The sequence below is a fragment of the Magnolia sinica genome, chromosome 1 (genome assembly GCF_029962835.1).
Source record: "Magnolia sinica isolate HGM2019 chromosome 1, MsV1, whole genome shotgun sequence".
In the NCBI taxonomy this organism is placed as follows: domain Eukaryota; kingdom Viridiplantae; phylum Streptophyta; class Magnoliopsida; order Magnoliales; family Magnoliaceae; genus Magnolia; species Magnolia sinica.
The window spans coordinates 50,597,795-50,741,973 of record NC_080573.1 but is presented as its reverse complement, the minus strand read 5'-3'; the positions used below and the strand labels follow the sequence as shown (position 1 = coordinate 50,741,973).

General features: G+C 39.7%; 1 protein-coding gene and 1 long non-coding RNA gene across 6 annotated transcripts; one reads left to right on the top strand and one right to left on the bottom strand.

Moving 5' to 3' along the window:
* Positions 1–24,755: 24,755 nt before the first annotated feature.
* LOC131248984 (twinkle homolog protein, chloroplastic/mitochondrial) lies at positions 24,756–128,711 on the bottom strand. Of its 5 annotated transcripts, XM_058249530.1 has the most exons (21): positions 128,377–128,709; positions 128,137–128,270; positions 120,541–120,596; positions 118,660–118,717; positions 118,455–118,562; positions 106,148–106,234; positions 105,995–106,075; positions 105,786–105,851; positions 105,564–105,680; positions 92,002–92,049; positions 91,797–91,882; positions 91,613–91,673; positions 89,442–89,624; positions 74,732–74,863; positions 74,594–74,655; positions 63,752–63,835; positions 61,266–61,397; positions 41,046–41,142; positions 40,823–40,957; positions 27,376–27,443; positions 24,756–25,338 (listed from the first exon to the last, which is right to left on the bottom strand). In XM_058249530.1, exons 1-21 carry the CDS (start codon positions 128,621–128,623, stop codon positions 25,266–25,268), a joined length of 2,115 nt encoding a protein of 704 aa, XP_058105513.1. In that variant the 5' UTR covers positions 128,624–128,709; the 3' UTR covers positions 24,756–25,265. The 5 variants fall into 5 exon arrangements, with proteins under 5 accessions (XP_058105513.1, XP_058105506.1, XP_058105522.1 ...); XM_058249523.1 differs by having other exon boundaries at positions 105,995–106,234; positions 128,377–128,711; XM_058249539.1 differs by lacking the exon at positions 27,376–27,443 and having other exon boundaries at positions 128,377–128,710.
* On the top strand, positions 80,814–81,693 carry LOC131249011 (uncharacterized). Its single transcript, XR_009172603.1, has 3 exons — positions 80,814–81,192; positions 81,333–81,463; positions 81,587–81,693. It is a non-coding gene; the product is annotated as an uncharacterized LOC131249011 (long non-coding RNA).
* Positions 128,712–144,179: the final 15,468 nt, after the last annotated feature.

Genomic DNA, 144,179 nt, shown 5'->3' with positions numbered 1-144,179 from the left:
ATCATAATACATGCCCATACGCATCATCTACATGTTTGTTATGAGATGTGGTTGACCATTGCATATGTCATTGGCTAAGTTGTTATGAGACTCCCTGATAGGTAGAGGTTATCTCACATGAGCGCAATGTGTGCACAGGATTGATACATGACTGGATTGTATGATTCATTCATCTTGCATTGTGTGTTGTGACTACTGTACGCCCTAACGATATCAGGGTCATAGCCTCCACAGGCATATCATGGATGGCCAGATAGGACACCAGAAATGTTTGGTTCTAGCATATAGGCGTCATAGATGTCCTTGGGTGAAAATCCCTAAACCTCTATGTCCAGGAGACGCCCCAACGTCGAGACCAAGTGGATATATTTGAGCGCATGAGGGCCGAATACTAGGAGACCGCATCTCCCACTGTATCGAGGTCGGTTGGGAGGGGGTGTGGCCTTACTTGCCCGAGAGTAAGGGGCATTGCTAGACTGAGTTTGACCAGCTCGTGAATGAGTCCACTATCGACGTGTCGGGTAGATATTGGCTGACTACTGGCCAGGTGGATGGTGAGGTCTCTTCCACTTGCATGGTCGCGCATCAGTGGGCAACGTTTACATGTAGAGTGTACTAGACCCTGGTGATGATCCCAGAGAGAAACCGTACTGATATGTGGACTTATCGAGTATGAGTTGCATATTCATTCATTCATTCATTCACTATCCACTTGGGTTAGTGGTGCACAACTAATTTTTATATACCTTCGTAATAGCAATGATTTCAGTTGGGCGCATGACTAACCTGAGATCAGGAGTCTACTACATTGAGTCTGGCTATCCAAATTTAGGTTTGGGACTAGTTTGGATAGAAGTCCTTTGTGATGGACCCTATAGCCTGCGATACTACGTACTATCATCCCGACTTCACTCCAACTTAGTCATTTCATTCACACCGCATATTGCATTGTATCATCAGCATCTGATATTTAGCTTACTATCCCCGTATTGCATAGCTGATCTACATTGCTTCACCAGTATATGATATTATTTTTATTATATTTTTGCATTGCATAGCCTGGATAAGGCTGATGGTATTTATGGGCTTATCAGCATGTTTTCGCATTACTCTGATATCGTATGATTTATGATCTTACTAATATTTCTGATATTGTATGATTACGGGCTTATCGGTATTTTTGCTTACTTTGATTACTCTAATATTGCTTACTTAACAGTTACCTTGTGCACACACTTTCACCACCCACTAAGCTTTCTATAAGCTTATGTACGATAGATGCATGCAGGTGGCATTAGGTTGCAGCAGCGTTGAGCTTGGAGCATGTAGCGGGCCTCTGGAGCTTTGATTTTGTTATATGTATTTCCCTTTCAGCAGTGTATTCAAATGTTTATATTAGTGGATATGTGATGATGATGTTGCCTTCGTGATTTGGGTAAACTTGTGGTTATGCTTATTACGAGTTAAATGTAAATTAAAAAATCCTCCTTGTAGGATCCCAGGATCGGAATTTGGTGTATGGACACTGGGAGCCAAGAATGGGGTACTACAAAGGCTGTCGGCACCGGATTCGGCGATCGAGAATTTTGTGAGCCCGTTTTTCGAGTTTAGGGCGTGACAGTCTGCATCTGACTACATAGAAGTAAGTGAAGACACTTGTAATGCTTCAACCATCGCTAACAGTCCGCTTATCAGTCAATCATCCCTTGAGAAGCATTCATTACTGAGATAATCAAACAAATTATCATAATCATCATTATCACCAGGTTCTTCTAACCCATCAGACTGGGTAACATCCTCCATGCCTTGATCGTACAACATGGGTTGTAAAGTTGCCTTGACTTTATTCATGATTAGTTGTTCCTCCGACTAAGGGCTTCTCCAGAATGGTCATGGATGCATGATTTTTTACCGAGATACATACTCAACCTCTTCCAATTCCTTCTTCATAGCCACTTTACGCCGTTGCGAGCAACATTTCTGAGTTCAGGTCATCACTTCAAGAATGGCTGAAATTTGGGATGCATGACCCGTTTCCAAACTCTCTTCTGACTTGACGGAGGTTTGACCATCCTTTGACTTAGTACTCTCTCCTAAGGGTGGTGATCAAATGATGAAACATTCCCTGCGGTCGATGGAGACCGCCTTTTTTAGTATCCTCAAAGTTACGTGTTGAACTTGCCTTACTAGTCAAGGTGGTCCTCCCCAACCCGGGATAGTCATTCTGGCACATCGGTCACATAATTGTGAACCTCGACTGTCTTATCGAGCCATGTTCAGCTGCCTGGCGGTCGAAGTGGTAGGTTAATAACGCCTTAGTCTTTGCTGTCACGATGCAAGGTTACTTGGACCGAGATCAACCCTCTATCGCGATTGATTGGCCTTCCGTAGGTTATTTGTATCCATCTTTATGCCAAGGTTAGGCGAAAATGGATTAGTATCAATCAACATTACTTCCTCACCCTTCTCAAGGAACTTCAATAACCCATTATCAATGTTATCCTAAATGACATTCTTAAACATAACACATTTGTTAGTTGAATGGGAACGAGTTCTGTACCATTTACAATATTTGATCTTTTTCAATTCATCAGCTGAGGGTATCTTGTGGTTGATAGGAACCTTGATAAACTTCCCGGCTAACAAAATTTTGAATATCTCATCAAACCGAGTAATGTGAAAAGTATACACTTTTTGGGCCTTTTGTGTAGCCAACGCGCATGCTTGTCTGACCTTAAGGTTGGATCATCGATACACTTCATCGTGGGTCCTAGAAAGTTTTCAGAGTTTTAACGATGGATGTCATTATCCACACTATTTCTTATGGTGTGGTCCATTGGAACTTATACTCTATCTCATTTTTAGGCTCATGCACTAGAATGAGCTAGTAAAATGGACGAATCATGTGGGTCAGACAGTGCATCACAGCAGGACCCACATATTCTACTCACGCAATCCAATTTGTTTCATAAAAAAGGTGAACTTGAAATTTGAGGCTCAATATACGATAATTACCAAGTTTTTCAAACAACACTCAAATGTTGTCATTATTCATTTACAACCATTCATGATGGTAAATGGAAAAATAAACACCCCCTAATCTTTGTCATGTCTCTCTTTCCAATTTACTAAGGATAATGATTTATTCTTTGAATTTCATCTTGCCTTTTTTGTTGTCAAGGGACACAAGTTGGGGATGGTAATGTTACATGGAACAAGTAAAGTTGCCCTCTACTGTCTGGACCAATCTCTTAGCCCAACCCTTACCACTTTTCTTAGTGTTTGAACCTCATTGGACAAATGGCATCATCGTCTTAACCATCCAATGGTGTGTCTAGTAAGTCAAGTTCTTTTAAAGAATTTCTTTCATATATCCACTGATAAGGTTGTTGGTGTCGAATTCAGTCACACGTGTTTTGTATATGTGTGTTCAGTCCAGTCACATGTGTTTTGTGTATGTGTGTCTCGAGCATGCCAAAGTCGATGGCAATTTAACTCGAACCAAACTCCCTGTGACACTAGGCATCAAAATAAATGGATTAAGACTGAATCTATGTAGATTAGCATGACTATTTGCCCACTAAGTATGCATAATCAAGCAATTTGCAAAGGGGACATTTCTTCCTTCTATTGAGTTCTTTTTGCCTTTATAGAAAGGACTTTCAATTAAGCGCATGATACCTTGAATTGTTCAATAATAAAAGAATATAATTAAAAAGATTAAAAATAAGACAAAGTTAATTAATTAAATAAACAAATTTTAATCATAGATGACTAAAAAAGAAAAAAATATATAACTAATGACAATCTACTCGTAGTGAGACGGTCGTCGGGACAATTGTTTGATCGTAATAAGAGGGTCATCGAGTACGAAAGTTGGATCGCGTGCTTAGTTAGCTTTGTGGCTTGACAGATGTCAGGGAGGAAAACTTATTTATCACGAGTTGGGCTTCGTTATGCAAGAAAGTCATGGTTCACGGGAGGGGAGGACATTTGTTCATCCCTCGGCTGGCTTCATGGCTAGACAATCATTGTAGCGAATGCATGTTCATCACGTATGTATGGGTTCCATGACAAGATGGTTTATGGTGGTTGGATCTTGGATAGTTTGTTTGCTGCATGGCTAGGGTTCATGGAAAGATGTTCATTTGGACAACAACATATGTTCGTTACCCTGCACAAATTAGACGATCAACTATTCGGCACTCAGCCTTGTTCTTCATGGTGGTAAGGTCGGTGGGGTAACAATTTGTCCATCACTTTGGGTCCTCACTTTGTGGGGAGATAGTTGTGGGAACAACTATTTATTCGTTGCCTGGAACCTAACTTTGTGACTGAGATTTTCATGGGATGACCACCTATTTGTGGGTCAACTAGGATTCATGGCAAGGCAGTCATAGTTAAACGATGACATGTCACTTTATTCAAACTCCATTGAGAAATGGTCAAGCACAACTTCTAGGCACGTAGTAAGATGGCCCCACTGGCCATCCGTTTAAGACTTAATGATCTTCTTAAGTCTGGTGACATAATCGTGGACATAGGGTGGCTAACTACCTCATTCTAATATACTCAATCAGGGTTGGTTTTGCAACATTATGTTGGCTTGGTAGTGAATGAGTTATATTTAATAATGAATAGATGATGATGATAAGTGTCCATGGTGAATGAAGGATATGCAATGTTGCGCTTAAAAGAGTAGTGTTATGTTGTATTAGAGTGGCATGGGACTGCGAGCTTTTCATTTTTCGTTGAATTTATAGATGTTTAAGATGGTTTACTAGAGACTCATATTGTAATCGCCTTCAAGATCTTCTTTTGATTGGTTGGCCAATTAGCAAATGTGGCCCATTACACTTTTAACTTAAGATAAGTTTGTAAGATCTTCATCTAATTGATCAATCATCTAGCAAAAATAGCTTATCATATTTCTATCTTAAGATACATTATCATGATCTTCACATATTCACTTCTGGATGCACGTGGCCAATTACGTTACGCTACATGTCATTTTTAGTCACTGCCTTAGCTGATCATGCATATAAGAAGTCTCTGCTTATAGCTTTATGTATATGTAGCCACTAGACTTTTGCCATGTGTTTGGAGTAGAATCATCATCGGCTAAAACAATTACTATGACATCTTTTCTAAGTTATTGTGGAGCCTATGGCCTCTCTTATATTGTTACACATCATGAAATTATTGGAAACCATGAAAGCACCCAAAGATGAATCAAGCAAAGTGCACAGAATTGCACAACCATGTCCAAACAAGAACAATCCGAATTTTATGTGGAAAAACCCTCTTGGGAAAAAACCACGGTACAAGTCGGCAAGTAATACACTACAAAAGAAGAAATTATAAGAGATGGAGTCTTACCAATTCGAACAAGCCTCAAATCTACTTCAAAAGCCCTAGCTATGCCCTTGAAACCTTTACAATGAATTAAAAAGCCCTAGAACACCTCTCTCTTTTCCAAATATCAATTACACCAAATATATAAAGTATCATAGCCGAAATAGGAAACAACTTACGTACTTGCACAATTATACACACATCCTCAATGGGACTTCAATGGCATCAACCACCCATCAAGGATCTATCAATGGATCAAACTTACTTCGATGACATTGAGTAACAACACTAAAATGTTCCAGCAACCAACATGGAATTTTTTAAATTTTCTCGATGAGATCGAGCACTTGTTGATGGCATAAGCCTTTATCTATGGCATGGGCAAACCCTGTTACTCACAAATTTAAGACATCAACAACAATCTCCACCATATCTTCAATCTTCATTCATCATAGCTCATTTTCAATCATCATCTCTAATTCTGCATTCCATCATAGCTCCACCATCACATCTCGTGCACACATCGTCTTCCATTTACACCTTCGCTAAGCCCAGAGAAGTTGCACATAACTTAAACTTCTCAATGGGAACTACCTTAATAAACATGTCAGCTAGATTCACTCTTGTGTGGATCTTTTCTAGAGACACCGCCTTCCTCAAGTAGTTGCCGGATAAAATAATGACACACATCAATATGTTTAGTACGTGAGTGATAAATAGAATTTTTACCTAAATTGATCACGCTTTCGATATCATAATTTACTGGCATGGCCTCCTGTTGAAGCCTCAACTGATTTATCATCCCTCTTAACCAAACGCCTTCCTTGAACGCTTCTGTCTCCGTCATATACTCAACTTCAATTGTGGAAAGAGTCACCACTGATTAAAGATTCGATATCTAACTAATCCCTCCACCCACTAGCACAAATGAGTAGCCTGAAGTTGACCTTTTATTGTCCACACTATCAACGTAATCGGAATTCACATAGCCTACTAACTTGTCACCTAATTTCTTAAATGATAAGACGTAGCCCTGCATGCCTCGAATATATCGAAGTACCATTTCATTATTTTTCAGTGTTGCTTGCTAGGGTTAGACATGTATCTGCTAACAACACCCACCACATGTGAAATATTTGGTCTTATACATACCATGGCATAAATCAAGTTATCAAGTGCACTTAAATTGTAAAGACCCCATCAATTCTGTACCATTTTCCATGCATATGTGCATGATGATCGATGCCCTTAGCTAGACCTGGGTTGGCCATTCATAGTATATACCCGACTGACCGGAACCCCAAGACCTCGAAACCTATCTCATATTGACCACCCCGTCACCGCGATCGTGAAGGTACCACCCGTGCGTCGGTATGATACTCCGTTAGTGAGATACGCCGTGAAGAATAATAAGTGTATCATGTGCGCATAGCACCATGTATTTCATTCCACACATGTGCACAACACATGTCATGCACACATGTACATGCCACACATGGGTGAGAGAATCTCTACCCATGTGTGTAATGTCACACACCCATACCTCTTCTCTCTCATGTGCATGAAAAGTCAACTTTCTTCCATGCCACACCTCATGTATGACATCATCACACCATGCCATCTCATGTCCCTTTAATCCACCATTAATTACAAAGCATATATTAATTACCATGATCCTAGCCTAAGCCAACTTAACCAAAAATTTATCCATTTCTTTATAAATACCCCTCTATCCCTTAGCATTTCACCATTTTCCATGGAGAGAGAGAGAGAGAGAGAGAGAGAGGAGTGATTTTGGTGGGCCATCAACACCATCAATTCCATCCCTTCCATCCATCTCAATAATCCATGTAATTCATCAAGGTGAGTACACCCCCTCCACTCTTATGGTTTGTTCTCTTTTCAATTTTTTTGATGATTAATAGTAGTTATGATTTGATGATAATGATGTGATCAACGGCGTGGATGTATAGGTGAATACATTAAAAAAGATGATTTAATAGTTGTGATGACATGATGATAATAATGTAATTAATGGTGTGGATGCATAAAAGAATATATATATATATATATATATATATATATATATATATATATATATATATATATATATATATATATATATCAAATAAAATTATTCTAGAATTCTTGTGGACCCATTGATAGTGGGCCTCACCAAAATATTTGTATGTCATCCAAACTATGCAAGAATAACCCTTTTGGGCTGGTTAAACTCTCACACACTCACACCTTGCACACGTGTGCACACCACACCATAAAAAAATAATAATAATAATATAAATAAATAAATAAAATGAAATGAAATGGGGAGTGGACGCTGCTGCCAGCGTCGAGAAGACGCTGCAGCAAGCAGCGTCATTCTGCTCAAGTGTAAAGGGGTTGGGAGTGTGGGCCCACAACAGGCCCCACCCATGATGTACATGTTTAATCCACGCCGTCCATTTAATTTTCAGATCATTTTAGGCGTTGAGCTGAAAAATCAGAGTAATCCAAATCTCTAGTAGGCCACACCATAAAAAGGATTATTTTTAATAATGACAGACTGTTAGGGCCCACTATGATATTTTTATGTGTCAAAACATATTGAATATAGGCTTATTCGACCCATCACGAGCCAGGGAACCCGGCAGACGGAATGGATCATCTTAATGTGGGCCCCACCTATAAAAAAAAACAACAAACAAACAAACAGCCCTGACGCTATTGTTGTCGGCGTCTGATGCTGCAGCAAGCAGCGTCTGCTGCTGACGCTGGAAGAAAGTGGGCCCCACCATAGGCCCCACCTTGATGTATGTCGAACATCAGCATCGTGCATTTGATAGGTCCCCTTTAAAAATGGGCCACCCCCAAATTTTAGCCATACAGGGAACTCAGGTGGCCCACACCATCAAAAATCATGTAAAGACATGCTAAGACATATAGAAGTACTCTCCGGGGCCCACCTGAAACTTTGATGCATCTGAAACTTGGACTAACCCCTCCACCAAGTGGGACACACATAATGGATGGACTGGATCTCTCAAGTGACCACCTTGATGAGAAAATATACAAATAATAATAATAATATATCAAAATAAAATAATGGTGTGAGGAAGTGACGTCCTCACTGGATGTCCACATTTGGGGTAAAATTTTATGGGCCGATCATGGCCACACCATGATGTATGTGCTAAATCCACACCATTCATCCATCTTACTATCACCATTTATTGTATGGTCCCAAAAATCAGGCCGATTAGAAGTTCATGTAGGTCATGCCACTTGGACAGTGGAAATTGTACACAAAATAATTAGATTTTTCTGGGGCCCACCTTGGTGATGAAAGGTATATTTGGGCCATTCATTCACTCCTTCAGACCATTTTAACTCATGAGTAAAGGAATGAGGCAGATCCACAACTTAGGTGGACCACACTATAAGAAACAGTGGGAATAAAATTCCCTACTGTTAAATCATTTGAGTTCTACTGTGATGTGTGACTGCCACCAAAGTTGGGTCAGCCATTAGATCGTGGAGGCAAGTCGTTACATGTATTTTTCATCCCAGTCGTCCATCATTTAGACCATCCATGTGTTATAAGTCCCACTCGACGTATGTACCTTATATCCATGTCATTCATCTAGTGGGTGATATCAACTATGATGTTGCTTGTTATATGAATTGTTCATGGGGTGAACCCCACCATGTCAATGGGACCCACAATTATACAAAATATAATAATAATAATAATAAGGAAAGGGAATTGCATGTGTACCAATGAAAGCTTCCCTGGATATAATGTGATGCAATTGAAGCCCACCTAGGTGCATGTGTTGTATACCCACACTACCTATATATTTTTCAGTCACTTGGGAAGTGAGCCCACCTCCTTCTCGTGGACACAAGATGAAGTAGAACTCAATCCATGCTACAAGTAGAAACAGTGTAATAACCATTGGAAATTCTTAGGCTCTAGTATGCCCTTATATGCTGCTATGCTTCCTTGACCATGGACTCCACTTGTAGTATGATGTAGATCTATGCCTTTCATCGGTTTATTCTCATCATTTTAGGGTATGGTTCAATAGACTAGTCAGATCCAAATCTCATGCCACGGGAGTAATATTGATCACTTGTCCACCATTAAATATTTCTTAGAGTTGCAGTAATGTTTGTGAGAAATCTATCCATCTATTCCTTTTAACCGATCATGGACCACCTAATATACATGTTTTACCAGCCATTCATCTATTTTGATTAGATTATTTTAGAGTATGGGGCTTCCTATATATTTACTGCATCTAAGTTGTTTTCATGGTGCCTATTGTAATAGTTATTCCTCATTTAGTCCACCAGTTGGTAGGAATCATGTGGATCACTACACTATAGGAATTTAGGATCTTGGGTGGCCCAACTAGTAATGTGGGTTGGTGGAAGTTGTGTGGACAACCACATGTGAGTGCTTGATTTTTATAGCCCACCTAACTGTATGAAAATTGGGGCAATCGTGTGACTACTTGTCTAAGTAGATTTATGATTGTTATGGCCATTAACCATATGATCACTGATGAGATGAATGATAACTAGATTTGACAAGATGGTGCTGAATATGTAGCTCATAAATCTTGTGATCATGCGTGACGTGGATAGCCATAAATCATGTGAGTATGTGGGGAAGGTGTAGCCCAACCATATGATCAAGTAGTGCTTTGGTGACTACTAAACTATGTGAAATTGTGGTACTGGCCGCCCGGCTTCGTGAAAATTTAGTAAAGAGGTTGCCCCATTATGCGAAATATGGTATAATAATAATAATAAGTAACCATCTCACCTTAAGTCCCTTATTATGACAAGTAGAGTGACATTTGTGTGGCCACTCAACCATACGGACTTCTGATAATGGAGTGGCCATAAGACCATGTGGGCATATGAGAAATTGTGTGATTACTCAGACTCATGGACTATGCCGATGGTGTAACTTCCTGGGTACATGAACTTAGGACTTATGACAGGTTGATCATAGGCCCATTGAGATATATTTCCGGCCCATATGATGAGGCTCATTGTGATGTATTTCCTACCCATGTGATGTAGCCCATAGCGATGTATATTAGGCCCAGGTATGTGGCCTACTTGTGAAATATATTTAAGACAACTTGCAATGTATTCGAGGCCCATGGGTGAGGCCCAATGTGATGTATTTGAGACCCATGGGCGTGGCTCATTGAGATGTATTTTAGGCCTATGGGTTGTGGCTCATCGTGATGTATTTGAGGCCCCTGTGTCCAGGCCCATAGCAATGTGTAAGGCCCATATGATACGGCCCAATGTGATGTATATGCGGCCCATGAGTGAGGCCCAATGCAATGAATGTGTGGCCCTTGTGAAATAGACAAAGTGATGTATATGAGGACCGATGTGATGTGTGATTTCACCATGATGTATGTATTGATGTTTATGTGGGTCACTCCTTGGGAGTAATGTTGGTTAAATGTCCACATCGACGGGCAATGATGGTTGAATGTCCATATTATGACCTTCCCTTAGGCCTTGTTAGGCCCATTCTCACTGATTCCGATTGACGATGCCGATTACGAGTACATGATAGCATAACATCATGATACATGCCCATACGCATCATCTGCATGTTTATTATGAGATGCGGTTGATCATTACATATGTCATTGAGCATGTTGCTATGAGACTCCCTGATAGGCGGAGATTATCTCACATAAGTGCATGATATGTGCAGGATTGATGCATGACTAGATTGTATGACTCATGCATCTTGCATTGTGTGCCCTAGCGACATCAGGGTCGTAGCCTCCACAGGCATATCGTGGATGGCCAGATGGGACACCGAAAATATTTAGTTCTAGCATACGGGCGCCATAAATGTCCCTGGGTGAAAATTTCTAAACCTCAGAGGCCAGGAGACGCCCCAACGTCGAGACCGAGTGGATACATGAGCGCCCGAGTGCCGAATTTCAGGAGGCCGCGTCTCCCACTGTGTCGTGGTCGGTTGGGAGGGGGTGTGGCCTTACCCGCCCGAGGGTAGGGGTCATTACTAGGCTGAGTTTGACCAGCTCGTGAATAGGTCTGCTATCGACGTTCCGGATAGGTATTGGCAGACTACTGGCTAGGCGGATAGTGAGGTTTCTTACGCTCACTTGGACTATGCTGCTAGGAAAGAGACAGTGCCATTTGGAGTGTACTAAACCCCGGTGATGATCCCAGAGATGAACTATACTGATATGTAGACTTATTGAGTAGGAATTGTATACTCATTCATTCATTCATTCATGATCCACTCGGGCTGGTGGTGCGCAACTATTTGTTATGTGTACCTTCGCAATGGCCAGGATTTCGGTTGGGGCGCACAACTAACCTGAAATCAAGAGTTTACCACATTGGGTCTGACTATCCAAATTAGGTATGGGACTAGTTTGGATAGAAGTCCTTTGTGATAGACCCCATAATCTGAGATACTACGTACTATCATCCCGACTTCACTCCAGCATAGTCATTTCATTCACACCACATATTGCATTGCATTAGTAACATTTAGCATTTCAAGTTACTATGTTTCAGTATTTAGATACGGCTGACGGTATTCGTGAACTCATCTAGAACTGTATATTGTATTGCATCCTCGACATCTGATATTTGGCTCTTTATAATTCTTCATTTGCATAGCTGATTTATATTGCGTACTCTGATATTGTATGACTCATGGACTTGTCAGTACTTCCGATATTGTATAATTATGGCATGACAATATGATGATGATGATGTGATTACAGATGCATGTAATATGGTTATGGTTGTGGTATGATTTCCTTGTAGCATATTTATCTTGCTTGCATGTAGGACACACTGCACACACATGTGTACTCACTAGGCTTTTTGCCTAAGCCTCCTATTTTCCATTTTTTCAGGGCTGGAGTAGCTTGAAAGACTTAGCTTTCTCGATGCATTGTATCTTCTTTTTTTTTTGGCAATGTTGACGTCGTGTACCCTTGGAAAGCATGGTACTTGTAACCATCAGGATTTATAATGGAGAGTGTTGCTTGGTATTTGATCATAGATCTTCATGCTTAGGTATTACTATGTATATAAAATATAAAAAATTAGTTAAAAAAAAAATCTTCCTTATGGTGCGCCGAACTCGGGACTTGGTGAATGGAAGTCGAGTGCCGGATTTGGGGCATCACGGAAGTTGTCCGTCCCTGGGTTTGGGGCGTGACATAAATAAGCCATACAAGACATATCTTACTTTTCTTCATCTATTTTAGGACACTATTTAGAAGAAAGCTTAAAATGAGTCGTGTGGGGAACGCTGACCGGCTTTGCCTTGTCCATCCCATACTTCATCAATACCTTATCAAGGTATTCTGCATGAGATAACCATAGCCTGCTCATTTTCATGTCTGTGTATGTCAATGTCAAGAACTCTCTTTACAGACCCCAGATTGTCATCTTGAATGTCCCTGATAATTAAGTCTTCAGTATATTGATCTTGGACATGTTATGACTAACGATAAGCATACCATCAACATACAATGCCAAGATAATGAACTTTCCATCACTCAATATCTTGCAATAGATACAATGATTATACCTACTCCTGGTAAACTTCTGACTCACTATGTAAGAATTAAATTTTCTGTACCACTGCCTAGGAGATGTTTCAAGCTGTACAACAACCTCTAACCTACAAACCTTGTTCTCTACCCCTTATATTTTAAAACCTTCTAGTTACTTCATGTTAATCTGCTCTTCCAATTCCCATGCATGAAAATAGTCTTTACATCCATTTGTTCCAGCTCAAGATATTATCGGGCAACCAACACCAACACGAATATAATAGATACTTGCTTCACTAGCGGTACGAATATCTCAATAAAGTCGATACATTCTCTCTAAGCATATCCCGTAGATACTAACCTTGCCTTGTACCTATCTTGTTTCTTCTTGAAGATCCACTTACACCCAATTACTTTATGGCTGACAAGAAGCTCCACCAGTTCCCACATCTTATTCTTGTACAAGGAGTCTATCTCATCATTCATCGTTATTTTTCACTTTTTGGCATTTGACTCATCAAGAGCCTCTTGAAAAGTAAATGAATCTCCCTTATCTGTAATGAGGAAAAATGCGACATTTGAGTCATCCATATATTTCACTGGTAACCTGCGATCTCGTGGTGGATTCCTTCTCACAAGTGGATGCTCCACATGCTCATGTACCTGTGTCTGCGTCAAAGTATCATCTTGTGTCTCATCTTTGTCAAACTAAACATTCACAACCAATTTTTCTGCTTCCTTGTGTTCATCCTTACAAAACAATAATCCCTCGTTAAATTTGATGTGATGACTAAGAATGATTTTCCGTGTGACTCAGTCATATAGCTTGTACCCCTTCACACCACCACCATAGCCAACAAAGACGTACTTTTTATCCCTTTGGTCCAGTTTATTTCTCTCAAGTGATGATACATGAGAGTAAGCATCACAACCAAATGCATGCAGTCCCAAGTAGTCTATCTACTGACCACCGCACACTTCCTCTGAAATTTTACATTCGATGGTCATACAAGGGGATTGATTCACTAAGTAACAAGCCATGTTAATGGCTTCAGTCTATAATTCATTTCCCCAACCCAGCATTGCTTATCATGCATCTACTTAGCCACATAATTCTGCTCTGGCATGTGGCACACCGTATTGTGTCTCACAATCCCTTCATCTTTACAATACCGATTAAATTCCCCATAAGTGAATTTCCTACCGTTATTTGTCCTTAACACTTTCACCTTTCTCCCTAACTATTTTTCCACAATTACTTTTTACTACTTGAAGTTGATAAAAACATCAGATTTATTTTTTATAAAATAAACCCACACTTTTCTAAAATAGTCATCAATGAACGTGACAAACCATGATGGCCCTCCACCAAAAACCATATGCATCGGCCCCCATACATCAAAATGCATATAATTAAAAACCCCTTTTACAAACATGTTTCCCAGACTTAAAAGACAACCTTGATTGTTTATCATATATACAATGCTTGCATATACTAAAATCAATACATTTAAAAACTAGAATCAAACAACAGTCAAAAAGTAGTTTCATACCCCACTCGCTCATGTGGCTCAAGCGTGCATGCCACATACGTGCAGACGTGGAATCCATTACAGATGTTATAGTTCCACTTGATGAAGTACTCCTAATCAACCTGTAAAGGTTTTCATTTATTTGTGTTTTTACGAATACGAGTTTCCCATTTGAAACTTTAAAGACACGATCAAACCTGGTGAATTTACACCCTGGTACCTTAAGTGCACCCAGATATATCAGACTCTTCCTCAAATCAGGAACGTGTATCACTTCGGTCAAGATACGCTCCATGCCATCAAATATCTTGATGCACACTGACCTACCACTTTACAAGCATTATCATTGCCCAACTGTAACTAGTGAACCAACTCCGATGAGGAGTCATGTGGTATGAAGCCTCTGTATCCAAAATCTATTCTTCGCTAAAGTACTCAGATTTTGATGTGGTCAGCACGTCACTACCGTTCGCTTCCTCACTGGATTCTGTAGTGTTGGCTTCTGTGGAAGAACTATCTGAATTCTCCTTTCTCAACTTAGGATTCTGACAATCCTTCTTCATGTGCCCTGGCATGCCATAATTCTATCACTTCAACTTGCCTTTACTCTTGCCCTTGGATTTGGACCTCGATTGTGAATATCAATTGTCCCACTTAGAATTTCTCCTCCTCGTAACCAGTACATCTGTAGAAGCACCCACATCACCGTTTCTCTTTCCTGTTTCCTTTGACTGAAGGGCTAAGATAACGGTCTTAACGCTAATGGTCATTCTACCGGTGTAAAAAAAGTCCTTGAATGACTCATACGAAGCTGGGAGAGAATTCAATAGAATGCATGCTTGATCCTCATCTTTCATCGTTTCTTCCACATCCAACAATTTGCAAATCAACCTGTTGAAGTTACTAATGTGAGCCTCAACGTTAGCCCCCTCCGTCATCTTCAGATTGAACAACTGTAGCTCCAAGTACAAATGATTTTCAAGAGATTTCTTCACATAGATATTCTCTAATTTCACCCATGTACTTGTTATTATTTTCTCTCTCATGACATTATAAAGGACTTCATCCATTATGCACAATTGGATAAAGGTTCTAGCTTTTTAATTTATCTTATTCCATTCATATTCTGTCATAGATTCTGGTCACTTTTCAAGGAGAACTTCATCTAATCCTTGTTGAACTAGAATACCGTTCATCTTAACTTTCCATAGTTCAAAATTATTTTTACTATAGTATTTTTCTACATCGAACTTCTGGTTAAATGTCATTAATATGTTGCTTTTCGATTCGATCTGCTTCCCATTGTTAGCTCAGATACCACTTGTTGGAAACTGTGGAAACACCTAGAGACGAATCAAGCAAAGTACACGCAATCACACAACCAAGTCCAAACAAGAACAATTCGAAATTTATGTAGAAAAACCTTTTTAGGGAAAAACCATAGCACAAAATAATGCACTATAAAAGCAAAAATTACAAGAGATAGAGTCTTATCGATTCGAACAGGCCTTGAATCTACTTCACAAGCCCTAATTATGCCATTGAAACCTTTAGAATGAATTAGAAAGCCCTAGAACACTTCTCTTTTCCAAATCCTGAATACACCCGATATATAAAGTATCACAATCGAAATAGAAAACAAATTATGCACTTACACAATTTTGCGTGCATTTTCGATGGACTTCAATGGCATCAACCACCCATTGAGGATCTGTCGATGACACAGAACTTATTTCGATGATATTAAGTAACAACACTAAAATGTTCTAGCAACCAACATGAAATTTTCTAGATTTTCTCGATGGGATTGAGCACCTGTCGATGGCATCAACCTCTACTCGATAGCATCGAGTGGTTTGTCGATGCCTCACATATTTAAGACATCAACAACAGTAATAAATTTTACCCAGATGCGATGACATGTCTTATGACAACAACTTTCCTTGTGTTTCACGATCTCTTCTTACCAATTGCAGTAGTTGCAAAGATTTTGTCTTCATCTTCCATACAGTAATGTTGCCACATGGTAGTTTACTAGCCTCTAGTGCGGTTAGATTGGGTTTAAACAAAGGTTATAGTTTATGATGCCTCTAAATAGGCAAAAGTCAATGGCTACATTTTATGATGCCTCCAAATAGGCTACATCTTCCTTCTATTCCAGTAGTATTGTTTATAAGGTACCCTTGAAATTAATTTTCTCCAATATGTTGGGATTCCCCTTACCATTCTACTCATTGCTTTAGGTATCATATTCATTTTATAAATGTTTTTAGTTGCCACACTTGGATTTATCATATTTAACATAAGCCTAATGCATTTTGTGTGTTTGTTCATTTCAAAATAAAAATAAAAAATTAAAAATATTCTTTAATGCAAAATTCGTTGCATTCAAACGGATGGTAGTGACAAGTATAATTGGTGTGAGTGTTTTTTCTTCTTCTTTTTTTCTTTTTTCTTTTTTTGTAGCTCTTCAATTTTTATTTTGTTCTTGAATATAATAGCTCCAATAGAGGCTACAAATGTCTGCACCTTCCCACAGGCTATCTCTTTATCTTCAAACATGTTGCATTCAGTGAATAGTTTCTATTTGCTACGTTCCCACCCCTCTTAGCCCCTTCCAAACCATGTATCCTTGGTCTTCTTCTTGTCACTTTTTCTTCACCTCCATTCCACATGCTCTCATTTCACAATCCGTCTATCTCCCTCCTACATGTCTATCTTCTCCTTCCTCGTCTTCACCATCAACTAATAAACTCCTCTCCTCCATGTCTCTCATCTTCTACACCTCCCATCTCCACCCTCCACATCCATGAACCCACCCCACTATCATCTACGGCACCTTCAAGTCATCATATGATTACTTGATCCAAGGATGGGACTTTTAAGCCTAATGTGTTTCATGCTACCTGTTAATGCTCGAATCTGGTTAATCTCCTTTGCTTCCTGTGAGCCTTTTGGACACCTACAAAAGGGGGTGAGTAAAGAGACACTGGGGGCACCGGCTGTGGCCGAGGACCCCCCGATGCCTAAGTCAGGCTTATGGGCTCACAGTGGGCATAGTTAAATTGAGATATTTGTTCATACCTTTTCCTCATGGCAGGGAGTGTATTTATAAGCTTTCTGGGTTGTTTGCATATCTAGGTGGATTTGCTGGATACACTGGAGGGACCCGAATTAAAGTGTGAATCTGCTCTTGGATATTTCTCTAATTATGCCTCGATTGGCGTGATCCTCGCCTGAGATCTCGCTAGGCAATTCTGCTCATATACAGTGCGAGATTCTCTCTGGATGTTTTTATTCCAAGGTCAAGTTCGATACTCGAGGTCAGGTCGGTACCTAAGGTCCGATTGGGGGCCAAAGTGACAATTAAGGCCGAGGTAGAAAGTAGTCGACAACAAAGGTTGGGTTGATTTTTCGACCCTCAAGCAATATATAAAGTCACTAAGTCTCGTTGCTCAGCTCATCTGTCTCATACATCTATTTAGCTCTATTTTACCCATAACAGTGCCCCTACGTCCGAGCTGTATACTTTATGAGCTCGGGAAGTAACTTTTGAACTAATGTATGAGAGAGAAGTCTTGATTCTTTAATTAAAGAAGGTCAGCTCATTCCATGTGTGTTGCTCGATTTTGTTGCCTAGTAGTTAATGCGGGAATTGAAAAGGGACGGTGTTTGTTGCGGTGATCAAGGAAGATATTATAACAGTATCTTCGTATGAGGAGTTATGCATAGAGTGGTGAGCATCGTTTTGCCTTTATATGTAGGTGATCATGTATGATGACTTCGTAGATACGATAGTTGAGCATGTGGGTTTTTAGGCCACATAGCTAGTAAACAAATTATTAAGAACGGAGAACCTTTTCCATTCAAATGGGGGAGGTTCCTCATGGTTAAGCATGTAGGTCTTAGTAGACCAAGTAATAGAAATGAAGAAAAGAACCTTCTTCTCTTTGATTGAGGGAGGTTCCTTATGGTTGAACGTATAAATCACGAGCATAGTAGGGAAACCCGTAGGAATGAGAAAGAGCACATTTATCCCTTTAACTGAGGAAGGTCAGTCACAGTCGAGCAAGTAGATAAAATAGCAGAAATAAAGGGGAGAACCTTCTTCCCTTTAACTGAAGAAGGTTTCTCATAGTCGAGAACAAGTAGCTTCTACCAAGGCAATTAGTCGAGCATAATCATTTCACTTGTCGGAGTTCCTCATGGGTAATAGATCTTTATATGCTCGACATTCCATGGGTGAGATAAGATCTTACCCTTCATGTCTTCTAGTCGATACATCCATCGTAACGCCTCCATGACTTATAGTCAATACGTCCCTTGTAACACCCCCATGTCTTATAGTCGATACGTCCCTTAGTACCTGAGGTCGAGGTTGGGGTTGGCCAATGAGCCTCATTACCGAGATTAGTTGACTAGTTCAGCTCGGTCATCAGGTTTCCTTGCTCAACCCAGCTTCCCTAAGTACCTACTCCGGCGTGGTGTTCAAGGGAGGGTACCGGTGGAAGCAACTTTTCGGACGTCAGTTGGTACGTTGGCCTCGGTTTTGGTCGTCTTCCTTCTTTCTTTTAGCATTAGCGGCAAAGGGCTCCCCTTCTTCCTTTAGCTTCATATCCTTAGCCGAGTTGTTTCCTCCTCGAGTAGCTCTTCGTGAACTGAAGAGCTCCTCGGTGTTAGAATATTTTTTTAGCTCAGTTAAGTAGGTCAGCAAGGTTAGTCATGGGGTTCTTACCAATAGTGAAGATGAACTTTCCTTATTTAAGGCTGGCTACCATGGCAGCCAGTAGAGGTGTACATGAGTCGAGTCGAGCCGAGCCGAGCTTTGCCCAGCTCATGCTCAGCTCAGCTCAGCCTTCGAGCTTGGAACAACAGCTCGTGCTCAACTCGGCCAGTAGATCGGTCTAGTTCGAGCCAAGTTCAAGCCGAGTTCAAGCTCTTCAACACCAACCTTTGGAGGATCGCCATGTCTGCTGCTCTCATCAATAGCATCATCGGATGGGTGATGTTCACCATTGCAGTCGCCCTTGCTCCGAGCGAGAGAGCAAGAGAGAGTAGCACAAGAACAACTTCTGAAAAATGGACGGACAAGAATCAGACGATAAAAAACAAAGCACTGCTGACATGACTGCCTTTGTGCAAAACCTTCTGATGCAGATGCAAAGCAGATTCCAGGCAATGTCTGAGTCGATTGTCTTAAAGATCGATGAAATGGGTACCAGGATAGATGAATTGGAGAAAAGCATCAATGACCTCAAAACCGAAATAGGGGCGGACAGCTTGTCCCCTTTGGCCCCTACCAAAACGAAGCCCGAAGAAACCAAACCAGCAGATGGTTTGACATGAGATTACTGAGTTGGAAGGATGGAATCTCTTATCTGAAAGATGACTTTCGAGGCCTTTTACTTGTTTGATGTCTCTATCTACTGTTTTGTTTGAGATTGAAGGTGTGGAAACTAGAACTTTTAGTTGATTGTCCGAGTGTTATAAGTATTTGGGTATTTTTCAGGATTTATATTTCATTCTCACATATGCTAGAGAAGTAGGGATATGATGGTTGCATTTCCCAAGCATTCAAAAAAAAAAAAAAAAAATCCGAGTCGAGTCCAAGTCGAGTCGAGCTCAATACCGAGTCGAGCTAGGTCTAGCTCGGACTCAACTCATAATATTCTAAGCTCCCCAAAAAAGGCTCGACTCAATTCGAACAGAGTTTCGATCCGAGTTGAGTCAAGCTTTTTCGAGCCAAGTCGAGCGAGTTACGAGCTAACTCTGCTCGTGTACAACTCTAGCAGCCAAAGTTATCTGGTCAGAGTAACCATTTACCTGGATAGATTCAGCGTTGAAACAAATGATGTAGTATCTTAGCAGCTCGTCCTCCCTCTGAATGATCGTAAGGAGGTGGGTTGATGGCTTTCTCCTGTCTTTCCCACCATTGAACTGAGTGATGAAAGCCTTGCTGAGTTGAGTGAATGAACTGATGGATTTCAGCTTCAGGTGTCTGTACCATTTCCACGCAGCTCCTGACAAAGTCAAGGAAAATGCCCTGCACATTATGACTCCAGAAGCAGATGGAGCTCCATCCAAGCTTTGAAAGATTCTAGATGTTTGGCCGAGTCTCCCAACCCTATATAGGGGGTAATTTGGAGCATCCAAAACCTAGACGACAGTTGAGATCTCGTGATGTCATTCGTGAATGGGGGCTCGACTTCCTCTAGCAGTGCATCAACGGAGGCAGGGGCTTTTGCTCGGTATGCCTGCTAGATGTCTTCGAATTGGTGTTGAATCTCCCTCAACTCTGCTTCCCATGAGACTTCGCTTTCTTTTGTGGCCTCGAGAGCCTTTCCGCGTCTCTTTTTCTCTAAGGTGTGGTGCAGATCGGACTCAGTGAGCTCAGTTGCTTCCACGGTTTGCGTGGGGATGCACTTGCTCCGTCCTAGTCGATCCTTCATCACATATGAGTCGTGAGGCCGTTGTGGAGGTCGAGACTGGGCAAAAGCTACTCCCGATGTCACGCCCTAGTCGAGGAGGGGTGTTGTCGCTCTAATATGTGCATGATTCGATCGACATTTTCGGTCAATGCCTCGACTTGGATTTCTGGAGAGACGAGCCACCCTCCTCAATTCTGGGATCTCTGGTCAACCACCGGTGAAGGGGGTCAGGCTGAAGGTCTGACTACGGCATTTGGAAGGTCTCAGGCTAGTCTTAGTCTTTTGGTACGAGTATTGGCTCAATAATGGCAGCTACAGCCCTTTTCTTTCCTTTAGCCATCACTTAGCAGATGAAAGGTTGATGATTCTCTTAATGTAAATGGAACTTTTAAGGTGGCTTTGCCGTCGTTCCCACATACGGCGCCAACTGTTGATGCTCGAATCTGGTTGATCCTCATTCGCTTCCTGCAAGCCTATTGGACACCTACAAAAGGGGATGAATAAAGAGACACTGGGGGTGCCGGTTGTGGCTAGGGACCCTTCGATGCTTAAGTCAGGCTTATAGGCTCACAATGGTCGTAGTTAAATCGGGATATTTGTGCGTACTTTTTCCTCATGGTAAAGAGTGCATTTATAAGCTTTCTAGGTTGTTTGCATATCCGGGTAGATTTGCTGGATACGCTGGAGGGACCCGCATTGTAGTACGAATTTGCTCTCAGATAATTCTCGAATTATGCCTTGATTGGCATGATCATCAACTGAGATTTCGCTAGGCAGTTACGCTCATATACGGTACGAGATTCTCTCTAGATGTTTCTATTCTGAGGTCAAGGTCGGGTCGGTACCTAAGGTCCGGTCGGGGGGCCAAAGTGACAACTGAGGCCGGGGTAGAAGTAGCCGACACTGAAGGTCGGGGTGATTTTCTAACCCTCAAGTAATATATAAAATCAATGAGTTTTGCTAGTCGGCTTATCTGCCTCTTACATCTGTTTTGCTCCATTTTACCCGTAACACTACCAAACATCCTTAGATGATGCTAAAGAACCTACATGCTTTACTCGGCCCATTGGGGGTATTCGTCAGCATCAGGCTAGATTCATGTTCCTTCCTCATCGGGACAAAATCTTATTGGTTGTAAATGGGTGTTCCCTGTTAAACAGAAACCTGATAGCTATATTAATCGCTTCAAAGCCCGCTTTGTAGCTATAAAGGATTTCATTACAAGTTAAGGATAGATTGCAATGAAACATTCAGTCCTGTTGTCAAACCATAAACCTTTGGCTCATTACGGCTATTACTGTTTCTAAACTGACCCATTCACTATGATAAGCAACATCTTATTCATCTTCGTTGCCTTCGTAAATTGTTAGACGGTTTTTAGGTAATGCAAGCTTGTTTTCACCACTTGAGTACAATCTCTGCCAAATCAGATTTTCAATCTCCAAGGTTGGCTTGTCGATGTTCATAAAAATAAAAATAAGGTCTATGTTGATGATATTATTGTCATGAGATCCGATACTGATTTTATTCATTCCATCAAATCTGACCTTTATTTGAATGTTCTATCAAAGATCTTTAACCATTCAATTACTTTTTAGGTATTGAAGCCTTTTGAAATACAAATGGCATCTTTTTCTGTTAATATAAATACATTCTTGATATATTGGCCAAGATAAAGATAGATGGTACAAAACTCTGTTCTAAGTCTGTTATCTGACAAAACCAAGTGATCCAAATACAACGGTATTCCGGTTGAGGATCACATAAGTACTACATTCTTGATATATTGGCCGAGACAAAAATGGATGGTACAAAACTCTGTTCGAAGTTCGCATCTGACGAAAACAAGCGATCGAAATACAATAATAATCGTGTTGAGAATCACAGAAGTACTACATTTTTGATATATTGGCCAAGACAAATAGATGGTAAAACAAACTGTCCAAGGCTCATATTTGACAAAAACAAGCAATTCAAATATAATGGTAATCTTGTTGAGGAAAACATAAGTACTACATTCTTGATATATTGGCCAAGACAAAAATGGATGGTACGAATAGAGCTCTATTCGAGGGACTACATTCTTGATATAACGGCCAAGACAAAAATGGATGGTACAAAACTCTATTCGAAGGACGCATCTGACAAAAACAAGCGATCCAATAATAACTTTGTTGAGGATCACATAAGTACTCTTGGAGCCCTGCAATACTTGTCCTTTACCCGACCTGACATTGCCTGCACTGAGTTGCCATCATACAGATTTTATGGTATCCGAAGCATGATCTCACATACGAATTATCGATCAGGTCATTGAACTCTTCTTCTTTACATGCTTTCTCCAAAGTCGATTGGGCCACTTAGCCTGATGATAGGCACTTTACAAGTGATTTAAACATTATTTCATATAATTGGTAAAAACAAGCAACTATTTCTTAGTCCGGCACAGAAATAGAATACTGTGGTCTTATTGTGGCTACTGGAAAAGTTTCTTTGAATCCAATTATTGCTATATGAACTAGGCATTTATCTTTCTTTCCCTTACAATATTGTGATACCATAATCTCAAAACCACCTATCTTTGCTAATCCTTTGTTTCATGCTTACACCAAACATGTGAAAATTGATTACCATTTTGTTCATGATATTCCTGTTTTTTAGACATTAGAGGCCCCATTCCCCTCCGATTCAGCTCTTCCCATAGAATTGATTGATCGATGAAACATCCTTCTTATCCCCACACAACCCACCAGCAGGAGAATAATATGAAGTGACCACCTGAAGTGGAGGTTCCATCCCCCTCTTCGAGATGAAATGGTAACCAGCTTTAGCCATAAGAACTCTTCTTTCATTTAGGTGTATCCCTATTCTCTCTCTTTTGTCTCTAAAAACTCCTCTTTCGGGTCATCGGGTGTATCCCTTGTATCCCTATTCTCTCTAAAAACTCCTCTTTCGTTCAAGTTTATCCCTATTCTCTCTTATATGAGTGACGTTTCAGGCACCAGGCTTGAGTTGGTGGTCATTGGGAAGTTGCCCTGAAGGGATCTCAACATTCGGTTCATCTCACGAAGAGCATGAGTAACCCATTCGGTTCATCTCAACCCGACTGTTGCTAATGGATAGTATAGCAAGAGGTGCATCTGAGAGACTGCTATTCTCTCCTATCAATATTTGAATTTCAAACACAGTTGTTAAACCATGTATTCAATTGTTGTGAGTATAACAAATCATATGAATTCTATAAAAAGGAATGGCTCTCTTCCTTTCCAATCGTGGAGATATTTAGTATTTACCATATTCAAGTTGCCAAGTCAGATGAAATAACCAGTATAGATGCCTAGATAGTTCGCCCTTGAGAAAACGAAGCTATAAAAAATAATTGTGAGAATACTGATTTCATGCCAATCACATATCATGTCACAAAAATAAATAAATAAATAAATAAAACCAAAACCAAGCCTAGTACACTTGAACCAAACTACCATGGTCAAACCACAAAAATTTGCTACACCATGCAGGCCAGCAAGAGCATTATGGAGATCAAATTCACTTTCTCCAGCATAGGCACCATTCATCTTGACATCTCAAGAAATCAGTCCTGTTGATCAGATGGCCCACTTTGTGGGAAAGACCATAACATAAATAAATAAATAAATAAGGCAGTAACTTGATAATCCTAGCATTTGGATCAATATACTTTTCACACCGTAATATGATAATCTTGTGTCTTTGTACTCTTCACCTGTGAAACATTGCTTGTTCCTTTTTCTGCCGACTACAGCACCTGCTAAGATAGTGAAATTTTGTTTTTTTCTTTTTTTCTCCTCTCAATAGCCCCTTGGCATGGTGCCATGCACTTACATAGGCAGTCTGTGCAGCTAGTCATACATGTAATTAAGCATGCATCATACATGAATCCTCTGAACAGCTCTGATTTACACAAATGAAACCCACGGCCCATGGAGACTTCAAATTCAGGACAAACCATGCAGTTTGACCACCTAAAATGAAAAAGATTTACACCGAAAAAAAAAAAAGTTATGTCAGTATACAACTGTTGATCAGTACAATGTATAAGGTTTGATTAGCTGCCTCTGAATGGCTTTGATTTACAAAGACCCAAAAATGGCAAATACACCAGGAGGACATGTTACATGATTGAATTACCTCTCCCTGTAATACCCAGATGCAGCATGTACACATCATTGGCATCTATGCTTCGTATTGAAGAATTGAGCCTGGATACAATTAAGGACATCTTACGATGAATGGGAGAGTGCTGCAACAATCTTTGAGATATCTTTGCTTCCTGCACAGTTTTTGGGAAAAATCTCCTTCAACCAAATCGCACTTTTTTCTCAGAACTAGGTCAAACCTTGTATTTCTCGTCCATTTGCTTTTGGCAATTCATCAATGTCCCTAAACTCTCCCGTGACCCTGCATCGAAATATTGAACCATGATCAACCAAGTGTCATAATTGCTCACCTTCTCCCAGACTAAAAATAAAGAGCACAAAGAATGCAAGTTCTTTGGACTTTTCTTCATTTGTATTTCAGTTGAGACAAACCAGATATAGTTGCAAGATTTCAGTAATGCCTATTGATTTATTGATTCCGTGCAGCTGCAATTTGGATTCACCGCCATTATTCAGATGGCAGTGGCTAATTCACCATGCATGTCTACAGGCATGCCAATCCTGACTGTCCAAATTGCGGGCCCTTTGTTGGCCAAGCATATTGTGAAAATTGACTGATTGAATGGTCCAAACCATCAAAATGAAATAAATCAAATGGAAGAGTAGAAGCTAAAGATTTGGATGGCCATAATCTTCTAATTGGGGAAATATTTAGTGCACGCTATGGTGGGGGCCATCCTCATATAATGGTTTTGGATCGCTGAATCATGGTTCCCACTTGTGCAAACTGAAAAACTGAGGAAATTGTACATAATCTGAGGTCAAGCACTAAATAATAACATGACCTTTGATAATCAAAATGTCAACAAACAGATGGGAGCAGAGATAAGAGGGGCCTATGAGGAAAACCAACCCAGACAAGCCTGAGTAATCGGATTCATCACATGCATCAAGAAAATTATCAAAGTTGACCTTTTACTGAAGATGGTGTAGGTGACCTTCATAAATAACTAGAGTGCAAACATCTGATATGCTGGCAGATGATGATCATTAATACACATGGCACCACCACATACAGCATATATTTATGACAGTCGCCTTACTATGGATGGGGCATATCTCCAAACCCTGATTCACTGGACAATCCTTACCTCTTCCCAGTGTTTTAAATAGCGGTAGCGTTATGCGTAGCGCTCAGCCCTCTATAGCGTGTAGCATAAATACATAGCGTGTAGCGTAAGCTACACGATACTTCTATTTTTTAATTTAAAAATAGGATAAATATAATAAATAGTGAGAAAGAAAAAAAAAAAAAAAAAGGAAAAAAAAATATAAAAATGCCTAAAAGATGATTCATTTTATCAATTATAAGCATGTTCAAAAAAGTTATTAGTTATCATTTATCAAAAGCCAATACACATATATAAGCTAAATCAAATAATTATCACATCAACAACTTTCTAAGCAAACCATTTTAATTAATAATGTCTAATTGAAACCACAAGTCACAATTATGAAAATAAATAAAAATCCAATAGGTTAAAAGTATCAAGTACAGTACAAGTGTCACATTCCTTGACATTAGAAACAAAGAAAACGTAAAAAAAATAATAAAAAACTAAAATAGTAAAAAAATACATTGTAGCTTAAGCTACGGACACTACACGCTATGTAGCTGTAGCGTACGCTACAGGGGATTTACGCTATTTACGCTACGTAGCGCTATGGCCATGCTACGCTATGTAGCGTACACTACAGGCGCTATTTCAAACACTGCCTCTTCCTAATGGGTGTTTGTTTGTTTGTTGAATTTGGACAATTGACTTTTTATTTTTTAACAGGCTATTTGTAGGCTGTCCATTATAATGACCCCTCAGTGTAACTTTTGGGTTATTCTCCATTAGACTGCCTCAACAAACAATTTGGAGTGGGGTTAACTACACACACGTGTACAGTAGCCATGTGCCTGTAATCGATCACCTTAAATCTGTCATAAGTTTTTCTGCAATTCAGAACTTCATTTTTGTGTGAATATGTCGGCTGATCAAGGGAAGAAACAAAAAAAAAAAGAAAATAGATTACCTTTCTTGCTTATCTTTGTTCCCTTTTTCTTTTGTATAAAAAAATGATTTTATATATATATATATATATATATATATATATATATATATATATATATATATATATATATATATATCAAAAAGGAAAAGGAAAGAACTCTTGATTAATTTACAAACCAGATTACTGAGCCTGTAGATATAATTTTCTGAATTCATAAAAACTAGAAAAGTGACATGAATGGTAGGTGATTACAATGATTCAGTAAAGATCAACATACCTGCTATATGCCAAGAACGCATCCCCTATATTTCCAATGACCTTATTCCTTACCTTCCGGACACAAACCTGCAAATAAAAATTACCATGAGAGGGAGGGAGGGAGGGAGTTCTTTGCAAGTCAATTCAGGGCTGGGATTGGACCAATGTGCCAGACCAGCCACAGACTGCATTTTGGACTGATTTTTAGGCCTGCATTGTTGGGTAAATTTCAGCCTGCCTAATAAATGGGGAAAGGTCCAGGCTGTTTAAAACGTTTAAGTTGGGGCCTGCATAACTCAGGTCCTGGCAAGGCATTCCTTAACAGTAACGGCAGCCGTGTGACCCCTTACAATATGGGCCAAAACAGCCAATACGACCCAATTATCCATCAACCAAAAAGCCAGGCACGGACTCCACCTGTTTAGTACTTGGGCCTACGATTTCCAGCCCAAGGCCACCATTATTACCATGAAGGGAACTGTTCACAGGCTGGGATCAGGCCTTAATAGAAAATTTGCAAAACCTCAGTCTGAGCATAACCTGATTGTCATTGGGCTTCAAAGTCAGACCCATATCCGATGCGTGAGCCTCCATGACAGGCCCAAGGCAACCCTTAACAGGGCATGACCCAAAACCCAAAGGACCTGAAAGGCTTGCTGCCACCACTAGATAGTAGTTAATATGTTTCCAAGAACCCAGTGTTACTAAATCTGGGTCTTTAGGGTGATATTAAGGACTCATTAATAGCGATTAAAGGGGTCAATCGTGATAGGAAGTGCGGAAGAGTGAGCCCTCAAGATTTGACGGTACACACGATATGAAACCTTTACAAAGCTGAAGATGAACGGTCCAGACCTAGCGGTCCACCAAACCACTACTGGAGCAAATGGGTCTAATCACCCCTCTGATTCTACGGTATAGATGGCCCCAAATTACGATCTATGGCTTAGATCGTCCCAAGGATAAGCTAAACGGACAAATTTCTATATACCACTATAACTCTTTTTACTCTCGTTTTTCCTTAATATATTTTCACGAGAGAGCCTCATCCTATTTATAGGAAAGGATGGGGAGTTTGGATGAGACCAGAAATTATCTGGTCCTATCCCTATCTCCTCTTTTTAAATCCACATTCAAACTTGAATTTGAAAACCATCTTCTAACAGAAGAGGCTGGAAGAGGCCTAAACTCATGGGACCCACCCACTAGTGATGGCCCACTAGTGGGCCCCACCGGCCTATGTCCAACATCTCCCACTCAATTACATCGTGGGATAGGCACAAAAAATTTGCCCATCTAACTCGCCTAATAATAATCAAAACCGAACATCGCGATCAAAAAAATCAAAGAAGTGGGACTAGCTAGATCACCGTAATCTTCTCACAGGTGTTTAAGTACTAAGTGACCACCTAACTAGTACTCAATAACCCAAGCTTTGCAATGCCTGTCTTAGTCCACATGACCACACCGGATGGAGTTAACTCCCGATCTGGAGTACTCGGCCAACATACGCACTTATCCAACTTATCGAGTTATTCTAAAACTCTATTTTTCACACTTCGACTAAAATCAATTTAAAGCAATACTTATATTTATATATATATATATATAAAGAAAGAATATTGTTTGCAAAAGTGTAATAAAAACAACTCGATACTGTCGGCGGATAAATCTTCAAGTGCATATTTATAGTTCTAGAAACTTAGTGTAGCTGTTACGGGATCTTCCCCAAGTAGATGTGTAATTTGGAATCAATCAAGCTGCTTTCCTAGCGTAATGAGTCTGGTTAATCAAGGACCTTTCGTCATAGTACACTAAAGTAGCGACACTTAATCTCATCTTCTTATACATAAGAGGAGGGTAACTAAGGACACAAAGAGTCACCTACGGAACTGGCTACTCGCACGTTGCAATAATTAGATTGAATCAAAACAATCTGTAGGTAAAAGGTTATGGCATGTGGCTATAATCCACGTCATAAAGTAAACAATACTAGGTATCTGTCGGGTCTACAATACGCAGGTCATTCAACATGAGATACGACTCATCTCATAATATTACAACCTGGCTATTAATTCAAGTCATAAGATTGATCGCATGAAAAGGAATGGTGCGATTATGTTAATCAACTTGATCAGTCTCATCTTCAATCTTTTAAGATTGTAGGCGGATATGACTCACTCATATCCTCATCATTTATTATTCACAATAAAGAGAATGCATACCTCAATGTATGAACATCGCCCCAAATGTACCTCTCTCATACATTCAAGGCTAGTCAACCCGTGCGAGTGGGTGACCGGCCTGCCGAAAAAAAATAGAAATCCTACATGATCTCATGGTAAATGTTGATGATCTATTTACCTAGTTAATATAAGTAATCAATCCAAATCAATGGAATGTGTTATTCATTAATGAAATATCAAAGGTACTAGATACAAGCTTATCACTCAAGCTTTCCTCAATCTCATCTGCCTGACGTGAACCTGAAATAGATCTCTGGTAATAGGTTTCGTCATGGGATCAGTCATCATCTCCTTAGTAGAAATGTAGCTAAGGGCGACCTTCTTATCTCTCACTTGATCACGGATGTAATGATACTTGATCTCAATGTGCTTGGACTTCTAGTGGTGTTTAGGGTCCTTTGCCAAGTTAATGGCAGAAGTATTGTCTATCTTCAGCGATATACGCTGACGAACGCTCAATACAACACCCAGACCTAGTAAAAATCTGCGAACCCATACACACTCCTGAACTGCAGCATAACATGCAATGTATTCGGCCTTCATAGATGAAAGAGCTGTGGTTGTTTGTTTTTTTACTCGACCATGGGATAGCTCCCCCTCCGAGTAAGAAGACATATCCTGAAGTAGACTTTCCCTCATCGGTGTCATTACCCCAAGCAGCATCAGAATATCCTTTGAGCTCGAGGCTCGTGCCTTCATAACACAACATTAGGTCTTTTGTTCCTCTGAGATAGCTAAATATGCATTTGACGTCTTGCCAATGAGACTATCCCGGGTTACTCTGATAACGGCTGACTATGCCAACTGCATGGCTAATATCCGGTCTGGTGCAAAGCATAGCATACATTAAGCTCCCTACTGCGCTTGCATAAGGTACTGAGGACATGGCCAATTTCTCGGCTTCAGTCTAGGGACACGATTTTTTGTCTAACTTTATAGCTTTATCTATAGTGGTTTCAACAACTTTTGAATTTTTCATCCTGAACCACTCTAAGATCTTTTATATATAGGTGACTTGAGACAAGCCTAAAAATTTCTTAAGGCGATCCCTGATGATTTTTACCCCAAAAATAAAGTTGGCTTCACTAAGATCTTTCATCTCAAAGTTCAAAAATATCCAATCTTTAGTCAATATCAACAATTGCATGTCATTACCAGCTAGCAGGATATCGTCTACATATAGAGATAGCATCAGAAAAGATCTTCCAGACCATTTCATGTATACACAATGATCTTTTTCACTCATTGTGAATCTAAAAGTAGTGATGGCTAAGTGGAACCTCATGTACCACTGCTTGAAGATTGCTTCAGCACATAGATAGATTTCAACAACTTGCAGACTTTCTTTGGATGTTTTTTGTTCACATAACCCATGGGTTGTTGCATGTATATCTCTTCATCCAAGTCACCATTTAAGAATGCGATATTTACATCCATCTGATATAACTCTAAGTTTAAACTTGCGACAATGGACAAGATCATGCTGATTAAGGAGAACTTTGAAACAGGTGAAAAAGTCTCCTCGTAATCAATACTTTCTTTCGGTGTGAAATCTTTAGCAACTAATTGTGCTTTGTACTCGTCCACTGTACCATTTGTCTTTCTTTTGATCTTTAGTACCCACTTATTACCTATCGCTTTGCGATTAGAAGGCAGATCTACAAATTCTCAAACTTTATTCTTCTCCATGGAACCGATCTCTTCGTCCATAGCAGTCACCCAATCAGCCGAGTTAGAAGATAATAATGCATCCTGATAAGAATCAGGTTCATCATCATCAACCGCACTGCAAGAGAATGTCTGCCCCTCAATATCGAAGTATCTTCGAGGAATCAATCATCTTTCGCTTCGACGTAAGTCAGGAGCCTGCTGAGATGTTTCCCACTGTCCTAACGAGCTATAAGAGCATCATCATTTTGAGAAGCAAAATATCCCCCTCCTGAGATACATCGGGTATTTGAAAAAGTTCTATTAGAACTTTTTACTTCATTCGGTTGGGGTATCTATCTTCGACGAAGATCACGTCTCGATATTCTATCTCGATCCATTGTCCATGGTCCTCATAAACTAGAATGTATCCCTTTGAATGCATGGGGCACCTTATGAACACGCATTCAATGGTTTTACTATCAAGTTTACCTCTATGCGGAGTAGGCAACAAAACATATCCCAAAGATACCCAAGGGCGTTGGTTGCCTAGAGAAGGAATCCTCCCAGACCACATCTCATATGGGGTCTTAGGATGGATTTGGATGGGACTCTATTAAGGACGTAGACAGCTGTTAGCAGTGCCTCTCCAGAATGTGGTCGAGAGATTAGATTGGCTTGTGCCATCATCGATCTTACTATGTCCAATAGTGTCTTATTCCTTCTCTCTGCAACACCATTTTGTTGTGGAGTGTAAGCCATTGTGTACTGCCAAACAATGTCAACGTTTTCACAATATGATTTAAACGTTTCTGATGTATACTCGCCACCTCTATCAGATCTAAGAATTTTAATCTTTTTCTCAAGCTGATTTTCCACCTCAGCTTTATATTTAAGAAAACAATCAAAAGCCTCAGATTTGTGTGAAATGAGATACACATATCCATAGAGCGAGTAATCATCAATGAAAGTTACAAAGTATTGACATCCATTTCTAGCATGTACATTGAAGAGTCCACAGATATCTGAATGGATTATCTCTAATGGGCCCTTGGACCTAGCCACTTTAAGAAATGGTTTCTTTGAAGTCTTCCTGAACACACAATGTTTACGAAATGGCAAATCAACTTTGGATAAGAAATCTAACAGACCAGAACGTATTAGTCTTGTCATATGATCCTTTCCGATGTGACCTAACATCGCCTGTTATTTTAGAGATTCAGATACTACAGTTTCATTCGACATAGCAGATAAAGCAAGAGGTGCATTATTACTATCTGTCCAAAATAAATAAATCTGAAATTAAATTTCCCCATGCAAAGATGAGGTTTAGTCTTAAAGAAACTCGTGTCCCGGAAAAACGAATATCAAAACCATCAAATAATAACCTAGAAACAAAAATTAAATTCCGACGCATGCCCGGTGCATAAAGAGTATCACGAAGGATTATTGTTCGCCCTATGCGCATACGAAGATGGTAAACATCAATCCCTAGTACGTCTTTAACAACATTATTTCCCATATACACCTTGTAACTTCCCTTGGCTACGGGTCGGAATTCCTCAAGTGCTTGACGACATTCGTGTCACGTGCTTTGTTGCGCCTGAATCCAAAATCCACTCGTTAGATATAGTATCAATGGAAAAGATTTCAGAACAAACGCCTACATATAAAGTATCTAGTGACCTAGGAATTACCGTCTTTTTATGGGCACGCTGTTGGGCATAATGGCCGAAATTTTCGCAGACGAAGCAGATTATGTTAGTCTTTTTCTACTTCTTTCCATTCCCCTTCTTGAGATTTGGAGGTGCTGTGGACTTCTGTTCTTGGTCATTCTTTTTCGCCTTCTTGCAAGTTTTGTACCGTTTCTTATTAGCTTTCCGCTTTTGGGTCTCTGCTGCAAAGGCCTTGGCCGAACCTGGCTGAATTGCATTCATTTCAACCTCTCGTACCAAATGGCCACAAAAGTCTTTGAACATAGTGATAGAATCGGTAAGGTTCAGAATTCTTTTGATTTATGCCCAAGATTCGGGCAAGGAACAGTGCATTGCTATTATCTTTTGATTTTCAGTCAATTTGCACCCAACATTCCTAAGGGCACCTATCATTTGCTCCATCTTATCGATATAATCTTTGATGGGGCAGCCGACTGACATCCTATACTCCTGGAATTCTAATTCCATTGCCCGAACTTTTGCGTCTGACTTTTGCGCATAGGCATTTATCAGTGCTTCCCAGATTCCTTTAGCAGTGTCATGCACTTCATACATTGGTATGAGTTCTTTGTGCATAGTGCTAATTAGGACATTACGTGCAGAACGATTCTATTTACACCACTTATTGTAGTGATTCATTGCAGCCCTATATTCTCCTAAATTTCCGTTATCAGCCAATATAAGTTCCTCTTGAACCTCATTGAGTGTATGTGATATGTCATCCTCGTCTAGAAAACTTCGTACCGCACGGGACCAGTCTACGTAGTTGTTACATCGAATTGTTGTCCTTTGAGCTGTTCAACGATTAATGCTTTGGTGGCCATCTATACATTGCATCAAGTATCACTACTTAGCTATAATCTAAGGTATTGACACTAATCATCAGCATTTATACGAGTTATTCAAATTTTCAAGGTATAAAAGTAGTCAACATATTAACGAGATCTGAAAGTCCACGTACCCGAATGGGCGGTGTAGATCAATCAAGTTCTCTTTTTAAGATGAATTTGATGCTTTTATAAAAATATATTTGTATAACGTGCAACCTTCCATTACAAGTTGCATGCATCATTTGGTATAGGAAAATTAACTCCCACTCAGGTTATGCGCAACCTTTATATATAGGGAGCATTCTAGCGCTAAGTTTTCTATTTTCCAATGAAAAATGGGCTTAGATCTAATCACATCAAGCCTAATTATGTCACACATAAACATTATCATCAAATTTAAAAAATGAAGGCTTAGATATAAAGAGAGTTCTATCATCACCAGTGATCATGTCCAATGGCGATGGATCCGATCATTACCGTTAATGTTCATTGTTGATGATGGATCCTATCATCAACATTGATCATCATGGTTGATGATCATTTCGATCACTAATGATCTCTAGATCACTAATGAATAGAATGATATACATGATCACTAATGATCTCTAGATCATTAAATCTCAAAGTAGATTTTATCTACACCATTCATCCATTTTGCTAGCTTATTATAGGCATGAGCCCAAGATTGAAGCATACAAAAGCTTGAGTGGACCACACAACAGAAAATAGTGGGAAAATGGCATTCACCATTGAAACCTGCCTAGGACCCACAATGATATTTATTTGTCGTACAACCAGTTGGACGAAGGGAAAATACATACAAGCATGATCCAAAACTTTTCAATGGTAGGCGTTCATCCCCTAAAATGAGCGGGAGAACGGATGGACAACATGGATAAAACACATCACGGTGGGCTCCACAGTCCTGACACCACGAAGCTACGTGGTGTTGGGGTCACCTCGTAATCTGCATCCCACACACGAATACCAACATAAACGTGTGCAGAGATATGGTTAACTGTCTGCAAAAGAAGTGAAGAACATCACTGCTTCAACCAGCATTTATGCAGCAACCTTGCTAGAGTTATAACAACTCAAAGAACATACCACACAAAAAATTACATAAGCTTAATTACAGGAGAATTCAAGTAACTTAACCACTTAGGTGACCACTTTATTCATGATAGTTTGGCCTGTGGAGAATAATCACTAGACATGATTGGCCCACCTGATAAGTAGATCGGCCATATTCTCAGAGTTGATGGGCCCAGATTTTGAACAAGATGGGTTGGCCCTACCATGCCTAGCCCATTGGCTGGCCTGACTCATCAGGCTTTTGCGCCTGGTCTGCTCCTCTTCAGACTGAGTTTGAACTGAAACACTAGGCATGAGGGCACGTCAGGACTAAAATCCAAGCCTGTTTATTAATAGGGCCGGGCTCGAGCTATGTTTTAGAGCCCATCAGCTCGAACCTTTTGGGATTTCAAGGGCAGTTTTGTTATATATCATGCATGATGGAGCACACATAACGAATCGCCTAGATCTTCCACAAAAGTGATGGTCGGACTCGTGCTCGGGCAACGCTCAAGCTTCGACCATGCATAATCAAAGGTCAGGATCATTCAACCACTCTACCTTTTGAATGATGACCTATCTACAGTGGATCTCTCAGGATTATTCAACCACTCTGCCTTTTGGATGATGAGCCCCTGTGTGCCACGTGTACAATTTCCGAGTGGCTGCGTATTAATCATCATACTCCGCTAGAGCATCAAATAACTTGCCTGATGAAAATCCAAATTGCTAAGAAAGCAATCCAAACTACTATATTAAAATATTTTGTCGATGGGCTTCATTCCTGAGACAGTAACCATTTTCAAAATAATAATGCTTATCCACCGTACACATGGCCTGTGTATGGAATCCAGATCATCCAAATTGTCAGGTCGTGTTAGTGGGCACTGTTCACAGCATGCACATCCAAGAGTCCAAATTTTACATGTGCACATGCGTCCGCGTGGGCCCAAATTCGGTGCATATGTGCACATCGAGAGTCTCAGTGCGCACACTGATCTGATACCATTCAAAAGTCGTGAGCAGGAATCCAATCCAAAGCAGATTTTCTGAAAGGAATACTTAATTTAAAAGGGCCACATACCTTTCATGATGAAAATATTAAATCGGAGATCCGCCGTTGAGTTGCTCTGATACCACTGATTGGAAGTACAAAAGAGTGAGCCCTCAAGATCTGACAATCTACATGATATGGAACCTCCACAAAGCTGAAGACGAACGGTCCAGATCTAGTGGTCCGCCTAACCACTACTGGAGCAGATGAGTCTAATCACCCCTTTGATTCTACGGTATAAATGGCCCCGGATTACGATCTATGGCTTAGATCATCTCAAGGACAAGCTAAACGGACAAATTTCTATATACCACTATTCCTCTTTTTACTCTCGTTATTCCTTAATATGTTTTCACGAGAGAGCCTCATCCTATTTATAGGAAAGGATGGGGAGTTTGGATAAGACCAGAAATTATCCGGTCTTATCCCCATCTCCTCTTTTTAAATCCTCATTCAAACTTGAATTTGAAAACCATCTTCTAACGAAAGAGGCCTAAACTCATGGGACCCACCCACTAGTGATTGCCCACCAGTGGGCCCCACTGGCCTATGTCCAACAAATCGGTTAATAGACATCACAAAAGCGATATCAGAGCTCTTGAGGGTATGGGATAGATCGCTCCATCCATCAGTTCTGAAGAGGGACAAAAGACTAACTCCACATCAAAGATTTTCTTGACTGGCTTGTTCACATTGAAAAATTCTTCGATCATATGGATGTCTTCAAAAAGATGGTGAAATTGGCTGCCATTAAACTCATCAGGTACTCTTCAACATAGTAGGAGTAAGTGCAAAAAAACAACAATGGCAGAAGCAGGACAAGATCAGAACATTACCAGATATGCAAAAGAAGATTAGTGAATTCGTGCCACCAATACGAGTGGGCATTTGTTCCAACTATACTAGAAGTTAAGGTAGGGTGGATAGATTGTAAAGGAATGTCTTCCTTTTATCATTGGGTAATGATAATATGACATATCTCGTCTATATAAAAAATCAAACAATCGCATGTTGCACCAACAGTTATGGTTGGCAATCCAAGATGAATTGGTCTATCATGCCATGCAGACAACATAAGATGTAGAGCTAGCCAGCAATCCAAGTTGAATTGGTCTATCATGCCATGCAGACAACATAAGATGTAGAGCTAGCCAGCAAGAGAAAAGATCAACTCAATCACATAAGTTTTTGTAGTAGTGGAGGTGATTTATGACAGCAAATAACATCATGGGATGCACCAAATTCCTGGTATGACCGGCTGTGGTCAAGGACTCCAATTCCAGTGAGCAATCCAAGCACGGTAGAATGGAAAGTTCCAAGGATGGGCGATCCAGGACCGACTCAAGCAAACATTAAACCCCTCTCCAAGATCAAGAACGAAGAAAGGGAATAATCATTCCACAAGTGACTTGGGTGCAAGAAGAGCTTTCTGAATCACCATCATATCTAGACCACCATATATTCCATCATCCCTACCATCAGTATCATAATCTGCATCATGCATTCCCTCTTGTGGTATCACCGTCATCATCAACTAACCATTCCTCCTCCACAACTACTTTAGAGCTACTTGCCAAATTGACTTGCCACTGCTTACATTTGGAGGAAATATGCACAGCTCCGTTACATGTGTAGCACCGAATATTTTTCTGACTTGTTTGTCCTACTGCCCCATAATTCAAAACTCATGACCCAAATGTTAAGAGTGACTCTTTCGCCTAACTCAAATCCCCCGCATGCTTAATATTGCTACCGTAAATACCAGTGGATCAATTAGAAGCTTCCATGAGACCATACCTAACTTTGCTCCTCTTTCAACCAAGGTGGCTTGCCTGCATGCTTCTGCGACAATAAACACTGATTGATGGAACTCCACCGCATACTCTTCTATGATCAGGTCCCCATGTCGGATATGTTGTAATCGTTGGAAAAGAGACTGCACATAGTCATTGGGTAGAAAGACCTCATGCATGAAAGACTTCTTCTCCCAGACCTTCATCTTGAACTTTCCTCACCTTTATCGGGTGGCCTTAACTTGTTCTCACCACGTTGAAGCTCTACCTTTCAACTTCATGGCAATTATTTTTACCTTTTTTACCTCATCCACATCCTTTGTAATCAAAGATCATTTTCACTACATTGTCCCAACCTAGAAAATAGTCCCTGCATATATTATCATGATATTCAAGGACTCCCACCTACACTTCCAACTTCGGACTTCAGTCTTAATAATCCCTCCTTCCTGCTCTCCATGGCTCAACAAACAAAGCTTCACGATGGAATGAGTTGATGTCACCTCCACTCGACTCATTGTCTTCCTGAGTTGGCGGTTCATTCCTCGCTAACATAACGAGTTCTTGGGAAATGGTCTACATTTGCCTCTCTAACATGGTAAATCTCTCTTCTACTGAATCTGCGTATTCCTCGTCTATTCTTCATGCACCATGGCCTCTACCTCTACACGGGATCATCGTAAGATAAGAAGCTCATGTAATAACAAAACAGTGGCGGAAGCAGAGGCTCTGATAGCAAATTTGGTGCAGCTAACGAATGAGAATTGTTAACGGCATGCAACTATATCAAACCATATGACCAAATCATGTCCAAACACACCCAATCCAAAAATAGAGATTCTTCCACTTAAAAAGAAAGGAAAAACAATAAAACAACCAACATATAATCAAAGCTCTCACCAGTTTTGATGGCCTAGGTCATACGGCCCACGTGTGAAAAAACATGCAATTGCACAAACCTTAGCCAAAGGCTTGTAGAGAATGTTAAAATTTAAAATTTTAAAAAAAAAAAAAAAAAGTCACAAAAGTTGTTGGACATTTTCTATTTATTGAGCTTTTATATGAGAGAAAACAAAAGAGAATTTCTAGCACTAATGTAGGCCTTCTATCAAGCATAAGCTATGGGCTAGATGTTATAATCTCAGCCCTACAATCTTACTTTAAAGGAAAATGTTTAAAATACCCCTATCTAATTAAGTAAGACAAACAAAGCAAAAATAAATCAAATTCATCCAAAAATAAGATAAAATTTGGAACTAAAAGGAAATGCCACTGTGGACCAAAAAGTGTACCACGGGTGCCACAATGTCTGGTCCATTGACGGGTCTATGAATTTGGCCCATTATGGAAGATATTTGAGCCCCTTTCCATGCTCTAATCCATTCCAAACCTCTTCGGCAAATACATCAGACCGATCCATTAACATTAGGTAGTCCATGTCCTCATCATAAAAGCCTCCCCAATCACCACAAACAAGGAGAGAGAGGATCCCGTGCCTGAGACCCCTAGATGCTTGCAAGAACCCTTTAGGCAAACCATTAACTCTGATGGAAAAAGCGGCAGACGACTACATGCAAGACCTAGTCCACCCCCTCCACCTCAAGCCACGACCCAATCTGTCAACCATATAGTCTAAGAATTTCCAATCGACAAGGTCAAAAGCTTCTTGATGTCCAACTTACAAACAACCCCACTTCTCTTTTCCTACTTGGAGTTGATACATTCGTGAGCAATAAGAGCACTGTCCAATATCTGTCTTCCCACAACAAAAGCACCGTAATTTAGAGAAATAATTTTCAAGACAACTTCCTTTAATCTGGAGGCAAGAATCTTGGCCAAAATTTCGTAGGGTTCCCCCATAAGACTAACTGAGCTGAAGTCCTTCAGCTTGTCCACACCCTCCACTTCAGGGAAGAGAGCTATAAAAGACCATGCAACTAAGTTCTTGCATGATCGTTTTATGTTTTCCTTCTGTCAGATATCTTTCTGTGATGTTTGGGTAAAAACTTTGACCAATAGAAGCTGATATCGGTCTGATATAAACAGATAAAGGCCAATATAGTATCAGTCTTCGGCAGACCAATAAACTCCCTGAAAATAATATTCAGAACCTTCGTCGAGACTATTTAAGAATTGGTGTGTGATGCAATGGTCAGATCGGTGAATTCAAATGAGGAAGTTCAGATTGGGAATGTCTATCACGTCTCCACGATGATTTGATCAGTCACAGCAAATTCTCATGGTGAAATGGAAGACATGACGACGGTCTTATTTTGAGAAGAGGCAGAAGATCTGACTACTTCATATGGGGCCCAAGGATGAGCGAGCTGATCCGACATTGATGTCTGTAATCTCTGTAAAATGGTTTCCGAATGTTTCCATATCCCAAGTGTGCAATAAGTATATGATACATAAAACATTGAATTCAGGCTAACTGTGACCCAACCTGAACCGGACACGTTGTAACCCCCAATTGAAAACACCTTTCTGTACAAAGCTGTGGTTTTGAGCTGTTCCATCAGTTTTAAAAGAAAAAGGTCGATAAGTTATTTCTGGAACACTAAATAGAGATCCATAAAGAAGAGGCCGTCAATTTTGGCATGTGACACTTGTTTATGAGGGTTGGCAGTGCACCTACTCTGTAGGGATCTAGACTATGAAATGAGTCGTAAGAGAAGCCATTTTGATATTTCATTGGTAATGTGGGCTCCGAATAGTGCATAGGGGTCTCTGTGTCTCTAGTTTATCGAGATAGTAGTTAAGATATTTCAAACAGTCCAATGCAGCTTTATGTGGATCTTTGGGGTGATACTAGAGGCTTCTCAAAGGTGATAGGGGATTGTTATCATTTTTTATGAAAGATTTATTTTTGCATTTGGAGAATAACTTTCTCACATGTGAGCTGATATACACGGTAACTCTGTATATCCACTCTACACAGGAAATCTCTCTACATTATACTTGAGCAATACACATTACAAGGTGAATGTATTTGTCCAATCCATGTATTTCCCAATTAAATAAATGAGCCAAATTCAAACTAGCCCAAACCTCGCCACTTGGTCATCACCAGTAAAGTTACAGTCAAAAATTAAAATATAACCAACCTGTACTCCATCAAGGGGCCCAGCTTCAGGATCTCGATTGCGATGAATAACAATCCCATTGTCACATTTGTTGATGAAGTGTGCACTTCCACTAATATCGTACAGGTTTGGAGGACCACCGACCCAGTGTTGTAGCTGCAGCAATTTTCTTTTTTGAGTTAAGAAGGATGCAACCACCTGGACAAAGAATGAAAGAACCACATGGCATGTATGATGGCCATACCTGTTTAGGGTGTGCTACAAACCAGACATGGCATGCATGATGCTGAGCAAAGCGCTTAACCATAGTAAGCATCTGACTCACATATTCTGTCTCTGTCCTGTTACAAACATGGAATGGAACTCAGAAGTCGTCACTGTGATGTATATCATGTATGCAGTTAGAGGAAAGGGACAAATAAATTTGGGCCATGCAATGAGGATGCAACACTACTTTGAAACTGTGCCCTGTAAATTGGTGCATGTACTAAGAGGCAATACTACAACATAGGCTACCCACTGGAGAGAGAAGCTAGCATTAGGATCAAGGTATTCAAAATCAGCCGTTACGTAACGATAATGGTCATAACCGTTACGTGTTACATGGTCGAAACAGTTGTACCAGCTGTTACAGAAAAAACAGGCCATAACGGTCCCGTAATGGTCCGCAACGGCCCGTAACAGTCCTGTAACAGTTTTTTCAAAAAATAAAAAATGGCCGTAACGGGCGTTACAGCCCGTATCGTAAACTGTTACTGTTTTGGAACACCTTGACAAGGATAGGATTACTTTTATTAGACAAAATGGTATGCAAATCACCTATAGTATCTACATTGCTTTCCTAGGAACAAGGTATACAAAAACGGTTACATTATGGACGTAATGGCCGTTACAGGAAAACTGCCTGTAATGGCCCCAAAACAGGTTCTTTCCAAAAACTAAAAAATGCCGTAATGGCCATTACGGCCTGTGTTGTAACGGTAACGGCAGTGGCCATTACAGCCACCGTTACCGTTATTGAACACCTTGCCTAGAAAAGATTCAGGATGAATTGGGTTAGATGAACACTTAGGTTTTCTCCATTTGAGAAAATGAAAATGCCAGATAGGGACATAATCGTTTTCATTCTTAAAGTTTCTTCATCACAAATTTGTTCATATATTTGCTTTATTGTTGCCCACAACCCTCAATAAATGAACCAACTGTATATTTCCTGAGCGAACCACTAAGAGCACTAAGGTTCACACCATTCAGCAAATTTAATGAACAGATGAATAAATGTACTATGTACTAGTCAAAGTGAACACACACACAGATACACATACAAACATACATACGCATATAGTTAACACTACCACAAGTTGTGCTAGTATTGAGCAAATTGAGCCTCACCATGTTATGGGCTCAGACATCCAATAGCCTATCAGATGCACCCCCTATACGCCCAGAGCTGAAAAATCCGTGACTTAGGTGGGCCACACCACAGGAAACAATTAAGAGTGGTGCCCATCTTGAGTAAGCATGTGGGGCCTGCATGATGTGGTTCAGATATCCAACCTGTTCATTGTGTGTGCACTACATGCATGAGGGGGCCGACCAAATCTCAGCCATTCCAAAACTCAGGTGGGCCCCACCAAGTAATTTAAGAGGTTTTAGGCATGATTCCACACTATTCCAGATGGTGTGGATCACCTGAGTTCGGGATCCAGCTGACATTTGGGATCCCATTTTCTAGTGGAAATTCAGCTGATAACAAGTTCAGATACCGCATACAAATCACAGTGGGGCCCACACAAATTTGAGTGTAGGTGCACTTGACGATACCTGGAAAATATTTATAAGCATAAATGATCAACATTGAGCCTATATCCTTTTGCATTGATTATGGATGGGCTTAATGAGGCATTTAGAAAAAGGTCCTGGGGTATATGTTGTTTGGAAATCACAGTTTTGTTTGATGAGACAAGAGGGGGTAAAAGCAAAGCTAGAACTATGGAGCGAAGCCTTCTAAATCTAGAGGTTTTAAAATCAGCAAGACTAAATAGAGCATATGGAATGCAAATTTTAGTAATAATAGGAGTGAAAACAGGGGATTACTTAAGATTGCTAGCCACGCAATACCCCAAATGATCATTATTGACGCTTTGGGTCTTCTTCTTTTTTAATTTGTTTATTTATTCATTGAGAAGATAAAAAATTATATCACTAGAAAGAGAACCAAAGATCCAGAATTACAAAGCAGAAAAACAAAGGCTGCAAAAACAGAAATAGAGTGGGTTAAGTCAGATGATGACCATCTAAACAAAGTGTAAGCAACCACAAACCTGAACCTAAGGTGTAATATTGGACCAATCAAGGCTTATATCCAAAGCTAACATTCCTAATTTTGAAGATAGAGAGGCCCATCAATGGTTGACCCTTTGATTTTATCAATCAGCACGTCCGTGAGGAACTGGATATCCTTGAAAATCCTGCTATTTCTTACTTTCCAAATCTCTCAACAAATAGCAAAGGATTGATCTGCCAGAAGACTTTCCTTGTCACTGTGAAAGGACGGTTGTTCCACCTAATAAAATGTGCTTCAAATTTGAAGCTGCTAGACTGGAACATCTTAAATTCAGCTAAAAAGAAATTCCATGTCTCCGATGCAGTTGGACAGTGAAGGACAAGGTGGGGACTGTTTCTCGTTGTTTTTACACATGACACGCCTATAGGGAATCGTCATTCCATGCCGCTGGAGTTTGTCAACTTTTGATATCTTCTTCTCCCTGATAGTGATCCATATAAAAATGCTGCCACTTTGACAGGGGATGGGGGGGTTGGATTGGAGCTTTCCATGGGATCATTTGATAGAAAACTGAAGAGAGACTTGGCAATAAATTTTCCAGATGGATCCCATTTCCATATTCCTCTGTCCATTTCCAGAGGGTATAATCAGACTTCATTTCACATATTCTAGAGCAGCTGGAAGTCCCCATCTTTTATTCTTTTAGGTTTCTTCTGAGGATAATATTCCAGGCAAATTATCACCATTGTTTCTGCACATTGAAACAACAAATGTTTTCTCTGAACAACCTATACATTCTTGTGAATTTCACTGAGAGAGAACTGTTTCTCAGCTACTCAGCTTCCCAAACAGAATATGTTCACCATTCATGATTGAGAGTTTGATAACATCTAAAAGCATTTTCACCCGCTACTTAGCTTGATTACCAACTACTCCCCTTCAGTTTGGGTCAATCATTAATGAGTGGAGATATTGAGAAGATGTTGCTCATAGAACTTGAGCTGGGTAGATGAAGTGGAGATATGCCTCTAGGGTTTTATGTGATCGCGACATACCAATCAAACTAAAGGGGAAATTTTATAAGATAGTCATATAGGATGAGTATAGCTGAAATGAAGATGTTGAAATGGATGGAGTGATTTGGTTCACATTGAAGGCTCTAAAAGGGCCAATGGAAGGGCCAAAAGGACACAGATGGAGGTAGTGTGAAGATCAAATTACATATGGTTTAACTAAGGACATGTTCCTTGAGAGCGTGGAATGGCAGAACAAGATTGACACAGGACAACTAACCGCTTGCTTTAAAAGCTCGCACTGATAGAGTGTGGCGAATCAATCACTTCATATCAGGCCCCGGTCAGGCCCTTGGCCGAAACCCCCACATGGGTCTTGCCTCACACAAGCCGCCCACTCCGAGTGTGCTCCCGCTTCACGCAGGCCACCCCACTTGAGCCCGAATGCCCCTGCATTAAGGATTCAAGTAGGCGACCCCAATTAGTTGGGATAAGACTTTAATGATGATGAGGGGCCCACTGCGATGTGTCAGAATCCAAAGCATGCATTAGAAGCACCCATCATGAAAATGGGACGCCCCAAAAATCAGCCAGATCCAAAACTCAAGTTGACAAGACCATCAGGAACGACGCGTACAATCATGCATAAAGCCTCTATCATGTGGAGTAGCCCACTTTTAAGTTTTGGAATGGCTTGAATTTTGGGTTGTCACCGTGTCCCTTCATCCACATGAGGCACATATGATGAACAGATGGATAGCCTATAAACCACGTGTGTGTGTGTGTGTGTGAGAGAGAGAGAGAGGGAGAGAGAGAGAGAGTGTGAAAGAGAGAGATGCACATGTCCAACTGGTGGACCGCTAATACTTTCCAACCAGTGGGTAATTTCCATTCTATCATGTGCGCAAAAACCAAACCATCCAAAAGCCTGGTGCCACCGTGAGGAAAGCCTAGTGCAAAAATCAGCCTGATTCACTCATCGAGTGGGCTACCCTTTGTTTTTTTACTATATCAATGGTTGTGCATTTTTTTCTATGGTGTGGCCCACCTAACGAGTGGATTGAGCTAATATTTGCACCAAGGAGTGTCGTAACAAGCATTACGTATCGGTAATGGTGGTGCCTGTTATGCGAACCCCCTGAAATTTTGATCCTAATGGGTCGTTACACCATGTAACGATCATTTTCCCTTGTAATGGTCGAAAATAGTCTTTTTCTAAGGTTGTTTTAAATGAAAATCGACATTTTTTACTTGTTTAAGCTTCCTTGATTGGATAGTGCAATTTCAATCATGTCATGTGTGAGGAATTCTTGTGCATTAAAACATCAAATCAAAGCGATTTGGACGGATCGAAGCTTGAGTGGACCATTTTGGGGAAAAAAAAAAAAAAGAGTGGTAAAAAAAATTCTTTTGTTTAGTCATTAGTTGTATTTTATTTATTTTTTTGTTTGTTTATTTATTGTGAGGGGCCCATTATTAAAAGAGAAAAAGAAAACAATAGGAAAGAGGAAAACCCTCAAAAAAGTGAAAACTATACATAGAAAAAGAGAAAAGGAAAAGGAAGAAGAAACAAAGAAACCTAATCAGAAGCTACAAAGAAGAAAAAAGAAAAAATACAAAAAACCAAACCCTCGCCTAGCAACAAAACCCCCTAGAAAACATTAGGGAGCCTAGTCCCTAAAAAGGACAAGGACTTTAGAGAAGACTCCCGCCAAAGAAGCACTTTTGTTCATGAAGTAGCAGTTATTTTGTTCCGCCCAAATAGACCAACAGACCGCGAGAAGAAGGGATCACCATTTCCTTTTTCCAACAGCCCCTCCTGAATCTTCATGCCACATATAGAACAGAGATTCAACTGAATTGGGCATAACCCAGGAATTTCCGGCTAGCCAGGACTCCCCACCAAACATTAGAAGAAAAAGGGCAATGGATGAAGAGATGTTCCACAATTTCCTCGTTCCTAAGGCAACGAAGGCACACATTAGGGAGGATCATTCCTCTTTTCTACAAGTTGTCGACTGTTAGGATTCGATTCCTCCCTAAAAGCCATCCGAAGGCCGTAACTTTACGCGGAACACCATACTTCCTGATAACTCTCGTGTGGTAGTAGCGGTTCTAATCTTTAGGAGCAGCTACGAACCGGTAGAACGATTTGACCGAGAAAATCCCTGAAGAAGACAGTCTAGTGCAGAGATCTTCCACACGGGGCTTAGGATAGATCTCCTGCAAACGGAACAAAAGAGCAATAAACTCATCTATTTCATTGTCCAAAAGGTTTGTTCTAAACTGAGGGAGCCACATTCCTCCATTTTCATTAGAAGAAGAGCAATTCCCAACAGAAATATAAGGATCTGTGGAGATCGAAAACAGGGAAGGAAAGCCTTCGGCTAAAATGGGAGAGTTGCACCAATCGTCAAGCTAGAATCGGATTCTTTCACCATTCCCCAGAACAAAAGACATCTTATCAAACACGATGGGGCCCATCTTAGCTATACTTTTCCAAATGAACTAGGCTCTGTATAGGCGAATCTTTAGTTCTCCAACCTTGAGGAGAGGTTCCATACTTAGCAGCCACAATTTAACGCCATGGACTTTCCGATTCTAGTCCAAACCTCCAAATCCATTTCGCAAGAAGAGCCTTGTTAACCAACTCTAGGTTTTTAATATCCACTCATCCCTCCAAATCCATTTTCATTAGAAGAAAAGCAATTCTAGAATCAAGAAGAGCCTTGTTAACCAACTCTAGGTTTTTAATATCCGCTCATCCCTCCAAATCCATTTTCATTAGAAGAAAAGCAATTCTAAAATCGTGTGATTCAATTTTTTTTTTTGAAGGAAACAACAAAATAGAAGAGGATAAAACAAATTAGAGATAAAGTTGTAGTTCAAAAGCTTGGTCGGTAATAACCAAGCTATTCATACATGGCAACATAGCTCCAAATATTACCTACTCCCCTTATTGGCAAGTTATGATCGATGCAGCAGCAAAGGCAAGTGAAGGAGTGAAGGCACCTACAGATGAGAAAATGGACAAATGTAGAATATCAAGATATCAAGTCATACATTGCCACATTTAAACCCATATGGCAGACCAAAGGATGCACATTATGTTTGATGGTTGAACTAGCCCAACCAGAAGTAGCATGATCAATTTGGCAGTATACTACTACCTGGGAACGATATTCCATAAAAATTGATTGATGCGTTTGACACAACGAAGAATGTAGATTAGATCTTCTCCCTTATGGACAAGATGGTGGATGAGGTTGGAGAGGTAAATGTGGTGCAAATTGTGACTGATAATAAAACAACGAACAAGGCAGCAAGGAGAAAGTTGATAGAGAAAAGAAAACATTTGTTTTGGTCACCATGTGCCACACATTGCATCAACCTCATCTCAGAAGATAACGGAAAGAAGAAGAATGTCTCAAAATTAGTAGAAAAGGGAAGGCAAGTAGCAATATTTATCTACAACCATAACCAATTTATTGTCGGGTCCTTACTAATGGCTTAGTGGTAGACCCTATGGATTTTAACATTGAGGTCATGGGTTCGAGTACCCATGTGGTGTGTGTGTGCGTGTTAAAAAAAAAAAAAAACCCAACTTATTGTCATAACGAAGAAGTTCACGAAGGGGAAAACTTCTTAGACCTGCAGCCAGTGTTCGAAGTATCGGTATCGCTACAAGTTTCGCTGGCTAAGGGTACAGAAACAATATCGATATCGCCAATAATATTGCTGATAACCAGAAATGCGGGGAAACATGGGAAAAACGGTGGAATTTTCAACAGCACTTCAGGAGATGTTAAAATATACATATTTGCATATTTAGAAATAAAAAATTGCAAAAATAAAACATATATAACAAGTTTCCATTTAATGGTGCCTTAAAAGCATGTGTTGTTGTAAGAAACCAATCCAACCATCCCATCCGGCCTATTTAACCATCCAACCTTCCATCCAAACATCCATCGATATTGCAAAATATCAACGACACATTATATTTACCAAGAAATCATCAACAATTGGAAAGGAAGCAAAAGATTGTGATCCCAATATCGCGCATGCTGCGATATCGATAATATCTAGATATTATCAATATCATCAATGACAAATTGAACACTACATACAACCATGTGCCCATGAAAAAAAAATTGAAATAATTTTTTTTTCTAATAAACAAAATTTTGGTGATATCAATATGTTTGCGATATTATTGAAATATCGTTGATACACTTATGATACAAGCATTACCTAGAATTTACATAGTCGGAAATATTAGCGATACATTGCCGATATTGATGCATTGGCAATACAAGCGATACCTAGAATTTACATAGTTGAAAATATTGGCGATTACATTAGCAATATTGATACGTAGGCGATACTTAGTGATACATTGCTAATACCTGAAATTTTTGATACTACTTGCGTTATCGGTGTCGCTGAGCTGGAGATAAAGATAACATCAAAGATATTTCAATAATATCGGAGATAATTTGAACATTGCCTGCAGCAACTAGATTTGTGATAAACCTTATTGCTCTTGAGAGTTTGTATGAGCATCAGGGAAAGTTGAGCGAGATGTATGCTTCTCAGGAGTGCTCAACATAAAATATGGGTAGAAGACATCGAGGACATCATATGAAGCTGTGCAAACCATCAGAGAGATAGGGACTACAAATATCAAAAGATGGATACCAACATATTCAAGGTGATGGAACTGTTAATGAGAGTCATTCGTCTTGTCGAATTTGACGAGCTAACTACTATGGGCATCCTCTACAATGCCATGGATAAAGCAAAGCTTGCCATTCGTCGGGATTATACACATTATTTAGATTACTGGAAGATGATTAGCAAGCGTTGGAGGCATCAGCTTCACCACAACCTTCATGCGACAGGTAAAGTCTCATTCTAGTAATGTTCCAAGCACGTTCATTAATCATTATGTACTTGCTTTTATTAGTTATTACTAAGTTATTTAAATTATTATAAGGTAGGACACTACTTACATCGCAGATACAAATATACTAAAAAAATCAAGGTTGATGTGGTTCATGTCGAGCTGAAGAACGTGATAAAAATATTAGAGCCTAACCTAGCTAATCAAATAACATCGTTGAACGAAATAAGTACACTATGCAAGTATTGAGTAACTTATTGGTCTTTGATTTTGTTATTCAGAACTTCAAACAATATAAATGTTTTGTCAAATGATATATAGTTGGAAATATATGCACTTCGCCAGGGCAGCTTGTCCGACGCACTTGCAGATCATGCAATCTCTCAAACAACGCCGAATAATAAATTGATGTTTTATTACTATTAGTGAACAAATTGTTTTATTACCATTACTTGTATGATAAGGTTTTCTAATTTATTTTCTATACTATACACATGATTGGTGGATGCATTTTAGAGAATGTGGAAGGACTGAAGACAATTGTGATAAAAGTTTTGAGTCAAACAACCTCCTCTAGGTGCAAGAGAAACTAGGGTTGTTTTTCTCTCATTCATTTGAAGATTATGAATAGATTGCAGGCCAGGACATTGGATCCATTCATCCACATGCATTACAGCGTGAAGCAAAGATTGTGGAATTTAAGGCGTATAGTGAATCTAGTTGATGAGGACGACTTCTGTCCAATAAACTTGAACCATATTTACAATAAAGAAAACCCACTTTTGCCATGGTTGGAACAAAGGGAGAAACAGGTAAATGAGAGCAAAAGAGAAGTCAAGGTGTATGACGTAGAGTTACACACGGGCAAACAAGAAAGTTGTGAAGTATCTTGAATCTAGAGAGGGCTTCGTCTACTGAAGATTTGACTTGGGAAAATAGTAGTAGCAGCAAAGAAACCGAGATGAATAACAATGGCGGTAATGATGATGATGCACCTGTTAGTCCTGCAATTGTACGGAGTCACGATACGACCAACCAAGGGAGGAGCATCATGGGGACACTGACACCAGTGGCATTGGAGATGGAGCACCATGGCATCAGATCACTTATGGATATGGATATGGATATGACCATGGACAATATACAGAGCCTATTGAGGCACTTTCATGCTAGACCAGTCTTAGTCCATACCGATATGATCGACATGGAGCATGTCAATATAAGGGATACACATATCCGGATCCGAATATGAGTTATTCGTCGTCCCAATCTCACCCTCGGTCTCAATACGAGCAGTATCAAGGCCAGGGGTATGAGTACGACTATAGTGGTGACTATAGGTCTTCGTCTAGCACTAGTGGTTGTTCTTACCCAAGTTCCACGCAGTAGATGACTAGTGAGTGAAGATTGTGGTCAGTCAACCTTGACCTTGGCTTTCATTAACATGGTCTTCCCCTCTTAATCTGATTACTATGGATATGTAGTGCATGTTCCACAGTCACAAGCGAATGACGACGACATGGAGGTTGATCAACCACATGAAGCCATTTTTATTTTGGTGATGACTCGCTGGACTAGTGAGTTCCTACAGGGTGAGGGGTGAGTTGACACTTGACATAAATGGTGTCCAACAACAAATTATAAAGTTGTATTATTTTGGTACTTAAGACATTGTCAATGCCACGGTTATAAAATAATAATATAAATAATAAATTGCCTCGTTATTGCACCCATCATTCGTGTTCATGTATCTTATTTACATTCAATCATTGATTAAAAAAGAAAAAATTTCGAAAATGAAATATAGTACTTTTCCAATCAATCTAAAGCCTGGCAGGTTCATACAATCAAAGGAATGCCCAATGCAGCATTCTAACAAAAGCATGGACTATTACGTCATCACAAAATAATATATTTGGAATCCGCTAAATATTTTGGATTTTAAGGCGAAGTAATGGCAATTACACATAACGAAAATGGTGGGGACCGTTATGCCCACCGTTTCCGTTGAATACCTTGATTTGCACCAGATGAGGTTCACGAAAAACTGAAGAACGTGATAAAAAGATTAGAGACCGACTTAGATCATCAGATAAGGGCGATGAAAGAAGTACACTATACAGGTTTTTAGTTACTTATCGGTCTTTGATTTTGTTATTTCAGTGCTTCAAACAATATAAATGTTTTGTCACATCATAGATAATTGGAAATATATACACTTTGCCCGGGCAGCTTCTCCAACACACTTGCAAACCATGCAGTCTCTCAAACAGCTCCAAATAATAAACTGATGTTTTATTACTATTATTGAACAAACTGTTTTATTACCACTAATTGTATGATATGTTTTTTTTTTCTACACTATAGAGATGATTGTGGATGCATTTTTTAGAATGTGCAAAGACTCTGAATTGTGATTAAAGTTGAGCCGGACAACTTCTCTAGCTGCGAGAGAAACTAGGGTCATTTTGCACTCATCTATTCGAAGAATAGAAATAGATAACAGGCTAGGACATTGGATCAAGTCATTTAGAACATGAAGCTGACATTGCAGAATTCAAGGTGTTGTGGAAAATCCAGTTGATGACGGTGACTTTTGTACAATAAACTTAGACCACATTTACAATGAAGAGTCCCAACTTTTTCCTTGGTTGAAACAAAGGGAGAAACAGGTAGAAAAGAACAACAAATCGGTCGAGGTGTAAAACGCAGAGTTACACATGGGCCAATAAGAAAGTTGTGAAGTTATTTCAAATGTAGAGAGGGCTCCACCTATCGAAGATTTGAATCGAGAAAAGAGTCGCAGCAGCAGCGAAGAAACCGAGACAGATGACGGTGGTGCTAATGATGATGATGCACCTGCTAGTCTTGCTTCTAATGTTACTCAGCACACCGTACAATTGTCTACAAATCATGAGGCCGATACGCATTGACGGAGTATAGAAGGCTGGACTTATGATTGTAACGAGTCACAATACAACCAATCAGGGGGGGAGGAGCATTATGGGGACATTGGCACCAGTGGCATTGGAGCAGACGGAGCACCAGGGCATCAGATCGCTTATAGATATGGATATGACCATGGACAATATACAAAGACTATTGAGGCACTTTCATGTTGGACTAGTCTTGGTTAGGGGTGTACACGAGTCGATCCGAGTCGAACTGGGCTCAACCCGACCCGGCCCGGTCACCAACCACACCCAGCCCGAACCCGACTTAGTCACCAGGCCAACATGTCCAGCCCGAACTCAACCCGGTCAGCAATCGGGCCGAGTTTGGGCCAGTTTCGAACCTTACAGCAAGTTCATGGGAAGTGCTTTGGCAGGTAATCCGCGTCCCATTACAATGAACTCGATCAACGGTTTAGATAGTTGAACTATAGACTCCACAAAAAATCTAACTAGTCAGGACATTATAATTCCTTTTTGTATTTGGATGAATTTAGGCCGATCAAGTTATACGTCTGTGAGGTAAACGAGTCACTGTCACTTCAAAGATGGGCGGTAAACTATCCCAAAAGTCAAGAGAGATTGAGAGATAGAGAGATTAAGAGAGAGGGAGAGAGAGAGGATATATTATAATTTTACTAAATTTACATACATTTGACAAAGCATAAAATAAAACATCAAATACAAACTGAATACAGTCATACACTACTGACTACTGTCGAGGAGATTTATCTGTTGAGTCAGAGTTGCTATCTAAATCTTCATATACGTACTCATTCACCTCTCCCTCTTCAGAAGGTGGAGATAGCTTTTTATCACCCTCCTCTTGTATAGTCTAAATTAGATTTTTCAAACTATTTTTATGAGAAGATTTATACGTAGTTCCCAACGTCCTGTAAAACGCACCCAGACTGGAAAGAAACTTAGCTGAATTCTTACTATTCTTCTTTTTACTCGTGCAGCTTGAACCTGCTTCGACATCATGTGGTCTTGGAGGACATCGCTGATGTATAGAAGCCTCTTCCATACTGCGCTTTAAGGCGAGTTGGAATTGTTCTTCTTCCAATGTTAATAATTTAGCTTCCTCCTCTGCCTCAGAAAGTTTGGATTGGGGAGTGGAAGCTTTTTTGTTTGAATCAAGAACTACTTGGAAAAGAACTTAGATTTCTTTTGAGGCTTTAGGACATGGTTTTACATCTCCACCCCGACAGGATAAGTGTAATCTGAGCCGATTAGTTTTGTTAACAAACTTGGCTCTACACAAATTACACAATCTTTAACATTCCAGACTTTAGAGAATGGACTAAGGAACCATAGTCCCAAACGCCAATCAATGGTTCGCTTGAAGACATCTACATATTGTGTTGGAAAAATATTTTAGGCTTTTTAACAATAATGAAATACCGACATAAAATAAAAGCAGTTTATGGATTTATTTTTTTTTAATTAAAAAAAAAGAGCCATTAATGCATTGCGCAGCTTGCATGACATCCATCAACATAACAGATAAATAAAAATAAAAGAGTACCCATTAAAGCATTTGCAAATTCAAATAAACTAACAAGAAATGTTAATCTAACTTCATTCATGTAATCATATTGCTGTTGTTTCATGTGTTGCGGCTTCATTCACATTCTCCTCCTCTTCCTCATCAAGATCATAACCTCCTAGACTCGGACGCAACCAATCTTGTGTACAAATTAATGCTTCCACTGTATCTGGTGCAAGGGAACTTCTAGTCTTGCTCACGACCCCACTCCCTATGCTAAAAGCAGATTCCGATGCCATGGTTGAAATAGGAACTGACAAAATATCTCGTGCCATCGTCGATAGTGTAAGGTATTTTCCTTCACTAACTCTCATTTTCCACCACTCCAAAACATCGAACTCTGAATCCTGCCGCAGTATGACTGACTCTTTGAGATACATGTCTAACTCTGATTCTTTTATTTCTGTGTCTGTATTTTCTTTTGCTAAGAAAGACATGTAATCATCATCGAAGCTTGAAGCAACATGCGATCTAACTTCAGAAGCACTTGGTGTGGACACTGTGGTTGTGTACGTATTGTACAATGCTTCGAGTGCATCACAAACCTTCAAGGTTTCAGATATTGCCTTTCCATTAGGATAAATCTTCGTGAAGATGTACTTAACATAACTTATCTTGTAGTGAGGATCAAGAACAACAACTAAGGACATTAACAAATGACAATCATCCCAGCACTTATCGAACTTCATTTGCATACCAGCTGTCATAAGTTACAGAAAGAGTAGACCTTCATCGGCAGCTTTCTTCAGGGCATCCTTGATCTTCCACACAGCTGGAAGAAACATATTTGCTATAGGAAACTTATTGCCAGAAAATATTTTTGTACAGTCATAAAAAACCTTCAAAAATTTGTGAACTTCTTTCGCTTTGCTCCAATCATCTTCAGTAGGCAACCAAGCATATGTTCTATCACGCGCCGCATATTCTGGAAATGCATGTTCCAATTCCAGGGCCGAATCCAACATCTCAAAAGACGAATTCCAACGTGTGCATACATCTAGCTTCAACATTTTTGGAGACTTCAAATTCAAACGTTGGACGATGTCATTCCATATACTCAATCTTGACGGCGAGCCTCTTATGTACTTCACACTCTCCCTCACATTCTATATAATTTGGTCAATTGATTTCAACCCTTCTTGTACAATTAAGTTGAGAATGTGTGCACAACATCGAACATGAAATATTTTTCCTCAAAAAATAAATTGTCGGTTGCCTGAACTGGTTACATAAGAATGATATAACACTGTCATTTGTCGAAGCATTATCTAAAGTTAATGAACTGAATTTTGTTTCAATGCCCCAATCTCGTAGACAATTGTAAATGCAATCTGAAATAATCAAACCGGAATGGGGAGGTGGAAGGTGGCGAAAGTTCAATATTCTCTTGCAGAGTTTCCAATTTTCATCAACATAGTGTGCAGTCAATGAAATGTTACTCTTTCTTTGATTTTGGGCCGTCCACATATCAGACGTCAAACTTACCCTTGAAACCGAATCTAAAATTGCTTTCAGCTTCATTTTCTCACTGGCATACATCTTCATGCACTCCCTCTTCACAATAACACGGGAGACCTCAAACTGAGGATTAAGGAATTTACTGTATCCCATAAATATTTCTCTACCATTTTAAATGGCTGCTCATCAATGATAATAAGCTTTGCAAACCACTCCTTCAGCTTCCCTTTTTCAAACTTATGAGTGGTAAGTGTACCTTCAGAAGCAGATCCTTCGGACTTTGTAAACGATAGCAATTGTTGGCCTGAAGGTGGAAGTCTAGGTCTCCTTGCACAACTTTGTCTATGTCTGTTTAAATGAGATGTCGACCTCCCGACACTTTTAGTGTATAGACTTTTGCAGTGCAGACATCTGATCTTGGTGACATTGTTAACTACTACTTCTTCAAAATCACCCCAGATAGCTGACCGTTTCTTTCCTTTATTTGCAGCTGAAGACCCCTCTCCCTCAACAACAAATGGTGATGTGGCTGACGCACCGGCACCAGGGGTAGTTGGGACTTCATCCTCACTAGCCATCTCTAAAGATATGAAACAATTTCATTTATCCTTAGACCTTAGTAAAGAATTTCCTAAGCGGATAAATCAGTTACCCATTCAATGTTGGATAGATAGTAATGCTTTCATTATTCAATTTAAATGTCACGCCAAAATTTCGGCAGCATCTCCCCTTCTCTCCAGAATATATTAATCTTGGATTTGATTCACACATCAACTATCCACACAAAGTGTGGATATTTGATAAGGAAGTAAATGCAGAAATATATCCAGAGAGAATTAGGAGAGACGAACCGAAACAAGCATGTGCATTTAAATTAGAATAAATGAAAACATTAATATTTATACAACATTAAACTGTTCAAAAAGGGACAATTTGAGAATTTCTATGCATCCATGAACACACCCAATCTATGTCTGGCAACATAGAAATCCTTAAATGGGCAACTGATTATCCTATAATACAACGACAACGTAAAAAATAATTAAATCAATTACTCATTCAATGTTGAATAGATAGTAATGTATTCAATTTAAATGCCACGCCAAAATTTCGACAGCATCTCCCCTTATCTCTCCAGAATATATTAATCTTGTATTTGATTCACACATCAACTATCCATACAAAGTGTGAATATTTGATGAGGAAGTAAATGCAAGAAATGTATCCAGAGAGAATTAGGAGAGACGAACCAAAACAAGCATGTGCATTTAGATTAAAATAAATGAAAACATTACTGTCTATCCAGCATTGAACTGTCCAAAAAGGGACAATTTGAGAATTTCTATGCATCAATGAACACGCTCAGTCTATGTCTGATAACATAGAAATCCTCAAATGGGCAACTGATTATCCTATACTACAACAACAACAAAAAATAAATAAAAATATATCTAATAGGCAATTGGTATAAGCATAGATTAAGACTAACTAACAAAAACAGAAAACATTGTGTCTCTTTTAGAGTCAACGGATAGATCTGGTAGTTCCACGCTAGGACCCTTTGGCCGACGTGAAAGCAAACTCCAAAGGAGCTACTGCTCAAAGTGCACGGCTAGAGGTGTTACCTCTACTACCAAACGGGCTGCTGTTCTTGTTCTAAAGAAATCAATTCAATAATTGGCAAGTGATTGTCCTATACTTAAACAATTCCATAATCAATCGTAATTCACATTCAACATCTAGCTAAATGATAACAAAATGTGTTTAAACTGAATAAACAGATATTGTTTTGATAAATTAACCTAATAATATCTACTATATACTAGTAACATACAAGCAATATTGGGGCACCATACCATAGGCTGCAAGAATATCATGTCCCCCTAAAAAATATATGCTCCAAGGATAACATATATATATATATATATATATATATATAAGTTGTTTATTGTCATTCTCAATCCTAAGTATCAATCATCATCAAACTAACTATTAACAGCATTTACAAAAATATAAATAACTACTTAATATGCATTAAAAAGATTTTACTCCGATGTGAGTGTGAGTGTAATAAAAATAACATAATTTGACAGATAAAATGTAAACATGCCATGGCAAAGAATGTTACTCCGATGGTCCTGAATAGTAAAAGATTTTAGAAGAATGTATACCAAATGATGAAAATAAAGATAATTCTACATATGTTAAAACTATTCTGATAATAGATCTCATGCATCATCGTTTGGTATTTATAGACTAAATTGATTACAACAATGTTTAAATAAACTACAAATTTGAATTGAAATTGAAATAGATCTCTGTTGTTGTCTTGTTAATTATTTGAAAGTAGTTGCAGTTGAGATATGGATAGATTGTTAAAAAGAAACACTCTAACGAGAAGTTCATTTTGCTTGCGTTGGCTTAAAGGAATGAAAAAATGGCATCCAACGAATTATTGAGAGTCATTGTCAAAGTAGAAATACTTTTTAATAGTTATTTCTTAGGATGCTAGAGTAATTTTGAAAAGGAGTCTGAATTTTTCTTAGATCAAGTGTGCTATGTATTTTTATGAGTTTAATATGTAATATATATTTTTTTTCAAAAGAACAGACAAGGTCGTGATTATAGTTTAATATATAATATATTATAGTTTAATATATAATATATTATTTTAGATTGGGTACTACCCTGTCATCACCGACATTCCTGGTGACCTGACGTAAGCATTGTTTGGATGTTTTCCATTCTTAACGGTCTAATAAATGTCCACCAATCTATTAATCAGATAATCTCAGTAGTGTAATTTTTTATTGTCGATACATCTAAACTGGGATAATTTGGATAGTTTATATACTTGTCTGCCACATACGTAATTTCTAAGTGCCTATGTTTGATGTATCAATTATCATCCATTATGCTTTTATGAGTATCAGAGTTTTTGGTTTTCTTTTTCTGGTCTATTCATTTGGGGACTACCCTGTCAACTGCATTATTGAAATATGGACAATTTATATACTTGTCTGCCACATATGTAATTTCTAAGTGCCTATGTATGATGTATCATCATTTTTCTATCATAACCATCTAAAATAATTAGATAAAGATCCAAAAAAAAAAAAAATGAAACAGTAAATCCACATTCCACATTCCACAAATCAATACACTGAGAGAGAGAGAGAGAGAGAGAGAGAGAGAGAGAAATCATACTGGTTGGACGGACGGACGTGCGAGCCTCTTCTGATTGGGCGGCGAGACGAGCAGAGAGGCGGAGGTCCTCTGGTGGTTGGACGGACGGACGAGCACAGACGAGCAGAGAGAGGCGGAGGGCCTCTGCTGGTCGAACGAGAGAGAGAGAGAGGGGCGCCAGAATGCTGGTCGGACGTCGCTGCCCGTTGGTCAGACGAGAGAGAGAGAGAGAGAGAGAGAGAGAGAGAGAGAGATTAGAGAGAGAGAGAGAGAGAGAGAGAGAGAGAGAGAGAGAGAGAGAGAGAGAGGTTTGCTAGGTCGGGCAAGGAGAGAGGGAGCAGGGGAGAGGGTTTGGTGGGGTCGAGTTCTGGGGTTGGGCGGCTTCTCAAAAGGGGAAAGCGATTAGGGGACGTAGGGTTTTTTAAAACAAGGTGTATATACCCTAAAGGCCGAGTCGGGCCGAGTCGGGTTTCGGACCGAGTCGGGCCGAACTGGGACCTATTCGAACTCGGCCCGAACTCAGTTTTGAGCTGAAGAAAATGGCCCGTCCCGACCCGAACTCAGTTCCAGGTCGAGCCGAGTTGAGCTTTTTCGGGCCGAGTCGAGCGAGTTAACCGGGCTAGCCCAGTTCATGTACACCCCTAGTCTTGATACATATTAATATGATCCACATGGAGCAGATCAATATGGGGGGATACGGATATCTAGATCCATATTCGAGTTATACGTCACCCGAGTCTCACTCTCAGTCTCAATATGAGAAGTACCAAGAGAAGGGGTACGAGTACGGTTATGGTGGTGGCTATGGGTCTTCATCTGTCATTAATGGTTATTCTTACCCGGGTTCCACGTAATAGATGCCTAGTGGTAGTGAGGATCGTAGTCAGTCAAACTTGCCCTGGGGTTTCACTAACATGGTATTCCCCTCCATATCTAATTACTATGAATATGCAGCGCCTGTTCCACACCCACGGCTAGACAATGACAACGTGGAGATCGATCAACCACGGGTAGGCAGATTTTCATTCTAGTGATGACTCGCTGGACAGGTGAGTGCCTGAGTGGTGAGGGTGAGTTGACACTTGACATAAATGGCATGTAACTGTAAATTGTAAATTTGTATTATTTTGGTATTTATCACACATTGTCCATGGCATTGTTATATAAATAATTAACTTTCTCATTATATTGCATCCATCATTCATGCTCATATATCTTATTTATATTGTATTATCTAGGCAGACTAGGTGGAAACAGGTGTAGGTGGGCGAAATGGGTCTGACATGCTAAGATGCCCCCTAAGATCTCTTCCTTCGTTTGGAGACTCCTTAACAGGGCAATCCCTACTGATGTTAGTGTTCAATCTAAGGGAATTAGTCTGGCATTTAAAAGTGTGTGTGCTGCAGAGAGTCCCAAGCTCATCGTTCAGCTGAGGAAACGATCGCACATCTCTTCATTTTCGGCTCTCTCGCCTCGGAAGTATGGCAGAAGTTCGGGGCTATCTTCGGCAAAATGATTATGAACAACCAGAACGTGGAGGACAGGATGAGAGCTTGGTGGACCTCCCTTTCATCAGCAAGTAATTTAGCGGCGCTACATGGATTGGCCCCGTGTTTCATTCTCTGGGAAATCTGGAAGTGTAGGAATGAGGCCAGGTTTGAAGATATTGTTGCCCAGCCATCCAAAACCATCCATTGAGTAATTGGATGGTTTAAGGCCCTTAGCTCTGTTATGAATAAGTCCAAGACAAACTCTTTGATGGGAGATCTAACATATAGGGCGCTAGGGATGGAAGCCCCAAGAAAACAGGCAAGGAAGTTCATTCTGGTTAAATGGACACCTCCTCAGCTGGGTTGGATAAAGTTGAATGTTGATGGGTCAGCCAAAAACAATCTAGGCCTATTTGGTGGTGGATGGATTTGCAGAGGGTAAAGAGGCACCTTCGTATTTGCTTTCTCCCTCGGGTATGGGGAGGGATCAAACAACGTGGCAGAACTAAGAGCAATCTGGGACGGGCTTTCCCTGTGTAAGAGTTTGGGCCATGCCTTCATAGAAGTGGAATCCGACTCTAAGATTGCGATTGACATTCTTATGGGCCAATCTAATACCAATTGGCGATGGAAATATTGGGAGTCAAGGATCCGGAAGCTTTCTAGCGAAGGCCGGATCAGATTTTCCCACATGCCTAGAGAAGCGAACGCCCCGACGGATGGGCTTGCTCGCCTAGGGAGCGACAGCCAGGCATCGGTTTTCTTCCGACAGACTTTCGACCTCCCTACACAGATCAAAGGTAATGTAAGTCCTAGATAGGGTCGGATTGGGTACCTTAAGGCAACGCCCAAGCTGAAGTCTGGTAGATTAGATTCTTTTCCAGATTTTGTGTATGTTTTGGGTTTCTTTGGTTTACGATAGGCCTCCTCCACGTCATTTTTCCGGGAGGACGCCCGAAAGCGTCTCTTATGATGTATAGTCGTTTCTATATATACAGTTTGAAGAAAAATATATTGTACTATTGATAAAGAAACTATTTTGGAAATGAAATATAGGGCTTTTCCAGTCAATCTAAGCCTATCAGGTTCATAAAATCAGAGGACAGGCCCAAGGCAGCGTTCTTACTAAAGTGTGGACTGTTACGCCATCATAAACATATTCATAACCACAAATGAATAAATATTTGGAATCCTCTAAATATTTTGGATATTTTTTCTGATTTTAAAAAAATGTGAATTTACGGGGGACCATTATGCCCCCGTTTCTGTTACGGAATACATTGATTTGAACTAGGTAGTCTTCAAGGTAGGACTAACATATACGAGCAACTCATGTGCATGCGTGCACAGCCACCTACATATGAATCACACTGTTTGATATTGAGTGCAACTAAGAAGTCGTCTATATGTTCAGGGGCCTGTTTGGATGTATAGATAGAATGCAGACAGGAGTGACACACCTTTAACATGGCTTTTGGCAGTCAGTACAAAGCAAATGGACACAATTATTAGACAATAAACAAGCTTGGAATTCATAACACAGGAAGAAAACATTATATACGACTAATCAGAAAACAATATGAAAACAAGTCAGAGAACATGAACGAAATGTTGAAAGACTCACTGATTTGATGGACGCTGATGATCGAGCTCATTGTACGGATCTATCACAAGCCCACGCACCCCATGCCTTAGAACTGCAGCTTTGGCAAGTTCAAGAACCCATTTAATAGATGGGAGACAATCATCCTCACACCTGTTCCACATAGCACAAAAGCAACCCAAAGCCAGGCACAATTATATTCTTGCCAATTGGTGACTGATAGGGAGAAAGGTTTCATGTTCTTGCCAATTTGAAGTGCTGTTGAACATGCAATCAGTATTTCCAACTTCCTAAGGAAAATTCCATCTCCTTACCTAGGAAATCAACGAAGATAGCAGGGGATGCCACCCTCCAGTCATGTGCCTCAAATTAAAAACGCCATATTCACAATGCTCGAGGAACTACCCCATCCTCATCAGCCACGATTATAGCTCTACTTTTGAGGGTCAAATGACATTGGAGAAACATTAAATTGGAACCATCTGATAGCTTATCAAGTTACGTTCCCAACGGGCCCAAGGTCATGCAATGCTAATGTCAATTGAGTATGAAACTTAAAGTTTGGTCAGGGTATGGCATGGTAGCAGAAATCTCGGAGAGAGGGACATGAAATCACCCCGGTTTGGATATTAGAATCCTATCAAGGGTTCTATCAAGAATACCAACTTAGGCTACGAATGTTATTTTGAAGGATCTCCAAATTGGTTTGGAATTGGATATTAGAATCCTGAAAAACTTGGTACCTTTATAGAATTCTAGAAGTTTCTAAAATTGTTGAAAATTGGTTCGAATATGTTTCTTAACTACTAGTTTCATCAGTGTTGAAGTTCGCCTATTCAGCAAGTTAACTTGGGTTATTAGTATTTAGTTACTTGGTTTCTTGGTCAAAGGAGTTGTAGTTGGTTTTAAGTTATGATTGGGTTGCTTTTCAGAATGATCCAGAAGGTTTTTAGTTGTAGTAAAGCTTAACACGAATTTGAAGTATATTTTTAGTCATAATATGCTCTAGAAAGCTTCAGTTTCATAGCAACTTGGATTTATGGCCTGTTTGAACTTTGGGATGATTAGACCTTTTGTGTTGTTTGGATAACAAAGGAAATAGTGAGATTGGAAATAGAAATCATTAGCCCTTTCCGATAGACAAATTCTCACACGCAAGATACAAAATGAAAATTGTGAGAGGAAAATAAGAATTCCACTTGTTATCCAAACAAGACCCCCGAAATGGAATCCAAGAGAAGCTATGTTTACTAGTGCTCATGGAATCCATCGAATCAACCATTGGATAATCATTACACTTTTGTTTCTTTCTTTTCCAACAATCCAAACGGGCCCTCAGTGTTTTAGTTAGAAAGATGAATTTTCGAGTTGTTAAGGTGGGTCATAAATATGGATTGCTAAAGAGTTATCACAATTACTGAATACTTGCACCACAGAAATCGTATTGTTTCTTTTATTCTGATGTTCATCTTGCTCTGCTGTTCCAATGATTTGAATCAGCCTATGTGATAGCTGTCATGTAACAGAAAATGGAAATCAATGTAACTGGAGAATAAGAGACGTTCGGAACTTGTGAGCCTTCAAAATGATAAAGTTGAATTTTTAACATCACTATTCTAAAAATTCCAAGTGTGATTTACAATTACTATAATTGATAGAGAATATAACACAAGTAGCCAGGGAAAAAATTTCCTCACAATTAGTTTGCCATGTGGCTAGAATAGTGTGGTTTTCAAGGACATGAGAAGGGCTTTAGACCAAATGAATAGGCATTTACATATATGGTGAACACGTATGATCGTATGGCTGTTGGACGACTCTTCCTTTCCCTTTACAATGAGAACACTTTGATACTCTGACTGAGCACAGTGGTTGATACATAGGCACAAATAAATTTGTACACGTGGCATATAATGAAATCAGAATAAACCCACAAATCATGCGCCCTAACTTGAATAGGTCTGAAACTGAAATTTGCAGTGATTTAATTTCTTAACTGCTTGACTGATGGATATTCAAGGGATGGTGAAATGAAAACAGTCCCTTGTACAGTAAGAAACAAATGCTTAAAAATCAGAGGTTAAGATATATCAAGAGCTCCTAATGATGAACCATATAAAGTGTGTCCCATGACCCGGACAGTGTGATTGAGTTAATGTGTTCCACACGGGCAATGTCAAATTGCCTGAGAATCAAACATCACACTCTGCAGAGTATCAAACAACCACTTTTGAAACCACATCTCCAACCCTGCCTCCCACGCCTTGCAAACTACTTGCTTCCTTTGTAAGTGCATTGCATATTCCATATCTATATGTTTTATAGTGGCCGTTATTTTGTAAAACAAAGATATCACCAACACAGGCTTAATTCATTACATAAGATGACATAGCCATTATGACAATTGCTAGAGTAGCCGTTATGAGGTTTTATGAGCAATGATAATACATAACAAGTCCCCAGTAGGTCTCATGGACAGCTCCTGGGCATTTGAATTCAGAACTCACCGTATGAGATGAAATGTTTCACTTAGCCATTCTTTCCCTTGTTCGAATTCCTCAATGCTCATCCGTTCAACAGAGGCTCCATATCTACGACAGGAGAATATGCAATTTACGAATAATTAACTTGCAACCTCTAAACCATATTCAACAAATGAAGCACGAAATATCAAAATAAATAAATAAAATAAAATAAAATCTCATACAATCAGTTAAACAAAACATACGAGAAATTTGCAGGGGGCAAAATGGGCAGTCCATCAATCAATGAAATATTACAGAGTATGGTAATGGATGCCAGCAACCCATAAGAGGCATGTCATTATGCAATATACAATGCTTAGAAACCTGGACTCAATTCATAAATCAGTCTTCTGTTAACTACAACTTGGCCAAGTCATGAAAAGCCCATCAATTTTCACAAATATCTGCAAATTCAATCATCTATTCAAATTATTTTAAATGATTAAAGTTTAGTGTAGATACACAGCTTGGTTACCGAGTAGGGGCACAGATTGAGTATGGCAAGGACCGGGTACAACAGAACAGATCCTCCATACTCTCAAATTCTCAGGATAAGGATACTGCAATGAGTGATTACTACTTATAATTAGAATAGTTTTAACATGTTTCCTACAGAAATCACAATGTCAGTATTGTAGCCCAGTTAGCATCACAATTCTCAAGTAGTCTAGAGTTAAAGTCCTACTGGATCTGGAGTTCCGAGCATCAATACTCTGTATTCCAAAGCAGGCTATAGCTCAAGACCCTGTGTATCCTAAGTTCAAGTCTTGAGATGAGGGGTCCCTCATTTGCACCCTTGAGTACCTAAGTAGAGCCCTCCAGAATTTTGGAGGAACCAGAAATTAATTCAGGGCATTATCAAACAATCATTTTGCTTTTTTGCTTTTGTTTCTGAAAAGCAACAAAGATTTTATTCAAAAAAAAAAAAAAAGCAAAAACACATTACAGAAGGTGAAAAGAGTGGAAATTGGAAAAGATGATAGACCCTCTCGTCACTCCCTCGCATGCAAACCTACCGGCCACATCATTGGTTTCTTTCATGACTCACTTTACAAAATACACCCAAATGGGAAATACGCAATTTAATTTCACCAATACAAGAAGAATTCCTCCAAGCGGGCATACCACCCCCAACGCCCACCAAAACACGTCAAAGCAGCTTCCTTAAAAAATTAGCTTCCCCAAATGAGAGGAGTTGAAAGCCCAAACCCACTTGAAAGGCAGCAAATTTACAGAGAAAAAGTCCTCTTCCACATAAGGTTGAAAAGGCCATTACCCTTCTACAATTCCCAAATGTTCTTGCAAGGTGCCATTCAATCCACCCTACTGGAAGATTGTCTATGAAGAGAGTTGGATACTCCCGAAACGACCGCGCCATTTCTTTCTTCCACCTAGCTATCTTAGCATTCTTCTTTTTACTTACTTCTGTCCACCTCTCTTCGTCCCTCAAGGAATCCAAATTTGACAATTCATTGGCTCTAGCAATCTCCCTACCCTTCATTTCTCTCTCTTCTTTGAGACCCATCTCCCCCTCCCTCGCCCTCCCGACTTCCACCTCCATTAGAAGATTTCTTTTCCCTCTATTGTTTTACCCCCCTTCTGGTGAAACGGATCTACTTCTGTTCGTTTCTATCTCCGTTAGCTCCCGGATGAAGGAAAATCTTCTCTTGAACTTCCCTAAAACTTTTCGTGGAGAGCATCCTCTTGGCCTCCACCTCGATGGATCAGGAGATCGTGTTACCTCTCTTGACCACCACCTCCCTGAAGCCCGAGATCTAGCTTCTCTTGATTGACACCTCGAATGAACTCGAGATGGATTTTCAAACCCCATGTCATCACTCAGTTTTCAAACCCCACTGAAATAAAAACTCTTGTAACGCATTATTATTATTATGGTATAAAAAATCAGTTTTCATGTTTCTTTTTTTTTGTTTTATTCAGTAGAAAAATTGTGGAGGGGGTTTTTCATGGTCTCTAGCATTCGACTAGAGGATTGTTGGGTTCTTTCCCACAATCTCTTTCTTTTCTTTGATCTATCAGCATCCCCTTTTGGGGTTAGTATTAATAGGTATCAGTGCAAGTTCTGCTCCTGGGAAACCAAAACAAGATAATTTCTTATCTCAATCCCTCCCTTCCATCTTTCTCCTCTTCCTCAATCCTTCATCCTCCCTTTCCTTTTCTTTTCCTTTTCCCTACCTTCCCAAATCACCAAACTCCAAAGCATACTCTTTCCCTTTTCCCCTCCTTTCCCAACTCCTACCTAAAACCCTTCAAAACATAATCATACCCACCTTTAAAAAAGAAAAATAAATAAAATATTTCCACTCCTCAAAACACTTTGGGCCTGTTTGGTAAAACTTATTTTCAATACTTATAACTGAAATGGGCTATTTTCAGTGATTTTTCCTCATTCAAATTGTTTGGCAAATCCCAAAACTTAAATGCTTAATTTGGATTTTCAATGAAAAAATGGGTTTCTTCAAGCTTCCCTCCCTTAACACTTAACGCGGAATGCGGTAAATGATTTTGCGTTATCTTTTTGTTATTTTTGACTAAAATAACCTTAAATTTTTTTCTAAATGACAACTTTGCACTTTTCTAAGTGACACTTGTTCGATTTTTTAAAGGATTCTATGATAACATGGCAAAGTCCTGTGGGCCCCACCATGATTTGTGTTATATCCACACCGTCCATCCATTTTGCCACATCATTTTAGGGCATAAGTTAAAAAATGAGGTAGATCCCTCAACTGGACCACACCACAAAAAGCAGTGGGGACAATGACGGCCACCATTGAAACCTTCCTAGGGCCCACCATGATGTTTATTTGCTATTAGTGTTTGAAGTATCAGTATCGCTACAAGTTTTGTTGGCCGGAGATTGGAAACAATATTGTTATCGTCGATAACCAGAAATGCAAGGAAACATTGAGGAAACATGGGGAAACGATGTAATTTTTAAGTGAAACTTCAAGAGAAGCTAAAATACACATATTTGCATCTTTAGGAATTAAAAAATTGCGAAAAGAATGCATACATAATAAGTTTCCATTTGATGGGGGTATAAAGCATGTGTTGTCCTAAGAAATCATTCCAACCATCCTATCAATCCCATTTATCCATCCAACCTTCCATCCAAAAATCCATCGATATTTCAGAATATCGACAACACACGATATTAGGCCGAGAAATCGTGACAACTAGAAAGGAAACGAAAATTTGTGGTCTCAATATCACACATGTTGCGATAACGATAATATTGTGATTTTATCAATATAATTGTCGACAGTTTGAACACTACATACAACCATGCGCCCATAGAAAAAATTGAAATGGAAAATTTGTTTAATAAATAGATTTTTGGCAATATCAATACATTGGCGATACACACAACAACTAGAATTTACATAGTAAAAAATATTGGTGATACATTAGTGATATCGATACATTGGCGATACACGCGACAACTAGAATTTACATAATAAAAAATATTGGCAATATCAATACATTGGCGATACTTAGCGATACGTCGCCGATACCTAGAATTTCTGATACTAGTGTTATCGATATTGTTGCCGATGTTATCGATATTGCCGAGCTAGAGATATGGATAATATCGAGGATATTTCAATAATATCATGATACTCCGAACAATGTTTGTCATCCAACCTATTCAGAAGGTCCCACAGGCCTGTATGAAGGGAAAACGAAAAAATTAGCTTGAGCCAAAACTTTTGCAGCCCCCAAGAAGTTTCAATGGTAGGCATTCAATCCCCAGTGTTTTTTGTGATGTGGTCCACTTGAGCCTTGGATCTGCATCATTTTTAGGTTCATGCCCTAAAATGATCTGACAAAATGGATGGGCAGTGTGGATATTACACATATTATTGTAGGACACAGAACTTTGCCACATCAACAAGGCACTAGCCTAGGTGTTGTGTTCTACACTACACAATTCGAGTTCATCAAAGCTGGAGGCTAAAGCGAAGTGGATTAGGTGTTACCCTATAAACACATTAGTGGTTGTTACCGGACCATGGGTCCCACCTTGATGTATGTGTTGTGTATCCAAGACACCCATCAATTTTTATAGCTCATTTTAGGCCAAGGTCCCAAAAATGAAGCAAATCCAAATCTCAAGTGGACTACACAAGGAACAACAGTCATTGAATGCCCACCATTAAAACTTCCCAAGGCCCATTGTAATGTTTATTTGCCATCCAATCTATTGATAAGGTCACACAAACCTGAATGAAGAGAAGCAATAAATATGAGCTTGATCCAAAACTTTTGCGGCCAACAAAAAAATTGTGCACCACGAAAGTTTTTAATGGTGGGCATTCAATCCCTACTGCTTAGTCTACTTGAGATTTGGATCTGATTCATTTTTGGGACCATGGCATAGAACAAGTTGTAAAAGTTGATGGACGGTGTGGATATATAACACATACTAGTGTTTTAAATAGCGGTAGCATGTAGTGCAAGCTACACGATACTTCAATTTTTTATTTTTATTTTAAAAAAAAAAACGGAAAAACATGATAAATAGTAAGAAAAAAAAAGGGTAAAATATAAAAATGCCTAAAAGATGATTCATTTTTTCAAGTATAAGCATGTTCAAACAAGTCATTGATTGTCATTTATCAAAAGCCAATCCACGTATATAAACCAAATCAAATAATTATGATGGGGACATCGCACACAAACGCCCCCCCCTCCCCCCCCTCATACATAACGAAAAGGAGGGCCCCACCGTCGATCTGGCACTATGACGGCGTCCAGGGAGAGCCTCATAGTTAGAAGACGGAGTTTTGGTTCGAGAGAGTGGGCCCGATAGTCAAGTAAAGCCCATCATGGGATCTCATGATCGTGGACCACTAGTCGAATTAAGTTCATACTTTAGGTTTTTCTTATTTATATTATTTAGAACATCATAAACGCTTTAAATTTCTTTGATTGGTTTCTATGTTAGTTTACTTCATCGCCAAGTAATAGGTTGTGCACATGGTGCAAGTTTTGGAGTATACGGTTTTCTTATAAATAGGCACCCCTTGTAGTTCTTTTGGATTCAATGAAGATGAATAAAAATTGTTGTGTTTTCCTGCTCCTTTCCGAGTTATGAAAACCTAATTAGGTGCGAAGCCCTCCCTTCTTCGAAGGGCTAACTACCGTGGTGCGAAGCCACATCTATCCCGATTCGCCCCCACCTTCTTCCATCCATATTTCTCTTCTCCTACAAGCATTCCATCTGCAAATCCATCAATAGTTACAGCCATTTTTCTCTCTATAGAAGATTTTCAGAATCTGGCCCTGCAAGAGGACTGAAACTTCGGCGGAGCACTACGCACAAACCGTGCATCGGATCGAGCTGACATTTTTGGGGTTTTGGAGTCCATCATTGGCCGACCAGGGCCAAGGTAACCTTTTGCTGAATAGTGGGCCCCACACACGTGCGGCCGTGATCACACGCACGTGCGTCTGGGCCATTGTTGTTGTCCGCGCGCAAGAACTGTCCTCTGGTTCAAGTTTCCTTCTTCTTTTACTCTCTCATGCTTGTTTTTTCTATAAACCCTAGCCCTAGACTGTTCTAAATCCCCAATTTCTACCCCCTCTCACCCTAGGGTTCCTTGATTTGAATTGGTGAATTCCTTAGAGTAGGGATTGATTGTCATGCATGTGTGGATGATTTCTATTTCCCTTTGAGTATTGTTTAGTTCATAATTTTTATTGATCCAGCCCTAACGTGTGTAGGCCTGGACTCACATAAATTCCCCTTTAATTGAATGTTTGGACTTTTGTGTGGGATATGGAATTTGTGTAATTGTTTCAGAACTAACGTGATCTTAAGCCTAAAATCTTGCACATCATATCTGAATTTCATGTCCTGCATCAAATTATCACATCAACAACTTTATAAGCAAACCACTTAATTAATAATGTTTAATTGAAACCACAAATCAAATGTATGAAAAGAAATAAAAACCCTAAGGGTTAAAAGTATTAAGTATAATGCATGTGTCACATTCCTCAACATTAGATACAAACAAAACATAAATTAATTAATTAATAAAATAATTTAAGCGTACGCTACGGGGATTTATGTTATTTAGTACACTACGTAGCGTACGCTACAAGCACTATTTGAAACATTAACGCATACATCAAGGTAGGCCCTATGGTCAAGGCAACACCCACTAACATGTTACCCGGGTGACACCTAATTTGCTCTCATGTTGAAGACGAACGTGGATTAGCTGCAACCCTGATCCAGCCAAGTGGGTGCGACCCTAACCGTGACGCCCACCTCGATGTATGCGTTGTATATCCACGCTGTCTATCCATTTTTCTAGCTAATTTCAGCACATGATCCAAAAAATGAAGCACATACAAATCTTAGGTGGACCACACCATAGGAAATAGTGGTCATTGAACGCCCACCATTAAAAACTTCCTAGGGTCCACCATATTGTTTATTTGCCATTCAACATATTGATAAGGTCACACAAAACCTGGTGATGCAGGACAACTAACCACTTGCTCTAAAAGCTCGAACTAATAGAGCGTGGCGAATCAATCCCTTTACCTCATAGCCCAGGCCCCACATCTCATGGGTTAGGTCCTCGGCCGAACCCTCCTCGTGGGCTCCACATCACATGGGTTCTACCTCACACGAGCCACCCGCCTCACACAGGTGGGACCCACCTCACACGGGCCACCCACCCCGAGTGTGCCCTCGCATCCCACAGGCCACCCCACTCGAGCCTGGTGTGAAAATGCCCTTGCATTACCTGGATGAAGGAAAAAACTCAACTATCAACTTCATCCAAACCTTTTGTGGCCCACAGTTTTTAATGGTCAATCACCATTGTTTTTTGGGGTGTGGTCCACTTGAGATTTGGATCTACTTTATTTTTAGGCCCATGCCCTAAAATGAGCTGGCAAACAGATGGATGAAGTGGATATACAACACGTACATCGAGGTGGGTCCCGCGGTCAAATCTATGGTCGCAGCTAAACCGCGTTTGTTAAAGACTACTTTCATAGTTCGTCACAACACTTAAAATGGTGGCAACTCGTCTTATCATACATATTGCTTTGCTTAGATGTATGTCTGTCTACACCGTCCAAGCTGTGGGTCCCATTGTACATGGATCATAGCCTCAAAATCAAGGCCATCTAAAGATCTAATAATTCAATTTTTGGTTGTCAATGGAAGGGTAAAACTAAATTGGTCATGGTACAATATCAATGGGATAATTCGAATGGATTAAAATCATCCAATCAGTATCAATTCATGTTATTGCATATGGCAAACACAAAAGATCCAAACCATTCATCTACTTGGCTTTATTTGGTGGGGAAAGTATTAAAATTTTATTGGCTTGGGAATATGATGAGGACATCACTTCACGTACACCCTTGCGTACGTATCAGAGGAGGCGGGCCACACTGATTTCCCTGTGGCTAGGCGAGTATCCGTGATCGTGTTGAAGACCCCATGTGTATGTGCGAGCATTTACAAGACCCCACATTAGGAAGATGTAAATGGGTTGCTTTATAGAGTGATCCAGACCGTTGGATCGGAGGGACGTAACAATCAGGCCGTTGGATCACATAATCGAGCCATTGATCGTGGATCGTCCACATTAGTTTTTCTCAGCTTTCATTAGTTTATAGGATTTAGTTTTGTTTATGTTATGTTTGGACATTATTATGAGTGTTTTTAGTTGATTTTAGTTAGGCTAGGGCTATTTTTGTCAAAATTCAAAAAATAAGGTGTTTACTGTAATTTTTGAACTTTCTTGAAGCTATAAAAGAGGGTGGGCGTGTAACCCTCTCCCTCATTGGATTTTGTGCTTTAAAGGAAAAAAAAAATTTTCTTGCTCTCTTCTTCCATCTTTATGCGATTTAAAGATACTTCAATGCAATTTGGAAGGGAGATTAGTGCAAGGCTAATCTTCATCAACGAAGGTGTGAGGTCTCCATCTATCCCCACACCATCTTCTCTCTTCTCCTCTATCAAGGTATTTTCTTCGAATTCTTCGATTCTCCCAAGACCTCATCCTTTCATAAACTCATCTTTCCTTTACCTATCCACAATCCCAAACCCTAACCGACCTAACCCGTCCATCTCACACCACACATGTGACCGTACGGTCACACGTGTGAATCCTTCGGGTCGGCCATACGGCCACACCTTGCCCCTTTTGGCTTTCCATCATCCTTATATCAAAACCTCTTTCTTCCATTCCTAAAACCCTAACCCTAAACCTAAAATCCCTAATTTTCCTACTTTCCCAAATTACCCAAACCCTAAATTTTACCCTAGGTTATATTAGGCCTTCTACTTTGAAATAGACTATATGCTTTCGTTTTATTTAATGATCTTGTGTGATGATGTTCTTTTGGTTTTCATGGGAGTCATGATGATTATGGCAATACTTGTGTTTATTTGTTAATTGTCTTAATTCTGCTACTTGATCTCACATGTTATTTGCTTCATGCATCGGTCCTGCGTTAGAATAAGTGTGCCAAATTTGGTGGCATGGTAATAACAGGTTTCATCTTATACTCTACAAAAGATAGAAATTGAAACAATAGAGGCAACTATGACAAATTGCCAATTTCTAGACATTTGTGTTTACCAAACGAGTTTTTTTTTTCCTTTTAAAGTACTTATTTTAAGATATCGTGACCTTTTTCAGACAAATTACCGAACAGATTTTTCAATTTAATTTTCAGAACTTATTTTCAGTTTATGAAACTGCACCTTAGTTCTACTACCCAGGCCTGAAGTATTCATTCCTATAGATGTTGTGGAGAGAAATGTTCATGTGCCTTGTACAATATCCCTATCTAGACTCCCATTTCCTTCCATATCTCTCACATTAATTTTATTCTTACCAGAGCTACCTCAACTATCACAATCATCCCTCATATTGCCATCAATCTTCCCCATCTTCATATGTGCCGCATGGTGATTTCTTTCAATAACCCTCCCGATGCTATGAACAACGATAGCCATATGCCGGCTACTCAAAGCATCTTCTTGCACAGAAATGTTAGCAATGGCTAAGAACATTCAAGAGACGTGAGAGGAGAACCTACGAGAACTCAAGAAGGATATTAAAGCAATAAAGGGAAGATATTGCAAAAGAACATAAGGAACTCAAGGAGGCAGTGAGAGCTTGCTTTGAGCTTTTGATTGAATGGGAAAAGTGCCATAGGCCTCAATCTTGTGTCTGGAGTTCCCACGGATGATGTAGTTGCAAACAATGCGGCGACCCAAGAAGAATCCTCCGTCGGATTGCTAGATGGATCCATGGATGGGGAAGGCCAGATCAAAGGTAGTTCAAGTCAAAACCAAAAGATCAGCTGACGGATGACCCAACTGAATAGACTGAAGGTTTAACATATATGGGCAATCTGATGGTCGAGATGGACAGTGCTACAATCATAGTGGTAAACTCTATGGAAGACAACACAATGGTATCATCTTAATATCAATCAGGATATTGTGATGAAAGGGCCACAATTGACACCTAGAACATGGAGGACAAGCAATAAGCAAAAGAAAAGATAGAATGTATTTCAGCATTGTATTATGCACAAGTTGCTTGTCAGGCATGTAGGTCTCCACCATCCACCTGGCCCATGTTAGAGGGGAAGATTAGCAAAGCGGAAAAAGACAAAGGGAGGGGGAGCAGCATCTTATTCTCTTCGCTAGAACTTCCAGAACAGATAAGCATTTGGAACAGACTCTATGTTCATTTGTTGGCAGAAACGATCCAATCCATTCGGGGCATCGGGGAACCCAAAAACAAACAAACTCTTTTGACTTGATTCATATATAGAATCAATGGATAGATAGACGACATAGATGAACGAGATCTCTTTTTTCTCTCTCTAAAATCAACAAGAGAAGAAAGAGGAGGCATTCGTCAGCGTAGGTCCAATAATCATCCTAGCATAGTCAACTCTTTGCTCAGGCGGCAAGTGAATATGAAGTTGGGTTGTCCGCGGGGTGTGGTTGGGTATAGTGAAGCTGAAAAAGATCCACTATAAACGAGAATCTTCGCAGGAAATTAAGAACACCAATTTAAACTCGAGGATGATTTCTTTTTAAGCCTGTGGGAACTTATACAATCAAATAGCCACACAAGATGGTTGATTTAAGATCTGATCAATCCTACCATTTAGATCAAACCCTACTGTTAAGATTGTCTTGATTAATAAGAACAAATCAACGGTCTGATGATCAATTGGAGTATGAATTATTGGGTACTATAGTTTTTTTTAAGCATCCAACCAACATAGGCATCCACATTTGAGTGCAGAAACTGCGAAGAGAATATGCAGTAAGAGACTAGTGTTTACAAATAAAAAGAAGGTATCCAAACAGCAAAACTACATCAGATTAAGTGGCAAGAAAAGCCAAATATAAAATATAGAGCCTTGCCAAGCCCACACATTTGTGCAATAAAGCTATGTACACACCGTATGTGCCAGCATGTGCGATAGGTCCAAATTCCAACCCATCCATTAGAATGGCAGCACCATATTGATGCCCTAGCCCAAGAATCAGTTTGATCCACTGGTCAAGTGGGCTACAGTTTGCCACCAAAAAAAAAAAGATGCATGGCTTTATGCTGAGTGGACCAGACTTATTTTTGTGAAAATATGTACAAGGTCAGGCCGACCTGATATATGGATTGGATCTTTCACCAATGTACTATGCTGGCAAATGTGTGGCATGTACATGAGCTTAGCATAGCTCCAAAACCAAAATAAAAAGGCTCAAAGCCAGATAATACTCGAATTTACCTAGCATTGAAGAATGGTTTCTTTATGTGTTTTTCTAAAAGCTTTCTTGCATGCTCCCGAACCTAAACACCAGTAAACCAGCATGGTTAGACAAAGCATCAATAGTAAGTAATGATTTTTCATTGTTTAACAGCTTGCCTTGTTTTCCATGGAGCAAAGAGCAAACGTCCAGCCTTCACTTTCATTGATGTTGCATATGAGAGCATCAATCCACTCACTCTTGCCCGAATTGGGAACCCCAGTTACAATAGTCAATTCTCCTGGTACAACCTGCACAACACAAAGAATTCAGCAACAGGAACAGTGATATGTTCATTGATACCTATATACATGGTGACTGCAATACCAGCTACACTTAATACTAGAGTATGATTTCAAAGTTTGCACTCCCCACACATGCCAATGTGGCACGTGAATGCAAGAACTGAGCCATTCATCAGGGGGGCCCACATGCATGTACAGTGGCCTAAAAGTGAGGTTGATCCAGTCGTCAGGAGGCCTGCATATCTACACTGAAGCCAGTCATCAGAAGGACCACATATCCACATCGAATGTGGATCATTGCTACATAGGCTCTACACATTTTAGTTGTCCATCTCTTACATACATGTTTAGCAAACCTGTGAGCCTCTGTCATGACCAGTTCCAATGTTCGGTGTATCAATGGTATTGGCCAATACTTTCAGTATAGCAAGTCAATGATAAAGAACAATGGGGGTATCAGTATCACAAAAAATTGTCCCAACATTCAAATACATCACAATATTGTTATTATCATGATATATCAACAGTGTTAGTTGTATAAATAGATAGAAACAATAGTAACTTGAAATATTTCGCAAATATCAACAAACACCAAAAATAATTGCGAAATTAGACGAAAAAAACAAAAAAGCTAAAATAAAAGGGCATTTTTGCCCAATTTATTTTGGAGACTGTGGTATAGTGATGCAGGACACATGATTTAATGCTAGCATGCAACGTGGAGATTATGAAAGAGTACATAAAGTAATTCAATTGACAAAAGATACTAACCCACCACATAATTAAGAGCAGTGTTTTAAATACTGGTAGCATGATGCGTAGCGCTCAGCCCTTTATATCGTGTAGCGTAAATACGTAGCGTGTAGCATAAGCTACACGATACTTCTATTTTTTAATTTAAAAATAGGACAAATATAATAAATAGTGGGAAAAAAAAGGAAAAAAATATAAAAATGCCCAAAAGATGATTCATTTTATCAATTATAAGCATGTTCAAAACAGTTATTAGTTATCATTTATCAAAAGCCAATCCACATATATAAGCCAAATCAAATAATTATCACATCAACAACTTTCTAAGCAAACTACTTTAATTAACAATGTCTAATTGAAACCACAAGTCACAATTATGAAAAGAAATAAAAATCACATAGGTTAAAAGTATCAAGTATAATACAAGTGTCACAATCCTCAACATTAGAAACAAAGAAAACGTGAAAAAAAAAATTAAAAAATTAAAAAATAAAATAGTGAAAAAATACATTGTAGCTTAAGCTATGACCCCTGTAGCGTACGCTACAAGGGATGTACGCTATTTGGGATACTACGTAGCTCTACGGCCACGCTACGCTACGGGCGCTATTTGAAACACTGATTAAGAGTAAACAATAGAAAATAAAATCTGATTTAACCAAAATCACATACCTGCATGCCAAGAAATTACGTAAATTAATTAAAACTAGGCCCGATGGAAGGATAGAACTTCCAATTTAGCATAGGTACGTTCCACACTCAAGGGACTGACTTGTAGGTTATATGATTAGGGTTAGCAAAGGGAAAATCTGAAATTTGAAAAATTATGGTTCATGAGAATTGGGAATTTTGGAAATAAGGTTTTTTAGAATTTGGGGAAAAGATGAAATTAGGGCTAAATTTGGTTAATTGGTTAAGGGGATTGATGGATTGAGGTATTGGTAAAGAGGAATTAAGATTTTGGATGAAGGGAAGTTAGGGATTTTGGGTCATTTAAGGAAATTAGAGATTTAGGGTTTGGAATTTTGGGGAAATTAGGGAATTAGAGAACTTAGGGTTAGGTTTAGGGTTTATAGGTAGAGTTAGGGATGGGGAATCGAAGGGTTTTGATAGGGGAAATAAGGAGAAATTAAGGGACTGAGGGGTTGTTCATACGGTCAGCCTAGGGGCTCGCACGTCTAGCCGTGAGGCACACATGTGGATCGTTGGCTAGGGTTTTGGGGTCATTAATGGTTGATTTCAGTTGGGGTTGAAGTTGGATGATAAAACGTTAAAGGAAAAAAATGATTTGAATGGTTTTGGATAGGAAGGGAAGAAGGGATGAAGTTTTTGGAAAAATACATCTTTTTTAATAGAAATGAAGAAAGAAGGGAGATGATAGATGGAAGCCCCGCACCTCCGCCGAATGGGGAATGGAATCACACCACACCCAAGCTCCAAATCACATGAAGAAGAGTAAATACAAAGCTTCTCTTTTTTTTCAAAATAATGGCATCAGGGCTCCACACACACCCTTCTCTTTTATAGTCTCAAAAAGGACCTTTTACAAAAAGGTGCTCTCAGATAAGCTTTTCAACATAAAGGCGCTCAATAAATTAAAAGTTCTGCCTAACTCCCTAATCTTAACACAAATATAAGTTATACAAAAAAATAATGAAGCATGGAAACAATCAAAACAACTAAACTATTCTGTAGCCAATGGGCGTCCACGATCAAGATGTCTGATAATGATGATCCAACAACGGTCTGATCATCGTGTCCACCCGATCCAACAGTCCGATGTGTCCATCAAGCTCCTATATGCAGCCCACGTGCATCTTCCCAGTGTGGGGTCTTCAAAGATGCACAAACATGCACGTGAGGTCTTCAACGTAGCTAGAAATGTGAATTGGGCCAAGTTGGCCCCATGTAATGGTTGTCTAGCCATATGGACAGTGGCTCAGCCCTCCTCCTTCGGTATGGTGCTCAGATGTCCTCATCAATTCCCCTCAGCTGAGGAGATTTCATCTCTAGCGAAATAAAACTGCAATGATGCTCGAGGAGATCTGGGTCTCGTTGATAAAGCTTTGCCTCTGTGATCCACGTACTACCTGACTTTAGTTTGCCCTTCCACTTGACAAAGTACTCTTGGTAAGCTCAATGTTGTGGGGAAACTGCTTCTTTATCTAAGATATCATATATCTCCTCTCTTCTCGTAAGTATGGATGGTACGGGTGGTAAAGGTTGAGAAGAGGGGTCAGGTAATGGTCATGGGTTATGGAACAGGTTAGGGGAATCATCATCAAATTTCATGCGAGGGTTAGGGGGAATTTCCATGAAACGGTACAAGATCTTCCACATTAAATGTGGAACTGATACCCAGTGTTGTCATGTGTGGTCGCATATGCGAATATGCGATCGCATATGCGCATATATTTGGCCCAATCACATATGCGATCCCTGCACATATGCGATCGCATATGCCACATGTGCCAGCATATGTGATGTATGCGATCGCATAATGGCCAACGGTCAGATTTCTAACCGTTTTTGACCTTTTTTAAAAAAAATCCGGATTTTTACTCTATATATATGCATTCTAAGCATTCCTACTTACAAAAAAAAGCTCAAACTCTCTCTCTATTCTCTATTTCTCTTACTACATCCTCTCTTACTAAGCACTTTACATTTTACAATCTACAATCTACATTCCATCCACTCCTCTCCATCCATATTCCATTTCCATATTTCTTTTCTTTTCTTTCGACTTTCAAGAATCAAGAGGGTACAACAAGAATCAAGAATCAAGATTCAAGAATCCAAGATACATGATACATGATACATCATTCATACCATCTATATTCAAGATTCAAGATCAAGAGTCAAGACAAGAGTCAAGAGACTCCTCACTCCTCTAGTCCTCTCCAATCTCCATCCACTAAGTTTTCTAAGTTCTAAGTTTCTAATTCTAAGTTTCTAACAACTTCTTTCTATTATTATTATTATTATTATTATTATATATATATATATATATATATATATATATATATATATATATCTATATATATATATATTTTGCTTGTTAATTGATTTGTTAGCTGTTACTTACTTACTTTGTTAATTGTTAGTTGTTACAACTTACAAGTTTGAAGTTACAACTTACAAGTTTGAAGTTACAACTTACTAGTGACAAGTTACAACTTACATTACAAGACTACAAGTTACATCTTACAAGTTACAACTTACAACAAGTTACAACAAGATTTCAAGATTACAAGTACAAGACTACAATTTACAACAAGATTTGAAGTTAGGAACCTCTTTTAGATTTGTTAGTTGTTACATTTGTAATTTTACTTTTATTTGTGTGTAAATCTCTCTCTCTCTCTCTCTCTCTCTCTCTCTCTCTCTCTCTCTCCAAGTGTAAGTGTGTAACTCAACTCTCTCTCTTTTTCTCATTTTCTTTTCCCTATTATTCTCCCTTTCTACAAGTGTAAGTGTAACTCAACTCTCACTCTCACTCTTCTTCTGCCTTTCTAGTTTCTACAAGTGTAAGTGTGTGTGTAAGTGTAAGTGTGTAACTCTCTCTCTCTCTCTCTCTCTCTCTCTCCCCCAAGTCCCATTTCTTTAGGCTCTTTAGTCTTTACTCTTACTTACTCTCTTAGACTCTTAGTCTCTTAGATCTACTTCTTTCTTACTTCTTAGTTCTTCTTCTTATACTTCTTAGTTTCTTACTTTACTTTTCTTTTTATTTGTAGTTTACTTTCTAGTTTCTAGTTAGTAGCTAGCTAGTTACTTTTTAGTGCTAATAATACACACACACTACCACTATCCACCATCATAATGTCTTCTTCTCAATCTTCCTCTTTGAAGCCCAAATCGAATGACCCGGGTTGGAAGTATGGGCACTACCGTAATGCTACCGAAAAGACTCACATAGTATGTGAGTTATGTGGGTTTGTGAGTTCTGGTGGCATTGCAAGGCACAAGCAACACCTTGCACATTTACCAGGGTCAAATGCAAAAGCATGCGACAAAAGTACTCCAGAAATCCGAAGGGAGATCGTGGAGTATATGGAAAAACAATCAAGAAAGAAATGCGATAGTGCCCTACGTCAGGAGGAATATATGGAATAAGATGCATATGAAGATATAAATGTAGTTAATGTAGATGAAGTTAGCCCCACTCCCCCTACTTCAACAGGCCGGTCTAGACCACAAGTACAACCATCGAAAAGAGCCCGCATGGGCCCATATACAGATGGTGTAGACCACACCCCGAGAATGTGGTCGACCAAAGGGGTAGAGGGAAAGGGCCGGCTCAAACCACTTTAGAGAACCGGTATAAACAAAAAAATAGGAAAACCACAATTCAATATATTGCTAAGTGGTTTTAACAAACCGGTGTTGCTTTCAACGCCGTTAAATCGAAAAGTTTCAAGGTAATAATTAAGGCTATAAGTCAATTTGGACCTGGGCTTAAACCTCCTTCATATCATGAAATGAGGGAGACATGCCTAAAAACTGAAGTTGAATATACACAATCCTTCATATCTGAATATAGGGAATCATGGAAAATATATGGTTGTTCACTAATGGCCGATGGATGGACAGATAGATCCGGTCGGTCTCTCATTAACTTTTTGGTAAATTGTCCAGCTGGGACAATGTTCTTGAAGTCAGTGGATGCGTCGGGCCATTCACACACAGGAGAATATTTGTTTAACTTACTAGATAGTGTAGTTGAAGAAATAGGTGAGGACTACGTTGTACAAGTAATTACAGATAACGCAGCCTCGTATGTAATGGTCGGTCGTCTTCTTATGGAGAAGAGGTGACGTTTATTTTGGAACCCCTGTACGGCCCATCATATTGATCTTATGTTAGAAGATATAGGTAAATTATTTATAAATGTAATTGCAAGGGCAGGAATAATCACGGTCTTTATGTACAAACACGCCCTTCTTCTCAGTCGAATGAGAAAACACATTGGGGGTAACTTGCTACGTCCAGCAGTCACCCATTTCGCTACAGCCTTTTTAACACTACAAAGGCTACATGCAAAGAAATCAGAACTTAGAAGCTTTGTAGTGTCGGCCGATTTTACAAGTGGGCCTTGGTCAAAGAAGGCTGACGGGAAACGGGTTCAACAAACAATTCTTTCTCAAAGTTTTTGGACTCAGGTGGTAAAGGCGCCAAAATCATCCGAGCTCTTAGTCTCTGTGTTGCGATTGGTGGACGGGGATGAGAAGCCCGCAATGGGCTACATATATGATGTGATGGAGAGGGCGAAAAATAAGATCATGGACCATTTTAACTATAGAGACCGTGATTACAGGCCAATTTTAGATATTATAGATAAAAGATGGGGCAGCTAAATATCATCCCCATTATATTCGGCTGCTTACATCCTTAACCCAGCGTGTTTATTCACTTCTGATGATCCAGCAGAAGGACTAACTATGCATATGGTTGGATTTATTGATGTCTTGGAAAGAATGATTCCAGATAGAGGAGAACAGGACAAGATCTCAACTTTGCTGGACTTCTACACAAAAAGTGAAGGGATATCGTAAGAAGACATCGGATAATGAAATTACCCAGTAAGTACTTCTATGAATGAATGTTACTATGTTAGTGTAGGCATGTCAACTGTGTACTGAACTCTTACAAAAAAAAATTTCTACAAAGCGTCTCTAAGAGATCTAACGATTCTAACCTATACCTAAACTATTTTTCTCAGCTGACTAGTGGGCTGCCTATGGAGTGGACCCGAACAGGAAGGATCCAGCTCTAAAGAAGCTGGCTATGAAGATTCTTGGACTCACGTGTTCTGTCAGTGGTTGCGAGCGCAATTGAAGCACTTTCGAGTCGGTAAGTAAAAGTTTAGACTGTTTAGTGATTGTTTTGTTTTTTTGTAAACTTTAATTTTTTTAGTGGCCTAAGCTAAATTAATTACCTAAATAGCTAATACCAAATGCGCTTTCTTTCTTGCAGATTCATACCAAGAAAAGGAATCGCCTTGAGCAAAAAAAGCTCAATGACTTGGTTTTCGTTCAATACAATCAAAAATTGCGAGAACGATTCCAAAGTAGGAAAGAAAAGCCCGGCTTCTTTGACCCTATCTGCTTAGATGAGTTAGATGCAGATAACGAGTGGCTCGTACAAACGAAGGACCCAGTATTTGCTTGAGAGGATCTGACATGGGCACAAGTTGAAGATGTCGCATATGGATCGACACCTGGTGAAGGTAGTAGTACCACTCGAAAGCGAAGGACGGGAGGAAGCTAGGGGGCAAGTAGTAGCCGCCAACCCGTTGATGAGATTGAGGAAATTGAAGAAGGAGAAGGTGATAATGATGATCAAATTGAAGATCATCCATCATTGGATGTTGATGAAGTATTAGTACTTACAAATGACGAAGAAACGGAAGAAGAAGAAGTGTATATGGAAGAAGGAGATGACTCGAATGATGATGATGATGGTGGTGGTGGAGGTGGTGGTGGACTTGGTGGTGATGTGCCATAATGGATGCTAGATCAATGTATATCTTGATTATTGATTAATGATTAGATAAATAATAAATACATAACTTCTTAATTTTGTTTAATGGTTGTCTTGTCTCATAAGTCTAAGTGTGTTGATGTTGTCGATTGTTTGTTGATAACTTGATATTGAATCATTGATAACTTGATATATTATGTATTGTATTTGTATCACTATCATGTACACGTAGTGTTGAATGTTGAATATGGATATTTCATATTTCATATTTCATATTTGTTATTGTTATTTGTTAAATGTAAGTATGTAACTACTAGTACTAACTAAAATGTTAATTGTTAATGTTAAGATCATTTAAGAAGTTAACTATATTGTAATTTGTAAATTACTAAATTGTAAATGTATGATGCATGTATCATGTATGGAGTATGGTTTTCTTTTTTTTTACTTAAATTAAATGTATTTCATGTCCCAATGACATATAATAATTTATTTTGATTTTTCTGATTTTTTTTTAATTTTTTCTGATTTTTCTGATTTTTTTAATTTTTTTTGATTTTTCTAATTTTTTTTTAATTTTTTGAAAAAATGTAGAAAAAAAAATATATGCGACCGCATATGTGATTGTGCGATCGCATATGCTATTTGACAACATTGCTGATACCCATATTAAGTTGAAGATCTATCAAGTAAACATTCAGACCCACTCTTTTCAATATTTTATACAGTCAAGCAATACGAGCTTGTAAATTTTTTTTTATGGTTCCCTGTGGAAACCTTTCTGGACGCATTCTAATCATGACTTCATCACCCACAGCAAACTCTTTAACCTTATGGTGTGAGTCAACAATCATTTTGTACGTTTCATTACTTATATTGATTCTTTTTCTAATCTCCACATGCAAGTCATGCATATGTCGTGTAGATGCATGTGCAGACTCTAAAGGCTTATGGAACATTGACATGGGTATGCAATCTATAGGAGTCGTTGGCTCATCCAGTGTTTTAAATATCGACGATATCGGCCGATATATCTTGGTTGAGGTGTGCCAAAACGGTTACGTATCGGCCGTATCGGCCGATTCGTAACGGTAACGGTGAAGGCCGATACGTGTTTCGGGGTCGTATCGGCCGTTATGGTTTTTTGTACCCGTATCGGCCGATACGGGCCCGTTACGGGCGTAACGGCCGTTACTGACCCGTAACGGCTAGCCCGTAACGGTCGAAAAATGGTAACTTTTTTTTTGCATTTTAAGCTCTGTTTTTGCTGTTTTTTTGAAACTTCTTGCTTCCAAACTGTTTCTCACTCATTCTACTACTAATTTCAACCAACCTTGGCTGGATATTTGAGGAAAAAACACATTATATTGCGGATTTTGTTGAATCAAAGCTCGGTGGGCCATTTTTCAGAAATTTGTCAAAAATAGGTATTTATACTTTTTTTAATATGTTTTGTTGTTTTAATCATGTCATATGATGTGTTAATCATAGTAGAACATGTTAATATGCATTTTACAGATTTGGGGTGCCATTTAATATTTTTTTCTATTTACGCATGAATTTTGACCCTTTTTTTTAAATTCGAAAAATCAATTTTTAATGGTTGTTTTGTTGTTTTAATCATGCCATATGATGTGTTAATCATATTAGAACATGTTAATATGCATTTTACAGATTGGGGTGCCATTTTATATTTTTTAAATATTTTTTTCTATTTACGCATGAATTTTGCCCCTTTTTTTTAAAATTCAAAAAATCAATTTTTATTGATTGTTTTGCTGTTTTAATCATGCCATATGATGTGTTAATCATAGTAGAACATGTTAATGTGCATTTTATAGATTTGGGGTGCCATTTTATATTTTTTAAATATTTTTTTCTATTTACGCATGAATTTTGGCCATTTTTTTAAAAATTCGAAAAATCAATTTTTAGTGGTTGTATTGTTGTTTTAATCATGCCATATGATGTGTTAATTATAGTAGAATATGTTAATGTGCATTTTACAGATTTTGGGTGCCATTTTATATATTTTTTATATTTTTTTCTATTTACGCATGAATTTTGGCCATTTTTTTAAATTCGAAAAATCAATTTTTAATGGTTGCTTTGTTGTTTTAATCATGCCATATGATGCGTTAATCATAGTAGAACATGTCAATGTGCATTTTACAGATTTGGGGTGCCATTTTATAATTTTTTAATATTTTTTTCTATTTACGAATTAATTATGGCCCTTTTTTTTTAAATTCGAAAAATAATTTTTTAACGATTGTTTTACTGTTTTAATCATGCCATGTGATGTGTTAATCATAGTAGAACATGTTAATGTGTATTTTACAGATTTGGAGTGTCATTTTATAATTTTTTTCTATTTTCGAATTAGTGACTTTTATGTTTTTATTTGTTTATATTGGACAGGTTTTGCCTTGGAGCTTCTTAGGGTTTAGTTAGAATATAAAATCATCTTTATTAACATAGCTTATACACTCATACTCATATCTAATTATCTAGTATCTACCTAAACCTAAAGAAATGTCTGGGTCTGGCCAACAACAAGTGATGATATTGGATGGCAACATTGTGAGAGGTTTGGTGGTACTAGGCACCAAATGAAGTGCAAGTACTGTGATAGACTAATGACTGGTGGAATTACCCGTCTCAAACAACATTTGGCACATCGAAAGGGTCAAGTTGCGCCATGTAGTAGAGTACCGAAAGAGATAATGCTTTTAATGCAAGCTAATCTGGATGAGTCGAAGGGTAAACGTGCCGCTGTACAAAAGAAGAAAGATGATATTTTGGATGCAGCTCGACAGGAAGTGTTTGGTCCTGAATATATGGGCATTCGTCATGAAGATATTATTAATTCTGACGAAGATTCAGATCAAGAATTTACTATAGCTAGGAGAGAGAGCTTGCGTCTAGCTCGTGAAGAAGAAAAACGTCGCCGCATGTTTGGCACACATGGGTCAGTACGTGATTACAAGGGGGTAGTGGGAGTGTAACTGGAAGTGCAACTGCTTCTGCAGGTGGGGGTGGAGGGTTAGGTTTGGTGGGTTACGACGTATGTTTGGGAGCCGACAACAGACATCTTTACGTGATGCCCCTATACGTTTGGATGAAGAAATAAATGAGCCTAGGAGACCCTCTATTGATCCAATCCTATTTAGAAAAGAATCACCTAAACAAAAGAAGATAAAACAAATGTGGAGTAGAACTTCCGTTGAGAAATTAGGTAGAGCAGCAGCAAAGTTATTTATACATGCCAACATACCTCCTAACGCAGCCAATTCTCCATATTGGCAGGTGGTAATTGATGCAGCAGCAGAAGCAGGTGAAGGAATAAAAGCTCCCACGGCCAAGGAGATTAGGGAGAAATGGACAGATGCAGAGTATGCGGATGTGAAAGCATACGTGGCTACCTTTAAACCTGTATGACAAGCCAGAGGATGCACAATCATGTGTGATGGTTGGACTGGCCCAACCAGACGCAGCATGATCAACTTCATGGTATACTACCACTTAGGAACTATATACCACAAGTCAATTGATGCCTCAGAGGCAACAAAAAATTCTACTTATATTAATGGACTAATGGATAAAGTTGTGGACGAGATTGGAGAGGAGAATATAGTGCAGATTGTGACAGATAATGAAGCAACATATAGGCTTGCAGGACATATGTTGATGGATAAGAGAAAACATCTTTTTTGGTCACCATGTGCTGCCCATTGTATTGATCTTATATTGGAAGATATTGAGAAGAAGAAGAATGTTAAGGAAATGGTCGAAAGGGCAAGGTAAGTGACGACGTTTATTTACAACCATAATCAAGTAGTTGCAATAATGAGAAAGTTCACAAAAGGACGAGAGTTGTTAAAGCCTGCGGCGACTAGATTCGCAACAAACTTTATAGCATTAGAGAGTTTATTCCAGCATAGGGAAGAGTTGAGTGAGATGTTCGCTTCCCAAGAATGGCTCAACACAAAACATGGGAAGAAGACATCAGGGACACTGGTCGAAATTGCGAACACCATACGGGACAACAAATATTGGAAGAAGGTCAAGGCGATCCTAAAGGCGATGGAGCCACTAATAATGGTACTCCGTCTTGTTGAATCCGATGAAGCACCTACCATGGGCCTCCTATATGATGCCATGGATAAGGCAAAGTTTGCAATTCAACGTGATTGTAAAAGTTGGGAGACTTATTGGAAGATGATTGACAAGAGATGGACAAAACAACTCCATCACGATCTTCATGCAGCAGGTTACTACCTAAATCCTAGGTATAGATATGCCCAATCATTTGTTGTGGATGATGAAGTTCGTGTCGGGCTAAAAAATGTAATAAAGAGATTAGAGCCTGACTTAGATCTGCAAATAACGGCATTGAATGAATTAGATACATTTGGAAATCGCCTTGGTAACTTTGGAGATGCTCTTGCACAGCATGCAGTATCTAGATTGCAACTGGCCGAATGGTGGATTAATTTCAGAAAGAGTACGAAGGCTCTCCAAAAAATTGCAGTAAAAGTTTTGAGCCAGACAACATCTTCCTCTAGCTGCGAAAGGAATTGGAGTTGTTTTGCGCTCATTCATTCAAAGAATAGGAATAAATTGCAGACTAGAACATTAGATAGACCTGTCTTCATGCACTACAATATAAAACTAAAAATGCGACGACATCATAGGAGCAATACAGCTGCTGATGATGGAGACTGCTGTCCAATAAACTTGGACAATGTTTATGATGAGGATGACCCACTTCTACCTTGGTTGGAAAGGGAAAAGCAAATTGAAGAGGATAATGAAGAATTGGAAATTGATGACCCAGAAATACGCAGAGCGCAACAAGAGAGTCGTGCAGATGTGTTGGACCCACTAAGAGGGGCAACGTTTTTGCCACGTACGGATACGACTCAAGATCAACAAAAGAGTACGAGCAGTGGTAGCGTGACCGTGTCGGATGATGACGATGACCCCCTGCCCCTGGTGCTGGCACTTCTGGTGTTGCTCAGCACCCTATACAGCCGTCTACAGATCACGATGTCGATGAACATCGACGAGGTGGTACACAAGGTCGGACTTATGAGTGTATCGAGTCACGATACAGCCAGCAGAAGGTGGGTACATCTAGTGGTGCACCGGGTCTGAGAGGTCCGGAACATCAGCAGGCTCATGGCCTTGGTTATTATGATGGATATTCTTATGGTCAATTGAATTATAATGGTTATACTGAGCCTGTTCCATCACATTCATGTTGGAATAGCCCTCCCGATCAATATCCATATGATTATAGATATCCAAATCCAAATCCAAGTTACTCATCACAGCAGACGCACTCTCAATCTCAAGATTCTCAACAGCCTGAGTATGAGCACCAGTATGGCTATTCGACGGGCACTAGTGGATATCCTTACTCCGGGTCAGAGTCGTTGCCTAGTCAGGATCAGTCATCCTCTAGTTTCGTTGATCTAGTATTTCCTTCTGGCACTGGATATTATGGATATGCAGTACCTATACCTATTGGACAGCCTCAGCCTGATGGTGACGATGACGATGATGTGGAGGTCGAGCAACCAAAAAAAAGCAGATTTTCGTTTTGGTGGTGACTTGTGATTGTGAGTATATATTTGTGTTAAGGTAAGTATTTGCAGCAGACAGCTCACAACAATATTATTGCAAGAAGCCATGCACACACTTGACACTGCCGAACTTGTATTTAAAATAGCTCCCCTGACAACCAATCAAGTAATCCTTAATCAAGTTGCAGGGGAGTATATCAGACACTACTAATTTATTTTTTTTAATATTTCATAGACAGGAATTACACTATCACAGTCACGTGCATGGTGCACCACACTGCATAGGACCACCGGTATGTTCGAGAAATTCCTCAAAAATAATTGCAAACACCTAATGTAAGATATTTTTATTTTACATTCATTCTAATATATCTATCATTGATAGTAGATAGTTAGAAAATTAAATATAAAAATTTTGTAGTCAAATTCAGGTTATCTGGTTCATAAATTCATCAGACAGTCCGATACAACTTCTCACCAAAGAGTGGACCGTTACACCACATAAACATGTTCCAATTTATAAATGAATGCATATTTGGAATGCTTAGAATATTCTGGATTTAATCCATATTTTTTTGGCAAAAAAAAAAAAAATTTGCGCCGTTACGGGCCGTTACACCCCCGTATGACCGTTACGCCCCCGTATCCGTATCGGTTTTGGAGGACACCATTACGCCAACCGATACCGATACGGGATTTGTATCCCACCTGTGCGATACGAAACTCGCAAGTAGTGTGATATATCTCACATGCTCGATCCAGCGAGCATTTTCAATTTTCGATCCTTTTTTCCTATAAATCATGTTAAATCGGTGTTGAATTGTTGCAAATCCATGGTTTTTCATGTTTTGCATGAAAAATCATGGATTAGGAGCTTCAATTTCGAGATTTGGAGGAGATGGGCCGAGTGGCGGAAAATTTTTAAAATTTAAAAAAAAAAAAGAATCAAAATTTCCCACTTTCTTGCAAATCGGTTGCAATCCTTGCGTCCAAACATAAAATCAAACTTGTATATAACCAGATCTAATGATTCTTCTTTTGCTTTTGAATGCATTGTTTGTGTTTCCACACGTCTTCTTACATTTATAAACTATATGAATAGACTTTGAATATACTTGCATCAATTCAGTTAGACAATGCATGGATTAGGACCCCATGCAAAGAAAACCTATTATGTGCACTTATTTTTTGTAATGTTTTGATTTATAAATGTGTGTTGAAACAATAAAATAAACCAAACAGTCCCACTGAAACTGTGCAAGTTTAATGTTATTCAATTCCATTAGTAGATAGGAATTCTGGGATGACCATAAAAAATGCAGTTACAGTATCCTGAATTTGTTGGAAAGGTGCCATTACGTATGAAATGATAGTATGATACCAAATCCTGACAAAGCACATTTTAGCCATCAAATAGTGGGGATAAGGCTTAGATGATGATGATGATGATGATGATGATGATATAGGAAGCTGTAGGAATGTTTCTTCTCATAACCATACCAAATATACCATCATACCTCTAAACAACCAGAACTAAAAGTAAAATAGAACAGGCTTGTACCAAAGCAGTTCTGATGTTGAATCTGTGAATAACTATGCATATCTTGCACCAAAAAGCATGCCAAGATGCAACTGTAGTAATATAGTCCACTATGAGATCTCAACACGAGTCAAGGCTCTTCTAGAATACCGCACAAGCAGGACACAAGAAATATTTGATCAACAAAGAAGTAAATCACGAACTGCAAAATGTTTACTTTATATAATTCGTTCAGAGCCCTCCAACCAGTTGAGACTCCAAGCTCATACCCCATACTGCAATGGTAATATGCATCAATCTCATCAAAGTAGTCACTGAATTTGAATAGACCCCGTATAGGATACAGCTCAGCCTCCTCAATTACTTCCCTGAGTGCTTTAGGCCCTAAATACATGAGCACCTGTACAAAAAGTTAAAAGGGAATTTCAATTAGGCCGGAAGGAACTTCAACATTATGCCAGGAAAACAAGCCAAAACATCCATAAAGAAAGCAACATATACGTTTCTTTAGCTCAAGTTACTTGAAGCTGGAGGATGACTCTATATGTTGGCAGCAGTTGAGAATTAAAAGTTATGATGGGTTTGCTTCCACGAATTTGATTTATGTTTACTGGCAGCCATCCAGCAACCATCTTATTGTTAACTAGAGAGGCTACAATTGCAGGAATCAGAAAGTCTGAAAAGCCACAAGACAACAGTCCAAGACCTCTTTGACATGCACTGTCTGCATCTGAAACAAACTGAGTTTGAAGATAATGTGGCAGGAAAAAAAATCACCCAACAAGCAACACTAGTTTTGCTTCTTTTCTCAATTAAGACACCATATTGCACTAAGGTTACGTCCTTTCTAGATTCAGGTTTACTATCTGTAGTTCGTAAATTATCATAATCATCCTCATCATCATTATCATCTAGGCCTTCTCCTCCAACTAATTGGGATCAGCTACACAAATCCTGTTCGGCATTCCACTCTATCAGGGGGCATATCCCCGTTCCTCAGTTAATTTAAACCACAGGTCATCAAGTGTTCTTACTACCTCCACTCATGTCCTTTTGGGCCTTCCCCTTTGCCCATATAGAGCCTTCAACTTAAACCAACTACTCCTAACCAGCGTAGTTCTTGATCTCCATTGCACATGAGACATGACCAAACCATCTAAGTCTACAAACCATCTGTAATTCACAAACAATTCTTGTAAAAATCAATTATAGAGAGTAGGGACATAAAAGACACAAAACTAAGCAGACGTCATGCCTTTGACTTTTGTGTTTTTTTCTCTTTTTTATTCTGTTGGTTGATTTTACACAAGTGGTGATTCTTTAGGAAAGTCAAAAATATCACACATTTAAGCAGGGAACCCAGATATATAATCACAAATAGAACAAATTCATGATCAGGTCAGTTCGTCAACTCTAATGATAGGATCCAAACTATTTTTTATTAGAATAAAGACCAGTACAGAGGTTCAAGAAAAGAACAATGTCAGCTCTTTAAAGTACAGCACGTGTATTCTTCAAATCTGAAGACTAGGATAAATTCTCATTCATCAGTTATTACCATTTTAGTTTTGAGACTATCTCTATTCTACAAAAAAATAGTAAATCCAACAGGTTGCTTATGGCCTATTTGATAAGCGGAATCCATGGGGAAAGAAAGGAATTCGTAGTGATTATTTAACGATGATTTCCCAAGATACTTTTGAGAATGGATTGCCAGGGATTCCATTTCAAGTGGAATGTTTGATTTGCAAGTGGAAATCTTCAATTCATCTCAAAAGAGTCACTTTCAATCTTGTGCTTGAGAATTTTAGAAGTCGAACATGTATTACATCATGGATTCCATGGTTTCATTTGCAAATCAAGTGGTATAAAACATCATATCAAAGGAATTGTGCTTCTTTTCCTTCTTTTTCCCCCTTTCTTTCACCAGATATCAAACAGGCCCTCAGCAATTCCCTATGGATGAAATGCTTACTGCAGCCAACCAAACCGCCAAATTCAGAAGTAAAACTAAAAGGTTGCATCCCTCGAATGTTTTACTTCTATAAACTAACTTGTGACACAGTGAATCAGGTATATTATCAAGCGGATCTTTTTTCTGAGCTCAATAAGGGGGATGTACCGAAAGCGTGTCCTAATCTCAGGATCTTCTGGAAAACAAATTGTCAAGTTGAAACCAAACACTCTAGAATGTCATCCTCTTCTAGACTTATTAGTATTTAATGCAGTTATTCAGCATCATCTAAAAAATAGTAGCTTTTTTTAAAATAGGTAAGAACCAATGTATGAGTGAAGAGCACCTCTCATTGAGCTACGAGTTCAATTCCATGTCTAAAATACTAGTTAAAATAATTTAATCTAATTTAAAAAGTGCAATTACTATCAAACCTCATTTGCATCCTTGCAAACATCGCTGTCATTTCTTTTCGGCCATCTGACTCGCCAGCATCTGCTAGTTCACAAAACCAATGTGTTAAAATAGACATGTTGCAGTTGAGAATCGCTTCTAGAAACCCACGGCCTTTTCTTGAAAGCACAGAAAGCAATGAAGCAAGGATAATATGGTCTAAACCTTTCTCTACCAAGACGGCGTGCTAGCTCTTCAGCTAAGGCTTGGCCAGGTGCATCAGCATCAGTGGCCAGTATAATCCGAGATGCCTAATACACATTCACACATGCTTTATTGCATCCATAAGTAAAGAATCTATCAAAGAACTCGATGATTCCTGTCAACCTGTCAATCATATGTACTCATAAGACGTGTGTCTAGCAGGTACCTGATCTAAGTACTCTTTGCAGTTCCACAAATACTGATACTTTGTGTCCTAGCTTTACAAAAAGACCACAGAATGTTAGAATCCCATTTAGAAATCTATGTGGAAGATAGGGATGCTAAAGCAAATCAACACTTGGAAACCACAAGTTGAAAATACATATTTTGATCCACCAGTCAATCTCAATAATAATAATAATAATAATCATAAGTAAAAAATTAGCTTACAAACTGCCGAAAAGTGGACAAAGAAGAATGTAATGAGATAAAACATCTAAAGCACCAAAAGAAACAGTGCAAGAAACATAAGCTGAAGAAGATAAATTAAGCATCAACAAAGAAAGAAGATCAACACTAACGCATCCAAATTTGAAATATATTAAAGGGGCTTCGGCTCATTTAAGGTAATAATTTGCGAAGGCTAAGAATTAAGATGCCATTGATAAAAGAAAATTGTATCCTGACTTTTTATGAAAATTGCAACTTGTCAAAATTGCTATAAAAAATAAATGCTGCAAACTTTTTCACTGAACCATCACTTGAAGGTCTAACCAAATGAATCAACGAGAACCTAAGATGCCCAAATTTGTATACAGATACAGAGACCATAAAGAGGAGCAGAGATACGACTCCACAATTCAGAAAATATAGAACACATCCAGATACTTCGTCTGATACCTATACTGATGCCATGAGAAAGTTTCTGGAGTTCAGAAAATATTGAACCAAATAAATTAGGAAACTGTTAAACCACATCATACAGCTACTCAAGTACAACCCAGTCTCAATAGCCGTGCCCACAAAAGATGATATTGACATGTTATGCACATACAAGCATCTGAGTATCAAACATAAGGACAAGTTCTCACAAAAATCATGTTCTCTAGTAATAGAATTTGTAAACAAATATCTTATTAACTGAATGGGGGATGTGATAATAAAATGTCCACAAATGTAACTGTAAGAAACAAATGTCTTGAATATGCTACTTGAACTCTGGAATTATTCAAATATTGTTGTCATTATAATGGACTACAAGAACCCAAATAAACTCAATTTAGTGATTTCACCAGTTTCACAACTATATCTTGTTTCACGTTTCCTTCTAGGACCATCTATAGAGGAAGAATTAAGTACAACTACCAGTCATAGACATAGGGATTAGTCTTGCTTCAAAATGGGATGGGGACACCCTGTCATCATCAAAAACAAAAAACAAAAAAACAAAAACACAAAAAGACAATAGGTTGACAATTGGCGTAGCAAACAGACAACGTAAATTCAAGAATGAGAGATGATGTCTCAGATGATGATCATCAGCAATCGGAAATCAGATATTGCATGAGCATTCAATATGTTGGAAACAAAATGAAGGATAGCTGTATGTGCCATCCCTAGCAGCCAACAAACCCACTACCGGTATAGACAATAAGGAAAGTGTTTGACAATAACTGAACCACTATGACATGTAATGGGTTGTCCATCCATAGGCTACAAGTAAGCCAACAACTCCCTCAGCTATAGAGTTGTTCACAATAGCTCTTGGGTAGAATCCACCATTCTGAAAGCAAGAAATGGGCAGTCAATCATTGTGCAACTCTCATGCTCAGATGTTGGCATGTGAATTTCTTAGATGACTCTCAGATTTTGAGATTTTTCTGAGGATCAAAGAAAAGAAAAAGAGAATGGATGAATAAATAAATAATTGAAAAGGGGGTTAAGATAATCAGAGAAATTTCACAAAAATGTATAACATCATGATAATATCAAAAATTCTATTTCAATCATAAATTGAATTGATTGATGTTTTTGAAATCCGAAAGAATCTATTTCTCAGCATGAGCCTTCAATGCTCCCTTCCAATCCTTCGGGAATACTAACTATGCAACACACTAGAGCTTCCTTCGATAACACTAGCTTTATCCACTTGGATGGGTCAACAAGGCATGAACTCAGTCCAGGCACAAACATGTCCATCACTATGGAATCTTGCTCCTCACACGGCCCAAAGATTTTTATTTTTTACTCTTGTGAGAAAGTGTCAAAATTCATTAGAAAAATAAAACATGAACAACCTGAGACCAGCGGCAAGAGTGATGACCCTCTCGTCACTCTATCTTACACAAGCAAAAGTAGACCAACAAAATATAGTCCTTCTTGTCTCTCAATAAACCACCAAGCCTCTAATGCAACCTTCAAAATTGAGCTTAGAAAAAGCCAACGTGAGGAAGAGGTGCTTGTGGAATTATCTTCCCATGACTTATCTTGGCGGCAAAGCTTCATCACCATATTGTTGGGACCCCTTCTTTTGGAAAGGAAACACAGATATATTGAATTATATATATATATATATATATATATATATATATATAAACAAAGGCTAAAGTGCTACCACACAAAACTACAAGACCATAGACCAAGAGGACTCAAAAAACAACAGAGGGCAACAAGCGAAGGTCTTGAGCACCAAAGCCCAAGCCAAAACATCCCTCTTGGCCTTCCCGAATACCTCATATGGGCTACAAAGCCGATTATTAAAGCACATGTTCTTACATTCTTTCCAAATTGACCATAGACTCAACAAAAGAGATAATTGCCAAAGGGCCTTCCCTTTCTTCCCAACACCACCCCCATGCCAGGCCATAAAAAGGGACCAATCAACGATAGCATCAGCCAAGCTTGAACAAGATTGACAAAACGCCACCACACTACCCATTCAAGGATGCAGTATAAGAATAGGTAGGCAACCGATTCCATATCGGAAGGCATAGGATGGAAACATTCGTGATATTCATATGCCTCTTCCAACGGTTGTCCATGGTTAGGATCCTCATTTAGCCCACCAACCGCCCCAACACCACAACCCTAGGCAGGCCTCTATACAACAAAATAAACTCAATCATATTACCAAAGGCACTAGGATTCAAAGCAAGGCATTCAACAGCCAGCCTTGTGGCCATGAAGATATGGCCGTAACAGCCATTGGGGCACCGATATCGGTCAAAAATTTTGGTGAAGGAAAAAATGAATTGGCTTAATAATGCCTATTACAGACCCATATCTGTCCATTACGGACCCGTATCAGCCTGTTACTGGCTCGTAATGGATTACGGCTGTTACAGGCCATTTTTGTCCAAATCAAGCATTCTAGCCCCATATTACGTAACGGGCACCACTATTTGTAAGACTCGTAACCTCGTGAGACCTTCCGTACGCTTCGACTTCAGCACCGGCATGTTCTTGGTAGACCAGATCAACGAGTTTTGATCACAGCCTTATTTTAGTACCGCAACACTCCGAGACTAGTACCCTAGCAACCGCGCGAGCACGACGATTCCAACGCAGCCCATCACGCCCCATAGCAACCCCTACATTAGAAGTTGCAGTTTTGGCACAATCCAAAGTAGGCCGAGCAATGCACGCGAGCCCCACTTGCACAAATCCCAAGGTTGTCCAATCAATCAACATATCAATCACTCATGTCTCTCCCCATTAGGCAAACAAGCCCATGCCTCCCATCATGCAACACATCTGATAAGGACATCACTTCACGTACGCCTTTGCATACGTATCGGAGGAGGCGGGCTGCACCGATTTCCCTGTGGCTAGGCGAGTACCCTGATCGTGATGAAAACCCCATGTGCATTTGCGAGCATCTAGAAGACCCCACACTGGAAAGATGCACACAAGTTGCTATATAGATGATCTAGACCATTGGATTGGAGGGACTTAACGATCGGGCTGTTGGATCGCATGGATCACATGATCGGCCCATTAATCGTATATAGTCCACATCAGCTTTTTAGACTTTATCATCTTTTAGGATTTAGTTTTCTATTATTTTATGTTTAGACACCGTAATGAATGATTTTAGTAGATTTTCTTTAGACTATGCCCATTTTTGTTAAAATTCATAAGACAGGGTTATATTTGGAATTTTGAAAGTTGTTGGAATTATAAAGGAGGGGGGGTGACCTCTCTCCCCATTGGATTTCATGATTATAAAAAAATTAAAATTAAAAAAAAAAAAGATCTTACTATTTTTTTCCTTATTCCATCTTCATGAGATTTGAAGATAACTTCCATGTGATTTGGAAGGGGAATTGCTGTTAAGCTAATCTCTTCAACGGAGGTGTGAGGTCTCCATCCATCCTCACATCATCATCTCTCCATTCTCCATCAAGGTATCTTCTTCAAAGTTCTTCGATTCCCTCCATCCCAAATTTTCACCTTTCTTCTACACCTTGTTTTTTTCATACGTATCACAAGCCAAACCCTAAAAGGACTACAACCAACCTAGCCACACGTGTGACCATACAGCCACACGTGTGAACCTCCAGGGTTCACCGTACGGACACTCCTTTCATCCATTTGGTTTCCCATCACCTTTGAAGCAAAACCCTCTTCTTCCTTTTCCTAAACCTAGAAATCCCCGACTTTCCTATTTCCCCAAACTACCAAACCCTAACTTCTCTCATTCTTCAATTAACCCAAAATCCTTACACCCCTTGTATCCAAAACCTTAATTCCCATATCCTACACCTAAACCCTTTAACCCCTTCACCCGATTCGATCCCATAAACCATAATTCCTAGATTTCCCCAATTTCCCTAATCCCTAATTGCACCCCAAGTAGTATGAGATCTCCTACTCTGAAATAGACTTTACCATATGCTAATTGGATGTCCCTACATCCATTAGATCCTAGTTTCATTTATTTAATGATCTTGCACGACGATGTTTAGTAACCTACGCTAGAATTATGCATGATATACTTTGGTTTTCTTGGTATTTGTGATGATAATAGCAAGCTTTATGTTTTTTTTTTTTTTTTTTGTTAATTACCTTAATTTTCCTACTTGATCTCACATCATATTTGGTTCATGCATCGGTCCTACATCAAATTTGGCTCTTGCTCTTTTTTCCCTCTTCTTCCATCTTCATGAGATTTGAAGACAACTATCATGTGATTTGGAAGGGAGATTGGTGATAAGCTAATCTTATCAACGGAGGTGTGAGGTCTCCATCTATCCCCATATCATCATCCCTCCATTCTCCATCAAGGTATTTTCTTCAAAGTTTTTCGACTCCTCCATCCCAAATCTTCACCCGTCTTCCACACTTTGTTTTTTTTCATACCTATCACAAGCCAAACCCTAAAAGGACCGAAACCCTTCCAACCTAGCCACACGTGAACCTCCCGGGTTGGCCGTAGGGACACCCCTTTCTCCCCTTTGGTTTCCTATCACCTTTGAAGCAAAACCCCCTTCTTCATTTTCCTAAACCCTAACCTAAACCTAGAAATCCCCAACTTTCATATTTTCCCAAATTACCAAACCCTAACTTCTCTCATTCTTCAATTAACCCAAAATCCTTACACCCCTTGTATCCAAAACCTTAATTCCCATATCTTAACACCTAAACCCTTTAACCCCTCCCCAATTCGATCCCATAAACCATAATTCCTAGATTTCCCCAATTTCCCTAAGCCTAATTTCACCCTAGGGCCTGTTTGATTTTTCAAAGCAGGTGTAAATACCCTGTAAATGAGTAACCCGTTTGAAAATCCATCAGAATTTGTCTTGGAAACCCGTTTAAAAGGGCTAGTTTAAATTTCTAGACCCCACTATGATGTATATGATATATTCGTTCCGTCCATTCATTTTACCACAACATTTTGAGGCATGAGCCAAAAAATAAGGCAAATCCAACATTCAAATGGCCCACACCAAAGTAAACAGTGGCCTCAAGAAGTTTTTAACGATGAGTGTTCAATTCCCTTTTTCCTATGGTGTGGTCCACTTGAACTTTAAATCTGCCTCATTTTTTGACTCATGTCCTAAATTCAGTCGGCATAACGGATGGACGGTGTGAATAATTCACATATATTACGATGGGCCCCACATATATTTGTCAGCAATCTTGATTTTAGTTTTGAAAAAATTAGCAGTCAATCAACCCTAGGGAACGATGAGGCAATTACCATAGGAAGTAATTATTACATATTTGCAATGCATTTACGATTACTTTGGAAAACCAAACATGCCCCTAAGTAGTATTAGATCTCCTACTCTTAAATAGACTTTACCCTGTGCTAATTGGATGTCCCTACATCCATTAGATCCTAGTTTCCTTTATTTAATGACCATGTACGACGATGTTTGGTAACCTAGGCTAGGATTATGCATGATATTCTTTGGTTTTCTTGGTATTTGTGATGATAACAGCAAGCTTTATGTTTTTTTTTTGTCAATTACCTTAATTTTGCTACTTGATCTCACATCATATTTGGTTCATGCATCGGTCCTATATCACCATCCCTTGCCCATGATTAGTCATCCCTCTCTTCTTCTTTCTCTCCCCATTCTACCCATCCATCTTCCTACATCACCATCCCTTGATCCAAAGCTCCTTGGCCCACCATGAGCTTGCCAATCTGATGAACAAAGTAGATCTCCTAGGTGGGCCCCACCGCCATTAAAATCACAAGAGGGGGGGCAGCAGCAACTGTCGTTGGACGCAAAACATCCAAAGACGCTGCTGGCAGCGTCCATCTTCACAAGGTCATCATGTGGCCTCCACTTGTGGGCCCCACCACCATTAAAATCACAAAAGGGGGGGGGGGAGTCCACCTTCATAAGGTCATCGTGTGGCCTCCACCCATGGGCCCCACCATGATGCATATGTTCCATCCTCGCCATCCATCCATTTCCTCAAATCATTTTGGCCATGTAGCCCAAAAATCAGGCTAATCCAACCATCAGATGGACCACACCACAAGCGACGGTGGGGCTAGGAGCACCCCCTCACGTCAGCCACGCAGACATGAGGTGGGGGTGTTCCCCACTCGTGGGCCCCCTCATGATGCATATGTTAAATCCACGCGGTCCAACTGTTTCTCCGGATCATTTCAGACCATGGGCCGAAAAATGAGGCAGATCTAAGTTTTGGGCGGGTCATACCGGTAGAAACAAATTCTGGCTATTGAAACCTTCTAAGGCCCACTGTAGGGTCATGTTCGTCCAAACCAGTCCAAGTCAGGGCCCATTGGACCCCGCTCGAGCTGGCCTACGCAGTGAATGAAGTAGATCATCCTCGTGGGGCCCGCTTTGATGGTGCAACCAAAACAATTTACAAATAATAATAATGATAATAATATTAATAGAATGGGGCGCCAGCAGCTGGCGTTGCTACCAACGCCCATGGGCTGGTGGACACCCAGCTTAGGGCGTGGAATGGGGCCCACTCATGGGACCCCCCGTGATGTATGTGACTTATCCACTCCATTAATCTGTTTTGACAGATCATGTTAACCCATGGGACCAAAGATCAGGCCGATCTGAATCTCAGGCGAACCGCGCCGAGGGGAACAATGGGTTGGTTAGTGCTACCCATTTTGGCAGCAAATGAAGCCCACTCGTGGGACCCACCTTGATGTTTATGTGTCATCCACACCGTTCATCCTTTTCTTCAGGCCATGTTAGGCATGGGCCCAAGGTTCAGGCCGATTTAGATCTTAGGTGGGCCACACCACAGGGAATGGTGGGGGTGAAAACTTGATTTTTGTGAAATCCCTTAAGACTTAGGAATCCCTGAATTTGAGATCCCTTGGATTTGGGGCTCTCTTAGACTTGGGATTTCTAGAATCCCTTGGCCATGTTTGGCACCCTGGATTCAAAATCTCTATAATCCTAAGTTAAAATGCAAGATGTATTTACAAGGGTTTGAAAGTAATTATTAAATTGACTTTTAAAACCCCTAATCAGTGTACATATGACACTAGTTGTATTAAATCTATTGAGGCATGTACTTTGCCTGAAATGATGAAATTCCAAGACTCAAATGGGCCACAAGCATAGGATCACATCCTAGAGACTAATCAACAATTTATAACTGGCGATTACATCGGCAATGTTCAAATGGTGTAGATCATCCTATTGGAGTAATTATAGTGATGCCAATGTTAATCTGATCGTTTTGGGATATCATCAGTGGGCCATGCACCCGATAGATTGATAGCCTAGTGGCACACATGTTGCACATGTGGGTGTCCATCTGGATCATTCCCAGTGGACCCCACCTTGGCATATGTATTTTATCCATGCCTTACAGTTACTAGATTTTTGTGTACAGGCTACATGAGGAGCCAATGTTAGTCTGACGTGGGCCACACCACGTAGACCTTTATATTTTTAGTGGGGCCTGTCATTCGATTCCAAATCTCTGTATATGATGTGCCAATTAGAGCCGATTATAGCATGATATGTATGATAACATGCTAGTGTGCTTGGCCTGATAGGACACACCGATAACATGCTTAGTGTAATGGATATCATGCCCAGTTATATGCCTATATGCATCATTTGTATGCATGTTGTGAATGATAATTGTTCATAGCATATGCCCTTTGGCTTGAGACATTTAGGGGACTATATGAGATAGGGTCGCCCCGCATGATTCGCATGGTACACACAAGTTTGATGCATGTCTTGGATAGTGTGCTTCATGCATTATGCACTATGTGTGACACGTTACATCTACTCCCTAATGACACCAGGGAGGTGGTCCCATAGCCTTGTTGTGGCTGACGGATGATTTTATCGACATACGAAACTATTGAGGTTACATAGCGTCACAGGCGTCCCTGGGAGAAAGTCCATAAACTGTGGTACTAGTAGGATGCTCCAACGTCTAGACCGAGTGGATTCATGAGCGCACGATGTCTGGATACCAGTAGGCCGCGTCTCCCACTGTGTCGGGGTCGGTTGGAAGGGGGTTTGACCTTACCTACCCAGGTGCAAAGGGCAATATGCTAGGTTGACTTTAACCAGCTCATGAAATGGGATTGTTATCGACGGGTCGGGTGGTTTTCTGTATATCACCAACGAGGCAGATAGTGAGGTCTTTTGCACTCGCTTGATTTTACACGCAATGGGCAACAACCAATGTCAGAAGTGTACTAGACCCCGGTGATGATCCAATTGTGAACTATTCTGACATGTGGACTAGTGGAGGATTGGCATGTTGCATTGCATCATTAGCATATGATATTTGGCCATGTAAGCCCTTGCATCGCATAGCTTGGGTATGGCTGATAGCATTTATGGACTTGCCAGTTTAGCCCTCCATTTCCGCTTACTCTGATATTTGTATGCTTGGCACATGCATTGTACACACACGCACGCACTCCCTAAGCTTCATAGTAAGCTTACGCACGTTGTTTACGTGCAAGTTATGCTAGACTGCAGCAGCCTTAAGGCAAGAGCATGTGCCTGATCTTTTGTACTTTTATTATATCATGTATTTCCCTTTCAACACTATACTCGAACTGATATTATAGCGGAAATGTGATGATGTTTTTAGTTTTGGTACACTTGTTGTTATGCTCATGTACAAAAAAATTCACCTTGAAAATCCTGTGGGATCCCAGGATCGGAACCTGGTGCATGGGAGCTAGGAACCGAGAATGGGGTACTACGGAGGTTGTCACCGCCGAATTCAGAGCTCGAGAATTCTATGAGCCCGTTCACCGAGTTAGGGGCGTGACACTATTACCATTACATAACAAGTTGTTACATAACCTTTTTTAATACCTCGGTTCAAAGTCTAAAACACCCTGTAGAACGATTCGACTGTGATGCTACCTAACTAATGAGGACATCACATCACATACACATTTACATACATATCAGAGAAGGGGCCGCACCGATTTCTCTGTGGCTAGGCGAGTACCCATGTTCATGTTGAAAACCCCATGTGCATGTGCGAGCATTTGGAAGACCCCACACTGGGAAGATGCATATGGGTTGCTATAGGGAGTGATTTGAACCGTTGGATTCGAAGGACGTGACGATCGGGGCATTGGATTGCATGAATTACAGATCAGACCGTTGATCGTGGACCATTCTCGTCATCATAAGACAAAATTATGTTTTAGTACTTAGTTTATGATTGATTTATGCTTTAGACACCTTATGAGTGATTTTATTTGATTTTTCATATGATATGACAAGGGTTATTTTGGTCAAAAGTCATTAAACAGGGTTTCATTTGTAATTTTGGAAAAGTCTTGAGGCTATATAAAGAGGGGGGTGGCGTGTGACCTCCTCATTGCTTGCTTTTGTGATTGAGAGAGAGAGAGAGAGAGAGAGAGAGAAATCTCTTTTTTTATCCCTAATATTCATGTGATGTGAGGATGTCTTCCATGTGACTAGGAAGGAAGATTGGTGTCTGGCTTATCTTCATCAATGGAAGTGCGAGGCTTCCTTCTACCCCAAATTCACATCTCTTCATCAACGATTGAGGTATTTCTTCAAGTTTCTTCTTTTCTTCTTCCTCCTTTCCCAAAATCCATCAACAACATTCCGATTCTCCTCATTTAAACCTTTCTCGACAAACCAAACCATAAAAATCCAAAAACCAACCCTACCTAGCCCACACGTGTGACTGTACGACCACACGTGTGAACCCTTCGGGCTGGTCGTATGGTCCCACCCTTGTCCCTTTGGCCTTCCACTACCCATACAACAAAATCTTATCTTCTCGTGTCCCCGAAACCTAAAAACCCCAAATCTTCCTACTTCCCCGAATTACCAAACCCTGGATCTTCACAACGTTCAATTAAACCCAAATCCTTACATTCCCTACATCCGAAACCCTAATTCCCTTCCCATAATACCTACCCTTTAAACCCTTTACCCAATTTGCCCCATTAACCCTAACTCCAAGTTTTCCTCAATTTCACTAAACCCTAATCTAACCCTAGGTAGTATGAGACCTTCTTTAAAGTAGGCTTAAGTTAACCCTATGCTATTTGGATGTTTCTACATCCATTAGATCCTAGTTTCCCATACTTATTGGTCTGCCAGGATGATGTTAGGCAACCTAGGCTTAAACTATGCATGATCTCCTTTTAAAATTTTGGTATTTGTGATGATGGTAGCAAGCTTTGTGATTTTCATTAATTAATTTAATTTTGTAGATTGATCTTTCACATTATTTGAGTTCATGCATTGGTCCTACATCACTAACCCTTCAAGCCTCCACCCCCATGAGTCCCTTTCGAGCAAGAGAGCACCCAAATCACCTAGCCCCCTAGGACTGAGAAGCAGTCAAACACCATGACCCTAGCCCCCTAGGACTAAGAAGCAGTCAGACACCATGACCTCCCCATTTGATGCAACATGCGCGAATCTAGTGAACATCAATTCAACCACCAAACATCTTCCCAAAAGTGGATTCGAGATCTATCCACAAATTAAACCCGATGCCCTTCATAAGGGCTTGAGACCTCTAAAAATCTCCCTCCAAATGTTGGAGGCTCTATAAAATGATAACTTGGTGCACCACCCACCCGTCGTCACCCCATATTTACACGCAACAATCCTCCTCCACAATCTATCTTTCTCCATTGCAAAACATCATAACCGTTTCCCAAGGAGAGAGCAATTCATTGCCTTTAGATCTTTGATGCTTGCCCCACCTTCCCTAACTAGCTCTCACACTTCTTTTTTTTCTTTTTTTTGAAAGATAACTAGCTTTCACACTTCGTGGCACTCCAAATGAAGTTTATAGATATCACTTGAAATGCCCTAAAGGAAATTCTTGCGATTGTTTTCCCAATCTATTCAAGAACTTAGCCGGGCACTTGAAAAGAGATATGTTGGACATGGCCACCTTAATCAACGTGATTGTCAAGGCATCTTGTTGGGACCCTATCATTAAAAGAACTAAGAAAGACTAACAGGGCGGAAGAAGTCCTCTGTCTTTGGGAGGACGAATAACCCTCATCAAATCGCCTCATGCTAACCTCCCAGTATATTTCATGTCTCTCATCAAGATGTCGGTAAGAGTTGAACATCGTATAAAGAGAATACAGAGAGACTTCCTTTGGGATGGAAACAGTGATGGGCAAAAATCCCACCAGGTGAGAAGATGTACAAAAACCCAAGTGAGGAGGCATTAGGCTAGGAAGTTTGAAAGAAAAGAACCTTGCATTGCTTGGGAAGTAGTGGTGGAGGTTTGAGGAGAAAATATGGGAGGGGGGTTGATTTCATAATCCCTCGAAGAAGTATGCGCCAAAAAGTGTGGAAAAGACATTATTCGTTTGAGTCGAGTGTTTAATGATATCAATCGGAATCTTGTGGCTAAGGCAACTAAGGCTTTCAAAAAGGAGATTCATTTTGTTGTTGGCTGAGGTGATAGGGTGCAATTTTGGGATGAGGTGTGGTTAGGAGAGATTCCCCTTGTGAATTCTTATCCACACATTGTATGCCATCCCTACTTGCAAAAAGGCTAGTGAAGGATTGTTATGATCTTGAAATAGGCATAATGATTTGGAATGTTTTGACCAAGAGAAATCTTAAAGATGAAAAAATTGAGTCTTTTAGTAGGCACATGGGGCAATTATACAGCGGAAGAATTAATCCAAATTTTGGTGATATAAAGGTGAAGTTGTGGTGGAACAATGGTAATTTCCCTCCTAGGTACTTTCTATAGTTCATGTCGGTTGGGTGAGCATCCTTCCACACTTTCAAAGGTGTGTGGAAATCCCCATTTCTCCCTATGGCTAACAAGATCCTCAAAATTTTACAATCTCAAAAGAGGAATATTGCAATTCCAAACATGTCTCCTTCATAGTAGACGGAAGAATAGTCTTCGAACCATCTCTTCATGCACTAAGGTAGCAAGAGACATTCGGAGCTATTTTTTGAAATTTTTTGGTGTGTCTTTAGGTCCTCAATGATTCCAACCTAGTTCTTTCTTTTAGCAAGGGTGGGAGGAAGGCCCTTTGCTACTAAAGGAGTGATCTCATGGGAGATCCTTTTGCCATTTTTTGCCGCACTTTGAAAGAGGGAAATTATTGAATCTTTGAACATAGTGCCTCACTAAATTCCCTTAAAAAGGAAGATCCAAAAAAAGATTTTAGGGTGGGCAAGTATCAAGTTCAAGGGAAGGGATGACTCTCCTCTAGTTAGCCTTCTAGGTAGTCCATTTCTTTTCTTTTCTTTTTTTCTTGTTTTCTTTTTTTCGAGAAGTGCTTATGCATAGTTTTATTTGGTGTTGGAGGATTTTTCATTTCTTTCTATCTTGAAATGACTGCTTATCATATCCGTTGATTGTACTTGTATCTTTGTTCTCTTTGCAATATATTTGAGTTAATATTTAGAAGAAAAAAAAAATGGCCAGCTTGAGGCATCCAAGGCACCTTATCCAACTCAATCACAAAGTGCAAATAACCAATATATTCTTACCTATGCCTTAAATGAATAATAGTGCACATTATTTCTCTAAACGGGTTTGGTGAAGTTGTGTAAGTAATTATAGTGCTTGCAGCATAAATGTCAAAGGAAAAATAATTAACGTTTCTGAAATGTTCTCCTCGTATATATTGTGTAAACAAGCGACATTACTGAAAAGTGTTAACTACGGTCTCAAGACAAAAGAAGAAGTTGGTTTTATTAGCTCTTGCAATAAAAGGCTAACGCAGATGATCATGTAACCTGAAATTTTAATATCACACATTAAACTAAGGTGCAGAGGTGGAAATTTATGGTTGAACGGAACCTGGTCTTGATCTGGTAACCGTTTCTTGGAAACCTTTGAAGGTGCTCCATCCGGGACACTCACACAATTACGGTAGCCAGCTTCTTCCATTGAGAGCTTATCGATTTCACCTTCAACCTAAGGTGAAACTTTCAGAAATGAGAGAGAGAGAGAGAGGTACAAAAATAAAGGCATACTAGGGCTTCTTAATTTATGTAGACAAGTCATGGATGTAGGTATTACAATGATAATATCACTCGCTTGCTTTATATCATCCAATCCATAAAATATCTTTTCAGTATTACTTTCCTGTGGAATAATAGTAGACATTCATATCGAAATCAGGTCAGAATACCATGACTTCATCTCTCCTTGAAATCAAACACATAATAGACAAATCAGTAATTCCAGGATACTGCCATAAAATACAATGGTAGAATGTATGAAAGAACCTGCCAAAATTTTTTTTGGATGTCCCGGTACTTGCAACTGACAAGCTTTCCATTTCTTCTATACGTAAATGCAATCACAATCTGCAAACCAAGTTTTAGATAATGGTTAGTTATGTAAATATAATACTTTATTGCATTAATCCATTTTTGCACCTGATCTCCATCATATCTACGTTGCATAACAGCATTTCTCCGTAGTGTTTCCCCTGATATCATTCGCTCAGCAAAGTATGTGATCAGCTGAAACAAAAGACAGAAAGCAATAATAAGATCATCTATTTCCACAAGCAAAGTATTCAAAAGCAATATAGAAATGCTTCAGACATCGCAATCCAATTCCATTTTGGGCTCAACTTGTAAATAAATCTTATAAAAATCAATAATAATAATAATAATTCGAAAAAGACAAATTCTCTTGTACCAAGTCAAAGTCCTGAACTTCGATCCTATTCCTATTTCCTACCCTTATTCGATTAACATCTACTGGAGGTTGGTGGCGGAGACCAACTTGTCAGCCTCACAGGTTTTGTTGTAGACCACATTGCTTTCTCTTGCATCTTCTTGTAATCACTTTCATCTAAGGGGCACTTCGTCACCTTCGTCAAACTTTATGCTGCTTGCTCTCCTTTGCATCTTATGCATGTCCATCCATAACTATTTTGTCAACTTCTATCTTTGCGATCAAATCATCAGTTGACGCTTCTTTTCCAAATATGGCACAGAACTTTCGGAACGCCTCTCCTGTGGCAGATCATCATTCAGTCTTCAAAATTATCTTCTTCCCTGTGATGAATTTTATCTTAAATTCAAGGGTGTCCCAATAGGGTGTAGCTAACTTTCATGGGAATTGCATTACGCAAAGCAGAGTTGGTGTAATGGGAGCCCATTGAACAGTCAACAATGATTACAGATCAGAATAAATGTAGCATTTACCCACAGATAACAGTATGGTTTCAAGTGCCTTTCCACCTTAAGCTGCAATTTATCGATCAACTCTTGTGAGGCTGCCACTATTTTTGAAAGATAAACTATAATTAGGCAAGTGCCAAAAAGATAAACAACGATCGTATTGCTCCAGCCAGATAGCCCAAAACAAAGACAAAAGCGCTAGTCTCCACTTCATCCTGCCAAGGCTTCCTCCTTGGTCATAGTGCCAGGAAAGGAGGTCAGTGACTGATGTGGGCATCACCCAGGAAACAGATGCTGCTGTCCAGATGCTTGACCAAACCATTAGGCAGAAGGAACATTGGCGAAAGAGATGATTCACTGACTCTTCTACACTGAGGCAAAGCAGACATCCATTGGGTATAATAGTAGAAGATGATTTGTGATTATAGTGTGGAGAAAAGGGGAGGAGAGTGAGAGAGAAGAAGAGGAAAGAAGAGAGTTTGGGGGAAATGTTGCGCATTGCAGCATGCCCTAACACACAATGTTTTATTAGAATAGAGCATATAGTACACTGCAGGAGAAGAGGAAAGTGTGCACATGCACTTACATTAAAAGAGACAATAACCATACACACTATACACCAACACTCTAGAATAATAAAGAATCTTTTCCGAAGGTTGACATTACAAAGCTTCCCTTGACACTCCATACAAGTACGGAAAATATTTGTTTGAAGCTAATCGTCTATTGCAGCTTCATTAGGTGCATTCAGAATACACCTCACAATAAGAGTAATACTCATAAGCGCCTCCAACTCTAGCTTTTCCACCTTTGTTGAAAGTGCTTCTTGCACTTCTTCCTTGGATTCATACTCAATTTGATCATCAACGTGATCACCTACACTCCTACACTTACAAAAATGCATTATGTTGTTGTCTTGCGTGTCTGCCCCTTTGAATGAGTATTGAGTGTGAACTGTGATAGAATTGGACATTGAATTGTTTATGTTCCTCATCGTGGAAGTAGTAACAGGCTAACAGCACTCCCAGAATCGCGAGGAGAGAACAAATGCAATCTAGAAATATTAGCAGTAGTCTGTGAAACTGCAAATCCTCCACCTTGATTGTTGGCCTAACTGTCACATGCTTAATCACCTCTTAGATTTCTAGTGCCATAACAAAGGCCTCATCCACAGTATGTGATCGAGTCATGATTGTCCCCATCTAGATTTCTCCTGGAAGTCTACTGCAGTATATTAACCTAATAGCCTCACTGTGAATTGCCCAATCATGCAACTTCTCAGTGTACTCTTCCATCATCAAATTTCCTTGGCATAGGAAAAGACACTCCTGGAAGGCAGTCTCCTCATACTTGCGTGGCAAATATTTCTTCTTCAACTTGATTTTCATCTGTACCCAATTGTTCAAAGAAGGTTAATAACTACGACATAACCTGATAGACATGTGCCTTAATTAGGCACCACCATGATGCAACCAAACCACCAGTAGACCACACAAACCAGCTAATCAAAGATCTGACAAGACCAACCCAAATTGTCTTAGTTGATGATCAAGACCAGATCCATGGTCGGATGATAAATCTGATGATATCAAAGGATCATATAAAATTGTGGGGCTAAGGGATCAATCAAATGCGTTTAAATCCATAGTACTTTTAGTTTTCTACGGTTAGATTTAGTCATGGATTACCTAATAATTACCCTTTTGTATTCTTGTCAGTCACTGATGGGCCACTTTTTGGGCTAAACGCAAGGTTAGAATGAGATGAAATTGGTCCTGTTTGATAGCCTATTGAGTTAGAATTCAAGTGACCCCAAGACCGTGCAATTTCGATGCCATTTACATCAATTATGGCCAAATTATACAAAAGGCCCATAGGGTTGTGACAAATTTCAATGGTATTTTAGTATTCTCATAAATTAGGGCTTTCTTTTGCATGGAGCCTAAATAAGGCTATGCTTGGACATGTAAAGCATTATGGCACATTAGAGATAAAAGTTCTGAGTTTTGGCATTTCTTCCCTCTGGGAAAAGATTGAGAGGGGGCTTTTAGATCTCTAGTTCTTGAACAAAGGATTGATGGGTTCTTGCACACAAGCTTGTTTTTTCCTTTTTTATCCATTTGCATCCCTCAAGTTGCATTAATTGATATTAAAGCAAGTTCTTTGGGAAATTGGGGATATATATCCCTTATTGTTTATTCACCACCTGCTCTTTATTTCTTTTCCCTATCTTCCCTCTTCTTCAGTCCTTTCACTTTATCCATTTTTTTCTCATTGTCCCATCAAAACCCTTTTCCAAACCCATAAAACCCTTTTTCCCTTTCCTCCCATTCTCATCCCAAACCCATCAAAACCCTAACCTTCCATATTCCCCAAATCCATCAAAAACCCATTACCCAAATCCACAAAGAAAAATAACTATTCACACTGACTAAAACCTTTAGATCTAGAACCCAAACCTAAATACAATGCATGTTGTATCTTCAAAATGTCGATCGAAGGAAGATATTCATGCACTTCGTATGATCTATTCCAATCTGGACTCCCATGTTTATTTTGGTCATCCATATCTGCCTCCCGATTCGTATCCAGGTTACCACGGCTATGACAATCGCTATTCATACCACCCCAATTCTTACCTGTATTCCTACTTTTTATGATGATCTCTACAAATAGTAAATACCCCTCCAAATGTTATGAAGAAGAGGAACAATATTTTGGGTACTCAAGAGAACTTTATCATGAAGAAATATCAACGGAAGCCAAGAAGGTTCGAAGAAGAGGGAGGAGAAATTAGGAAGGATGCACACAAGAAAGAGATTGCAAAAGGTTTTAAGGAACTCTCAAAGGAGAATAAAACATTCTTCAAATCCTTGATTCAACATGTGTCCTGACACATTGTGTCTGAAGATCCCATGAAAGATGTGTTGGCAGCAAGCATGGTGATCCAAGAGAACCCACAATTGGATTACTTAATGGATCGACGTACGAATTTGTTATGGATCCAAAGCTAAATCGGAGAAAGTTCTGTTCAAATTAAAAGATAAGTTTACGGAACCCAATAAAAGAGACAGATTGATCGACAAATTAGGATAACTCCATGGTTAGGTTGGTTGAGAATAATTTTATAAATAGCGAATTGTGCGGAGTGTAGCATTCAATATCTGAAGCATGAGGGTAAGCTACATAGTGTGTAGTGTAAGCTACATGCTACTTATTTTTAATTGAGGTTGTGCTTGGTTGTACCAAATATCCTGATATTTCATTGAAGCTCATTATGAATCAGTCTAAGTTGGTGCAAAATATCGTGAAATTTCATGATATTTGGTGCAACTAAACACAACCTTAAGTAAAAGGAAATAGGCCAAGGATTAAGTATAAAGATAAAGAAATAGCAATGAACCGATTTAATATTGTTACTTCTACTACTAGAATCATTAAAAAGATTAACTATTTTTATTGAAAAGAAAAATGTAAATAAGCATTGAAAACATTAATTGATTTTGATGTTTTAGTGAAAAATAATTTGTAGCATAGGACATGTAGCTTGTAGCGTATTCTAATTAGCGTGTAGTGTAGGCTACACGCAACTTCAACTATTTTCATGAGCTATGTTGTGTCAGCTACATGCTACATAGCATAAGCTATTTAAAACACTGGTTGAGAATGAGATGGGCAACTAAATGAGTGAGATGGATGTGTTGGTCCCATCTCAACACCAATCAGAGGACACACATCTAACAAGGGCAACTTTACGATGGCAAGAAGTTGATCAAAGACAAGGGACGATGACAAGATCCACAATCCAACATCCAACTTCCAAGGCAATCAAATCCACTACTACAAAAGAGGTGGAAGTCCACACCTAGAACATGAAAGACATCCATAAAGTGAAGGAAAAAGGGAGTGTATTTCAACATAGTATCACACACGAGCTGCCAGTCAAACTCCCTAGGCCTCCACCATCAACTACGATCAAAGCCGACGAAAATGCAATACAAATGGGAATCCATGCAAAAGATTTAATGCAGCTGAATTTAACTCGAGGACGAATTTTTTTCAAAGCAAGGTGGAATCGATGCAACCAAACTACCACACAAGCTGGTTCATTAAAAATCTAATGAATCCAACCATTCGAATTTTCTTAATTGATTATATGGACTAGATCCATAGTCTGATGATAAATCTGATGAGAACAACGGTCAAATTACATTGTCAGGCTAAGGGGATAAATTAGATGGCTCCTGAATTCATAGTATTTATAGTTGTTGGGGTCAGATTTAGTCCAGATTACTTAATATTTCCCTATTGTATTTGTCACAGTTTTGGATGTCAAAATGACATAAAATTGGTTTCATTTGATAGCCTATTGAGTTATCTTTCAAAAGGCACCAAGATCATGCAATTTTTATGCCATTTGCGTGAGTTATGGCCAAATTACAAAAGGCCCTTAGGGTCAAAGGGTATTTTATTCTTTACATAAATTTGGCTTTCTTTCTTTTGTTTTAGGCCTATATAAGGCTATACTGGAATGTGTAAAGCATTGTGTTAAGTAGAAGTTCTTTAAGTTTTGGATTTCTTTGTTTCAGAAGAAGATTTCAGAGGGAGCTTTTTTATCTTTAGTTCTTGACTAGAGGATTGTTGACTTCTTCCCAACAATCCTTTTTTTCTTTCCTTGATCCATTTGCATCCCTCTAGATTGCATTACACCATTTTCACTCATACCTTTGAGCTTCATCTTAGAAAACCTTTACTTATATGCTCATTTGACATATTGAGCCAGTCATGGTGATGCAGGGACATGTGATGACCTAATCCTAGATGCATGTATAATCAGGTTAAAGAATGTTCAAATAAATACACGAATCAACTAACCATTTCCAATCAAAAGGATTAGGTAAATTTCAACACAAAGATAAGGTCATTCCGTCAAGATCATGCCCCGTAGCATAAAATCGCGTAAACAGTAAAAAGGGAGGACCTAGGGATATGAGGATATTCCAGATCTAACATAAGTCAGTCCACGGTCATGTTTGGATCTGATTCTACTGACTCACCATCCCTCTTTTCTGTTCAAACTAGAAAGGGGATATCCAGAGAGGAACGAAAGGGGTGAAGAATGAAAGGTTCGAGATGAAGAAAGTACAGGTCATTTTATCGTCAAAAGAAAATGAGGATGATTCTTACCTTTTCCTGCACCTCGAAGATCTAGAAAGAAGGAAACTTGAAATCAGGATGGAATCCTCAATACACCCAAGGGGCAATCTTGAAACCCTAATCTCTTAAATAAAGAGAAAGAAAAGATACGAATTTCTATTCATTCAATAATAATGAAAATAGGGTTTCTCATAACGTATATATAAGCTATGAAAAAAGTAAAAGTGCACTAAAGCCCCTAAAAACAAGAAAAATAACAAAAAGATGAAAAAATAAAGAAAGTGCAATAAAGCCCCTGAAACAAGAAAAAAATAACAAAAACGCCTAAAAACTAAAACACTCGTGTGGTACAGTGTGAAATCCGACCCATGGATCTATGATCAGGGTGCGGTCATGCCGCTCCTGCACTTGTAGCGCATCAGAAAATGGGTCTGATGGACCCAGCGTCCATCCACATCAACTCCTCCGCTCCGGTACTCTGTCGACGACGCCTCCTCCTCTAGTACACTTTAAAGGGTGCACCACTGATGTCCGCATCAATTCTCCCCAAGTAGGAAGAAGTTGCCACCGGCGAAAGTGAACTCCTATATCTCTCGAGTAAATCGAGATCGATGCGCTGCAGCTCTGCCTCTGTGATCCAAGAGTTATCTGTAAAGGGCTTGTTCCTCCATTTGACTAAGAATTTCTGGAAACCCCAAGAGCGAGTGGAAACCGCCTTAGAGTCTAAAATTTCATTTATCTCGTCTCTTCTCAGTGCAGGTGGAAGAGAATGTAAGATGGGTACAGGAAGATCAGGTTGTGGCCAAGATCCATATATAGAGCGGGTCTGGGAAGAAACGGGGGAACCAGTGGATAGAGGTAATGGCACGTGAAAGGGAACTAGATCTTCCCCATTAAAAGTGGAACCGATGCCCATGGTGGCAGGGATATCAACAACATAAGCATTAGACCCTAATATTTTCCCAATTTTATGTGGGCCTATGCTACGGGCATGAAGCTTCTTCACGAATCCAGGTGGAAATCGATCAAACCTAATACAAACCATGACGTCATCTCCAGGTTGAAATTCCATAAATCTCCTGGGTGTCAACAGAAAGTTTATAATGTTCATTACTTGATTAATCTTCCTCCTCATCTCACTATGCAATGCATGTATATGCTGGGCGAAGGACTCTCCTAACTCTGAAGAACGTTGTGGGGTAGCCATGGGGATCAAATCTATGGGGGCTTGGGGTCTTACGACCTCAAACAATTTCAAACGGGCTCATTCCTATGGACCTGTTCACTGAAGAATTATACGCGAACTCTGCTATGGAAAGAACAGTGTCCTAGGTCCTGTGGTGGTCTCCAACCAGACATCTTAACAAATTTCCTAGGCTACGGTTCACTACCTCTGTTTGACCATCTGACTAGGGATGATATGTTGAAGAAAACTGGAGCCTCGTACCCAAAAGATACCAGAGTCTTCCAAAAATAACTAGTGAACTTAGTATCTCTGTCAAACACGATGGATCTAGGTACTCCATGGAGTCACACAACCTCTTAAAAGAATAACTTAATAACGTGGGAGGCATTTGAGGTCTTATAACAGGGTAGGAAATGGGTCATCTTAGAAAATCAATCAACAACCACGAGTATGGAGTCGTGCTTACGAATAGTCTTGGGAAGCCCAAGCATGAAGTCCATACTGACATCTTGCCACGGGGCATGTGGAACTGGCAAAGGAGTATATAAACATGTATTCTACTTCCTCTACTTCGCCAGTTGACATGTCTGACAGTACCCTACAATCTTAGCCACATCTCGCTGGAGATTAGGCTAATAGAAACGATCAGACACAAGGGCAACCGTTTTATCTCGACCAAAGTGACATACCATCCCTCCAGCATTAAAGCCTTTACAGGGGTGTAACGGGCTATTACGGGGGTGTAACGGGTTGTTACGGGGGTGTAATGGCCATTACGGATCATTTTTTCTATAACGATCGTTATGGCTTTTACAACCGTGTAACGTGTAACGGTTGCCACTATTACCTTTATATAACAACCTTGACGGCCGTTATGGCACACCATGTATGATAGACAGTACCCGTTTTAACATGACCTTTGGATTTTCGACAACCCATCTTGGGCTTGGAGAAGCATTCTTTCAATTTGCCCTATTGCCTTGCAAATACTAAATTTCTTATTGAAATTGGTGGATTTACTAACTTTTGGTATGATCCCCTGATTAGAAAATGGTTGCTACCTGGTTTGGTAGTAAAGTGGTCTGTGGTCCAAGCATTGGAGAAAATACCAAGGTTAGTTCTCTCATTCAGAATGGAAATTGGAGCCTTCTTCCTACTTCTTCAGGGGATCTTGCTCATATTATAAATGAGATTGGAGAGATTAAGATTTATCAGTATGATAATGAAGTTATCACGATGCCTGATATTGTTGGCAAGCCTTCTTTCGCAATCCATCCTAGTTGCATGTCTGGTCCCATTCCCTCCTCCGTTTTATGACATGCTTCATTTTAGAGACCATATCCTGAAGCATTCTTTTTGCGCTTGGTATTATCTCCACATGTCTTAATTGCTTTTTTTGTTCTGCGATTATTGAATCTAATGAGCATCTTTTCTTTAAATGTGATTATGTTTGTTAGAAATGTTTGCATATTAAGCTTGATGTTGGTATGCCAACTTCTACTAATATTTTTAATGCAATAGTTACCTTTCTTACAAATTTTGTACCATCTAGCTCCGGCTGCTCTCTTATAGCTAATCTTTGTTTTCCTATGCTTGTGTGGCACGTTTGGAGAGAGAAATTCCCATTTTTTTTCTCAAAAGGAAGTTCGTAAGGAAATTCTGCTTAAGCATATTATTGAGGATATTGGAGTCATAATCTATTTTTTAGGGTTGGTAATAATTTGCCCACTGTTATTGCCGCTCACTAGGATATTCCCCCTACTATCCCTCATACTGTTGAAAAAGGTGATGCAGCTTTTTCTTCCTCTGATCATTTTGGAAGCTGGTAACTTCGTTATGCTCCTCTTTCCAATTCCAAGATTGGTGTTCTTTGTTTTCCCCTTCTGTTATGTAAAGAGTGGTGGGTTATTGTTTAGAAGGCTGGAGGGAAAGACATATCTAGCTCTTTTCCCTCTTCTATTTTTCTTGGCTTAACAAGACTTCTTCAAGCTAACATTTCAAGTGTCCAAGTTGAAGTGCCCAGCTCTAACACGAAGGAGATCATCTCAACTCCCTCTAGCTCCCCCTAAAAGTTGTAGATGGAAGCCAGAGCTATTAAAAGTGTGTTATCCAAAGTTCAAGCCTCTATCTCTTATTTCCTCATCACGTAGGAAGGCTATTGCCAAGCTTACGCATATCCTTCATATTGGTCCTCATGCGTAGTTTGTGTCATTTGTCGATACTCCTATTTTCATGTAGGAGTCTTTCCCTGGCTTGTAGTGTGGGCTTTCCCTAGCCCAAGGTGTGGATTTCTCTCCCTTGCCCGAGATGTGGGCCTTTTTTATTTCTTTCTTTCTTTCCTTCTTTTTTCCTTTGCTTGCGTTGAGACTTTAGCTTCTTCATTCTTTGTAATTCATGGGCTTCTCCCCTTCATAATAAGAGAGTTTTTTTTTGTCTTGCATGCCCCAAAAAAAAAAAGGGTCAAGATTATCCTTCTCATGAGATTTATGTTTGTCCCGTAGTGCATTCACACATTCAGTGGTGACTTGTTAGTGCTGCATCATATCTCTAAACATATTACCCCACCAGGCCTCCATCATCATATGGTCATGCATTGTGCCACTATATCGGCATGTGACAACCGTTGGGAATTGGGATAGGTGTTGAATATAGGATGTTTGAGGGCAGAATTATGTAGAGAGTTCCCTACGTGCTGATTGAAGTTGCAGCTGAGCTGAGATAGAGGGTTGGATTAAGGAACGATTTAGGTACAGGTTTAGGGGATGTTTGAGGCTGATGGTGGATGCTGTAAGGAAAATGAATTTATAGAAATGGTTTAATAGTTTGCACTATTTATGTATAACAGTTTGAAGAAGGGAAGGAGAACTAGATCCCAGGTTAATATTACAAGTGTATTAAGGTTGCAATTGATGAATCGATGTGTTTTTTGAGTTTGACAAAATTTTGGGTCAGCTAATGGATGTGGAATGAGCAGTTTTGAAAATTGAGGTTGCAGTTGGAGATGTGGATATGTTGCAAGTTGTAATTTTAGATGGTTTTATATGCTGCAGTCTGGGGTTTGGGTGAAGTGGAGCTACAGTTTGGAAATTGGGTGTCTTATATGGGTTGTCGTCTGAATTTTAGGCTAAATAAAGGTGTGGCTTAGGGTTTGAGTTTTGAGTCTAGCTTAGGATGGGTTTCAGGTGTAGATTAGGGATGTCTGTGGGCTAGGGTGGCAGTTTGGCATGGAGTACGGGTTCCAGTTGATAATTGGAGAGAGAACGATGCGTTGTGGTTAAGATTTGCATGAATTCTAGGGTTTGGGTTTAAAGAAGGGCCTGTGGTGCGGAACTTGATTTGAAATTGGGTTGCGACGAGGGTTCGAATTAATTCAATGGATTCAAGTGAGAACATTTGGTCCCCAAAAGAATTCCCAAACAAGAAAATCACGTCCCAAAGTAGGACTAGCTCCAATAGCAAAACTAATGAAGTATAAAGCTTTAATTAAACCCAAATTGAAAGAAAACAACTTCAGATTGTACATACCTTATTTGGAGTCAAAGAATCCTCAACTCAAAGAAAACACATAAACAAGGCAATGAAAGCAAAAATCAATGTTTCAAATAGCGCCCGTAGCGTAGCGGTAGCGTACACTACGTAGCATAGCGTGGCCATAGTGCTACGTAGCATCCCAAATAGTGTAAATCCCCTGTAGCGTATGCTACAAGGGTCGTAGCATACGCTACAGCTACGTAGCGTGTAGCGTCCGTAACGTAAGCTACAATGCATTTTTTTACTAATTTATTTTTTTATTATTTTTTTCACATTTTCTTTGTTTCTAATGTTGAGGAATGTGACACTTATATTGTACTTGATACTTTTAACCTAAGGGATTTTTATTTATTTTCATAATTGTGACTTGTGGTTTCAATTTGACATTATTAATTAAAGTGGTTTGCTTAGAAAGTTGTTGATGTGATAATTATTTGATTTGGCTTATATATGTGAATTGGCTTTTGATAAATGATAACTAATAACTTTTTTGAACATGCTTATAATTGATAAAATGAATCATCTTTCAGGCATTTTTATATTTTTTTCCTTTTTTTTCACTATTTATTATATTTGTCCTATTTTTAAATTAAAAAATAGAAGTTTCGTGTAGCTTATGCTACACGCTAGAGAGGGCTGAGCGCTACGCATCACACTACCGCTGTTTAAAACACTGGCAAAAATAGAGAAGAATGGGTAAGAGGAGAGATCTAGGGCATCAAACCACTAGTTTAAGGAGCCACACACCCCTCATCAACAACCAGTTACATGCTATTAAAATAAATCTTTTGTATCAAAATAATAATCTGCAGTTGCAGACACAGGACCTCATACATGCTACATATAGGCCTCTGTTCATGCACTCTTCTATTTAATCAGAACTTTAACTTGATAAACAACTTTACTCTAGAAAAAGAAACTTTATTTTTTATGAAAGATTAGAAGCTATTACCAATAAAAAGATACTAAAGATGCCTACCATGTGGCAATATGGCTAAGTGGGCCCCATGATCAAAGTAGACAACCAGCTATTGGATCTGTGGTTCCCACAGACCAATCAGACCACTAGTTGAAGGAGCCACACACCCCTCACCAACAACGAGTTACATGCTATTAAAATAAATCTTTTGTATCAAAATAATAATCTGCAGTTGCATATGCAGGGCCTTATACATGCTACACGTAGGCCTCTGTTCATGTAGTCATCTATTTAATCAGAACTTTAACTTGATAAACAAATTTATTCTAGAAAAAGAAACTTTTTATTTTGAAAGATTAGAAGCTATTACCGATAAAAAGATACAAAAGATGCTTACCATGAAGCAATATGGCTAAGTAGGCCTCACGATCCAAGTAGACAACCAGCTATTGGATCTGTGGTTCCCACAGACCAATCAGACCACTAATCAGACCTTGCTATTGGCCTTTTGGGCCCCAAAGACCAATTGGACTGCAGAATAATCAAATTATCCTTTCTTTTAATTCATTGATCAGCCAGCAGGTGGGACCCACCCCTGGCCCTACATGTGTGCACTTGTGAAACAAATTCAAAGAAATTACATCACAAATTCTTGCAACAAAACTCAAATAGAACCCAAACCAGACTGGACAACATAAACTATCCAAATATGAGAAATGAATGAAAAAGCAATGCCATAGAGAAAGGAACTTAATTACCTCATCACATAATGGTTGCAGGTAAAGCATCTCCTCCGTGATTACTCTAATCGATTTAACCTTTGAACTTTTCTCGAAATTGTTGTATCCTTTTCCATCTATAGAGGCCTGCAATCGGATGGCAAAGTGAAAGTGTACTCGCATTTCCAGTAGATTGAAAAGAAAGCATGCCTACTTCTTTGTTTGAAACCAATAATGGAGTTACCCGCATATGACCTCTCCATCCACATTTAGCTCTAAAGCATGACCACATGGCCAAGTCTCTACAATGTCCAATAAGAACATTCAAAGTAAATACCAAGCATGACAGAAAAGAAGTCCAACAGAGGTAGAGAGTGGTTGCATGAACAGTATAAAGAAGTTGAGCTTCACAAAGCCCACATGCACCTCTACACAGACACATACATGTTTGGATTCACCAAAACAATATAATTGAATGGAATTACACACGTTTCAAGATAATCGCCCGTTTGTTTTGGCAGGGTTTGGGTTTTCATTCCCACCCTCAAAAAACAATCCAGTCCTGTTGACGGGTTTATGCCATTCTGGTAGGAAGATCGGGAGATGGATTCGGGCGGTTTGTGGTTTAAGTTCTACCCTGGAACAAACCGTTGACTGTGCTCTCCAGCTGTGGGGCCCACCTGCATGTATGTATTATACATCACCGCCGTACATCCATTTTTCCATATCGTTTTAGGGCATGGGCCCCAAAAGGAAGCAGATCCAAGACACCAGTAGACCATACCATGGGACACAGTGGTGTTTAAACACGCTTCCATTAAAAACTTAGTAGGGCCCACCTTAATGCTTCCGTAATGTTTATTTGCCAACAAAACTGTTGATATGGTTACACTAATGCAGATGGAGGAAGAAAATAAATTTCAGCTTGATCATAATCTTTTGAGGCCCATAGATGGATAACCACCAACATTTCCTATGGTATGGTCTACCTGAGCACCAGATCTGCTTCATTTTTGTGGTCAACCCATTAAAAAATCTAAGAAAACGGATGGACAGCCTGGATATAGATTACATACATCAAGGTAGGCCCCACGGTAAGGGCCGGACAGTCTTCAGTTTGGCCTCGGTCACACCTAATCCACTCCCGATTCGGACAGATATTCTGTGCTTTGGAAATGACGGAAGCAGATTGCCTGTGACCCCTGCGTGGGGCTGTGTGGGGCCCACAGATGTCTTGGAACAAATCTGCTCCGTGCATCTGTTTTTAAGTACCACAATAGGTCAAGATTCTAAAAATCAGGCATATCCAAAATTCAGGTGGGCCACACCAATGAAACATGAGCTCACTATGATTTTTGGATTCCATCTAGACCATTCATAGTGTTATTACCACTCAGATAAACTGTAGGAACAAATGTCATCCTGATAAAAACTTCTGTCACCCTAGGCATTTGTAATCTATTGTTTCTTGTGGTATGGCCCACATGAGTTTTGGATCTGCTTGTTTTTTAGAATCCAGTCCTGCTGTGGTCTTTCAAAACAGATGGACGGAGTGGATTTGTTCCAAGACATGTTTATGGGCCCAGCACAGCCCCAACCCCAGCCCCATGCACAAAACTTTTGTGGATACTCAAATCCAAACATATACAGGAAGGTGTATTGGAGAGGTTCAACAAACACTTCGGTTGATGAAACCAAACCTGCGCTTACCATGTTCCCATCAATCCCCCAAACCCACCTAAACATGTGATGTGATATTTAATCAAAACAAGACGGTACAAGCCATGAATACAAACACGCCGTAAAGAGTGTGTGACTTCCAAATCGTGCATCAGGTAGGCCCCACCATGCAAGACGGACCCAAATGCACGTAATCAATGCATGGTTTCAAAAACTTGACAACCATCCAGAATTCAACTAACACATGCACTCTGCCTGATGAGTGGACCAGCCTGATCTTTTGGGACAATCAACCAGACTGCGGACCCTACCCAATCCATGCGCCAGACACCTACAAAAGTGTCCGATTGGCACACATGGCCTTTATGTAGAGGTGCATGGAGAACTACTTGTGTGCTTGGCAAAACTCCAGAAGATAAAAATAAAAAATGAAAAATAAAATTACCCATCTTCGCGGATGAAAAGAGAGAAACTCCTTTCCATCGAGTCACCACCTTGACACTACCATAGCAAAAAAAGATAAAAGTTGGTTCATAAAGGACATGGATGCACTACACAGCATAAATTAAAATATAGGACATGAGAGCGTGTTGCTAAAACACACCAGAACTGTAAACATCCCAAACAGCAATTGAATCTAAAGATTTACAAATACGTATACACAATAACCACAGATACATAATACATTACCATAACTGTTGCACACACATGGAATGACATATTACTGGAAAGAGGACATAATGCAATTTAAAAAATAAATAAATAATTATTTAAAAAAAAAAAAAAAAAGAAAGGATACTACTGGGTACCCAGACTAATGACAATAACCAAAAGAGGACAAGTTTAGTGATCCATAGGAGCACCCATCATTGTAGACCTTAGGTCCTCTGCCATACATGGGCTGCCACTTGGTTACAAGAACCCATTCGAATAGGCGACCCCATCATACATGGCCCAGAAAAAAACTGCACCATTTGAGTGACCTACATCATCCAATCAATGGGCATTCACTAAATGTAAACCGTTGGCTTGTATAACTTTGACTATTCCATTTTCAGGCAATAGTGGGGCTCACTGGATTCCCCAATCATTAAGATTTGTACACCATGGATCGTGCATGGAAGCGGTCAACAGGTGAAATTTTCCTATCATAGACAGTAAATCACAAGTACAACGGACCCACGAAAAAACCTTCCAGAAAAACTCTGATACTCCAGCAGGCTGCAATGCTCCATACGCATGCACACTGCAATTGTACACATGGCATGCATGTACCTCAAATTAAATTGTTCGAGTCATGGGCCCCATCATTGATGGGCCAGAACACAGGATGTCCAACATCCAATGGATTGTCAAAACAGATAATAATCAGAGGTCCACATTCAACAAACAAATGCACAGTAATCCAAGTTACGATCATTTACTCATTTTAAAATTGGGCAATGCCCCATCGACAGTGGGTTCCACTGTTTAGATGTTTTAATACGAGCTAGATATGCCGCGTCAAATTTTTGCATGCATGCATATGGAACATCACAGTCTGCATGAGTATCAAATAACTTTCCTCTAAACCTTATGCATGAGATGCTATTATTGAGCTTAATTCATCTCTACTATAAAGAACAAGAGAAGCGAGGAGCAAATTTTACGATTACTTTCTAGAATTTCTGAAACTCTGCATTATTGCAGGACATGGGAAGTGTTTTAAATCTAAACAAAGGACATTTATGTAATTAAGGGGTGAAGCCTTGTGGTGGGAGACCTTTATTCAGAGGCTAGACTCTATGATAGCTCACAACTGTTGGGCCTATTTGGAGAGTGGGATGTTTGGATAGTGGGTAAAGAAAGGAACTCTCTCCCAAAACAGGGTGTTTATTTAAGAATGAGAAAAGATATTTCTCCCCTCCAATAGCTTATAAATTGCGTCAAGATAGTCCTTGCAATTTCCTGGTGTCAATGAAGGTTTCCTACAGATTCCACATATCTTAGCAATATCCAATCAAAAGGAAACATCCATTCATGAGAAAACTATTCATTTCCTTTCTTTTATCACCACTTTATTTTTAACCATCCATTTGTATAGACACTCCACCTAAAACAGGATGAACAATAACACTGAAAGTGTTTATTTAAGAATGAGAAAAGCTATTTCTCCCTTCCAGTAGCTTATAAATTGCGTCAAGATAGTCCTTGCAATTTCCTGGTGCCAACAAAGGTTTCCTACAGATTCCACGTATCTTAGCAATATCCAATCAAAAGGAAACATCCATTCATGAGAAAACTATTCACTTCCTTTCTTTTATCACCGCTTTATTTTTAATCGTCCATTTGTATAGACACTCCACCTGAGACGGGAAGACCAATAACACTGAAACTGGACCTGGATCACAAAACCGACACCTTAGAAACCCGGAAACCTTGAACCTTAGAAACCTAACCCAAAAACCCCTTTAAACCCAAGCCAAACCAACGAAAAGGCTCTCCTCCACCTCCCAGACCCCAATATAGGGCCAAATGTGAAAGATGGAGAAGGTGGAAATCAATTTCGGCCAGCATCCATTAGACAATCAAACACTGCCGCATGGCATCCTAAACATAAGTTTATCAGTTGCGCTTTGCAATTCGGATTCACAACATAGTGGTGAAAATCCAGTTTCAGCCACCGCTGCTGACCCCAAAAGTCAATCCATCCAATGGACGCGAAAACCCAAGGAGGAGGCCTCGGGTTTGAGCCAGCAAAGCGGCTGGTGGAAATTGGATTTCCACCAGCAGCTATATAAGCCCTCACTCCCTCCATCCAAGAACAGGACAACATTCTCCACCAAGAGAGGAAGAGAGAGAGAGAGAGAGAGAGAGAGAGAGAGAGAGAGAGATTTAAGGCCTGTTTGTTTTTAAAAACCCACTGTAAATGAGTTGTAAATAAGCAATTATTACTTTTTAGAGCTGTTTGGAAAAGAAGAATTTCAGATGCAATCTAGCCTCGAAAACCGTGGTGCAAAGGCATTGCTATCGGACAAAAATTATAGTGGTAACATTTGTGGGGCCCATCGTTATGCATGTGTTTGATCCACTCCCTCATATGTTCCACGTGTTCATTTTGGGGCATGAGCCAAAAAACGAGGCAGATACAAGGATCAAGTGGACCACACCATAGTAAATAGGAGGAATTTAACACCTACCATTGAAAGTTAAAATGAGCATAGAGCCCACAGGAATGCATACTTGCCATCCAACCTGTTCATAACGTCACACGGATATGGATGAAGGAAAAGCACAAAAATAAGCTTGATCAAGAACTTTTGTCGCCCCAAAACAGAAATAAATAGTAAGCATTCATTTGCCCCTGTTTTATGTGGTGTGGTCTACCTAAGCTTTGGATCTGCCTCATTTTTGGGCTCATACCCTAAAATTAGAGGAAAAAACAAATGGACGGCACGGATCAAGCACATACATAATAGTGGGCCCCACAGGTTTTAGTGGGAAAAATCCACCTTTCCTCGGTTCCAAACTTCCAATGCACTGTCAACATCAAGTCTATGACAAAGGTGGCTTCTCAGCGTAAATACAAGGGTAAATAATAATTACCCATTTACACTTCATTTACCCAGGGAATTGAAAAACAAATAGGCCCTGAGAGAAAAGAGAGGAGGAGAGTGGGGCACCCCGAGCATTGACAGATTTGGCGACTCCACTAGGGATATCTGCTAGCTGCTAGGTAGGCCCAACTCAAAATGTGGGATCTTAGAAATTTTGGAAATTTTTTAATAGTCTCCTACTTTTTCAAGCGTATTTTCCAGTACTTCGCTGCACTTTACCCTCCTACATTGTATTTTCCTGTACACTCATTTTGCAAACCTGGAGCAATTGCAAGACTGGCATTCATACCGTGAACACCACTTTCTACCTATCGAGCCCGTAGGAAATTCCTCTCGAGTCTTGCCTTCAAGAAGGCCTCTGAAAAGGCACCAACCAAGCACATATTGAAGGACTTCCATCCAGCCCAAGAGGTATATTGCTTAGGGAACCTGTTGAAGTTGGGAACCTTTAGTCACATTCATTCACTTGAACACTCCTAGTACCAATGTTTTAAATACCGTTATCATTAATGTATCGCGTAAATATTGGTGATCGCATGGAATATATCAATTGTATCGCGTAATGTATCATTGTTGTTGGGAAACATGGGAACATTGGGAAATTGGTCGAATTTTTCAATGAAACTTCAGGGATTGTTGAAAAAGACATCAATACATACTTATAAATCAAAACATTACAAAAAAAAAGTGCACATAATAGGGGTTTCCTTTATATGGGGTCCTAATATCTGTACTTTCCAACCAAGGTGTTCCAAAATGGGAACAGTGGCCATAATGGCCACCATTGTTACTGTTATGATACAGGTCATAACGGCCGTTACGGCCCCCGTATCGGCCGTTTTTTAGTTTTTGAAAAAATTTGTTACTGGACCGTTACGGTCTGTTACAAACCATTATGGCCTGATTTTCTGTAATGGCCATTAAGGCCATTTCGACCCCATAACATGTAACGGTTATGACCGTTACCGTTATGTTACGGTCGTTATGTAACCGATTTTGAATACCTTATTTCCAACCGAATTAATGAAAATATATTCAAAATCTATTCATATTCAAAGTCTATTCATATAATTTATAAACATAAGAAGACATGTATGGAAACACAAGCAATACATTCAAAAGCAAAAGAAGAATCATTAGATCAGGTTACATACATGTTTAATTTTGTGTTTGGATATAAAGATTGCAACTGATTTGTGAGAAATTGAGAAATTTTGATTTTTCTCACTATTCCGCAACTTGACCCATCTCCCCAAAATCTCGAAATCGAAGTTCTAGATCCATAAATTTTCATGGAAAACATGAAGAATCATAAATTTGTAGTCATTTAACTCTAGTTTAATGTGACTTGCAACAAATACAGTGATCGAAAATTGAAAATGCTCACTGAATCGAATAGGTGGGACATATCGGCACTACATATGCGTTTCGTATTGCATAGATAGGATACAAAATATATTGTGGGATATATCTGCTGATATCGTCGATATTTAAAACAATGTCAATGTGCTAAATATCGTTATCACGTAATGTATCACACCATTGGAATATGGATACATAACGGTTATCACATGGGATATATCGGTTGTATCGCGTAATGTATCGTTGTTGTTAGGAAACGTGGGAATATTGGGAAATTAGTCGAATTTTTCATGGAAACTTCAAGAATTGTTGAAAAAGGCGTCAGTACACACTTAGAAATCAAAACATTACAAATATATACATATATATTTAAAAAGTGCACATAATTGGGGTTTCATTTGTATGGGGTCCTATAACATGCACTGTCTGATTGAACTGATGCAAGTATATTTAAAGTCTATTCATATAATTTATAAACGTAAGAAGACGTGTATGGAAACACAAGCGATACATTTAAAAGCAAAAGAATAATCACTAGATCAGGTTCCATACATGTTTGATTTTATGTTTGGACACAAAGATTGCAACTGATTTGCGAGAAATTGAGAAATTTCTAATTTTTTCAATTTTTCGTAACTTGCCATATCTCCCCCGAATCTCAAAATTGAAGCTCCAAATCCATGATTTTTCATGAAAAACATGAAGAACCAAAATTTGTAACCATTTGACACTGATTTAACGTGATTTATAGCAAAAAATGGATCGAAAATTGAAAATGTCGGCCAATATATCATGAGATATATCATGGGATATATCGGCTGATATTGTCGATATTTAAAACATTGGTTTCAATAACTTAGTGTGATCATTGATTTCTAGGTTTCCCTTAGTAGATTGTTGAATCGCAAGTTGTTGGATATTGTTTTCAGGAAAGCAAAAAAAACAGAGGGCTAATAAAATCATCCCAAGGATGCCAGACACAATCCTTGATAAACTTTTCTTCCGAACAAACACTTATGAAAAATCCACAGAAACCGAAAAAAAAAAAAAAAAAACCCTAGCTAAGAGGAACTTCTGGAAAGATCAGTGAATCCCCATCCCCAATGAAGTTACCTCAAATAAAAGTAGCCTTTTAGAAATATTGTTTTACAAATAAATCTCCAATGGATCTAGTTTTTTAAATAAATCCATATTTCTAAAATCCTTGTAAACACTTTCCCCAAGTGGAACGTCCAAGTAATAAATGCCTTTCTTTCAAAATAGAAATCATTTTTCAAAAAAGGGCATGAGTCCAAGGCAATGAGAAGTCTTCCAGACCTCTAGGGGGGCACCTACACAACAAAAAACTTGGATTTAGTTTTCCCAATCCTTTCAGTTTTACTAGATTCATATGCAACATTAAAGTGGCTAACTTGAATTCTCGGTGTCAGTCCGATCGCATTATGAAAGAGAAATAACAAAAGCCATACTTGAGCCGGTTTTTTGTCAAGGCAACCGCGCATTATCAGTGAAAGAGTTTGTTACAACCAAAGTGTTGAAATCAAAAGTTCGAGCAAAGCCTAAGTGTCGAAACCAAAAGTTCGATCAATGAAAGATAACCTGAGCATACCCAGTCAAGGATAACTCTTGAGCCTAACAATTGCAGAGTGCTAGTTGGGCTCCCATAACACTGCAAGCGTGGAGTAACTACCAATTTCAATGATCAAACTCACAACCGCTACTAAGGCAACCACGTGGTAAAGAACATCATTTTTCTCAATCCAAGTGCAATAGTTAGGCCGAAGCGCATAGGCGACTGCCCCACCTAAAATCCATATTCCCGAACATTCCTATTACAAAGTATTGGTTGCAATTGGAGAGTTGTGGTTGGATCCCCGTAAGGTTGCAAAGCGCAAGGACGATCACCACACTCACATCACCCTCAGACACACCCAAGTTACCTTTTGCTAAACGAATAGCTAACACAAACACTTCGATCGGAATGGATCCAACCACCTCTACACTTGACTAGAATGGTGGGGTGTCTATTGTTTTGGCATTTGGTTGTAGACAATCTCTGCCAAAAAGAGGCATTTGTAGACACCCCACCCAAAACAGGACCAATTGCATTGAAACTTAACCTAGATCCCAAAACCAACACTTGTAAATGCGAAAAGCTTGAACCCTAGAAACCTAACGTGGAAACCCCTTAAACCCAAGCCAACCAAACACAAAGGCTCTCCTACACATCCAAAACCCCCAACATAGGGTCAAATGTGAAAGATGGAGATGGCAGAAATCCAATTACCATTGTCATCCATCGGCCAATCAAACATTGCCACATGGCATCCTAAACACCAATGTGTCAGTTGCACTTCAAAATTCGGATTCAACAGTGGTAGTGTTGGGTGTGAAAAAGCACAAGTGTGGAAGACATCAAAGAGGGTTTGTGTCTTGTGAACAATGGAAGGCGCAGACTCTCATATAAATGCCAACATCCTCATTAGTGCAAGATAGGTACTGTCACACCTTCTAAGGTTTGAGGCCGTGAGTTGATGATAAGTTCCCTCAGTGGGAGGGCACGGTTGTGTATAAAGAGCCTACGTCTGTCGCCTTTGAACACCCCATCAACGGCTCATTTTGAGGACTGGAATTCTTAATCACAAAATCGTCTTCAAGGGTTTTTTTAGAATCCTCAAAGATACTAAACTCTTGCAGGTCAAATGAGGGTTTGCACCTTCCTGATAAAAGGAAAATACCCTTGAGATGTGGTTTAGATATCCAGCCCATCCATTGTGTGTCCCACATGGATGAGGGCTAACACCAAAGTTTAGGCCATTACAAAATTCAGGTGGGCCCCACCAAGTGCTTTTACATGCTTTAGGCATGATTTCTCATTATTTCAGATGGTGTGGCCCACCTGAGTTCTTGATAGAGCTGTATTTTCGCACATCCCATAAGCTAGAATGGACCTACCAAATGCACAGCGTGGATGTCCATTACACATCACGGTGGGGCCCATAGAGCTCGAGCTCATGGGACCCACCACACACACACACACACACACACACACACACACACAGATGAAATGAAAAGAAGAGTACCATTGGGCATAACATGTGAGAGTACTGCCCAGGCTTACACGAACCGCATATTATCCCTTCTTTTTCCAATTTCTTTTTCAACACTGCAAGTCGCTCTGCATCCGTTTTCTCATCTTCCGGACGTGACAAATGAACTGCAGAAAATAAATCTCTCATATATGCATAGATATAGATGTAAATGTATCAAATAAATTGGAAGATTTTGGAAATTTTTTAGCCGGAAAAAAAAAAAAAAAAAACCTGTTCTTGAGAGCATGAGAGGTGAAAATGAGCCAAGCCCAGATTTTTTTAGGGAGTAATGTTGGAATTTGGAGGTGGGTCTTTCCAAATGGCGGGGGGAGAGGTGAGGGTGGGTGTGGAGATGGTGAAGGGGAAAAGAGGAGAGGTGTAATGAGCAGGGGACGCATTTTAGCAAGTGCGTGGAGCCCATGAGGAAATGGTTGCAGGAGAGGAGTGTGTGGAGTGGGCGGTGAGAGAGGGGGAGCATTGTTCAAACACTATTGATATTTCTCAAGTTTTCTTCATTGGATACGAGAGAGAGAGAGGACTTGGTTTGAAAGAGAATCGAAGAGAGCGGTAGGGTTTATCCCCGGAGGAGTTAGTTACCGGGTCCTGATGCACCAGGACGTGAAACTCTGATGTCCTTGGCCGTGTCAAGGGATGTCAATGGGCCGGCCTGGGCCATCATGCTTTACGGCCTGGATCACTTCGCGATATGTTTGGACTGAAACATTAGGCCCATGGGCTATGGCCGAGTCTAAAATTTCAGCCCGTTTATTGATCAGGTGTACATGGGCTTTGTCCAAGGGACACGAATTGCTTGTGGTTGGAAGCTATTGGGGTCCACAGAGATGCCCCTGACAAATCCACTCTGTCCATCAGTAGCTCAAGATTACAATAGGACAAAAATCCAAAAATATGATAGATCCAAAAGTCAGGTGGACCCCACACATGAAACAGAGGGATTGAACACACTATTGGAAACTTTGCGGAGGCCCAGAAGTTTGTATCAGGACGTTATTTGTACCTACATTTATCTGAGTGTTAATAACCATATGAACGGCTTGGATGTCATGTAAACATCATGGTCCACTCCAGGAAGGTTTCCATCGTAAACGTTTTCGTTCTCACGAGCTTTTAATCTGCCTGAGCTTTGGACTTTTGTCCTATCGTGATCTTTTGAAACTGATGTACGGAGCCCCACGTAGCTTTTGACCACAGGAGCTTCTGCAGACGCAATTCACGTCCTTGTCTAAGAGCCCCTCCGCTCAGTACGACCAGGCGAGATGGATTGGCTACTTCCCCTGCCATCAGCCCGGTGGCTGGTGGGTAGTGCTCTGTGTGCCCCAGCATGATGTATGTGTTTCTCGTCCATTTTTACAGATCACACTAAGGACCTGGACGAAGGGATAACACAAATATTAGCTTAGCCACCTCCGTACCCAACACGACGTCGGTGCTTTGTCCATGCATCAGATAAGACAATAGGCCATTAGCCATGCATCCTACCTTGATATATGCATTTTATCTTTGACATCTACTACGGCCGATCATTAACTTATGTTTTAGGCTTAATTAATATAAGGTGTGGATAACATGTGATGTGTGGTTAATTGTGATGAATGGTTTTAATGCATATGATGGAATGTGTGATTGTGATCATGTGAATTTGCACGTATACTATATGTTCCATTTGACCCATTTAACATTCCAGTGTAATAAGAGTGTAGAGGTAGCCATTATCTCCTATATTGATTGTATTATGTATCTTGTGAAATAGCTCACAAGATATAGAAATTGGGCCTTTGGAAAGCTCACTTGTATCATGGACATTTATTAAGACCACTTGTTCATGGGCCTTGGTTAAGCCTGCATTCTCATGAGATTCAAGCCTTGAAGCCAGCCCACAAAAGGAATTGCTAAAGGGATAGGTGTCACGCCCTGAAATCCGGCACTTAGGTATATCCGACCCCGATTCTGTACATGAAGGCATAAATTATGTTTTTTATGTTTACATTTCATAATTCACGTATATATTGACAAAATGATTATCATTCATAACATATAACCATCCATAAATTAAATTAATAAATATTTATTTTTAAAAAATAAATTATCCATGTCCTGTTTATTAAAGATTATCATCAAACTCACGTCTTAGAACATGTCATCACCATGCTAGCACACTAAATATTCATTACAACTTATTCAAAAAATATTACATAAATGAAAATTTAATATAAATATAAAAGCTTTTAAGCACCTCTACGAGATCTTGATCTTGAAATTTTAAAATCCCAACTGGGTAAGCTGCAAAGCCTAATGAGTAATCTCAACACTGATTTTAAAAATAATGTCATATAATCTGAATAAAATGTATTAAAAGATACACTACTTATTTGATTAAAGCAAATAGATATAGATATTAATAAATAAGATTTTTCAATGTAAATTCAAAGAAAAAAATAAATGAATGAAATCACCATATGCTATAATCCATAGTAATAAGTGTGGTTTATTCTTTTTAACACCAGGGCCAGTTTACATTGGTTAGTCAACACCCGCGTCAATACAATGCTTAGCCTGACAATGGGAACCTCTTGCATGACATGCTCACTCATCCAAATGGCACTTGGCGAGGGACTCATTTGTACGTTAGTTGGTCAAACTACTACCATACTGAACCTAACAATGGGAATCTTTTGCAATCTTGACATGCTTACCCACCTAAAGGTATAGTAGAAGTTCCAAGAGGTACCGATTGGGATTATGGGACTTCCAACCCAATTATCTAAGTTGCCCCACTTATTTATGCTTTAGAGATTTTCAACCCAGAGGACTTGATCACCCTACCTTTTTTTTTTGTGTGTTTCATGACTATTTTAATGATGCATCTTTTTAATATTGCATGAATCAAATATTTATAAAAAATTTCAATGATCGATATTCTTTGATCAATCCACAATACTTTATGTACAAAATTTATCAAGCTAACAATAAAAATTTTAATCAATGTAAATTGTTTGTACATGATTAAAAAATAAACATGCAATGTAATCTATTAGATCTTAATTAAAGTACTACGTAAAAAAAATATAAATGCAATGTGATTTATTAATCTAAGAATCTAGAAAATTACATATCAACTCGAGATTTTGCAATAATTTCAACAAAACAAAATGTAAATGCAAAAAATGAGTTTTTAAGGTGCAATTAATAATAAGCGAATATTAAAGTCAAATTGAAGCATACTAAAATAATGATAACCGACGTGATATAAAAAAATTTAAATGACAATTTACGAAGCATGATAAGTAATTACATCAAATTAAAATCAAATAAAAAAACAACTAAGATGGCAAAAATTAATTATATGAACAAATGAATAAATAAATAATAAAACACACACACACACATATGTAACTTTTTCATAAATATCAAGTGAGAGAAACTTACTTTGTAAGACCCGTATCCTAAACTACACTGTTCTATAGACTTCCGCAGTCTTCTCGGTCGAATTCTAACAACCTACGACCGATAATCGGCATTTGCGCGCGACCCTGAGTTGCATCCTGTCGATCTGAGTCGGCTCAGCCTAAGACTTGTATCATTGTGACCGCGCCGTCGTCGCAGTTCTGCTGTCGCGTCTCATGCACCAAGACAATACCCGAGCCAGGAGATGTAGGCCCGTGTTCAGTTCGAGAAAAACGCCGCATGCTGCAAATCCGTAGAGAATCCATCACATCAATCACTTCACTTGTCAAAGTACACCCATGAAGTCAAGTACCGTATCCCATCCCCTACGTACACTACACCATCCCCAAAGTCAACATTTCCACCTCATCTCTTACACACCCCATCACTCCTCTCCCATCATCTCTCTCTCTTTCATTCTCTCTCTCATTTTTCCTCCCAAGCAGCCCATGTCCAAGCTCCCCATGAGAGAGCTAGTGTGGCCCACCTTCCTACCTCCCATCTTCACCATTCAAAGCCCATCTCAACCGTCAGAATCGTTTCCTTGGAGCTCTAGAGACTATAGGCGGATGAAGGAAGAGAAGATCAAAGGTGGGTGCTTCTCTCTCTCTCTCTCTCCCTCTCATTTTCATTTGTTTTGTGTGTGAAGATGTGATTATGTGGCCCACTTAATGTGCTATGAGATGTCCAAACCATTCATCAAATGGACCTCACCTTGATGTGTGTCTTATGCACACCATCCAAACATTTGGTGGCCCACCCTAGTAGCACGTTTATGGGTGGAGCCCACCTTAAATGTGTTATATGCAGCCGTCCAGTGTCCCTGGACACTGGATGGGCTTCACAGTAAAGTGTGAGCTGACAGTGGATGCACTAATGCCAGTAAGGAAAAAAAAACAAAGGGGGCTTGGGTGGGCCCCTTGTCCATCCATCCCCTTTCTTACCTCATTCTAGGCGTTGAGCCGAAAAATGGAGCCAATTCAAAGTTCTGGCGGACCATAGCATAGCAAACAGTTCCTTTACCGTTGAAAATCACCCTGTTGTTTCTGTACCCCGAAACATGCTCGATATTGGGCTCGTTCGGGTAGAGATAAAAACTAGAAATAATTCTAATAAAATTCTAAATAAATTTATTGAAAATAAAATAAAATAAAAATTTAAAAAAAAAAAAGCGACTTTATAATCCCTTAGTAGTGATATCAACTCTAGGAATATTTTTCAGAATCAAACTACAACTCAAACTTCCTAAAATCCACACCGTGCAACTGATGCTCCTTAAGGCAGTGGGTCCCCCTCCCAAAAATCAACCCTATACATGGCTCAGGTGGCCCACATCATATGAAACAATGGTGATTGAACGGCTGCCATTGAAACCCATTTGGGACTTCTTAGGGGTTTTAGATTAATATGAAATTTGTTTTTTCTTTCGTTCAGGTCAGTGTGACCTTACCAACAGGTTGGATTGCAAATAAACATTATGGTGGGCCCCACGTGGAACCCACCATTGATGTATATGTTTCATTCACACTGTCCACGGCTATGGACGGTGGGAACCACCATGGTGTATGTGCTCCATCCGCACTGTCCACAGCGCTGGACGGTGGGACCCACCCAATAATGTATGTGTTGTATTCACGCCGTCCACTGTTTGGATGGTGGGGTCCACCATGATGCATGTGTTGCATCCAAACTGTCCAACTACCTTAAAAGCTCATTTTATGGCATGAGCTAAAGAATGAGTCAGATCCACAGTTCATGGAGACCCCCACCATGGTGCATGTGTTACATCCAAACCGTCTAACCATTTGGCCAGCTTGTCTTACAGGCTTGAGACTAAAAATTAGACAGATCTAGGATCAAGCGGACCACATAGCAAAAGTAGTAGTGTGGAGTGAGTGTCTGCCATTGAAACCTTTTGTTTCACATAAGTTTTGGATCATTAGGAAATTTGTTTCCTCTTAATCCAGGTCTGTGTGACCTTATGGCCAGATTGGATAGAAAAATAAATGATACAGTGGGCCTTGAGGATTTTAATGATGGAAATCATTGTTATGTACCTGTGGCCATCCGTTGAGGCCCACCTTGATATATACATGAGGCCCATGTGATTAGGCCCATCTTGATGTATTTGTGGCCCGTTGTTGAGGCCCACCTTGATATATATAAGGCCCATCTTAATATAGTTATGGTCATCCGTTGAGGCCCATCTTGATATATATGAGACTCATGTGTTACAACTCATTGATGTATTTGAAGCCCATGGGCCGAGGCCCAGTGGGATGTACATAAGGCTCATTGCAATGTGTGATTCCACCATGGTTTGTGTAATAATATTTATGGCGGGCCGTGCCTTGGGAGCAATGATAGTTTGAGGTCCATATTGTAAGATTAATGTTGGGTAAATGTCCGCATTGTCACTCTCCCTTAGGCCCATTGATAGGCCCAACTCGTTGTGTATGAGGCCCATGTGCAGGGCCCACCTGTGATGTATATTAGGCTCATGTGTAGGGCCCACCCATTGAGTATTAGGGCCCATGGGTTGTGGCCCATTGTGATGTATTTTCGGCCTAGATGGCAAGGGTCGATGTTATGTATGAACCGGCTCAGATGGTAAGGCCCGATGTTATGTATGAGAGGCCCATGGGTTGTGGCCCATTGTGATGTATTTCCGGTCCAGATGGCAAGGGCCGATGTAATGTATGAACTGGCCCAGATGGTAAGGCCGATGTTATGTATGAGAGGCCCATGGGATGTGGCCCATTACGATGTGTTCGGGGCCCATGGGATATGGTCCATTATAATGCACATGTGGCCCGTATATAGAGACCATTATGATGTTACATATGGCCTTGTGTGAGGACTAATGTGAGACATGTGAGGCTTAGGTGATGAGGCCCACCTTGATATACTTATGGCCCATTAGTGCGGCCCATTGATGCGACCCACTTGATGTGTATGAGGCCCATTAGTGTGGCCCATTGATGCAACCCACCTGTTGTATATGAGGCCCATGATTGAGGCCCATCGTGATGTATTCGAGGCCCATGTGATGCGGCCCATAGTGATGTGTATGTAACCCTTGTATGAGGCCCATGATATTGTATATTAGACCCTTGTGTGAGGCCATGAGCCCACTATATGTTTGGCTCTATGTGGGCTACTCCTTGGGAGCAATGTTGGTTAGATGTCCACATTGATGGACAATAATGGTTGGATGTCCACATTGTGACATTCCCTTAGGCCTTGTTAGGCCCATTCTCATAATCCTCTTGTGGGTTAACCCAGATAAGTGGGCCTCATTCGCCATAGATGGATGGTTTCACGTTATCGAAATTGATATAACCACGGCCAAGGGCCGATCTTTATATTATGGGTGATCGGCTATTCATCTATGGATCCCGTCTTGTTTATATGCTGATTATCGGTGACGATTGTCGATGCTAATCATTGGTGCCGATTGTTGAGGCCGATTCCAATTGTCGAGGCCGATTCCAACTTGTTGAATCCGATTGTATAGGGCGATTTCGATTGTCGATGCCGAGTATCGAGGCCGATTCCAAGTGTCGGTTCAGATTGTTGAGGCCGATTTCAATTATTGATGCCGATTGTCGAGACCTATATGATGTATATGCGACCCGTCGTTGAGGCCCATAGGCAAGGCCCATTGTGATGTATTTGAGGCCCATGGGTAAGGCTCATTGTGATGTATTTGTGGCCTATGGGCAAGGCCCATTGTGATACGTATTAGGCCCATGATGCATGACCCATTTAATATATTCGAGACCCATGTGTAAGGCCCACATGTCATGTATTTGGGGCCCACGAGCAGGGCCCACCTGCTGTGTACATTTGGCCCTTGAGAAAGGCTCATGGTGTTGTATATTAAGTCCTTATGTGAGGTCATGGGTCCACTATATGTTAGGCTCTATGTGGGCCATTCCTTGAGAGCAATGTTGGTTTAATGTCCACATTGTCGAGGCTGATTGTTGATGCCGGTTATTGATACTAATTATGAGTATGTGATAGCATAACATTATGATACATGCCCACACACATTATCTGCATGTTTGTTATGAGATGTGGTTGATCATTGCATATGTCATTGGGCAGATTATTATGAGACTCCCTGATAGGCGGAGGTTATCTCACATGAGTGCACGGTATGCGCAGGATTGATGCACGACTGGATTGTATAACTCATGCATCTTGCATTGCGTGTTGTGATTACTATACGCCCTAGCGACATCAGGGTCATAGCCTCCATAGACATATCTTGGATGGCTAAATGGGACACCGAAAATGTTTGGTTCTAGCATACGGGCGCAATAGATGTCATTGGGTGAAAATTCCTAAACCTTCGTGGCTAGGAGACGCCCCAACATCGAACCGAGTGGATATATGAGCGCATGAGGGTCGTATACCAGTAGGCCGCATCTCCCACTATGTCATAGTCGGTTGGGAAGGGGTGTGACCTTACCCGCCTGAGTGAAGGGGCAATGTTTAGGTTGAATTTGACCAGCTTGAGGAATGGGTCCGCTATCGACGAGCCGGGCTCGATATTGATAGGCGGATAGTGAGGTCTCTTCCACTTACCCAGTTGTGCGCTCGGATAAGGGCGGTAAGTTGGCGTAGAGTGTAATAGACCCTGATGATGATCCCAGAGAGGAACCATACACTGTTATGACCAATCAAAGGGAGTTACGTGTAATATTATAGATACGCATGGTGCATTTAAAGATCTGTAGATATGTACGGAGGAGATTTCTTGATAAGTATAGACAGGATGTATCAAGTGGTGCCGTGTGCTGTTAAAGCAGTTGATGGAGAAACGATTGTACTCAAACGGTTACATGACAGGTGATAAGAGGAGAAGCAAAGGAAGCTAAAACGTGAGAAGCATCCAGAAGGCAGTAATGGAGAATGGTTATGGTAATTGTTGGAACATGAAGAGGATCCATAATGGCTGGATCAAAACTATAAATAACAAAGCAAATCAAGAAGGAAAATTGTCTCATACCAACCCAAACAAACCAAACGTATCTTTCAATTATCCTTCAATTATCCCTTTGATTTACATTTCATAGTGTAATCTTTTACTTACCTTGTTGAGCCAATTACATTTCATAGTGTAATCTTTACTTTCCAAGCTTACTGTTTTACATTCCAAGTGTAATCTGTAATGGTAACTAAGTAGCTGATAATCTTTAACTATAATTCAAGTTTACACTAGCACATTGGACTTAGTTCATCTATTGGAAAGGTGTTCTATAGTTATTCTTCGTGTCTGACTGTAAGGATCTTTTTTTCCATTTATGATTTGTCTTGAAAAGTCCTTTTGTACGAAAGGCAAAAGCATAATCCATCATCAGAGGATGAACCCCACCCTATAAATATCGCCTAATCCGATTTTACACACTGAGTGGGTGGCTGAATAGGCGACTAATCTCTTTAGATCTCGGTCATACAATACGTGTCTACCTCTCTTGGCACTTAGGGTCATTGTAGTTCGGTTTGAATTGAAGCTGCAAATTCAATTTTGGCACGCCTGCGCATCCAATGCAAAAAATAACATCGAATAATTTTTTGGCACGCTATCTAACTTACCAGTGCGGTATCGCCAGTGATGAATAGAAGGAGTGCCCGTATTGCCGAGGCTAAGCCCTTTACAGTAACCACACCACCTTCAGTTGAGGACGTGCCAGTTCCTACAACCCCTGAGGCGATGAATTTAAACAATAGCCCAACGGCTGGACATCCAGAAAGACAGAACTATCCTTCTGGACGAGCTCGGGGATGTTCATATGAGCATTCAGCTTATATAGGAATACAAAAGAACCCAAGGGGAACAATTTCGTATTCACGCCGAGAGCACCAATTCATACATGACCAGCCAGACCGAAGCCATGCAACGATTGATAGTTATGATAACTGAGCGAACACCATCTTTAATGCAATATAATGCCGAGGGAAGTTAGATCAACAATGCAACTCCATTGCCACCAATGTCGCCTCCACAACGTAATCTGCCCCCGGTCCCTATCCCAGAAGTGAGAAATGTGCCACCGCCTATGGAAGTTCGACAACCAGAGTGAGAGGTTAAGAAGTTTATACCTGAAAATAGGAATCAAGGGCTGCCAGGAGGATTTCACCCCCAACAGTTCCCTAGATTTCAGGATAATGTAAATCGATTTGGTTCGGATCACCCACCGGCCTTAGAACCTCAGCAGATCAATCGAGACCAGATTGTACAAATGGTCCAGGAGGTTGCTAGCCAAATGCTCAGCCACAACAATATCCCGGTTAATCACAAGATGTACCTTGAGTGGATAGATCAACAACATTCATTGTTGAGAAATTATCGACCGGATTTCGCTTTATTTTTAGGCGAGGCCCGTTAGAAGACCATCGAGCATGTTAGTCGCTTCACAATACAGTATGGAGAATTAGCCAACAATGACCATTATAAGTTACAATTGTTTGGTCATTCACTGACCACTGCGCCCTTCACTTGGTACTCAAACTTGCTGCCAGCCTCGATACATAATTAGCAGGAGATGGAAGAGAAATTTCTTGCTCCATTATTTTTTAATAATAGAGAGTTTACCATGACCGATCTAGCATGGTTCCGACAGTTCCCTAGGTAACCGTGCGAGAGTTATATTACACAATTCAAGCGGGCGAAGAGCCCTTGCAAAGTATCATGACAGAGGCCGAGTTTGTGTAATTAGTACAAGACGGGCTTGAATATAAACTCCATAAGAAATTCATAGGCATAGAATTTGTTGATTTGTATGACCTTACTAAAAAGGTCTCTTGTTATAAAGAACTCCTGTAAAAAGTATCCAAGCAGAAGAACTCGTCATTAGGGACGTATTACAATGACCCCAATTATGAGATTGTAATTGCTGAAGTAGTGGCCAAGAAGCCATTAGTATGTTTTGCGTTGGTCAAAGCAGAGTCAATCGCTTTGACCGCACTAAAGGCTCAAAAGGTCTACACCTTTGATATTACTAGAGCTGAAGAGGTGTTTGACATTTTGTTGGCCAAAAACTTCATTAAAATTCTTACGAATCATAAGAAACCTTTGGTCGATGAATTACAGAAGACCGAGTACTGCAAATGGCATGGAACTCAGTCATATTTGATTAATAAGTGTGTCATGTTTACGAACGTCATCCAGGACCATATCGATTAAGGACTGTTGAAATTTTCAAAAAGGGTGAGGAGGTGATGCTGATAGACACCGACCCGTTCCCATCCAATATTGAAGTAAATATGGTCACTGCCAACTTGAGGAACCAGCCACGACCGAGGGTTGATCTCGGCCCAGGTAAGCAGCAAAAGACACCATATTGACCCATGCAAGAGTGTCAAGGGTCCCCTCGTCTTAGCGATGATTGGTTGGATATTGTTAGGATAAACCATCGAGACCCTCAACTTTGTGATCAATGCGCTCGAGGAATCGTCTCTCAATGGGAAGACCCCGCCAAGTAGGGATGGAAATGTCACCACGCGACCATTCGGCCGGGTAATGACCTCGACCGCCGTCAGTCTCGGCAGATGGCCCCAAACCGCTGCTCGCGTTTGGGGCTACCCGTGCGGAGAATGGTTAAACCTCCTACCATGCGTGAAGGGGCTTAGAAATGGGTCACACACCCAAAGTTTCCAGCAGTATCGGAAGCATTGACACAAACCCAGAAGCGCTGATGGCAGAGACAGAGGGTCGCCGCAAGATAAGGATTGGAAGAAAAGATGATGCTTCCTCTATTAGAAACAACTGCGCTTAAGCCTTTTTGGAGGATTCCTGAAGAACAAGTGGCAGTGAACACAGTCGAGGTAGTGTTGTCTACTACAGTGCAAAGGAAGGATTCAGATGGTCATGACGACATTGATCGGTCAATGAATCTTAAAAATTAAGACAACTGCGATAACTTGTTAGATTACCTCAGTGAGTAATGCTTCCTGACGAATGAGTGGTTGACCAATGAATTATCATTAATCGTTGATGCATTGAAGATCAGCTTGCTCGTAGCCCCATCGACTGAACTTGTGGATGAATGAATGCGCTAGTCAAACAGAAAATATGAAACCTGAGACACTGGGGGGCAATGTTTAGGTGATGAATTGTGTTCGGGACGTTGCCACCAATGACATTCCACTATAACATGGTCTTTAACTTGCCATCTAATTTTCAGGCAAGGCTCACTTAACCAAATATGATGGCTAGTGATGTAGAAGAATATACCCTACCAGTGATCATACAACATACTTCTTTTCCATTTGAGGAAGGTGTAGGAGGTGAGTCTAATAATGATAAAGTAGATGACACACAGTATGACACAACACCTCAAGTCGTTATATATATTGGTCCATCTAGATGTTGCCATGTTACCAGGATTATGGTCGACAATGGGGCTGTAGTTAACCTATTGCCATGGAGAATGATGGCTACGTTGGGGAAGACTACGACTAATTTGATTTCATTAGAAGTAACGATTAGTGACTTTATTGGTCACGTAACAAGTACCATGGTGTCTTGCCGGTCAATCTAATTATAGGCACAAAAATTGTTTTAGCACTATTCTTTGTTGTTGACACCTCATCAAGCTACATTATGCTGTTAGGGAGGGATTGAATCCACTCATTTGCATGTATCCCATCCACTCTACATCAATTTGTAATTTTTCTAGAACCAAAATAAGGTCGAGTTAGTCCTGACTGACAATAAGTCCTTCCTGGCTACTTCAAATGCCTCCGAAGCTTACTATTACGAGGAAGAGGTTGGATTATTCAGGTTCATTGGGAGAAACAAATTCGGCTGCCCTACTGGGATATCGATAAAGAATAACCCGAATATTATCATGCTGACCATCTTAGAGATAACTCGAGTTAATGACACCAAGGGATATCGTTCCTTGCTGACTAGTTTCGGGTTGCACCGTTAAAGAGATCCCATAATCAGAACACCACGAGATAAAGTCAACCAGGCCAACCTTATAGCCATAATAAGAAGGCTTGAAGAAAGCCTGGAGGAAGTGGACGATGGTTGTTTCGTGAATCTAGCCGAGGTGGAGGAATCGACCGAGGAAGACATCATTAGATTTGAAGAAGCACCCGAGGAGTTGGAAGATTTTCAGCCTCAAGTTCAAGATCTATTGGTTGAGATTAATTTGGAAACAAAGCTCGACTCGAAGCCAACATTCATCAGTGAATTGTTAAAACCACCCAAGAAAGAGCGATTGGTGGAATTGCTTAGTGAATTCACCGATTATTTTATGTGGGATTATCATGAAATGCCAAGGCTCGATCGATCCCTGGTCGAGCACATATTACCCACGAAAGAAAGTTATCGGTCATACAAACAACTGGCTAGGCAAATGAGGGCCAATGTCACCCTCAAGATAAATGAGGAAATAGAGCGACTTCTGAAGGCCGATTTTATTCGACTGATTAAGTACGCTAAATGGATGTTGAATGTGGTCCCAATAATGAAAAAGAATGGTAAGTTGAGGGTTTGCATCGATTGTAGGGACTTAAACTTGGCTACACCAGAAGATGAATACCCTATGCCGGTGGCCGATCAACTCATCAATCGGGCTGCTAGACCTGGGATTGTGTCCTTTATGGATAGGTATTCAGGGTACAATCAGATCTACATTGCATTGGATGATGTGTCCAAAACAACATTTAGGTGTCCAGGGCCATTGGGTACCTACCACTGGGTAATCATGCCCTTCGGGCTTAAAAATGCATGAGCAATATACCAAAGAGCCATGAATGCTATCTTTTATGACATGATCGATCATTTCATAAAAAATTATGTGGATGATATGGTTGTTAAATCGATTGATGCAAATGAACATCTAGCCCACCTGTGTAAGTCCTTTGAGCGAATGAGACTCTATAAATTAAAAATGAATCCCTAGAAATATGCTTTCGGGGTCTCGGCCGATAATTTTCTAGGATTCCTTATACACTAGAGAGGGATCAACGTTGATTACAAGAAGGGTGTCATGAATCTATTTGGTTTGGAGTCTAGGAGAGGGATATTGAGTGGAGAATCACCTAGGCTCTAATTACACAAAAAACCCATCATTTTGCCCAAGGATCAAATGCTCATTTTATATTAAAAAAATGACTAGTTCAATGCTTTGTCGATAGGATCGAACCAGCCTTCGATAGGATCGAACTGCCCTTCGATCCAATCGAGAGAATTTAAAAATATGCAGTTTGATTGCTGGACTGTTTATTCGATGTTATTGAGGAGATCTTCGATCGTATCGAGACCTATCGATGACCTGTCGATAGGATTGAGATTCACTTAGAAGCAGTTGTTTTGGGCTATAAGTCTACAACAACTTAGCACCTCTAAAACCTATTTAATTATGTTCAAATTAAGATTTTAAGGCTATGTGATGATCAAGAAAAGTTTTTCTATTTGAGAATGGATCATTTAGAGGCTAAGGTTATTTTGGACCTAAAGGGGTCCAAGGTTAAGGTCATCAAGGCACTTACCTGTTTCTTCACTCCTTAACGCTTCAAGTCTTCATGTGTCTTTGGTTTTCGACTTTCAGGTGCTCAAATGACTTACTGCCACATAAACACACATGATTGACAAACATTTGCAATTACAATCTCCTCATTTGTCAATTACGTGACAAAAGCTAACCTATACCTTGTCATGGTCCATACCTATGACAAACCAAAACAACTTAAGATATTACATATCAATTATAAAGATTTATAAATGAAATTACGAAACTTGACATACAATACTCCCCCTCAATTGCTCCCACTATCTTCATCAATTCCCTGCAACAAATAGAACATGTAAAACAACATTCAACTTGTTTTAGTGGGACTTGATCTTTCTCCTCATTTTTGTCAGTAAATGACAAAGAGTCATTTTCATAGATATACATATAAACTTAGAAAATATGGAAAACTCTATAAGTCATGATTTTTCCTATATGCATTTACTAACAACGGAATATAGAGTCCATATAAACATGAAAAACATGAAGCATGCATAATATGGTCATTTAAAAGATATACCTATCAAGCAAAATGATTAATGATAATTTCAGAAAAACATAAGATAACAAAGGAAGTAACTTTAGAGCTAAACTGTCAAAACAAAAATGAGGCTAAAATCCTCGGATTTATGTATTAAGCACACATAGATCTCTAAGGATCACCTATTGTAACGCCCTGCAAATCAGGGGTCGAGCAGGAGCCCAACTCCCGAGTTCCAACACATCACTTATACAACATAGATAAAGATGTTTAAATGTTGTTCGTATTAGTGTATTAAACATGAGTGAGATTATACCAAATCAACATATCATACTCCAGAGACAGTTAGATTACGCAGGCGAAAGACTGTGATAGATATATAAAGCATATAAGTATTTGTAAGTCCCCAAAGTATGAACATGTCACCAAGTCAAATAATTATATGTATAATTCTAAAATATACAAAAAAAATGATAAAGTGTAACATCATCTATCCATATCCCTATAGCCCCAATGCGCAACTCTAGGTCTACATAGACCCGCCAGAGAGTTGCATGTAGGAGAACTCCTCCTCGTCGTCATAAAAGTTAGGCTCCACCCCATAAGCATCGCCGTCATCTAAAACTAAAACAGGGTCTGGTTGGTGTTTTAAAATACCGTCCCAGAACGTGGGAGTGAGTGATCAACTCAGTGGAGCTATAAGGCAAAAGTTAACATGTTATCAATTCAGTCAAGTAGTAATGATAAAGTAATACAACAAGCATTCCTAGGTACTCTGGTTAATGTAAGGATGATATGAGTTAATGATGCATGCCCTCGCCTACACTCCCTCTGCGACATCATCTCACGATCGCGGCATGCAGCCCTTCATCTGTGCTCAACTCTAACGCCAAAGGCACATGCAAATGCGGTGCATGTACGTGATTAGCTACGTTCTTAATTAGACTTATTCATACAGCAGGTTTGGAAAGCTAAGGTACCTCCCTTGTATCATTTATCCAAATAATGATCCATCTAGGGTCGTCAATCCTAGTTAATCACATATGTTAGGCAAGTTCAGGTCACTACCACTGACGCCCTACCAATTGACAGTCTATTTTCGAAGGCTCGTCACCAAACCGGCTGGGGACCACAGCCAGGCTGCGCCGGGGTAGGCCTATTTTATACTCGAGGTCACTCCACCAACGCCCTACTAACTGACAACCTATTTTTGAAGCCTCGTCACCAACCCGACTGGGGACCATAGCCAGGCTGCATCAGTGCAGGCTGACAGCTCGAATACAGTGTCCCATACCATCGTATTCGGCTTACGAGGAGCGACGGGATCGAATCCTAGGAACTCTTTCCCACTTTCTCTCTCACTTTCTCTCTTTCCTTCTCTCTTTGCTCTCTTCACTCTCCTAGGGTTGCAAATTCGTATGTGAAGGGAGAGAGAGGGTTTAAGGCACTTATATAGGCCCAGAACTAATGGGAATGGCCCCAGGGCCAGGGTATACTTAGGTTATAGCCAAAGACGGGCCGTTTCAGTCCAATGGAGCTGATCTAGAGGCCCC

Bases quoted from the DNA above. Each gene is read 5' to 3' on its own strand.
- LOC131248984 (XM_058249523.1), bottom strand. From the start codon at position 128,623: ATGCTCCCCCTCTCTCACCGCCCACTCCACACACTCCTCTCCTGCAAC. The intron at 74,656-74,731 runs GCAAGCTGTTAA...ACTGGTGTTTAG, and splicing joins TTTGCTCCATGGAAAACAAG to GTTCGGGAGCATGCAAGAAA. The intron at 63,836-74,593 runs GTAAATTCGAGT...CTCCTGTCGTAG, and splicing joins AAACCATTCTTCAATGCTAG to ATATGGAGCCTCTGTTGAAC.